The sequence below is a fragment of the Equus asinus genome, chromosome 14 (genome assembly GCF_041296235.1).
Source record: "Equus asinus isolate D_3611 breed Donkey chromosome 14, EquAss-T2T_v2, whole genome shotgun sequence".
Classification (NCBI taxonomy): Eukaryota; Metazoa; Chordata; class Mammalia; order Perissodactyla; family Equidae; genus Equus; species Equus asinus.
In genome coordinates this window covers 29,687,701-29,829,236 of record NC_091803.1, presented here as the reverse complement: position 1 = coordinate 29,829,236, position 141,536 = coordinate 29,687,701, and the positions used below count along the sequence as shown (strand labels likewise).

Below are 141,536 nucleotides of genomic sequence, written 5' to 3'. Positions count from 1 at the left end.
TTACTTTGTTTTGTAATAATTTCAGTTTTGTAACTTTTTATAAATCTATCAGGAAGAATTCCCACAGACCCTTCACCCAGCTTCCTCAAATGTTAACATTTTGTATAACCACTGTATAATTATTGAAACCAGGAAATTAACATTGAACATATATTAAGTCAAAATTAATAAAGTGTGCCAAGGGTTCCCACTCTTACTGATTGTTTAAATTCCTGTGCCTGGTTCCGGGGCCCTCTGCAATCTGACCTCAGCACACCAGGCCCTAGATCTGAAGACCCTGCTGCTTCCTGCTCACACACTAGTGTGCTGACCGCAGGCAGTCACCTTACTGAGCTGGGCCTTCAGTTTCCTTTCCCTTGTAAGGGAATGATATCTACTCTCCTGCTTTAACGAGGATCCCTAGAGGAAGAGGATCACCAGCCTGATTCTTCTTTTCCTTCTAATTCCATCACTTCTGAGTTATCTGAGGCCACACTGAACATTCCCTTCTTGAATTCCAAATGAATGAACATCATGTCCCTAAGTAGACTCAATACACCTAATTAAATTCTGCTTGTCAATGGCGTTCAGTGTCAACCTCAAGAGAAAACTTTAAGAAGAATATTAGTTAAGAGACCATGAAGCCACCTGTTTATCCTCTGCCCCCAGGCAAAATCTCCACCACTCATTTTCCCCAGTTTAAGAGCCACTCCTACCAATCCTGAGTGGATAAAACTGAGCATCTAATAGAGAGAAAGAAAGAAAAAAAAAAGGTGAAACTCTACTTACTGGGCTTAACAGACTCCAAAGGGACAAAGACTTGAGCCAGAGGTGTATTCTGGGAAGACGGGGAAGGAGCCAGTGGGCCAGCCTCCCAGGACCAACCTGGAGAGGACTTAGTACCTGGTGGCACTTCCTTGGGGATACTTTTCTGTGGAATATAATTCCTGCAAAGAAATAAAAATATCAAAACTAATAAAAATTGTAGAGAATTCCAGGAATCTGATTAGGCTTTCTGAAGAACAAGGAAGAGGAAAAAAAAGAAAGATATATGTGCATGTGTATGAGTGTGTATTTTAGAGGAATATATGACTTTAAACAAGTAATCTAATCTACGCCTCAGTTTTCTCACCTGTAAAATGGGAATAATCTAGTATGTACCTCATAGGGTTGTTATAAGAATTACATGAGAAAATGTATGAGAAGCACTTAGCAGAGTGTGTACACATAGTTAGGACCCAATAAACTAGAGCTATTATTATTAAGGTAACATCATGGTTGTCAGGCAGTCTCTGACAAGAAGTAGCTCAGTCAGGCTGTTTCCCATACATGATCACCAGAGTAAGGTAAGCTAGGAAGATAACAAAAATCACACCAACCCCTTCAATCACACTTCCTTATGATTTTGTCCATCTGAAATACAAATTGAAAACATTTTTGGAAAACTAAAGTCCATCAGAACTAACCCACCAAAATTACATTACTGGCCCCTGTCAAGTGGTTACAAAAAGTGCCCCCTATGGGTGCAAACAGGAATGACCTCCCAACACATGTCCATTTCTGCCAGAGCCCTGTGGTCTCCACTAGGGACATGGACCCTCTCAGGCTAGTGGGGGAAGGCAAACTGCTCCAACCTTTCCAGAGGTAAAGACACAGGATTGATGAAAATGTATTTACACTCATACTTGAAAGCACTTCTACCATTAGGAATCTGTGCTATATAAACATTCCCCCAGGTGCCTCCAAACTGGAAGCCATGTAAATATCTACAAGAGGGAAATGATTAAATCTATGTATATTATATGTATATGAAGTGTACAACTAATAGAAAGAATGAGGCAAATTTATATAAACTAATAGGAAAATGTGTCAAAGATATGTGACATGAAGAAAACCACATTGGAGTAGAGTTTATAAATTATGATCCTGTTTGTGCAAAAACAAGCCAGAGTAACACATTACTACACGTACAGAAAAAACAGCAAAGAAGGAACATTTAACATTGTCTTTAGGGAGTGATATTTGGGATTTTCTATACTACATATTTCTCTAGTGATCAAATTTTGCTTAACTTCAAATTACACTGTAATCAGGGAAAAAAAACAACCTATAAACACCAAAAACATCCTCTTCCTCTCTGCTGCTGCTCCTTAAACAAACCCCTTTTCAGAGGTCCTGACTGAGGATGGGGAGGAAAAGGAGAAGAGGGGAAGCACACACTGAACTTCTGGTAGGGAGGAAGAAGGTCAGTGGGGAGGGAGGCGTCTGGCCGTCTTAGAGAGGCATCGCTGGGCCCTTCCGCCTGGCCCTCATGCACCGGGCATTGACGGCACACAGGAGTCACCCTTCTACTCCCCTTGCCCACGAGACTCACAGAGGACCTGGAGATGGCTGTGGGGAGAGGAGATCCAACAAGTTCCTCTCTGCGGAAGGGCTCTGAGCACCACCACCTGGCAGCGTGCTGGCGGCAGGGTTCTTCTTTTCCTCGCAGCAGTTCTGACCGGCAACCTGTTAAACCAGATGTGGCTAAAATAAGGCCAGGGTATGAATGCCATGAGCCATGGTGACACCATGGCACAGCTCTCCTGAGCCCGCTAAAGCCACTGCTCCCAGGCTTACTACATTTCCTGGGGCAGGAGGAGACAGAAAGGGCAGGAGAACCCATGACCCCTGAACAGACCTTTAATGGAGCCTGGATGTCCCTGAAGACAGTAAGGATATGAGGAGAGGAAAAAGATGTCTCCCTCTGAGGGTTCTCGACAGTGGAGGTGAGGAACAGGCTTTAGACCTTCCACTCCACAAGTGCCACCAGGCTGTGCTGTAGTCCCACCCTCCTTGCGCCTCCCCTCTCAAGCAGCGCTGCCCTCATGAAGGTATGTTTGAGGGACCTCCCCTCCCCTCTCTGGCCCCTAGGAAGAGCTTCCTTACCTTGGTGGTAACTGGAACATCACTGAGTCCTGTAAGGAAGGAACAGAGTGAGAAGCACACCAGTTAACTCTACTTGATATGAGCTGGAGATCAAAACCATGCCCACCCTTTCTAGAACATTTAGAGAGCCTACACAAAGTAAATTACCCAGAGTCATTCAACTCATCCATGCAACTCTGAGACTAAGCACAAAGAGGACCTCTGAACTTCCCGGTATACCTAGTTCCCTCTGAAAACAGGCATATTCTCCCCGAAGGAAACCAGCTTACTCACTCTCCCTGGGAGTCAGGATCATTCTGTGCTCCCCCCAAACACCCACCCTTACCTAAGGATGCCAGGTCCTGATGAAGTAAAGATGGTGCCACAGTCCCAGCTTGCTCAGATCCATTGTCCAACTCCAAGTCAATTAGGGGACAGTTCTTCATGCAGCCTGTTGGATTCTGAAAGACTAGGAAACAGGAAAATCAGTCAGTCAGAATGAGAGGAAAGCCTCCTTAAAGCCTGTCAGCTCCCTAGGGCCTCCTCCCAAAAGACATCACATGGCCCCACCCTCAACACACCCCCACAAGAACCCCGATGCACAGCCTGAGCTGGCATCTGGAGTATGGGAGACCAGAGGACTGTCTTCCCACCCCAGCAATCACAGAGTCCTCCTCTAAAGGTCCATTTGACCTGGAAAGTGGCGAGCTGACTTCTCTAGCTCAGAGGCCTTTTGAGGTTTCTGACCACAGTTAATCAGAATCACCTAGAGTGCTTGATAAAAATGCAGATCCCCAGGCCTAGCTCCAAGCACTCTTGATTCAGAAAGTCCAAGTCAGGGACCTAAGAATCTGCATTTTAACCAGTATTCCAGATGATTGTGCCATAGCTAGCCTGGCACTAGGAATCACTGAAGAAACCAGTTTTTTTTTTGGTCTCCAGCTTCCTTAGGCACTCATGAGAGGAGGAACCCAAACCTGGGCACAAAATAGCTGTCTGCTTCTGTTTATAGCCAAAGCTAGGGTCCAGCCTGGCAGTCAATTCATAACAACATATATGGCAGAGGCCGCGTATATAAAACCAGTTTTCACAGGAAAGGGAAAACAGGACAAATTCTCTCATTTCTATACCATAACCCAGAATATTCTGAGGATCCATTTCTTTTCTGGGATTTGCAGGTGGCCCCAAGGCAGAGGACATGGAGAGTTTCTTGGCACATACCTCTGGAGACAGGTATGTCTCCCAGTGAGCTGGTCATGGTGTTCCCAAAGATGACACGGCCCTCCATCACCTGTTTGTACAGCAGAACTCCCTGGGTAAGGAGGTCATTTGCCTGGAGAATCTCCGCTGAAGAATGAGAGAAAAACCAGAAGCCCCTGGTTTAGCTACCAACAATCTCAGTCTTGAAGCCACTGCACAAAGCAGCTGTCACCTGACTCTACCAGGTTCAGTACATCCACGCCTCCTGCCCCAGATCATGTGATCAGGCCCCTCTCGGACCTGGGCACTCAATCCTTGAACTTCAGCACTTCCAGTTCTCAGAGTGTAGGAGGAACCAAATTCTCCCACCTTCTATGTACTGTCCAACATGATAGCCAACACTTGAAATACGGCTCTTTCAACTCAAGTAAAACTTTAATTTAAAATTAAAACTGAAAGCTGTTTTGTCAATGTGGATGTGGATATTAAAAGAATTTTTTGGTACTTAATTCAGTTATCAGAAAGCTTTTAACTGCGTAGGGAACAAGTTGGTAGACGAACCTACTTTTTTCACCCATAAATTTTATAAAATCTAAATACAGATCACTAAGTATTCCTGATGAAAATCTGGCATCCAAATCGAAATGTCCCATAAATATAAAATATGCACTGGATTTCAAAAACTTCATGAGCATCTCACGGTCTGGTGAGCCTGCAAAAAAAATCTCTCCCAAGAGAGAAAAAGAACAGCAATAGGACCAGGGGCCACGCAGAACAGCGCAGGCCAAGGCGCCGGGCAACTTCAAGGGTGACCAACTCTTTATCTCCTGCCCGTATTTTAACTGTGGATGGAGGTTGCAAACTGATAATATGGGGGTGAAATCACCAGGCAGTGTTTTACTTGGCATGTGCACGTTGCTTAAAAATTTAAATTTGATTACCTTTGACCTCATTGCAACCAGAGAAAATAATGCGTTCAGACAAAAATAACATCACAAAACAAGCAGATACTCTGGGACTCCTGAATGCCACCTATGAAGTATTCTTGCTCCCTTGCCTCCATCCCAATTGAACCTGAATCTGATCAAGACCCCTGATACAATTTATAAGAAAATCAGGAATTTATAAGAAATACTAGGAACAGAGAAACACGTGAAATACCATACGGGATGCCACCAGAAAATTTAGACCAAGGGAAACTCTATAAGTCAAAGGACATATTTTCCATGTAAGAAATAAAAAGGAAAGATGAAGAATGGGGGATTCTTAAGAAATATCAACCAATTACAAAGTATGGCTTTTGTTTTTGAGTCTGATTTAGAAGACACTGTTTAAAAAAAAGGGAGGGATGGTTAGCAGGAGATGGTTAGAGAGAGAAATATCCAGGGAAATCTGAATACTGAATGACTATTTGATTACTCTGAAATGTTTACAGTTTGCTTCAAAATAGAATGAGATGAGCAGCACAGATAAATAAGATCAAAAGATTGGCAACAAGTTGGTAATTCTTAACAACAGGTGAAGAGTACATGGGATTTATTCTACTACTGCTCTTTATGTGTTTTGATATAAACACATAAAATATATGTGTTTCTATAATAAAAAGTTTAAAATACTGTAATATCTGTATACAAGTATTAAAATTCTCCACTGTTCCTGCCATTGTCCCTTCCACCCCTCAGCCTGCCTCATTTAGTCACCCACCCAGCCCCTGAAGGCATCTAAGTTGGTGAAACCTTGGAAATGCACCACTGACAGCTGTTTTTTGGAATTCTGTGGATGTTTAGCCTTTCTTCAAGCCTTCAGTGGTATCTTCTCTTTCTTCTGTCTCCCTCACATCCAATTTACATGGTAAATTTCCACTCCTTTCTATGCTTTCAGATCTGCTGCTGATTTCTTGCTCAAGCCTAGATTCTTCTGGAAATCAGCTCTAAGTCAACACAGGCCATGCCTTTCCCAAGCCCCAGTCATCATAAAACCTAAAGTAGATTCTGTCTTGTTCTGGCACCACAGTAACCCAACAGGAAGTACCAGGTCCGTTTTGCACTCAGGGGTGCTTCTATGCCTAGGGAAATGAAACTGTTACCAAGAGCATCGTCGTCGTCAGTGGTGTCACTCGCCAGCCGGAAGAGGGTGGGCCGAAGCTTTTCACACCTTTCATACACAACCTGGGAAAACAGAGCTTGGTTTCACGACACACACCCAGGACCCACAGCAAGGCACCAGGTGCCTTCAAAAAGCACGCAGACCCAGGACCCACAGCAAGGCACCAGGTGCCTCCAAAAAGCACGCAGCAGAGTCTGGGGCTTCAGTTCTCAGTCTGCCCCAAATTCAAGACTGCAGGTTCTCTGAAGTAAGACAGCAGGTATAGTTTCAGAAAAAGTCTAGGCAACAATTATGTCTTTTTAAAATAGTTAAAAAGGTGACAAAAGACCTTAGCTCAGAGAAGAACCTACCAGCTCAGTGCGCTCAGCATTCTCTCTTCTTCAAGCTCCTTTCCCCTGATGCTCTAGAACAGCTTTAACAATGGGATGACCCCCATGGAGGCCTGCAGGGACTACCCTGCTTTAAAACTAACACCCAGGGGCCGGCCTGGTGGCACAGGGGTTAAGTGCACACGTTTCGCTTCTCGGCGGCCTGGGGTTCACCGGTTCAGATCCCGGATGCGGACATGGCACCGCTTGGCATGCCATGCTGTGGTAGGCGTCCCACATATAAAGTAGAGGAAGATGGGCAAGGATGTTAGCTCAGGGCCAGTCTTCCTCAGCAAAAAGAGGAGGATTGGCAGTACATGTCAGCTCAGGGCTAATCTTCCTCAAAAAAAACAAAACTAACACCCAAACTTCCCATCCAACTGTTGTCTGATGCCAGTATTCCTTTTTCAACACTCCCACGATTCCGCCACAGCTTCTCCCAGAACTAAACCTCAGGCCCTGCAACATCATCTGGGACATCTCATTTTCCTCGTCCCAGGGAGAGTGCTCTAGACAATTTTACTCTCCATATGCTGTTAAGGAAGATGGACAGCTCCTGTACACCTTAGGCTTCCTTCCTTGCAAAGCCGCTCAATTAACTAATTTAACACTCCAGGCCTCCCTCTGACAGTATAGCCTCTCCTTTCTCCCCAGACCGTAGGCTGGGGAAATGACATATCTTGATTGTCATTGGTGAGTCTGCGAGAGGAAGCAGGAAGGAGCCCCTTCCTCCCGCCTTGCTTTGAGAGTCCCTGCCTACGGGGAAGCTTGCATTCAGCTGTGCTCCCACCTGCTGTAAGTTTTAAAGAAGGAAGCCCCCAGTGGGGAACCAGTGGTGTGCCAGCACCGTCTGAGGTGGAAGGTAAACCTGCCGATTCTAGGGTTCAGTATTAGGAAACCACTTGCCAGGACTTAACTGCCACATTTTCCCAAGTCAGCTTTATTCATTATAAAGATGAAGTTTCGTTTCCTGCAGCATGTCTCTTGTCCCGTGGCTGGCTTTCATCTTGAGTGGGGAAGCTCTGGCGCAACCTCAGCACGCGGTATCAGCTTTGGAGTGCTGCCTGGCCCGAGCCCACCAATGCTTCTGAGTACTGTCCCATCCGGCCACAGAAGCAGCTCGGGATGATCTTCTCTACAACTCTACCCAACCGCAGTCATAGCTGACCAACCTGGGGTGATACATGAGCCAAGCTGCCCAAACGGATTTCTCTCTCAGGAATCTGGAATTGGGAAAGGCACCAGTTCGTTTCTACCACCCTTGTGAAATGGAAGGACAGGTAAACCAAGGAGCTATGCGAAGGCTGTCTCTCCTATGCAGACAAGCATAAAAAGCTGGAATGCAGAGAGACAAGATGGATGTAGCCTACAGAAGGAGGCAGAGAGTAGAGCGCCAAAGAGAGACTAAGAATGTCTGCCTCAGACAGCATTTCAGTACCACTACCATCTGTCTGCACTAGGTCGTGGTATCTTAGACATAACACCAAAAGCACCAGCAACGAAAGAAAAAAATAGATCAAGAGAACTTCAAAATTAAAAACTCACTTCAAAAGATATTGTCAAGACAGTGAAAAAACAACCCGCAGAATGGGAGAAAACTGTCTGATAAGGGACCTGTATCCAGGATATATGAAGAACTCTTACAACTCAAAAATAGAAAGACAACCCAATTAAAAATGGGCAATGGATTTGAACAGACATTTCTCCAAAGATGATATATAAGTGGCCAATAGAAACATGAAAGAAAGCTCAACGTAAGCCACCAGGGAAATACATATCAAAACCACAATCAGATACGACTTCACACTGACGAGGATGGCTATTATCAAAAAGACAGACAATAACAAGTGTTGGCAAGATGTGGAAAACTGGAACCCTCATACATTGCTGGTGGGATTGTAAAATGGTGCAACAATTTGGCAAACAGTTTGGAAGTTGCTCAGAAAGTTAAACAGTTACCAAATGACTCAACAATTCTACTCTAGGCATATACCCAAGAGAATTAAAAGCTAACATTCACACAAAAACTTGTACATAAATGTTCATAGCATTATTCATTATAGTCCAAAAGTAGAAACAACCCAAACGCCCAACTGGTGAATGGATAAACACGACGTGATGCAGCATGATGCAGTTTGCACAGAAGCCAAAACATAATAATGTATACCTGAGATTTATACAACGTTATAAAGCAACATGACCTCAGTAAAAAAATAAATAAAACTACCCAAAAAACCACAAAAGTGATGTCGCCACACAATGGAATGTTATTCAGCCATAAAAAGGAAGGAAGTATTGATAGATGCTACTAGATGGATGAACTTTGCAAACATTATGCTAAGTGAAAGAAGCCAGACTCAAAAGATCACATATTGTATAACTCTATGCAACGTCCAAAGAGGCAAATCCACAGACACAGAAAGGAGATTAGTGGTTACCAGGAGCTGGGGGAGGAGGGTGAGGGCGGAGGGGTCTGCTAATGGGCATAGGATTTCTTTCAGGGATGATTAACGTGTTCTAGTTAGATAGTGACGGTTGCTTTTATGTTGTGTGAATTCTCAAAAAAGGTGTTATTAAAAAAATCAAGGTGTGGAGGAACTAGAATTCTCATACACTGCTGTTAGGAACATAAAATAACACAACTACTTTGGAAAACAACTTGGCAATTTCTTTAGAAGTTAACTACACACAGCATATGACCTAGCAACCCCACAACTAGGCATTTACCCGAGAGAAAGGACGATGGTCACACAAACTCCTGTATATAATCACCCAAAGCTGGAAAAACTCACATAGCCATCAACAGATGAATGGATATACATATTGTGGTCCATGCATACAACAGAACACCACTCAGCAATAAAGAGGAATAAACTCCTGATACACACAACATGAAAGGATCTCAATTATGCCGAGGGGGAGAAGCCAGACACTCCACCCCCTAAAAATGAGAGGGCACATACTGCATCATTCCATTTATACAAAAGTCCAGGAAACAGAAACTAATCAGAGCCAGACAGCAAATCCATGGCTGCCCAGGGACAGGGAGGAGGGAGGGATGACCGAGGGGCACGAGGAAATTTTGCGGGGTGAGGGACATGTTTACTATCTTGATTGAGGGGATGATGGCTTCATGCGCGTAAACATGTCAAAACATCATACATGCTTTAAATATGTGCAATTTCTAGCACGTGAGTTATACTCAGTATATTATACTTGAATTTGTTTATTTTATTTTTTAAAAAGAGTACCTGCAAGGCCTCCTGGTCGGGTGGGGCCTGCCCCGGCCGGCGGTACATGCTCAGCATATCCTGCAGCACCTTCACATGGCTCCGTACTTCCTCCACAGCGCTGACTCTCTTGGACACCTTGTCTGATTTTTCTTGTTCCTTTTGAAAGGAATCAGAGGATGGAAGTGAGGGAGCAGAAGCCCTAGATACAGCCTGAACAAGGGACGGGAAAGGGGCACTGCACTGTGGAGAGCTCAGGGAAGGCACCAGAACACTGAATGAATGGGAGTGCACACCCAGTGAGAGAAGGAAGTGCTCAAAGCCCAGAACTCCCAGCAAACCCAGTGCAGTCTGGGGACCTAGTGATCTACTCCTTTGTACCACCAGCCTGAATCCCTCTGAAAAACAGACTCCCAAACACGGCGACACTAATACCCGTCACTGGGACAGAAATGAGTGCCTCTGAAATGCTTTGAGCTCCTAGACAAGAGTACTTGGGAAGTTCACAGCATGGTTTCTACTTTTAGTCACCGTCTTGCTGCCCTTCAGGGGCCCACGGCTGTTACCCAGTTCAGGGCTAGGAGGCCATCCCTTCTCCCAGCCAACTGTGCACATACACATATATATCCAGCCCTGTCAAATGCTGCTTCTGCAGAACCCATTGGGAAAACGCCCACCTCCTTGACCAAATTCTTGATCAGCCGGTTTGCAGCCTGAAGATCCTCAGGGTGGTTGCTCTTCAGAAGCCTTGTCAGAAGCTGAAGAATGAACAAGAGTAGGTACAACTAATTCCCTCTGTGTGAGATGACCCAGAGTAGTAGCATCAGCAAGAGAAGAATTAACATGAATAGGAAGAGCTTGCACATTTGATATGCATTATCTCATCAAATCCTTGGAGTGACTCAAAGATGTAGACATGATGACTATCCCCACAGGTCACCAGTTTTCAATGGGGGAGGGAGGTGGGTATAATCCCCCCAGGGGACATCTGGCTAAGTCTGGAGACATTTTTGGTTGTCATAACTGGGGATGTTACTGGCATCTAGTGGGCAAAGGTGAGGGATATTGTAAATATCCTACAGTGCACAGGACAGCCCCAAACAAGAAAATTACCTGCCCCAAAATATCAATAGTGCTGAGGTTGTTCTGGACCATGTACTCTGATATGACAGACTTGGCCATCGTGTTCACTTCATTCCCAATGCCTGTCAGAACGCCTGGCACATAGGAGTCAATCTTTGTTGGATGGATGGCAGGAAAGTTGGGGATACTGAGCCCCAGAGAGTATTAGTAGCTTGCCCAAGGTTGACAGAGGATTCTATCTTTCTCCAAAGTCTATGCCATACCTCCTCCCTAGCTCCTCCACCCTCTGCAATTGTAGGCACCAGTAGGAGAGGAGCCAGAGAGAAAGGAAGCCCAGAACCTAGTACAGCCCTGCTCATTCTGCCCACAGTGAGCCACTGAGCATCAAGATCCAAGGGAAGGGTACAGCTGAGAAGCGCAGTTGGAAGGCAGAAGGTATCAAAGAGTGACGTATACAAGGCCTGGAGCTTTCCCAGTACTACACTTACCAGACCCTGTGAGTGACCAAGAACAGTAAAGACCCAAAGCACTGCCACCACTAGTGCTCAAGGACCCTTCCCCCATTCAGAGGCACTCGAAAGTCACCCCTGGGTGTTGGCCTAGGTTTTTACCACCTTCCTTTTCCCTTCCCTCTCCTTTCTGATGTCTGAGGAGCAACAATTCTGGGAGGCAGTAGTGGAAGGGAAATAGTGGGATCAGGTTTATTGGCACTAAAAAAGATCTCAGCCAACATGCAACCAATTCTTTCCTCTCCACCATCCCCCATCACACATACACTGGATATGACGGACCATCCGCACGACTCACTTTGGTTATCCTTCTGAACCTTCTTTCCCTCAGAAACACTTGTATAGATAAGGTGGCAGGTACAGAGACCACAGCATTTATTATTTGGCCCGTCCACAAACAAAACATCCAGACCTTATGTTACCTCACTTGTAAGAAGCTGCTCCAGAGGGAATTCACTAAGCTGCCTCCCCACATTGTCCCATACTTTGGTTCAGGGATCAGAGGACATTCCAGGGGACATTTCCAGAGAGTCCTTAAAAGAAGGGGTCTGGTCAGACTCCAGGGAGGCCAAGGTCAGAAGGAGTTCCTTACCTTTGACTTTTCTTCATCAGCATCAAAGATGGAGCTCTTGGGCCAGGGAGAAGGCGGGGGCAAGATTTTATCCACTGGTAGTTTAGGGTCTTGCTTTATTATTCCTAAAACATGCAATTTGTGAAGTTAAGATACTGATAAGGGTACCCATTGACTTGAGCAGGATCCAGTATAAAGTCCAGAAACCCATGGTTCCTGATGTCCCACTAGGAAAACACTGTCAGCAACCTTAAAGGGATACACCCAGGGTATGATCAAGGTTCCACATCCTCTCTTAGGAGAATCCAAGGAACCACTACAAAGACAGGGACACCACAGCCAACTAAGAGCAGAACCACACCCTAAGGCTAGCGGTCTAGGGGCCTTCTGCTGTAAAAATATTGATGACGTTATGTAGGTATGTAACCTCCCAGGGCTCAGAAATTACTGCAGGATCCCTGACACTCCTAAGAACAGTAAATGAGTGCACATGACAGGAAAAAATAGTCCATTCTGAACACTAGTTCCTTCCACAGAGCCCAAGAGAAAAGGAACATGGAATCCCAGCTTCCACACAGGACATAGTAAGGCACGGACTGTATCACTCCAACCCTGACAACAACACAACACTGGACAACCCGCAAATTCACAGCTTTGCCTGAATCCACCAGAGAGCTGAGATCGCAGGGCAATAACAACTCACCTGAAATCTAAGGAAAAACTGCTTCCAAGGAGAGATGGGAGGCAACAATAACACAAATAATTCAGCTAAAAGCTTTTAAAAGTTGCTTACAGGCCGGTGAGCTAGCAAGAGAATACAGAACCTCTGCGGTCTGCAACACAAGAGGAATAGGCACTTCTCCAGGTGCTCACAAAGAGAGAATGGGAAAGGCCTCAAGTCCCACCTAAATCCTTCCACCTCTCCAGAACAAAAGCCTTAAACCGCTGGGGGACAGACAAGCCCCGTGATCCTTACAGCAGAGGTAAAAACCTGCTGTAGCTGGAGAAAAAGAACAGAAAACCTTGTGCACTGGGGAAGGGGCGGGAAGGTATCCTGGGCCCAGACCTGCATTGGGGTGGGGCAGGGTCACAAGAGGTCCTCCCAAGACCAGGGACACAGTGCCTGCCTAAGACTGAGGCTTCATCAGAACAGAGAATGACAACGACCACCACCAGGCTAACCAGCATCAGTAGCAAGTGCTAACAGTCTACTGTTAGGAACGAAAATGGAATAAGACTTTCTCTGAGGTGCGGAACAAAAGGAAAACCTAAAGCTGAGAGTGAAGCAGATATTGCTAAAGACTCCAGCAAATCAGCCCGCACTCTAAACACAGGCAAATCCTAGAGAAATCTGAAATCTGGCACAGTGAGGGTACCTATAGCAACACTCTCAAACCCAGCTCAGTTCCAGCCCACCAGAAGGAAAGGCCTGCCCATTTCCAGAGATTAACAATTTCCTCAGTCTCTACCATCCTAAACAAGAAGCCCAGCTTTCACCAAAAAATTACAAAGCATGCAAAAAAGCAAAAAGGAACAGGGGCTGGCCCCGTGGCCGAGTGGTTAAGTTCGCGCGCTCCGCTGCAGGCGGCCCAGTGTTTCGTTGGTTCGAATCCTGGGCGTGGACATGGCACTGCTCATCAGACCACGCTGAGGCAGCGTCCCACATGCCACAACTAGAAGGACCCACAACGAAATATACAACTATGTACCGGGGGGCTTTGGAGAGAAAAATAAAATCTTTAAAAAAAAAAAAAAAAAAAGCAAAAAGGAACAACTGCTGTGAAAAGGGAAGGCAATGTAAGTAATGGAAGTCAGACCTTGTTTCTTCAGCATCTGATAGGCATCTCGGATCTTGATGTCTTCTGGAAACCAAACTGTCCAACTAAAGAGTATTTCAATGACTCTTCCTTTAACTTTTTCTGTAGTCCAGGACCCTAGGTACTGAAAATTAAAAGGAAAGAGAATTATCGAGCTGGAAGGGACTTAGTGGCCCACACGACCCTAACGCGATGGCTGCTGAGGCCCAGAGCAGTGCGCTGCCCAAGGCTGGCTGAGAGCTGAGCACAGCTGGAGGCCGATTACCTGGCACCCAGCCCCAGGGCTCCTTCTGGGTTTCAAGGGGTCGACCTTCAAAACTGCTAAAATTAAAGCCCATCACATACTGGCCTAGGATAGAGCCACCGGGGATAATGGTTTTTTGACTGAGGCAAGCGTGGAATAATAAAAGAATATATTTGGTCTTTGTCCCCATTTCTTTTTTTTTTTTTAAAGATTTTATTTTATTTTATTTGTTTCCTTTTTCTCCCCAAAGCCCCCCGGTACATAGCTGTATATTCTTCGTTGTGGGTCCTTCTAGTTGTGGCATGTGGGACGCTGCCTCAGCGTGGTTTGATGAGCAGTGCCATGTCCACGCCCAGGATTCGAACTGACGAAACACTGGGCCGCCTGCAGCGGAGCGCGCGAACTTAACCACTCGGCCACGGGGCCAACCCCTGTCCCCATTTCTTGACACAGTTTCAAAAGCCCTTGGAATTTCCTGAGCGAAAGGAGTATCTTTTGTTATTCACAATGAGCCCCCCTGGACTACACCTGAGTTTACGATAACCACTCAGAGTGGGCACTTACTGTCAAGGGAGGAGCTGACCACTCCAGAAAGACCAACTCCATGATTAGAGGGTTGGAACTTTCAAGCCTATGCCAACCCCCCAGGAGGGGACAGGGGCTAGAGACTGAGTTCAATCATATGGCCAATGATTTAATCAATCATGCCTACACAACTTCAGATAAAAACTCTGAGACAAGGAGGTTCAGAGAGTTTCCTGGTGGAACACATGGATGTACTGGGAGGGTGGTATGGTCAGGTTCCACAAGAAGAGGGCATGGAAGCTCTGCTCCCTGTTGCCCCTCAAGACCTTGGCCTATATATCTCCTCCATCTATATCCTCTAATAATAAAAGGACAAAAGTATAGTGCTTTCCTGTGTTCTGTGAGTCTCCCTACTGAATTATGGAAACTGACGGGGTGGGGATCATGGGAACCTCTGAAGTTGTATCAGTCGGGCAGAAGTGCAAGTAGCTTGGGGACACCCCAGACTCATGGCTGGTGTCTAAAGTGGGCACAGTCCAGGTAGGACTGAGCCCTCAATGTGTAGGGTCTGTACTAACTCTGGGTAGTGTCAGAACTGAGTTGAATTAAATTGTAGGACACACAGCTGGTATGAGAGAATTACTGGGAAGCAGCAAAGGAAGGCTCCATCAATGTTAGTTATCTGAGAATGGTGTCGCTAAGATAGGTACCAGGAGGAAAGGTACAGAGGACAAGGCAAGAATGATATGAAACTTAAAGACACACCTGCTATCTCTACCAGGAAACCCGTGCCTATAAGCTCGAGTTCCTCACCTCCTCTAGGCCACCCATCTACAAGACCTTTTTATTTTTCTGGTGAGGAGTGGCCCTGAGCTAACATCTGTGCCAATTCTCCTCTTTTTGTACGTGGGACGCTGCCACAGCACAGCTGATGAGCAGTGCTAGGTCCATGCCCAGGATCCAAACCTGCGAACCTCAGGCCACCGAAGTGGAGGACACAAACTTAACCACCACACCACAGGGCTGGCCCATACAAGGCCATTTTTAAAGGGAGACATTGAAAATGCTAACAAAGGGCAGGGATCAGCTGATGAACGTGACCGTCATCCTAGACGTTGGAGAGGAAAGCTCTCACACGCAAGACCTTCTCTCTCAGCTCTCTCACAAACCTGAGACAGGCTGGCAGGTTCTGTCTACGAGCAGGCCTGCCCCGGGACTAAGAAAGGTGACAGGAATTTGAAGGTGGGGGGTGGGTGCAGCACAGTGAGCAAGGCAAGCCCAGGGTTCTCACCTTTGGAGACAACACTTTAATCAGCTCATTCAAGAAGCGGAACTTGGCCACCTCGCTGTGGAACTTCTCTCCACAGTGGTTCACACACGTCTCCAGCACCTGCACAGGCAGAGGACCCCCATGAAAAGAGGAAAACCACTGGCTCCAGGGCTCATCTCAAGTCTGATGAGCATTTGCTAGAACCGTGGCTAGTGTTGCCTCAAGACTAGGAAGACATTAACGTTCTGAAAAAAATCTAACATTTTCAGATTAAGAAAAAATGCCACCTGTTTGATTTTGCTGCAGCTGCCAGGTCTGTGCCCAGGACACAGCTCAGTGGGGTGTGTTACTGCTAAGTAACCTACATCCCACCTTTGAAGGAGACCCTTTGGGCAGGTGAAACTGGTCAGAGAATCACTTCCTCCTCAGCGGTAGAAAGCTGATACGTAATGCCCAAGAACAGCTGAACCAGAGGTTACCTGCCGACTTTCAAGTGGCAAGTTGGGCCTACACACGGTTTCTTTCGTCCACACTATTGTTTAACATTTCAAATTAGTCACCAACATTGAAAAATTCAGAGAATTCATACAAAAACGTGGATTTCTGATTTCTCTTGAAAAACAGGACATTCTGGTAACACTGGGCCCAAACTCCTGCCTGGAACAGCCCACTGGTCCTATGCTGCAGCTGCGCTCTTTAGACGGGGTTTTTGGTTGTCAGCCTGTGGCTTACTCACGTATGTTACCAGTCTGGCCCTGTGGGCACTTGAACTTGACAGCCCTGGTCTAGGGCAGACAAAAGGAAATAAAACCTTTTCCTTCTCCCAAAGCAGGCTCAATGCTGCTCTCTAGCAACAGATCTAGGAGGGGGCACTCTGAGCCCAGAACTCTCTACAGCCTGCTTTCTCACGGCTGGAGAAGATGAACCTCTTGGATGCTCTCCACCACACTGAAATGGGACTGGGGCCCAGCTCTCTAGCACCAGGACAGGAAAGCTTAGGCTAAGGGGCAAGCCAAACTCACCGTCAAGGCATAAAGAGCTTCTTTCTCTTGTGGAGACTGGATCTTGTGGGCAAGTAGCCAGGGCGCATGGGTTGGGCTAAGGGAAAACAAACAGACCTGGACTCTGGGTGGAGAGGAAAACACTCACCAATTTGGCTGATGTGCTTGGTAAAGTCATCTCTGTTCCAGGAGCTCAGGCCCCAAAGCAGAGGTGGAATGTGACTGGCACACAGCCCATGCACGAGCCCAGGAGACCACCTCCCACCCACCCTTCTTAAAGCTACAGCACCCAAGGCCCTCTTTCCCTCCAGGGCACAGGATCTTCCCCGGAGCCAACCCACCCCTAAAACTCCAAGCTGAGCAGTCAGGGCCCAGACCTATGTGTAACCAGGTCATGAACGGCACAGACTCTGCCTGTCATATGATAAATGCTCAGTAAACACTAGAGTAGAAAGCATGATCAAACTTGTCACTCATTTCAAAATTCTGAATATTCAGCAACATTTAGATTAAACATCTGGATGACTGACTTGATTCTTCGGTTCTTCTCCAGATGCTTTGGAAACACAATTCAACAAAATCTTACCCTTCTTCCTACTTTTTCTGATGAAAGATTACATTTAAGTTATGGAGGACATATTGGTCCCTTTGACACTGCTAAGTAACCTACATTCTATCCGTACTATTCTGAGGTCTCCTCAGCATTAGTGTTTCATAACACTATTTAAAACTTTTTTTAATAATTGCCAGTTACAAACTGACTATTGTACTTAAAAAAAACCACATGTGGGGCTGGCCCAGTGGCACAGCAGTTAAGTGTGCACGTTCCGCTTCGGCAGCCCGGGGTTCACCCGTTTGGATCCCGGGTGCAGACATGGCACCGCTTGACAAGCCATGCTGTGGTAGGGGTCCCACATACAAAAAAATGTGGAGGAAGATGGGCACAGATGTTAGCTCAGGGCCAGCCTTCCTCAGCAAAAAGAGGAGGACTGGCGGCAGATGCTAGCTCAGGGCTAATCTTCCTCAAAACAAAACAGCACATGAATTTGCTATTTCTAGAAAAATAATGTCCTCAGTAGATTGTGGAGGAATCAAAAAGAAGGAAAGCCTAGCTGCCACTCTGTCCTGAGAGACAGAGGTGTGGACTTAGCCTGAGCTGCCTCCAGGGTCAAGCGTGTGTGAAGGTCACCTTACCCATTGGGATCCGTGTTCACCTGGTCGCAGAAATTCTGGATAGCTGGCCAATCCTGTTCTGACATGCTTGGGTCTGTGGCTTTATCTGTGAAGAAAATAAAAAATGAAATTAAAGCATAACACAAAGAAACAAGATACGACAGCCAAGGGCTGGGGCATCACACCCATGGGCAGACAGCTGAAAGGGACAGGACCATGCCTGTGCTGTTCACCACTGTCGGGCACAAGTGTCTAGCACATGATATGGCTCAACCAATATCCGCTTACGGAATGAACAAGCAAATTTGTTAACAAGCTATTGTCTTGAAAAGGGCTGCATTTCCAGGGCAGGCGTTGGGCTACGTGTACCTTCTTCGTGCCCCTTGTCAGGACTCCCCACTTTGGCCCTGCAATGAGGATGGACATGGGCCAGCATCTGGGAGGCTACTTGTAAATTTCTTAGCTATGTGACAGGAAGACCAGAACATATCATGAGGCCCTAGGCAGCTCTACCTGGTCATCCCACCACATCCTCAAAAGTACCACCCCTTAGTTTAAGCCTCAGCGTGATAAAATCCTCTCTGACCATCCTACGTAAGAAGCTTCTCCACGTGTCGGCAGCTTGTCCTGTCTGACAAGAGGACCTCCTCGCCTTAATCCCTCCAAATGCTGCTCCCCTCTGCAACCATGCACATTCCCAGGGAACCCAGATAAAATCATGTGAGGGTCTCGCCCTCTGGAACAGTCATACTTGGATGAAATCTGAGGACAATGAACATCAAAAGACATCAGGGCACAGCCTGGGGGAGGAGATACCTGGCGAAAGGGGGATTCTAAGAAGCCTAGCATGAGACCATGATCCACTGAGGGGAGGGGCAATCCTCAACTCCTGGAATACGAGGTTGTATGTATCTTTCCTGGTGCTAGATGGTAGCAGCTCCTTCCTCTCCTCCCACTGCTGCCGCGTAGAATCCCTGTCCAGCAATCCAACAAGGATGCCCATTCTACACGCCCCCACCTCCACACTGAACCAGGCCACATTCTCTCACAAAGGAGCTGCTGAGATTGTCTTCACCCTGTGCTTTCATAACACCTCCCCTTCTCCCCGCTGTCCAGCCTGTCCTGGCCTACTTGCCTCTCCAATAAAATATCTTACTGGTCCTGACAGAGAAGCTCTTTCAAGCTCTGCAAACAGGCTAATCCTCAGGGTCATATTTCTGATGCTATTATTCCTCTTGCCTGAATGTTCACTCCTCTCTTCTCAAAATCCTATTCGTTCTTCAAGGACCATCTGAACTTCCATCTCCTCCCCAAACCCTATTCCCCCACTGTTCCAGCCCCTACTAATTCTCCACTCTTCTGATTACTTAAGACTCCACAGTCAACTAGAGTTTAACCTTTCCTGACTGCATCACATTCATGTCACGTGGAAGTCATGTGTCTCCCAGGTCAACAGTGAGACTCAAAAGATCCATCTTCCCACCCACTGACTCCATTCTAAGTGAAAAAAAGGTGACAAAGGAGAGCGAAGGAATCAGATGATCAATTCCCATATATCCCTCACCCTTTTCCTCCTCAAAGCTCTTTCCCTATGTTCCATCTCTCAAAATCCTATCCACCCTTCTAGCCCCAAGTCAAACGCCCATTCTTCATAAAGCCTTCTTTGATCTCATCATCTCCCATCCCCACAAAACAGAAGCCATCCCCTCCTCCTCAGATCACCCACACTCTACCTGCCCCTTCTTACCATGGAGAGCTCCAGCTCCACCCCTTATTAGTTACATGTCCTTGGGCTCTCTGAACCTCAGTGTCCTCAACTATAAAACAAGAGAAATGGTACCTTCCTCATGGGATAGTCATGAGATTTAAAAGACATAGTGTCTAAAGTGCTCAGTACAGCAACAAATATTAAGTAATCAATAAAAGATAGCTAATCTTATTTTTATAATACACGGTATTGCACATATTATAATACAGAGCCTTTTACTTTAAAAATATGTATACATGCCTTATGACACCTAAAGGGAATAAAATTCTTGAAGGCAGAAGCCATATATTCCCAACAGTGCTTAGTACAATGCCTTCCCCATAGGTACAAAATAACGACTCAAGAAATAACTTAGTCATGCGCCACATAATTACGTCTTGGTCAGCGGCAGACCACATCTACGATGGTGCTCCCATAAGCCTAGGTCCCATATAGCCTAGGTGTGTAGCAGGCTACCCCATACAGGCATGTGTAGGTGCACTCTATGATGTTCACACAACAAGGACATCACCTAACGACACATTTCTCAGAATGTACCTCTGTTGTTAAGCGACTCAGAAGTGTGTTTAAAGCAGTGATTCTCAGGGATTCTGAGGAAGGGGGTCTGACTCATCTGAAATAATTCTACGCCATTTAAGGTTCACAAAGTTTCAGTTCACAAGGTAAAGGCTGATACCTCGAAGGCATTCAGAACTCAATAGGTGACTGGACCTAGAGGCAGAGAGCAGGCAGGGCCCCAGTTCCCCACAAAAAATCCAGCTCGCCCCCTCATCCCCTGCCACCAAGTAAAGAGCACCACCAGGCACCAGCTTTTCCAAAGAAAGGAAGGAAAAACCTCTATGAGGTTAAGTCATGTTCCAAACCCTTAACCAATGCAAAGTAGCAAGATCTATACAGTGTAAGAGTTTTTTTTATTTGTATCATGAAGATGTGCTCAAGGTTTATTATAGCCCCAAAATAATAGCAATAGTAGTAATGGCTGCCTTTTTTTTTTTTTTTTTTTGAGGAAGATGAGCCCTGAGCTAACATCTGCTGCCAATCCTCTTTTTTGCTGAGGAAGGCTGGCCCTGACCTAACATCCATGCCCATCTTTCTCTACTTTATACGTGGGACACTTACCACAGCATGGCTTTTGCCAAGCGGTGCCATGTCCGCACCCAGGATCCGAACCGGCAAACCCTGGGCAGCCGAGAAGTGGAACATGACACTTAACTGCTATGCCACCGGGCCGGCCCCTGTCTGCCTTTTTAAAGAACTTACTGTGGGCTAGTCACCATGCTGAATGTTTTCCAAGCATCCCTTCCCTTTAATCCTCAGATCAACTGAGGTTGGTACTATTATCTCACCATTTTGCAAGTGAAGAAACCTGCCCAGCCACAAAGCTAGAAAATGACAGAAACACAAACTCAGCCCCACGTCTGCCTCACTCCAGGGCCCAAACGTTTCTCACAGTTAAGTCTTCAGTTCCTTGACAAAGACAGGGCCTCCTTTGGGAACTAGTTTCTCTGCCTTTCTTGCCACTAAAGTTATTAGCTCCCTGAGGCAGGAGGGTCTGTCTCATTCACCTTCACATGCTCCAGCACCTAGAACAGTTGTTGGCACAGATATTTACTAAACGAATGAATGAATGATTCATCTTTTGCTACACAAAATTTGGCCAGCTGGCTGGACATATTGCTGACTCCAGGAGATAGCTATTCCAGTTCTGAAATAACTGAGTCTCCGAACACACAGTCCCAGCCTGCCAAACTATTTCAGAAGCCTTGAGTAGCTGCCGAGAAAACCACCCCCGAGGACAAGCAGCTGGGTCCGACCAAGCCATTGCAACGCCCAGCTCTGCTTGACACCAATCTGCCCCAAGGAGTAGCTAGAGGTCAGACAGGGCATGGCCAGGGAGAAACTCAAAAACCCCTTCTCTGCTTCTCATGACCATCTCACCCCATCAGGGCGCTGAGAATGGCTATCCTTGGCACTTGGACAGGACAAATAACACCACTGCCATATATTTGCTTAATAAAAGCAATGCTTGTATGTGTTTCAAGTCGGCTACAGGGGGAGAGGCATTAAGGAAACAGCTGAGACCTCCAGCTGTGAGTGAAATGGCTACTTCAGAAGCAAAATCATTTCACACCAGCTGCCCACTGACCACCAGGGTCACGACTCAAGATAGGAGCAGCATGTGCTACTAAGGGGAGCCCTGAGGCTGAGGGAAGCAGTCACCTCGCAGTTTTGAGGAACATTCAGAATTCAATCCTTCAGCAGTATTCACTGCATGGGGGAATCCTACTGGAGGTACACACCGACCCCTACAGTCCAGCAGTCATTCGATTAAGCCAGACCCACCACAGGAATGTTCTATGCTGGGCTCCAAGATAAAGAATGAGCTCAGCCCTTGAGAAGCTCAGAATATAAACAGATTGTAATTAAGGGCGCTCTCATCACCAAGGGAAGCATAAAAGTAGGGCTGGAAGGCAGACAGGACACATCACCTGGGAGCAGGTCCAGGTGGAAGAAGAAAGGGATTTACTAAGCACCTGACTTGAAGCTACTGCCTCCCGGCAGCACCGCCAGAGCTGGAATGCCAAAGACCAAGAGGACCCAGAGCTGCTTTTAACAACAAAAGACTAGAAACCACCTAAGATGTCCACTAACAGGGAACTGGTTAAATAAATTACAGCACACCCAGACAACGGGAAATATGAGGCTTTTCATTAACAAGAATGAGGCAGTTTTACAAGCAGTCATGTGGAACAACCACCAAAACAAAGTGTGGGGAAAAAAGCTCTAGAATGCACAGAAGCTGCTATTTGTATTTTTAAAGCATGAGCTTCTGGTAACAGCTTCCTCATGTTCCTTTGGGGAACTACTCCTCCCCAATTCTGGGTTCAATGTTTTTCCTTTTTTTCCCCTTGGTAAGCCAATATGAGTTAGTTTTCTGCCACTCACAACTAAAAAGACTAGTGATAATAATAGCTAACATTTATACGTGCCAGGCGCTAGTCTAAATGCTTCACATGTGTTAACTTCTTTGATCCTCAAGACCCCGGAGGGACTTATTTTTACTATTCCCATCTTAGAGACACAGCTGCCTTGCTTGCTGAGGCAAGATCCGTCAGTGACCCGAGCTCAACGGTCCTCAGACCCCACCCTAAAGTGACTTCCCTCTCCGTCCAGCCTAGACTCATGGTGCATTCCTTCAATACTCCTGTCCCGGCCATACCAATCCCCCAACCCCTAACCCCCTGTCCTTCCCCTGTAGCACCTGCACTGTGCCCCACCCCCACCTCCCAGCAGATCTGGTTTAAACCACAGTTCCCTTTTCTGCTCCTACTAGAGGGGAAGGGGCTGGGGGAATCACACAACCATGAAGACTACAAGACACGTTTCTGACCTGCATCGACACTCGGAAGTCCAAATTCAGAGGATGTCAGCTGTAGGGGGCGGGGGGGGGGGGGGGGGCGGGGGGGGGTGATCCTGCCCTCTCCCCCAGGGGATGTTTCGAGAGGTTTTTGGTTGTCATGACTGGGAAGAGGGTGTGTGCTATTGGTATCTCGTGGGCTGAGGCCAGGGATTCCACTAAACATCCTATAACGCACAGGACGGGCCCCCACAACAGAGTCAGGCCCAAAATGTCAACAGTGCCAAGGTTGAGAAACCCTGTTCTCAAGTGTCCAGGTGGGCTCCCTTTTGTTTCTCTTACCAGCCATTCCCAAACTTCCCCACCTTCCTCAAGCCCCCTCTTCCCCACAACAGTTCAGGCCCCAACAGTCAGCCCGGTGGTGGTGGTGGTGGTGGTGGTGATACCGACAAACTTATTTGCACGTGCAATCATGTTCATCTCCTCCCCCAGAAAGTCAGAAAAACAAAAGGTGCCCTTTAGGCCAAGTCACCCCTTTCTGCTCTGGCTCTCACCTCCTTTATGCCCTTCTCCAAGGGCTTGAACACTGGAGCTAGAATTGAGGACGGACAGTTCCCCAGGGGAAGACTGGCACAGAGGGGCTCACAGGCGCCTCTCACCGTTGAAGACCTCCTTTACATCTGAATTCCCTCTGGCTGCTCTCGCTCCTTTATTTTACATTCAAGCACCATTTTAAAAAAAAAAAAGACTAATGGCCAGGGGCTACACCCTCCCTACAGATTGTCTAGCCTGCACCAGACAAACTTTATATTTCAAAGTAGTTGCCAAGTTTTAAAAACTCAAGAGATTTCACATAAAAATACAGGTTCTAGCCTTACCTGAAAAACTGGAAGATCTAGCAACTTTGGGACAGCATGGACCTAAAACAGCTAGAGCTGAAGGATCCACCTCCTTGGGTCAGCTGCTAGCTGTCCTCTAACCTAACCCACTCAATTTTTTTTTCAACTCTCGTCTAAGCCTACTGTTCTCTATTGCCTTCTGTCCGCACCATTTAACCCAAAGATATCTCATTAATAACCTTTTAGTTGCCAAATTCAAAGTTCCCCCTTCTCCTCCCTCACCCCACTCTATCTTTCAGCAGCAAAATTACTTAGCAACTACATCCCTCCTTTGAGTCGGTGGCCCCCTACTCTCCCAGCTTTCCCGCTGCCTGTGTCTGCTCTGACTTCCGCCTTTAGACTGCTTTCCCCATCTGCTTCTTAAATGTTAAGGTTCTCCATGCCCCATCTGCAAAACTCCAGTCTTCTTAATGTACCTCCTCCCTGGACAAGGTCACTGTCAGTGAACTAAGACTCCCAAGCACTTACCCTCCTTGGAGCCAACTGACTGCGCAGAGAGCATCTCTGGGACTGTGCCATAAGCACCTCAAAGTCCACAACCTGACTCTCTCCTCCTTCCTAAACCAGCTCCTCCTCCCAGGTGAGGCATCTGTAACCAACCAGTTACCGAAGCCTAACCTGGATGCATCCCACACTCCTCTTGCTCTCTTGTGTCCTTTCTAATGCATCAAGGCGCTGACTGTGCCTGCTAATTATTTCTACTCTCCGTCCCAATGCCTCTGTCCTGCTTCAGCCCCTAAACACTACCAAGAGAGCTTTTTATCTACTTCCTGCCTGAAGTCTCACCCTCCCTAACCAATTCAGCTCCCCGGGGCTGCAGGTGATGTTTTTAACAGCTGTACCTGATCACAGATTCTCTGGCTAAAAACTCCAACACCCCCGCCCCCATCACGGGATAAAATATAAACTCCTTTCTGCAGCATACGGGCCCCTTGAAGATCCTGCCCCGCTTAGTGGTGCAGCCTCTTTTCCAGATTCTTGGGGCTTTGCTCCCCCACAGTACCGACCTACTTGTTCCCAGAATGCTCCACACTCTCCTGTCCCCCAGCTTTTGCACAAGCACTTTCCTGTGTTGTCGCCTCCATTGTCCACTCAGATGCTATGTCTGCTGAGACAATCCCCAGGGGAACAAACCAACTCCCACCACCAAACATTAAACAAACGCACCCCTCCAATAACAAGGTGGTTATGGGCGCCTCAGGCCTCCGAGGGCCGTGTGTTACGCATAGCAGCATCCCCAGCACCCAGCAGAGCCCAATACAAGAGAATAAAGGTTTATCCTCTGAATCCCAATTCCTCATCGGTAACACGGACAATAACCCCTACCCCCAGGACTGTCGTGGAGCTTACAGGAAACACACGTAAGTCCAGCCAGAATAAACATACACAAAGGAAAAAGGGCTCGTCTTGACATTAAAGACGGCAGCCAGATAGAGAACTTTCTCAGCCCCAAAGAGACGGTAAGAGGCTGCGCATCTCGAACGACTGAATCTCCTTAGGTCTACCCGTTCCTATGTCTAACCGGGGTGAACGGCAGCTCTCTCTTGGGGTCGGAAGGAGGATTAACAATGGCTGAAATGCTTTTACCGTGCTTGGCAGGAAAGAAAAGCGTAACAAACGTTAGCCATTACATCGTTAATGATGTTCCTGTACTAGGACCAGGGAGGAGGGGGGCAGTGGGCGGAGCAGGCGCCCCGGCTCGGGGCCGCAGCGCCGGCGGATTCCCGGGCCCCTCTCAGGCGACCCTCCCCCGCCGCCGGCCTCCCCGCGGCCATCTGCCCGCCGCCGGCCGCAGAAGAAAGGCCCAGGGAGGGGAGGTGCGGCGCGGAGCCCGCCGAGCGGCGGCCCGGCTACTCACTGAGCCACAGCTCCAGCGCCGCCGCCGGCGCCCGGGGCCCCTCGGCCGACTCGGCCCCCGCCGCGGGCCCGCCGCCCGCCGCCACCGCCGTCGCCGCCGCCATGGGCCCAAGCCCGCTGCTGAGCCCGCGGCCGCCGCTGCCCTCTAGCCGCCGCCGCCGCCGCCGCCCGGCGCGCTCCGGGGATGCCGACGCGGCAGGCGCGGGTCGGCACGTGACGGGGCGGGGCCCGGCGAGGCCACGCCCACGAGGCCCGCCTCCGCGCTGCCCCACCGAGAGCCAAGCGCCCGGCTGGAGGGTCCCGACCTCGCCTGGTTTTCTTCCTTCCACATTCAGGCAAAGCCCGTGAAGCCAACCTCACAAGGCCTGCGCCCTCTCATCCCTCAGAAGAAGATTAGCCAGATAAAATACAGGGTGCCCGGTGAAATTGGAATTTCAGATAACGAAAACTTCTTTTAGCTTTTTATCCATGAGGGTCTTCCCCGACCACTTCCTCTAAAATGACATGCCCCGCTTCCCTCCATACTCTGTTTTCTCTCTAACACGCTACACCATTGACGTACCAGATATTTACTTATTTTGTTAAAGGGCAAAATCCCCGCGAAAAAAGACATGATTCACATACATTATGAAATGAACAACGTGTTAAATATTTTTTTAATTCGTTAAATGAGGAAACCATGCAGGCGTTATAATTCGTTCGAAAGAAGTCCAAAAAAGGGCAAATTTATACAGAATAAAGGAATGTCGGAACAGATGGCGCAGATGGACTCAAAACTAGCTTGCTACCAGCGGGAGGGTGTTCCATCCTGCAGAGAGCATTAACCTGCATGTCTAGAGGCACGAATTCTTTGTATTGCTATCAGTTATCTACAACTAACAGAGTTGTAAGACATCTCTGAGAATGAAAGCTAGGAAGTGGAAAGGTGTGCCCCTGTCTAGACAATGCGTAATTTTCTTTTGAAGCACAAATTCTTCTCTATGCTCCATTACTGTTTTACCCCACTAATATAAGCAGGGACTTCGCTTTGTACACTTCTCTACCCCCAGTACCTAGAATAGTGCCTGGCACACCAGTGCCAATCAATATTTGTTGAATGGCCCAATCAACAGTGCAAGCAACAAGAGGTAGCTACGGGACTTAAGGTCCCATCCCTACGGCAAATACACAAAGTTAAAAAGTACTTTTACAGTACTAGCTCAGCTCCAAAATAGGTCCACACACATTTCCATCTGACAAATTGCTGCCACAGCTCCCTTCTACATGGAAATGATGATGAAACTGCCCTAGCTCCCCTCAGCTTTCCATTTCCTTCCTTATGTCATGCGGATGGCCCATGGTCTGTTTCCCCTTTCTGGACAATGAGCTTTCCTAGGCAGGGGCCATGTTTAATTCAACCTTCTGACACTTAATAGGCACAAAATGATCATTGGTGGAACTGGAGTTCTCTGGCACCTCCTACCAAGCTTTAAGCACCAGACGGGAGCTGGAATGCCTTCTTTCCCCATTGCTTACCTTTGCATGTTCTGTTCCCTCAGCCAGGAATGTCCTCCCTCTGTTGTCTGTCAAACTACCTCAGAGTTGGGCTGCCAAGTTTGGTCAATAAAAATACAGAAAGCCCAGTTAAATCTGAACTTCAGACAAACAATGAATAATTTTTTAGCACAAGTATGTCGCAAATATTGCCTGGGACATACTTATACTCAAAAATTACTTGCTGTTTATCTGAAATTAAAATTAAAAAGAAACAACCCAAATCCTCCTCAAGAAAGTGTTCCCCAACTGGCTTCCCCCTACCCCAGGATAGCCACCTCCCTGTATCATTTCGCCTGCCCCTCCACCCCCCTCCACACTTGCATAATTATACTTGTTAGTCTCCCATGAGACTGTGATCCCTTTGAGGCAGGAGCCTTATCTTTTGTTCACTTGTTGTTTGTTTTTTGGTTTTTTTCAGGAAGGTTAGCCCTGAGCTAACATCTGCTCCCAATCCTCCTCTTTTTGCTGAGGAAGACTGGCCCTGAGCTAACATCCATGCCCATCTTTCTCTACTTTATATGTGGGACGCCTACCACAGCATGGCTTGCCAAGCGGTGCCATGTCCGCACCCAGGATCCGAACTGGCGAACCCCAGGCCGCCGAAGCGGAATGTGAGAACTTAACTGCTGCGCCACCAGGCCAGCCCCTTGTTTGTTTATTTTTAAAAGCTTAACAAATACAGTAAGTAAATAGGGGTGACAAACATTTGTGGACTGAGCACTCACACTTAATGAGGCTTTGTCTTATTCCTCTCTGCACCCCCAGGCCTAACAGGGCCTGGCACACAGTAGGTGTTTGTCAAATGAATGAATGAAGACAGGATTGAATGGACTCCTGCAAGATGGGTTTTCAAGATAGAGAAGGCCTTCCTTCAGCAGCTGGGCTGTGCTGCTGCAGTTAGGATGGGGGTGACCGGGTAGGCAGCAGAGCCGAGGGGACTCTGGCCTGGAGGGAAAGGCTGTGACCCTAACATTTTGCCAAGCTCTGAAGGATAAGGTGGACATGCCCGGGGCATCATGAGCATGAGTGCCAAGCCACATTTATACTGCCTTCTAAATTAAAAAACATTCCTATCCTGTGATCCACTAATGAAAATAGTAACAACAAATGATGTGAAGGTCCTGAACGCTGCAAAGCAGTATCTTAACTAAACACAGGGACTTTGGCAAAGCCAGCACCTGTGCACTTGACTGCTCACCCTGACCATCCAATTCAATCAGTTGTGCGTCTGGTCTTTCATGCAACAATATTTATTGAGCACCTACTATGTGAACAGGCACCGTTCCGAGTACTGGTGGTACAGCAGTGAACCAGACAGATGAGGTCCGTGTTCTCATGGACTTTACAATCTGACAGTAACAAATAGCTGCAGAACTAATTACCCACACCGTTATTTACACAATCAACTCCAGTTGGGTGCTATGGAAAAGAATAGGATGCTGATGATTAATCACAGAGGAAGGAGATCTTCTGGGAGGAAGCTACAGACTCCCCTGAGCTGAGAGTGGAGCTGAGATCTGAAGACTAAGAAAAAAGTGACTACGCAAAGGGGGAGAAAAGCGGGTGCACGAGAGTATTCCAGATAGAGAAAGCAATGCAAAGGCAGGAAGGAACCCAATGTGCCCAGAGACCTAAGGAAGGCTTATGTGGCTGGAGACCAGAGAAGGCATGTATATGGCAGGAATGGGTGAAGCTCAGCTGGAAAGGTAGACTAGAGTCAGGCCATGGTGAGGAAACAACGCTTATCATGACAACAGCCCTCCTTCATGCCTCATTTTTCAATCATCTCTTCCCAGGGCTCCTTGCTTCTGAGCTGGCCCTGTTCAAATCTCTCTTCAGCATAATGTTGGAGACGATGAAATTCCCCTCTTCACCACTCTTGAGTTCTTATGGCTGGGCTAATAATAAAATTGACACAAGACCAGGTTAACAGGATAAAAACCAATTTAATACATGTGCATGAGAGATCATAGAAAGATGATGCTCAGAGAGTGAAAAATGCAGGCAGTTTACATACCTTTGTGTACAAAGAAACAATAAATTTGGGAGGAATTGATAGGACAAAGAAACTTAGGTTTGGGGTACGTAATTAGCGAGGAATTTACACAGAGTTTAGGCTTGAGTAGCAAATTAGTAAAAGTAACAAGATTTGTTTATAAAGGCTTCTAGGCCCTGAATTCCCCAGCTCTGGTGATAAGAATGCGGGGAGAGGAGCCAGCCTGGTGGCTTAGTAGTTAAGTTTGCATGCTCCACTTCAGCAGCCCAGGGTTTACAGGTTCAAATCCTGGGCATGGACCTACACACTGCTCATTAAGCCAAGCCATGGCAGTGTCCCACATACAAAATAGAGGAAGATGGCACAGATGTTAGCCCAGGGCCAATCTTCCTCACAAAAAGAAAAGAAAACAAAGAATGCAGGGAGAGCATCTTTCACATGGGAAATTTATTTCCTGCATTCAGAGAGACAAAGGAGGGTCAAAGTGCCCTTCTTGTACTGGCTGCTTCTCAAGTGACTTTAATTCAAAATAATCAATATGCCATTGTGGAATATTTTAGGGCAGCCTGTCATGAGCCCCAATAATAGCTGCCAGGATGATCTTTAATAAAAACACAAATCTGATGTCACTTCCCTGCTTAAAACGTTTCAACAGCTCCTCACTTTCCACTTTGTGAAGACCCAACTCACGTCTTCACTAACTGAACCCCCATTTTTCTCAGGTACCCACCACTCCCCAGTCCAGCCATGCACCTCAGGGAAGAGCTGGTCCTGCCCCCAGCTCTGAGTCTGACTGATCTATGGGGACTCCCCTCCCACTTCCCAGTAGTGATGGGTTCAAGAATGCGGAAGTCAAGTGGAGGAGGGTGCTGGAGAAAAGTGTCCTTGCTTTTAGGGAAAGAGCCACAGAAAGCCACCCTCTTTCAAACCAGACATGAAGGAGGAAGTGCAGAGAGCCCAATTGCTTTAGGCAGCCAGTTGTGAGCAGAGGGAACCAACCCAAGGCTGTTGCAGACGCTGGGGCCGGTGGAGCAGAGCAATGGAAAGACCCTGAGTCCTCGCGGCTGTCACTGAATGCTCAACTAACCAACCCTAGAGCCTGCCCTTCCCCTGAACTTCCTGTTATGCAGGAGACTGAATCTTCTTGTTTAAGCTGGATTGAATCTGGAGTTTTCGTTATTTGCATCAGACAGCAGCCTGATACCCTTAACCTGGCAAAGAAGGGCCAGTGGGATCTCCCCTCTGCTGGTTTCTCAGCCACTTCTCTCACTCCCTCAACTCCCATCCTTGGTTCCAATCATGCCAAACTTTGTGAAGTTCCCTTTTCTTCTCTCTGCTTGAAATATTCTTCCAAACGCCCCCCAGACCTGGGAAACTCCTATTCATCCCTCAGAGTCCAGTTCAAAGTCATTTCATCTGTAAAGCCCTCTGAAACTAATGAACAGATTAAAAGCTTCCCTCTCTGGTCCCTGCTACCACCCGGAGGATCCTCATTTTCTAAGTATTCATTATCATGGTCCCAGGAAGGTAGGAATTCTGTCATAAGACAAAAATATTAACTGATGAATAGGTAACTTCTAACTTTAGTCCCCACTAAACATCCCTGTATAATGTACTATTCCATCTGTCCCCATCCTTCATTCCAAAGTCTTTGTCAAATGTCAGTCTCTCAGATAGCTGGATTCAATGCAAATTACAGGCAAAGGACCAGCCTGCAAACTACAATTGCAAATCTTGCAAGAGAGACAAGATTTCCCAGAGACAATGAAAGTGAAACTGGGAAACTGCTGGAATCTGGCAGAGTTAGACCAGCGGATGATTGCCACTTCTGAAAAAAGTGATCCGACTGATGAGGCCCTCAAACATTTTTTTCATCGCGAGATCTTTACTTGATTCCCCACTATGTGTCAGGCAATATCCCAGCTGCTATAGTTATAACCAAGAATAAGAAAAACTTCCTGCCTGTCTTAATCTTATATTCTTTAGAGTAAGATAGACCATAAACATGCACAAAGACACTATATAATTTCAGAGAGTAATAAATACTATGAAAAAAACCCAAGTAGGATAAAGGTAATAGGAATGAGATTCCAAATTTGGCTATAGAAAAATGGTAATTTTCTGGAACGGATACTCTCTAAATAAAATTGAAAGAGAACCTGCTCAGAAGGAACTGCTCTCCCCACTCACTAGAGTGGGTCCCCTGCAGCCACGATCCTATTACATGACTCTGTCCCACTGGCCACAGTTGATTGGAACGGGGGTCGACAGCTGACTCAACCTAGGTCAATGAGATTCTCCCTTGGGAATTTGGACACGGACTACTAGTTACTTAACTGGTAGCGTAGAAGAAAGATGATTCAGTTGTTGGCTAAGTGAGGAGATAAAACAGAAAGCCAGCCTGCAGAGGGAAGATGACGTGAGCGGACACACAGAAGGACAAATGTTAGAACTGTGTGGTCTGGCAGGAACAACAGTAGCTGCCTTGGGTCCTAATGGGTTTCCAGGTACAGATTCTAGTCTCTTATGAGGTTCCAGCTGCAAGTCCTGCTCTTCGGATCTGTGAGAGTCCTAATTCCTCCAATAAATTCCTTTCATGGTTTAAATCAATCTGAGTATGTTTCTATGCTTTGCAACCAAGATCACCATCTCTAAGAATAAAAATAATGGTAATGATCATGACGGTAATAGCTAACATTTGTTAAGTGCCAGGCACTGTTTCAAGAGCTTTACATATGTCATCTATTTCAATCCTTACAACTCTGTGAGACAGGTACAATTGTTATCCCCATTTTACAGAAGAGGAAACTGAGGTACAGAAGTCACACAGTAAATGGCAGAAACGGGTTTGAGTCCAGACAATCTGCCTCCATGGCCTTTACCACTTCACTATACTCTCAAAAACACTGGGGGATGGACTTGAGGTTATTTTACGTGGGCATCCCTTCATACTCTCCCACTGGTCCTGAGCAAAAACCCCCAATCCAAAAGATACGGGCTGCTTCTTAGCTCACTCCAACTGAGGAAGCGGCAGCGACTTTATCAACTCAGCATTTCGATTACTCATTTGCTTAAAACATTCACATTCCCTGATGAGCCAGTTTCTTGTAACCAGCCTTAATGTCCTAGAAGCAGATGCCACTCAGTAGTTGAGAGTTGAGCCTGGACTCTAGATTGCCGTAAGGCTGAGTCTGAATCCTCCCTTTGCCTCATACTATAACCGCAGAAGAGTTCATTAACTTTTTTGAGCCTCGGTTTCCCTATCTATAACACAGAAACAATAATAATACCACCTCTCGTGGGGTTGTAAAGATTTAATGAGATGATGGGCTGAAGTGTGTACCAACGTAATCTGAGACCCAGGAGTGGTTGAGGCTCATGTAACTGTGCAATAGATTGCAAGTATTGTTATTCTGTGTCATTTTCTGTGGTCAACACCTCGTTTCTGCCATTACCCCTTCTTCTAGAAAAAGCTCCCTAATTTTCCGTGGGAACACTCCATTGGAATATAATCCCTGAGGGACTACCTATTCCTGGCCAAGGAAGGGCAACATGACCTCAGTTGGCCCAACCAGACACTCTCTTCTTAGAATCTGAATCTTCAGCTGAGTCATCCAAAACTGAAGGGGAAACACAAACAGAGAACCAAACAACAAAAGCAGTTGGAGCCCACGTCCCTACTGAAGAATGCAGGCAAGACTGGCCATTAGCTCCTGCTGCCTGCATAACCAGAGCTTCCCCAGTTCTGTCTTTTCCGAGACCTGGTTCTTTGGCTTTCTCATAGATTCACCGACTCTGCCATGAACTTAAACTCGCCATAAACTTATAGTCTCCAATAAACTTAAGCTGGGCAGAGTTGTTTCCTATTGCTTGCAATCAAAGAACTTTATCTGATGTCCCATTCAAGCAAGGACTAGGACTCTATGAGGCTCAACAAACTCTTAATCCACTTTCCCTTCTCCCCTTGGCAAGGAAAGTGTGTTAGCTATCTATTGCTGGGTAACAAATTATCCCCAAAGTGGTTTTAAACAATAAACATTTATTATCTCATAATCTGTGTGTATCTGAAATTCAGGAGCAGCTTTGCTGAGTGGTTCTGGCTCAGGATCTTTCATGAAGGTCGTAGTCAAGATGTCAGCCAAAGTTGCAGTCATCTGAATACTTGACTGGGGCTGGAAGATCAGCTTCCAAAATGGCTCACTTGCTTGTCTCACGTGGTAGGAGGCCTCAGTTCCTTGTCACATGGACCTCTCCATAGAGCTGCTTGAGCATCCTCATAATGTGGTAGCTGGCTTCCCACAAAGTAAGGGATTCAAGAGAACAAGATGGAAGCCATGATGCATCACTAGTCAGCCCTATTCAATGTGAATACCAGGAGATAGGGATGACTGGGGGCCGTCCTAGAGGCCGGTTGCCGCACGGGGCCTAGGAGCCTTGCAAAGGGTTTCTGTAGCCAGCTGCCTTTTGCTTTAGTTATTCCTACTCACCCCAAGAACATCATCTCATTCAGAAACCTGCAGACAATGACTTACAAATAATGGGCAGAAGGACATGAATAAGAAGAAAAAGATGCAGAATAGGCAGGGTGAAGGTCTCCAGCCCAAGCACCAGCTGTGGAAAACTGAAAAAGAGGAAGAGACAACCTTTAGAGAAGGGAGACACAGGCTGCCCCAAGTCGAAGGACAAAGTGTACTACAAAACATAAGCGCTCACCAGCGGCAGATGAGTAACTTCTCCCCTCACAATCCCAAAGAAAGTCTGACGTCCAGTTCAGCCTTGCCTGTGTCAACCATCCTTTATTGCTCCAAATCCACCCTGGGCCTGAGAACTGGCATCCATGAGCCCAGGTTGCTGCCAAGCTCTTACAGGCTGAATTGTGTCCCCTCAAAACTCCCATGTTGAAGCCATAACCCCTGGACCTCAGAATGTGACTGCATTTGCAGACAGGGCCTTTAAAGAGGTGGTCGAGTTAAAACGAGGCTGTCATGGTGGGCCCTAATCCAATCTGACTGGAGTCCTTTTAAGAAGAGGACATTTGGACACCTAGAGATACCAAGGGCACGCATAGAGGAAAGACCATGTGAGGACACAGCAAGAGGGCCACCATCTGTAAGCCAAGGAGAGAGACCTCAGGAGAAATGAAAACTGCCAACACCTCATCTTGAACTTCCAGCTTCCAGGACTGTTAAGAGAACAATTTTCTGTTGTTGAAGCCACCAGTCTGTGGTCTCTTGTTATGGCAGCACAAGCTGACTAAAACACAAGGCCTCTGGACTATTCTGTGACCCAGCTCCCAACCTCTGCTGTGTAATGTGGTGTCAGAACCAGACATGCGGCCTTCCCTTCCAGAGTCAAGGAGGTGAGACGGAGCTGGGCTTCCCTGGCCAACTGACGAGGACGGGCCTGTTGTGGAGCCATAAATGCACTTGTACACCCAGAGACTCTGGCTCCACTCTGGGATCCTTCCACAAGCTTCCTGATGGTCCCAGGCCTCCTTCTCCTCCCCTCTGAAGGCAGTTTCCGAGTTACAGGTTCCAAGGGCCACCTCCACTGTCCTGCACATATTCTCTCTAGCTGGAAAGCATCTTCTGTATTCGTTCCCGCACTTCCTTTGGTCCCAAGGACACCATCATTTCAGCTACAGGGGGTCCTTGCTAAGAACAAAGAGAAAAGATCATCTTATTTCCTTCAACTGCCTAAGGAACTGATGCCCAGCCTCAGTCTGCAGAAGTTATGCCCCAGGCCAGCCCCAACACTGCTGCCTACATCCCAAGGAGCAGAGATAACATTTCATTTCCTTTAATTACTGCAGGTGAGCATGGGTCCCCGAAGCCTGTCTTTCCTGTGTGGATATGTCTGTTATCCCCAACCCATTGCCAGCTCCACGCAGGGAGGGGGCGTGAGCGTTTCAGTCACTACTGTATCCACTGCGCCTCGCAGGGTACTTTCATACAGCAGATACTCAATAAATACTCTGTTGAATGATGAATGAGGGGAGTGATCATGTTTCATTCTTTGAAACCCCAAAACTGAGCTTAGTGCTTGCGTTAAATGTTATTTGAATGGCTAAATGAGGGGTTCCGGGGAACAGTCCAGCCCATCTGCCCGCCTCACCAGCTGTCCACTGAGAGCCACTCGGAGGAGCTTCATCACGTTACTGTGTTTGGTACCTTCCAGACCTTCTGACAGCTTCTTCAGTTCTCCATTCAGCACGTCCTGAGTTAAGCTCGTACCAGGTCCTTCTAAAAGTCTAGAAGAGGGCCAGTGCATAAGGCCTGCACAGGCCAATGGCAAGTGGGTAGGAGGGAGGTTATCAGTCAACTACAACATAAGCGGCACAACCAGCGTTCAAGCCTGCGGGGAAGGGGAGGGAGGGGATATCTACTCCCCTCATCCCCATCTGAGATGGGGAAGAAAAAAACCCGCCAAGGGACCTTATACACATAATCCGAGCAAGTGGGTGTAACACAGGGAAACTGAGAGGGTACTGTAATAAGAGGATTTATTAATTGCTACCTCTGTGTCATGTAATCTCTATGCTTCAGTTTTCTCACCTGTAAAGTGGGGATGATAATAGTGTCTGTACCTCACAGGGCTATGATGGGGCTTGGTTAAAACTTGCAAAGCCCTAAGTACACTGCCTGGACAGTAAGTACTCAAAAGTATTAGATGTAACATTTCTATAAAAAGTTAAATATTAGCTAATATTTATTATATCCAAGAGCTCGGAGAGATTGCTCCAAACTCTAAAAGAAACTTAGGAATATATTAGACATAGGATGGAAGAATGAAGCCCTCTAGGAAATTATCTGAAACACAGCTTCAAGATTGGTGGGAGAGGGACTTCTGGAGACGTGGCACAGAAGAGCAGAAAGAAGTCAGGACACCCCAGCTCCAGCTCCACTAATGGTCCTGCTACCAACTTGCTCCAATCATTATTTGCCCACAAATTGAAGCATTTAAGCATCTAAAACTCAATGGGCCAGCAACCGTTCCCCACTTTCCCGGCAGTCCGGCTGAGATCCTCTCCCCAAAGCATGTTTGAGTTTCAAGAGAAAGTCTCCATTCAGTTAGAGCTGGACTTGCAAACATTTTGTCCCAGCCCTGACTCTGAGTTAGACCAAGAGGTTGGGGGCGGGGGAGTCTATTCCACAGCCCCTTCCCAGTTCCCCTAAGTTATAGTGGAGACTCCATATCGGACACTGAAGAGGGATTGAGGCTGGAGAGCTTCACTGGTGCAGATGATCCATGATGCCAACTCTGACAACACCTGCTCACACGGGGTCCAGACATCTCCATTCCAAAGGTCAGCTTAGTGTGGAGCCCTACCAGCTCAGGGAATTGAGCTCAGAAATAATTTGAAGAAACAGACGTTTAGTGCAGATTTCCTTACTAACAGCCAGTATTTGAGCAACTGAGTTTCAACCTGAGATAAAAGTTAACTTCTCATTGCATCATTAACTAGGCCCGTGATCACTGTTATTCACAAAATGGAGGAGATGAAATACTGAAAATACAAAATGTAAGGTGGGAAAAAAGAGACACTCTCCTCAATGTCACTGTGGGGAAACAGGCTGCCAAGGAGCTGGGGAAAGAATGACAGGCCCCAGGCGGCCAACAATGGCAGCTCAGGACACGTCAGAGTTGGCCCAGAGCTCGGCACGGGCACAGGAGGGAATTCTAGAGATCTGGCAGCTTTGGAACATTTGGGCATCAGTTTTCCTGCCTTCAGTGGGAGCCCCAGAGTGTCTCTGAAACCTAAGCCCATGGCAGGGATGGGGAGGCAAGACATGAGTCTCAGGGAATTAGAACTAATAGCCCCTATTGTGGAATGTCCTAAATTAAGGAAGTATTATTATTAGTCACAGTAGCTCTTAGGAATTTATCCTGATGACATACTTGCAAACATGCTTAAAGATGTCTATTCAAGGTTATTCATTGCAGCACTGTTTATAACAGCAAAATTTGGAAGCAATCCAAATGTCTATTAATAGGAGACAAGTTAAATTATGGTAAGGTGGTATAATAATGGAATAGGTATAGTGGCAGAAAAGAACGAGGCTGCTCTCTAGGCACTGGACAGATGCAAAGATATATTGTTAAGGGAAAAAAATAACCCAAAAGGACACACAACAGTGTTACTGTCTTGTACGTTTTGTTTAAAAAGGGAGAAAACAAGAAGGATCATTTCGATATAATTAGAAATAGTAACATACAGAGGGTACTGGAACTGGGCAGATGGGAGACAAGGATTAAAAACAGGACTCCCAATATATACTTTTTAAAATAATTTCTAGGTTTTAAACCCAAGTTTAAGAGGTTTAATAATCAAGATATTAAATTTAAAATTTGAAAAATTATAAAAATGGCGTTATACGTACATATCCTTGAATACGCAGACATTTCATAAAACTGCTAAGTGTGGCTGCCTTTTTGTTCGGGGCTGGCACAGGAGGGAAGACTGACTTGTTGCTACAAAGCCTCTCGTACCATTTGTATTTTTCGCCACATGCACGTATTCTTACCTCTTCAAAATGTGTATTCTAATAAAATGCTGAAGGTCGCTAGGTATCAGCCCTGTCCAAGCACTTCACATGAAGGAGAAGCAACAGAGAACATGACCAGACAGATGGGCTCCAGACCCAGCCTGCCCGAGTCTGAATCCTCGCTCCTTCAACTTACTAGCGGTATCATTTTAGACAAGTTACTTAGCCTCTCTGTGCCTCAGTTTTCTGATCTGTAGAATGGGGATAGCCAGCCCTGATGGTCTAGTGGTTAAGATTCGGTGCTCTCACCACTGCAGTAGGTTCATTTCCCAGTCAGAGAACTATACCACCTGTCCCCCTTTTGTCATACTGTGGCGGCTGTTGTCACTGTGATGCTGAAAGCTATGCCATCACTATTTCAAATATCAGCAGGGTCACCCATGGTGGACAGGTTTCAGCAGAGCTTCCAGACTAAGACACAGGAGGGAGAAGGACCTGGCCACCCACTTCTGAAAAAATTGGCTATGAAAGAAGCCCTATGAACAGCAGTGGAGCATTGTTTGACACAGTGCTGGAAGGTGAGAGGACGGTGCAAAAAAGACTGATCAGGGTTCTCCTCTGCTGTACACAGCATCGCCAGGAGTCAGAAGCAACCTGACAGTGCTAAGAACAAAAAAAATGGGGATAAACTGACCAAAGGGGAGAAAATATTTGCACATCATGTATCTGACAAGGGGTTAATCTCTATAATGTATAAAGAACTTGTACAACAGAACTACAAAAAAAAAAACCCAACCCAATCAAAAAGTGGGCAGAGGATACAATCACTTTTCCAAAGAAGATATACACATGGCCAATAGGTACATGAAAAGATGTTCAACATCACTAATCATCAGGGAAATGCAAATCAAACTATACTAAGATACTACTTTACACCCGTTAGAAGAGCTGTAATAGCTGAGACAAAAAAAATGTTGGAAAGGTTGTGGAGAAAAGGGAACCCTCACACACTGCTGGTGGGAATGCAAACTGGTGCAGCTACTATGGAAAACCACATAGAGATTTCTCAAAAAATTTAAAACAGAAATACCATACGACCCAGCTATCTCACTACTGGGCATTTATCCAAAGAACTTGAAATCAACAATTCAAAGAAACTTATGCACCCTTATGTTCACTGCAGCATTATTCACAGTAGCCAAGACGTGGAAGCAACCTAAATGCCCATCAACTGATGAATGGATAAAGAAGATGTGGTGCATATATACATCGGACTACTACTCAGCCATAAAAAAGGACAAAATCGTCCCATTTGCAACAACATGGATGGATCCTGAAGGTATTATGTTAAGCGAAATACGCCAGACAAAGATAAATACCATATGATTTCACTCATTTGTGGAAGATAAACTTACAGACAAAGAGAACAGTTTAGTGGTTACCAGGGGGAACGGGGATGGGGGGACACAAGGGGTGGAGGGGCACACCTCATATAGTGTCTGACAAATAATGATGTACAACAGAACTTTCACAATGTTATAAACTATTATGACCTCAATTAAAAAACTAAAAAAGAAAATGAGGATGGTAACAATACCCACTGTAGGGTCTCACTTGCTCAGCCATCGCCTGCATGCCCTAATGTAACCACGTGTCTTCCCGGCCTCCTTCAGGGTGCGATGCCAACCATCTGGTACTATAAGGATCCAGGGCCTGGCCAACCCAGATCGGCTGTCTCAAAGAACAGCACATCCTGAAGGAACACAGGGCCCTTCCATGTGAGCTACTGGTCCTTGGAATGCTGGCCATGTGATGACAGTCCCTCCCAGCAAGCATGTGGCCTTTGTTCCCCTGCCTATGTAAACAACCCTGTCTCTGTTAGTGGTAGCAGTGAGCAATTCAGTCCAGCCGGCTGCTCCTGGACTCCCTGTATGTAAGTTCCCAAAACGCTTATGTCTTGTTCGCTGCCTCTGGGTCTTCCTTCCGTCTCTCCGCTACCTACCCTTCGCTGCTCGCACAGTTGGGTGTGCAGTCAGACACCTACTTTATTAGGCTGCTGTGAATTTAAGTGTATATACATGCCCCCCCCCACATATATGTATACATATATAATGTATATAACAGCGTATTGCAAGCATGTATGTAAGCAAACACACACATAAGTATTTGCTATTATCTAATTTAATCTTCGCAACAAAGCTGGGAGGTGAGTAAATGGACATTTGTAGGTTTTGCTGTTCAGCATCCATCCCCCTTTCTCCTGACACCAGTGCCCTAAATCTCCCTTGGGAATTACCCACTGCCCATTCTCAGTCCAGAGGTTGGGGGTCCATGCAGGGCCCCCATATGACCTAACCTAAGCTGATCAGCACATCCCATTCCCCAGACATTAGTGACTGGTTCAGGGACAAGAAAACCAGGTCAATCAGGCCCCAGCAGAGTTAAACTCAAGACACGGCTGGAGCTGTAGGCTGAGGTTTGAGGTCGGGGCGGGGGGGGGGGGCTGCTGAGCTGTCTTACAACCACAGTGAAGACTGGGAGAGAGGCTGCTAATGACCCCCAGTATCCTTTCTCCCTTTTGTATGTAGTAATGAAATTTTTAGCCAGTCACACAGCTGCCAAGTTAAAAAGCTATGTTTTCCAGACTCCCTTGTAGCTTGGCATGGCAATAAGACAGGCACTCTAGCCAGAGGGATCCACGCAATAAGGCAGCTGCTCTAGCCAGAGGGATCCAGGTGGAAATGAATGTCTAACTTTTAAGTCTGGTTCTTGAAGGGAAGGAGAGTGCTGTCCCCCTCCCTTTTTCCTCCTCCCTCCTCTGGCTGAATTGAGGACGGTCCATGAACCACCATGGACCATGTGGACAAGAGCAAAACCTAAGGATGGCAGGATCCTGGAGACATGGAGAAAAGCTGGTCAGCCCTTCACTCTCTGCTCGGACTGCTAGGAAAGGGGGAAGACTTCTGTCTGGAAGAGGATTCCACCCCCCCATCCATGTGATACAGAGCCTCTGCAGAAACAGCAGCCAGCATGAAGGAGCGTGGGGCAGAAAGTCAAGAGGACAGAGAGAGAAATTAGGTCTTGGTGACATATTTTTGTCCCTTGCATTAAGAGGGCCTCAAGTCAGCCCTTCTTCCAGCCTCTGGAATTACACAGACCAATCATCCCCATCTTGCTTAAGCCAGCTTTGGTTATGTTTCCTGCCCTGTTACTGTTATAGTAAGGACTAGTATCATCTCCACCTTATCGATGAGGAAATGGAAGCTCAGAGATGCAGTAACTTAGCCAAAATGAAGCCCCCTGGGGAGGAGAAATAGCTGGCTAAGTGGTGGAGCTGGGATGGAACCCAGCTGGGTCCAACAGCACAGCCTGAAGGTACTGCTGCTTCCGGGAGAGCCTGGGCTCCTCTGGGTAAGCCCTCCTACCACGAGAGCCAGAGCATATCGTCTCGCCAAGAACCTCTTCACCAGCCACAGGGTTGTGCTGCAGGCCCGACAGCCAGGCCCTGGAGTAAAGGGCGCCCTGGGAGGGAGAAGGGAGGAGGGTGCATAGCCTTGAGCTCGGCCTGTGGGAACTCACCCCAGCACGCGCTTGGCAATCACATCCACCTGCTCCGAGATGGCACCCAGCTGTGCTCGATCCACAGCTGGGCGAGTCCACAGGTAGGAGTGTGCTGGGGAGACCAAATCCTGCAGGCGGCAAATGTGACCCTGGGGGAAGAGGCAGTTACCGACAGCACTAGGGACCAGGCTCTGACACACCAGAAGGGGGAGCCACCCACTCCCTCAGTCTCCCAGAGCACCGGACCCCACACCTGTCTCAGCAGGATGATTCTCTCTATATAGGCTTGGTCCAGCACGTCCCTGTCTTGCAGCTGGTTCCCAAACGCCTCCTGCACGAGAGTCTGTAGCTTCCCCACCAGCTGGCGCCGCTGGGTCTCACTGCTCACCAGCCGACGGAGATGCAGCCTGGAGCAGAAGCTCAGGGACTCAGGGATTGTCCTGCTGCTGGCACCTCCAGCCTACTCAAACCCTCTCCCTCCAGGGAAGCGGGCAGAATTTGAAGAGTGACACATTTTGTGGGCTGTCCCTCCCACAGCCTTGAAGCAGGATTCCCTTCACACTTATAGAAGGAAAGGGAGCTGGCCGAGGTCTGAAACATGCAGCCTGAGAGCCCCAAGCAGTCCAGAGCCACGCTGTCTTCACTGCTCTTTAAAACAGTCACTCACCTTTAAATCGGCAGGAGATCACATAAAAACAGAGATTTCTGGCTTCTGTGGGGAAATCAGAAGATCCGCCTGCAAAGGGCCCTCATTCCCCACACTTCAACTGGCTGGAGCAGAGGGAGGCTGCCCAGCTTAGGCTGCCACAGTGCTCCAGTCTGCCAGTCCTTCCACTCTCCGGGGTCTCTCACCCGGCCGGCCTCTACAGGCACTTGTGTTTACAAAGCAGAATCTCGGAGTGTCTGCCTCCTCACATGTCTTAAAAGCGTGGGGCTCTGACACAAAGGGGCAGAGGTCAAGAATATGGATTTCTAGGATTTAGAGCCATGGGACAGTCTAGAGGGCAGAGTTGTCTGAATTCAGGGCTTACAGTTAAAAACTTCAGGTTTTCTTGTCAGCTCAAATTTTCACCTTTACAGAATTCTTCTAACTGCCTTGTTCCTTCCTTCAGAAGCAGCAAAGCCTTTAAGATTTCAACCCTCCAAACAGCCCTGTCAGTCCTTGGTCCCCAGCAGGGGTAGAAGAACTTGAGAGCGCGAGCATGAGAGAGAATGTGAGTGGCACAGGGCTGAGGCCCATTTAGTAGGCATGTGGCCCCTTGTCCCTGGCATAGAAGAAAGGCAGGCAGCAAGGGGTGGGTGCACATCTCATGGGCTCTGCAGTTGGACAGGCCACGAGTGAAGTCAGCCCTGCCAGGTGTTTGCAGCAAGTTACATAACCATTCGGAGCCTCAGGATGCTCATCTGTAAGGCAGGGCTTCCCTCAAAGGGAGCTGTGCAGATTAGATGAGGGACCATCTGTAAAGTCCTGAGCAAAGGCCGGAATTGCCCCCATACCCGGGAGCTGGCGACGGGCAGGGGTCTGAAGAGAGGCTTCAGCATGTCACAGAATGGAAGGATGAGACCCTCCAGGAAGCCATCTGGAGCACAGACTGCCCAAAAAAATAATGATTTTTCTTAACTCCTTTAAGAAAAATCATGTGAAATTGGTACTGAAACTGTTCCTAGGACTCTTTAGTAGCTAGATGAGATAGCAGGAAAAAAGAAATCAAGAGACCCAGTGGCCATGCTGGAGATGTAAGGAAGGTCCAGGGCCTGGGACACAGTAAGTGCTAAATAAATGTCAATTACTATTACAACGTCCACCACACCACTAGTACCACTGCTGCCATGACACTACCGTCACTATCTTTACCACTGTAACCGAAATCATCACAAGAGGGGCTTGACGACAGAAACATCTAACTAAGGACAAGAGCTTTAGCTGCTTGAAAGCTGTGGGCATCAGTCCTAGCACTGCTCCTCTCTCTGATCCACACTAAGCAAAAGCCCACGCCCATCTTCCTCTGGCCACCCCACGTGCTTCAGGGAGCACTGGAAAGGGCCACGAAGTATCTCCCCTGTCCTGACCCCCTTCCCCGAGAAATCGCTTTCCATATAATAAGAAAGGCAGAGTACAAGTCGATCTGCGGTGCATGTTGCATTCGCTCTCGAATGCCCCATTCAAGAGATGCCTGCCGTCTGCTCTGTGACTGGGGCTATTAACTTCTCTACATCTTGGTTTCCTCTCATGTAAAATAGGGCAAAATTATACAACTGACCTCACAGGTCTGATGGGGGAAGTAAATGAAGTAACATCCTTAAAACACCCGCAGTCGATGTGAATTCCCAGGACCCACGCAAGTAAAGGACGGAAAAGAGCCTGTCCCCAAACCAGCATTCAGGAGAAGGCATCAACCAGTCCCTTGCCCCCCAAGCACAAACCTGTCCGCAGCCTTTACCACCAATGCCCTCTGACCGAGACATGTCGACAGTGATGAGAACTGTAACTGCATTTGGGGGTTTGAGTGAAGAACTACTTGAAATACAAACTAGACGCCATGAGACAGTGCTCACTCACTGTGGTGGCTGGGTGGGGGGAGCAGCCGATTCTGAAATGAAGTGGCTCCTCCCCAGGCTTTGGCTGTTAACAGAATCCATGCAAGTCACAGTAGTGATAAAAACAATAGCTACCATTTATCGAGCACTTTCCATGTGCCAGGGACTGTGGCAAATACTTTGAGGCAACATTTAATTTAACTCTTAACAAGTGCACAAGGTGGGTACTGTATTAGCCCCATTTTAGAGAAGAGAAAACAGGCTTGAAGAGGTTAGGCGACTTTCCTGTGGTCACATAGCATTAGAAACTTGAGCACACAGTCAAAATCAGGTGTGTGTGACTCCAGGGCCCACAAGACTCTCTGCCACAGGGACCCAGTACCAGCAAGCAAGCCCTTTTCTACCCAGCACTCTCTGGTCCCCCACTCACCTGTTGAATTCTGGGAGCTTCTCCAGGTCTAGCAAGGCTGAGTGGCAGGTGATCCGGGTCAGGTCAAACTGTGTTATCAGCTCTGACAAGGTCCTGCCCATCTGGTTCTCTGCAAGTGAGGGAAGCTCAAGCTCTCAGCTCCCTTCCTCAGGCCCTCCTTCCATTCTGAATCCCAAGGGCAGCCGAGCGAGCACACACGGGCTCCCCATTCCACTTTAACCACAGGCATTCAACTTCTAGCTATTTTATATACCAAAGGCCCAAATAAGCTTTCATTGGCAGAAAGGGTTCTGGCACTAAGGAAAAAGAAGTCTGAAAACAATCAGGCTGAGCCCGACTCCACTGCCCTCAAACACGTGAGCTGCAAGAGCAGCACGCGCCTGCCTGGCTGTACCCCGGAGATTCTGATTCGACTGGTCTGGGATGGGGTCTGAGCATAAGTGCGGTTTTCAAGCTTCCTGGGTGATTCCAAAGTGCAGCCAGAGCTGAGAACCACAGTGCTGGGCGCCATTTCTCATGAGGAGCAGCTCTGTCCCACACAGTCAGCAGGCATCATGGGCAGGCAGAGGCCTAAAGTGAGCCTCCGCCATGTCCCATACTAGCTGTGTGACTCTAGCAAGTTACTTGACTTCTCTGAGCCTCGCAATCCTCTTACAGACAGTGGGGAGAATAAATCCTTACCTTTCAAGCATATTTGAAGGATTACATGAGGTAAGGGCAGAATAAACAGTAAGCAGACTATTATTGCCACATTTTCAGAAACCCCTTTCAGAAAGAAGTCATTCTTTTTAGTGCTTCTTTAAGATCTGGCCTCTAAGTCTTGGGCCAAGGGTAATGGCTCAGCCTGGACTAAACGAGGTCATAGCAATCCTGGTGATCCTCCCAGAGCACACACTTGCAGGAGCAGGCCTGTAACTGTACCATCAGAAGATCTGTAAGTTTTCTACTTATTGTGAGGCAGATACTGTGCTGGGTGCCTCATACTCATGAGCTCAGTGGATCCTAACTTAACCCTGAGGTAGACGCTTATCCCCATTTTAAAGATGAGGCAACTGAGGCTCAGAAACCATAAGCTCCCTGAAGTCAGGGGTTACAGTATCTTATTCACTTTTGTAGCCCCAGCCCCACTGTAATATAGTGTCTGCCTCAATAAACATTTGTTGAATAAAAGAATGAACTCGTGCAAGTTTATGTAGCTGGCAGGTAGCACAGCCGGGACTGAAGCCCCGGTGGGCCTGAACCAATGCCCTGACTCCTCGCTGCAATGGCCCCACCAGGAGCTCTCAGGTGAGTAGGTACCTGCAAACCCGGAGCCACAGTTGGTGATGATGTCAAGCAATGCATCCGGCAGGAAGCCAGCAGCAGCAAAATGCTCCAAGAAAATGTCCCCTTGCCTCTTGGAGAGCTTGCTGCCATCCTTGTTGAGGAGCAGGGGCAGGTGGGCGAAGTGAGGGGGTGACCAGCCCAGGGCTCGGTAGAGGAGCAGGTGCTTGGAGGTGGAGACCAGCCACTCCGAGCCCCGCAGCACGTGGCTGACACCCATGTGGTGGTCGTCCACCACACAGGCCAGGTGGTACGTAGGGAAGCCATCACTCTTCAGGATGACTGGGTCCCCCTCCACAGTGGCCACATCATGCCGATTCCAGCCATATACCAGGTCCTGAAAGGCTGGGGCCTCCTCCTCCAGACGGAAGCGGATAGCAGGCTTGGGGTCCTTGGCCAGCTTCTGGGCCACCTGCCCTGGGCTCAGGTTCCGGCACCGATTGTCATATCTGTTGGGAAGCAGAGCAGCATAGCAGGCAAGAGTACTGGTGATGGGCATAATCCTACCTGCGCCTCTGATAGCCATATGATCTGGGACAAGTCACTTACCTGTCTATTTCTTCACTCTTGAATGGGGATAACGAAAAGGCTGTTGTGCGGGAGAACTAAGTGAGATAACACAGTGTGGCAGGCACTTATGTCTGCCCACCTACCAGCCTCTCCCCCTTCCTGCTAACGAGGAAATGACAAAATGCCTAATCCAAGAGGTTGAACCAGGATTGGCGCAGCCAATCATGCAATTCTCTTCCCCTATGCTGGTGACCGGTCCAGGCAGGACCAATCTAGTCACTGAGACTCAAAGAAAAGTACGCTCGGTGGGTAGGAGAGGGTTAAGGTTCTGGGAAAGATTTCTTCTCCAAGCAAGAGAGTGAGCCACAAGAGGAAAATCCTTTTAATTCCCCACCTTCCCCCTTCTGTGCTCCTAGATGTCGTTCTGCGACTAGAGAATGCTTGGAGCTGCTGCAGCCACTTACAACTGATGGCGGTGGAGTAGGGGGGCTAGGGAGGCCAAAATAGAGCCCGGACATCTGAAAACTGCTGCTTTTACCCTGGAGACTTCTGCAGAATGAGAAGATACATGTGTGGTTTATGCTATGGCTACTCAAAGTGTGGTCTGTGGAGCCCCAGCATCAGCCTCACCTGGGATTTGTCTGAAATGCAGCATCTCAGGCTCCACCCCAGACCTGCTGAATCAGAATCTGCATGTTAATTAGATCCCCAGGTGATCAGTCTGCACGTTAAAGGATGAGAAGCTCTGGTTTGTCCCTTTTAAACAGAGTATTCCGTTACTTGCTCCCAAAAGCGTCTTAACTGATAAACAGAAGTAACACTTGTAAGCACAGTACTTGACACGCAGCTCAGTGTCCAATCGACAAATGGGTGCATGGATTCCAGCATAGGGCATGAGTGTAACTTTCAAAAATAATCTTCTGTCAATAGACAAGTAGACTGTTTATAGTAAAAAAGCAAGCAGCCGTGAATGTCATGACCTTGTACAAACATCCAAGCCCTTGTCCAAATAGTTCACTGAAACTGGAACTTAAATGTTATGATGCCACTGCCGATGGGAGTGTAAGCTAGCAAAGGGCCATGGACAGTATCCATCAAAGCCATAAACTGACCCCCCATCTAGGAAGGTCTCCAACAAACACACTGCACATGTGCAAAATGACGTGTGTCCACATTATTCACCATAGCTCTTTTATAATGAGAAAAAAATGAGAAATTGCATAAAGGGTCATCAGTAAGGAATTGATTAAGTAAACGATGGTTTATCCATATAATGGAATCCTATGCAAGCATAAGAAAAAATCATGGATTTCTATATGATATAGACTGATCCTCAAGACAGTAAGTGGGAATGTAAGTTGCATAATAAATATAGCGTGTGCTACTATTTGAACGAGGAAGAAAAGAAACAACACGCGTTTATCAGAGCGTGCACTGAATGTCTCTGGAGGAGACACAGAAAATTCTAACACCCGTTTGTCTCTGCAGAGGGTCAGCACTGGGAGAGATCTTTGCATAGCTCTCTCTGGCCACGAGAAAATTTTACTTACTCAAAATAACAAATAACTAAAATTACTTTACATGTTCCTGCCTGAGATCCAATGTGGGAGGCAGCTCCCACATGGCCCCAACGATCCTCACCTCCTGGGATTTCTGCCCTTGTGTCATCCCCTCCCCTGGAGTGCCGGCTGGACCTGGTGACTTCCTTCTAACGAAGAGAGTACGTACAACAAAAGTGATGATGAGATGTCACCTCCTCCACTAGGTTACCACAGACTCTAGCTCTCATCCTAAAGTCTCACTCACTCTCATGCTTTCTCCCCAGCTCGCTCTGAGGAAAGCCAGCTGCCAAGTTGTGAACTGCCCCATGGAGAGGCCCATGTGGCCCTGAGGTCTGCCAACAGTCTCGTGAGAGAAGATGGAAGCAGATCCTCCCGGAGTCAAGGCTTGAGATAAGTGCAAGCCTGACCAAGGCCTTGACTGCAGCTCTGAGAAACCCTGAGCCAAGGGACCCAGCCAAGCCGTGCCCAGACTCCTGACCCAGAGAAACTGTAAGATCAGAAAAGTCTGGGAGTAATTTGTCATGGAGCAAAAGCTAATGAACAGGGGCCAGCCCCATGGCCGCGTGGTTAATTTCACGGGATCTGCTGCAGCGGCCCAGGGTTTCCCTGGTTCGGTTCCTGGGCACAGACACGGCACTGCTGGTCAGGCCACGCTGAGGCAGCGTCCCACATGCCACAACTAGAAGGACCCACAACTGAAAATACAAAACTATGTACCGGGGGACTTTGGGGAGAAAAGGGAAAAATAAAATCTTTAAAAAAATTAAAAAATTTTAAAAAGCTAATGAACACACTCAACTTTGGGGAGGCACAGTGATGGGCTGGGGCTCTCACCGGGGCGTCTGGTGGTTCCTCAGGGCCTCTCTCTTCAGCAGTTCCAGCCGCTGTGGTGAGCAGAAACAGGGGTAAGCAGCGCCGGTCTTCAGCAGAGCTTCTGCAGCCTGGGCGTACAGCTCAAGTCGCTGAGATTGCAGGTAGGGCCCGGCAGGACCGCCCCGGCGGGGGCTCTCATCAGGGGGAATGCCTGGAGAGAATAAGCACCAAAAAAATAGTAACTAAGAGGCATACAGCACTCATTGCCAGGCACTGTTCTAAGCAGTTTACACATATAGTAAAACTCTTAGGCCTCCCGCAAAATCCACGAGGTCAGTACTATTAGGATTTGCCTTTTACAGATGCAAAGCTAAAGGAGAGAGAGATGACGTGCTTGAGGTCAGGCCGCCTGGTGGATAAGGAGTTGGACGGAGGTGCACTGGTTCCACAGTCCACGCTCTTAACTGCACATCCTCTCCAACCATCCTGTCCCTGGGGAGGCAGAAACCAGCCCAAGCCTGCAACAGCTGACTCAGGAGAAAAGGTGTGGTCCAGGGCACAGCCTGTCAGGCCCTGGCTGGACTCCTGGCTGCCCCTGATGAGCTGTGACAACGGTTTCTGAAGATGTGTGAGTGCTAGAGTGCCAAGCACCTGCCAGGCTGCTTTTACATTTTGTCATCTCTGTGAAGCCTAGGACCACCCTACCCAGAAGGTGCCATTATTATCCCATTCAGTAAGGAGGACACATGCACGGAGGGTCTTTGCTATGTCACCTGACCAGGATAAGGAGCACAACCAGATTCAAACCCAGGTTAGCTGGCCCCAGAGTCCATGCTCTTAACCATTCATTGTGCTGCCCCTTTTGTTCCTTAGACTTTCTAAGCCTCAGTTTCCTTCTCTGAAAAGTGGAACTGTAGTCTACCGTGCAGTGAGTGTGAGAACTAAGTCCACCAGTGCTTACAAAGAGCTCAGCCTGATGGCTTACACGTACAGCAGCCGCAATAGACGCTGTGGATTACACGTGATCTGCTAAAAGCCAACCCCCAATCCAGGGTCCAGTCTCCTCAGGTCATAAAGGACAGACTTAACTGTAAACACTTCCAGGAGAGGGCAGAGGGGACACAGGAGAGCTGGATTATGGCATTTCTGTCCTCAAATAGCTTTCAAATGAATTAGAAAGATAAGCACATGGGTAACCCTGCTACCCCCCACATGGGCAACACAAACTGGAGGTGGCCAGGCCTGGGGTCAGATGCACTGGCCAGCTCTGAGGCCCTGGGCGAGTCACCTTTCTGAGCCTCCATTTCCTCACTGATAAAAGGAGGATACGAACAGTCATTTTCTCCTGAGGGTCATCACAAGGCTAGAATGCGAGGACCTAGGGAAAGTGCTTCATGTATTGCCTGGCATGTGCTAAGACTCACAAAGCTCTGCTTGTGATTATTAGAGTGTTACTGGGCTCCCTCTCCCACTGGGCCTCTGTTTCTTCAATTGTCAGAAAAGGGGGCCGGGTTAGGTAAATTTGGGGGTCCCTTCCTGATCCAACTTAACATGTTCAGTGTGTGGAATGCCCCAGGGTTTAAGAGTGACTTCACTAGGAGAACTTAAAACATATGTTCACATAAAAACTACTATGTAGGGGCCAGCCCCGTGGCCGAGTGGTTAAGTTCGCCTGCTCTACTTCTGCGGCCCGCGGTTTTGCCGGTTCGGATCCTGGGCGCGGACGTGGCACCGCTGGTTGGGTCATGCTGAGGTGGCATCCCACTTGCCACAACTAGAAGGACCCACAACTAAAAATATACAACTATGTACCAGGAGTATTTGGGGAGAAAAAGGAAAAATAAAATCTTTAAAAAAAAACACACAACCAAAAAACTACTATGTAAATATTCTTAGCAGTTTTATTCTAATAGCCAAAAAAGCAGAAACAATCCAAATGCCCATCCACTGATGAATGGAAAAACAAAACGGGTATTTCCACACACTGGATATGACCTGGTCACAAAAAGGAACGAAGTACTGACTCACGCTACAACACAGATGAACCTCTGCTAAGGAGAAGCCAGTCACGGACAACCACCTCTTGTTTGCTTCCAGTTAGATGAAACGTCCGGAATGGGTAAACCACAGAGACAGAAAGTAGCTTAGTGGTTGCCAATGGCTGGAGGAAAGGAGGAATAGGGACTGACTGCTATTAAGCATGGGTTTCATTTTGGGGTGATGAAAACATTCTGGAATTAGATATTGGTGATGGCTGCACAACATAGTGAATATACTAAAAAACACAGAATTGTATAGTTTGAATGGCGAATTTCACATTATGTGAATTATATGTCAATTGAAAGAAAAGGACTCCCGAAGCAAGAAGCTCCAGAGGTCAGCCACCCTGGGGAGCCTGGACACCTGCCCTCTCCCTCACCAAAAGGCTGGGGTAGGGGAGGTCTGCTGAGGGGCCGCAGGCCGCACTCACACCATCACGCGGCACTGGGAGCTCCGCAAGGGTGGTACTTGTTCATCAGCAGACCCCTCGTGCCCAGTACGGTGCCTGACAGGAAGCAGGCGCTCCGTGAAATCCAAGTTTTTGCTGTGGCCTGCGTGGCATTTCACGATTTTGCTCCCGCCAACCCCTCTGTCCTCACGTCTCCAGTTATTCTGCTTTGTTCACTGTGCTTGGGCCACAATGGCCTCCCTGCTGCTTCTCTAATATGCCCAGCACTTCGCTTCTGCAGGGCCTTTGCATCTGCTATTCCCTCTGCTTTGAAAATTCTTCCCCAAGGTAACCATGGGGCTGGCCCCTCACTTTATGTAGGTGTCTGCTCTAATGTCACCTCCTCAGAGAAGACCACCCTATCAAAAAGAGCACCCCATAATCTGTTACCCATTCTTCCACAGCACTTATCAACACTCAATAGCACAGCAAGAATGAATGAATCTGTTTACCTGTTTCCCCTCCATACTGAGCACAGGATCTCTGCTCAGTGCTGGAACACTACCTGGATCACAGTAAGTGATCTCGGTGAATGAATTCCTGTATTTAACTAATCTTGACTAAGTTTCTGCTACAGCTTTCCACAACAGAAGACAGAAATGAAATCTGTTTCTGCCATTAAGAATCCAGAGTCTAGTTAATAAGTCACCTGAGGTTAGAATACACATCTCAAAACGGTCATGGTATTTTCGGTATGTTTCCTTGGGAAGCTTAACTAGTCCTACCTGTCCCGACAGGAGGCAACTATTGACCCAGAGAACACAAGCACACCCCTCCTTGTCCTCCCTGAGCTTAGCTCTCCTCCAGATTAAACCTCCCATGAAAGATCGATTTCAGGGGCTGCACAAGTTTTGTTTCGCTCATACAGTGTGGTTAAAAAAAAGACAAACAAACTGGAGCTCAGATTTAACAATGTGAAGCGTTCATTAAAAAACAATAACAAAGCACCTGGAGTTCTGGCTCCTCTTGGCAATCAGAAGATTTAACAAGCTGGGCCACCATTCCCACGTGGGAACATGGGGAGCGTTCTCCTGCTCACCATAAACCTAGCACTCCAGTTCCATCTTACACCTGGCCTGTGCCTCCTGCCTGCTCCCAGGGGCACTTGAGATTCTGAGATAAGAACAGGAATCTCAAAACAGCCTTAGAGCTTTTCTTCAGAAAGCTTCAGCATCTTTTTGGGTGGTATGTGTCACCCCAGGCAGTATAAATGTACCCATTTCTCCAGGAACTCCTCATTCTCCATCCCAGGCCCAGTGGGAAGACCTACAGGCTCCTTTCCCTGTTCCCTCCTTGAAGAAGGATCCTTTCTCTGCCAGCCTCACCTGCCCACTCCAGCATGTCCTCAATATTCTCCGCTGCCCCAGGCACAAGGCGGGTCTGATCCGTGTCCTCCAGCCTCAGGATGAAGCTTCCCTGGTGCTTCTTGGCAAAGATGTAGTTGTACAAGGCAGTGCGGAGGCCGCCCAGGTGCAAGAAGCCTGGTAAAAGTAGAGGACAGCTCAGACAGGACAGGGACAAGCAGCTGATGGGCCTCAGCCAAAGGGCAAGTTAGCCCTGCTTGTGACAGATTGTCCCAACAAACTTCAAAGCCCAAGAAACGACTACCCCCGCCCCATTTCTCCAGGCAGCACCCCTTCAGTCAGACTACCATAGAAGAGGGCTGAGGTCATCGACTCCTTTAGCCCCACATCCTGCAAGTACACCGCTCAAGTTGTGGAGCGTGTCATTTTATAAAAAAACTCCAACTGCACCTGTTATCCTACTTTGAGATTTGCCTCAAGGCCAAGTTTCACCCAAACGAGAAGCAGAGGTTTATTCATTGAAGCCACATCACATGTGCGTTTAACTTATGCAAATTAACAAAGTGCAGGGGCCAAAAAAAAAAATTCATCACAAATTAAAAACGAGTGGTTAAGTTCGCGCGCTCCACTTCGGCGGCCCAGGGTTTTGCTGGTTCAGATCCTGGGCGCAGACACGGCACCACTTGTCAGGCCATGCTGAGGCAGCATCCCAAATGCCACAACCAGAAGGACCCATAACTAAAAATACACAACTATGTACCGGGCAGCTTTGGGAGAAAAAAAGAGAAATAAAATCTTAAAAAAAAAAAAACTGTGAAATTACATTTTGCATATACCCTCTACACACTGTCATGACACTCCACATCACACATTTTCAGTTTTGTCTACTTGAGATTTTCACTTTAACTGCTGGCTTTAAGTACTAACCAAAAGTAATATTCGACTCCACTTCATCCAAGTTTAAACTCATAAGATTCTACTTCATCATCACTCAATGACCAGTTTTCCCAGGGCTGTCATTTCTCCCTTATCCAACCCTCTTTGGCCCAGCCCATGGCCCCATCTCCACAATGAGCTCATCTGCATCTCCAGGTCCAGGAGGCAGCACCAGATAGGAGAAGCTCCTCTGGGATCAGGCAGACTTCAGTTCAACACTGATTATGTGTGTGACCTTCAACTAGTTATCGCAAGGCCACCATAAACCAGTGGTCCCCAAGATAGAAGACAGGGGTTCAGTTGTTGAAAGCAAGACCTTTTACATCAAGTAGACCTGGACTCAAATTCTGCACCCATCATTTACTGGTTCCTACCCCTTGGGCACTCTACTTAACTTTTATGAGCTTCAATTTCCTCATCTATTAGGATTAAAAACAAAAAACAGAAACGTTTCTTATAGGATTACTATGAGGGCCAAATGCTGATGGAAGTACACCCTTCAATTAGGTTTAGCTATTGTAACGACCTGTGTTGCTTGATAATTCTTTTATCTGTTGTAGTCAACAGCCTTTCCCACATGGGCTTTTCCTGCAAATCAGCAAGGAAACAACAATTATAATCATCGTAACTGAGGCTACTGTTTATTAAATGCTTTCTATGAGTATCAGACCTTGCTAAGTGCCTCAGCTGCATTAGCTCAAACCCAAGAGGCAGGTACTATTACTAGCCCTGTTTGACAGATGGTAAAACTCAGAGGCTCAGAGAGGGTAAGTCATTTGCCCAAGTCACACAGCTAGGAAGTGGCAAAGTCAGAAATCTGGACCTGGACAATCCCAGGCCTTGGCACCCAAACTGGTGGTGGTCTGCAAACTGTTGCCAGTTCACCATCAAGCAAGGAGACAAACTGAGTAATGTTTAAAAACTTGTAGAAATTTGACAGAATAATTTTATATCTATTGACTCTAATTAAAAAAAGCAGGCTCATATTTTGTATGCTTTTAAGATTTCCATTTTCCTAGTAATTCATTTATTTTGATTTTATAAAAGTATTGATCCATAATTGATTAGAAATTGGAAACCAACCCTTTCATCATGGATGTTCTGAGAGGCTTGCTCTACACTATACTGCCTGCCAAGAAAGATCCTGTCACTCCATGCAGCTGGGATCTTGCCACAAAGGCAGCCTTACATGCTGACCCCGGAGTTCAGAATGAGCAGGCCGAGTGGGGAGAGGGCAGAAGGTAGCCTCAGTGAGAACTGGCGGCGAGGCCCCTACAGGATCTGCACTAGGGTATACAATGGGCTCCTTTCTGTCTTGCTAAGCTTCAACGTTCACCATAAGGCTTTTGTACCTGCAATTACCTCTGCCTGGAAGGTTTCTCCCACAGGCTTCACATATCTAGCTCCTCCTTGCCATTTGGTTCTCAACTGAAATGTCACCTCCTCGGCAAGGCCTTCTTGGGCATCCTAACCAAACCCCAGTCCCCTACTCTGATTCATTTGCCGCATGGCACATGTGACTGCCTAAAATTACAGTTATTTTTATGTTTGTCGCGGCCACTACAGTGTAAGCTCCTTGACAGCAGGGGCCCTACTGTCTCCATGACCACTGTATCCCAGCGCCTACTACAGTACCTGGCAGTTTGTACTCAATATACATTTATTGAATACATTAAAAAAACACCGAAAGAGATGCTACAGTACAATAAATACAAAGAAACTCCGGGCAACGCGAATAATTTCCACTCGTAGACCTGTCTCTCTAAAACCGGGTCGCGCTCCCCGCCCACTCTGACTCCACCGGAAGGGATTCATTCGGGAACTTTCGGGGGGGCGGGCAAGGGACGGTGGGCCTTGGCCTGCAGCGTTACGTCCGCCATGGTTACCTGTGGGGCTAGGGGCGAAGCGCACTCGCACCGCAGCCCCGGAATCAGTGCCCAGGCTGGCCTCGCGCCGTCCTAGGGGGCGGCCTAAGGCCGCCGGGGGCCTCCCCGGCTGCAGCAGCCTCTTCAGGAGCACCGCCATAGGGAGTGGAGTCGCACACGTGGGCTTCCCCGGGCATCACTTCCGGGGACTCTTCTCAGCCAATCCGCTTCCTCTACAGCGGGCGTAACTCCGCCCCTTAAAGGCGCAGGCCTCCTAGTCTGCAAGCCCACGCCCCCCTGCACGACTGCGGCCCCACTCGGCCTCTAGGGGGCAGAGCCCACCGAGCAGGCGATTTCCCGGGCCCGCCCCCACTCCCCCCCCCCGCGACGGGTCCCGAAAGCTAAAGCGTGGCAGGGGCCGGGTCGGGGAAGCGGAGGAGGCGGGTCTCCATAGAAACCTCCACCTGTTTCCGGCCAGGCTGTGTGAGATTAGGGGCTGCTGCGGGGGCCAATCTCAGCTAGCTCGCCTTTTCCCGGCGGCCTCTGCGGGAGCGGTGGGTGTTGTACACAATCATCATGGCGGCGGCCGGAGCCCCGGATGGTAAGTGTGGAGGGGGTGGCGGGCGCCGGGGTTTGGGCCGAGGGGAAGCGGGCGCGCCACGGGGGGTGCGGCCTGGCGCGCGGAGGAGTAGCCTGCCTCGGGAACGGTGGTCCGGCGGCGCCCGCGCAGAGTCCGAGCCCAGGCCCAGCCCGCGGCGAGCGCCCACCCCCTGACCCCCCTGCAGGCATGGAGGAACCTGGCATGGACACGGAGGCCGAGACGGTGGCGGCCGAGGCGCCCGCGCGGCCCCTCAACTGCGTGGAGGCCGAAACCGCGGCGGGGGCGGCAGCCGAAGACTCCTGCGCCGCGCGAGGCGTTCTGCAGCCGGCCCCGGCCCAGCCCCCTGGGGACCCCGCGGCCCAGGCCTCGGTCAGCAACGGCGAGGACGCGGGCGGCGGCGCGGGCAGGGAGCTGGTGGACCTGAAGATCATCTGGAACAAGACTAAGCACGACGTGAAGTTCCCTCTGGACAGCACAGGCTCCGAGCTAAAGCAGAAGATTCACTCGATTACAGGTATTCCCCGTGCGCTGACGGCCACAGCCGGCCTTCCCCACCCCGCCTGCCCATCGGTGGCGCTTACAGCCTGCCGCGCACTGCGCTGGCCTTGCCTCGGCTCCCTCAGTGCTCATAACACTCCTCCGAAGTAAGTACTAGTATGCCCATTATTCAGATGGGGAAAATGAGATCCAAGATCCTAGAGTTAGTAAGTGGCTGAGTTGAGATTCAGGCCCAGGTCTGACTCTTAGGCCCAAGCTTCTAACTGGCGTTGCCCAAACATCTCTAGTAAAAGTCACTTAAGGCCCTTGGTAAATTTACAGCTCTTAGGCCCTCCCCCGTGGAGATTTTGATTCAGTGGGTTTGGAATGTGACCAGGACTTTATTTTTAGCAAATAGGTAATTCTCATAAGGGAAGTTTAGGAGACACTGCTGTTGGCTATCCTGCTGGCCTGGTCTCAGATGCTCATGTTACTTAGTTTTATCTCGTTTACAGATTCTGCTGGCTGAAGTGATTTCTTTTTTAAGCTTTCTTTCTGTAGTCAGTAAGCTCATAAAAACAGCAACTTTGTCCTTACTGGGTTTTGTATCCCTGAGGCCTGTGGACTCTCATTTAATATTTGGCTGATTGGATGATTGAGGAACAACTAGGAATGAATGATAGCTAGTTTTTATTGAAAAATTGCTGAACAGCAGGCGCTGCATTAAATGTTCTATGTTTTACCTATCTTTTAAGCCTTAAAACAAGTCCATACAGAAGTAACCGCTGTTATCAGTGTTAGAAAGTTCTGGAAAGTGTGGGTCAGAGAGGTTGTGAATTCCCCAAGCTCCCGAAAGTAGTATGTGGTAGAGCAGTATTCACTTCCAGGTCTCTTGCCCGAGGACTCTGGTCCACATCTGTTTTCCATTCTTTGCTTTCACTGTCCTCTACTTTTTACCAAGGTCTCCCGCCTGCCATGCAGAAAGTCATGTATAAGGGACTTGTCCCTGAGGATAAGACGTTAAGAGAAATAAAAGTGACCAGCGGGGCCAAGATCATGGTGGTTGGCTCCACGATAAATGATGTTTTAGCAGTCAACACGCCCAAAGATGCTGCGCAGCAGGATGCAAAGGCCGAGGAGAACAAGAAGGAGCCTCTCTGCAGGCAGAAAGTGAGTCTGTCGTGTGATCGTTCGTCCTGGGGAGTGTGAGGCTTTGTCCTCTTGAGCCTAGGCTGGTCATATCCTCCCTAGAATAAGCTCCTTTTCGGACAGGGCCCATGATGGAAATTTATGGCAGCAGTTGGGTGCGGCTGGCTGTTGAGTGGAGGTGACAACTACCTGAGATTTGCAACTTTGTCTCATCTGGCGGGTCAGTGTGTCTCAAGTCTACCTACTTTAGGATAAGGCCTTTGTAAAGGCAGCCTTCAGTTAGGTATGGAAAGGAATCTGCTGTGGGTTGCTCTCCTATCAGTCCAAAGAAAAATGGCACTACTAGCATTATTCCCCCATTTTGTAGAAGTCCTTCATTTGTTTTTTGGTTCGTGGCTTCCCCCAAGTCAACAAGCCCGTTTCTGGATAGGCATGGGAATCAAGAGCTTCCAAAGGTTCTTCTAAAACTGTTTCTGGAAGCCAAGTGAAGCTGACTAGGAAGATAACTACGCTGATTTTTTTTTTTTCCCTCCTGGTCGATGAAATGGGGGCCTGATTTTTCACATTCTCTGTTGCTCATTTTGGATGGAAGAGATCTAGCCTTGTCTTATGTTCATTGCAGCCATAAAAATTATTTTACTGTAGAAGGAACTGGTTGGAAGAACCATCACTTGCCATTTTGTCACCCAGCAAATCCTGCTCGTTGTTATGAACCCTGCTGGCCACTCTTAGTAGTGTTCTAGGAAAATAGGTATTCTCAGCCTAACCAGTGTCCTGAGCAGAGTGGACCCACATGAACCACCGTCAGTGTTAGTTAACATAGGCACCAAAGCATGTGGCCGACAGTGTAAGAAGGACACAAGTGTGTTACAGATCCATAATCCCTTATGTGTGCTTCCAAAACCTAAAAAGAGTTTGACAGCCAAGTGTTTTTGTAGATTTGGCAGCAAATCCTGACCAGATTTACTGTGAATATTCATGTTTTGCTGTAGATATACTAATGTGTTTGGTGACAAGGTGCTGCCCCAGACCCCACAAAGGATATTATGTAATATATTTTATTTATTTATTTATTTATTTTGAGGAAGATTAGCCCTGAGCTAACATTTGCTGCCAATCCTCCTCTCTTTGCTGAGGAAGACTGGCCCTGAGCTAACACCTGTGCCCATCTTCCTCTACTTTATACGTGGGACGCCTGCCACAGCATGGCTTTTGCCAAGTGATGCCATGTCTGCACCCGGGATCCGAACCGGCGAACCCCGGGCTGTCGAAGCGGAACGTGTGAACTTAACTGCTGCGCCACCAGGCCGGCCCCATATGTAATATATTTTAAAACTATATTAGATTTGTAAAATCCCTAAAAGTTTTTGACTTTATAAAAAGTCTAGAACTTCTGTCCCATGGGGTATCAGATAAGGGGTTGTAACCCTGTATTAACATTTAAAAGGTGGTTATTTGCACACTTTCAACCCAAAATATGTGGTTATAATGTCTTGTAACCAGTTGAGTTCATTTTCCTTCTCCTCTGCCGCATGTATGCAATCGTCAGATATGAGCGTGTCAGACGTGAGTGATTGTTCCCACTGGTTACACCCTTGGAGCGCAACGTGCCTCTTAAATACAGGTTACTAATGGTAGCTTAGCAGCCTTAGAACTCTTCTCCACGTTGCAGGGAAAATTCTTTAAAAGGTACTTGTGAGGTGTGAGTCTAGATATCCTCCTAGTGCATGCTGCTTCTGTTCGCTGATGCCATCGAGGAGGCGTAACATGGCCTAATGAGAGGGACGCGTTTTGCTGGCTTTTCATCAGCTCGTGCAGGAATCTGGGCCTGGTACATAGGGTAACCCTTTGCTCACAGTCTGGCCGTATTGAGTTTGTTCCTACCAGAGGATTTCTGCCATGCTAGTAAGGATTTGAGCTGGCTCACGGCCACCTGGTGCTTAATTCAATTAAATTTTTACCCTCTGTGACTCATTGCCCCATAGTTCTGGCTTTACCCAACAGGACCTATAAAGCCATAGATGGAGAGGAAACAAGACCCAGGCATTTGGGCCAGACTGAGCTGTTTTAGGGGCTGTGAGCTTAATTAGAACCTTTCATAAGCCGCCTCAAACTCCTGGGGCAGGCGTGGGGTTAGAGACTTCTTAATGTCAGGCTCTCGAGTCATCAGCATTTGTCTTTGGCAATGTGGTTCTTCAAGCTTTCTGTTTAGCTGAGGCTGAGGGTGAGGCGGTGGGGAAGACTTCAGCAATAGATTGAATCTCCATTTGCTGAAGAAAGGCCCTTCTGGGCAGGCTCATTTACCAGCATCATTACGGGTTTCTTTGGGAATTTAAGTGGACAGAAATGGCTGTCATTTTGTACCTGCCAGTAGAGCAGCACGCTTTGTGGCTCTCTTTAGCTTGAAGTTTAATCCTTTCATTGGTGATTTTGCGGGAAGGTCTCTGGGGTGGGAGGTGGGTGGGGTGGGAGGGGAGTAGTGTTCATTTGTCTTAACATTCTAGAAATCCTTTTTGCCCCAGAACTTTGATTTCTAGTATGGTAACCACATGTGGCTGATTAAAATTCAATAAAACTAACAATTCACTTCCTCAGTCAGAGTAGCCAATTTCAAGTGCTTAATAGCCACAAGGGGCTCATGGCTACTGTTTGGGTCAGCATATGTATAGAACATTTCCATCATCATGGAAATTTTTGCTGGATAACACTACTCGTGTCAAAGGACCCATAATCTGTAGACAGGGAAAGCTTTTGAACCAAAACATTAAGGCTTTCTTCATCCTCTTTTTCAGCGAGCTAGTGACATGACTTAAATGCAGTCAGCTGTTTCATTTAATTATCTCTTTTGACTTACCTTATAGCAACACAGGAAAGTGTTGGATAAAGGAAAACCTGAAGATGTGATGCCATCTGTTAAGGGTGCCCAGGTAAGTCAGAGTCCTTTGTGAGCATTCTGCAAACGAGCCAGGTCCACCCTCTGAGGTTCCTGTGGTCATGTCCTTGCATCCTGTCCCTTCTCCTGTTTCTGTCTTACTTTGTTTCTGGTCCCGCCTTCTCTTACTGTGCCCTTGTGTCTCCAGGAGCGCCTGCCAACGGTACCCTTATCTGGGATGTACAATAAGTCTGGGGGGAAAGTGAGACTCACCTTTAAGCTAGAACAAGACCAGCTGTGGATCGGCACAAAAGGTACGTCGCTGCCCTCATCTCTGCCCAGCTTCTGCCTCTGGCACCCAGCAGCCATCTGTCTTTGGAGCGGTTCTGCTCCTTCCTCGGAAAGCTCTCTCTCCACTCTGCTTTGCTTGCTCCTGGCTTTTGATTTTGGTTTTCTGTGTTCGCCTTTTGTTTGAACCCTTTTCCCTCCTTCTTTTCAGTCTCATTTCAGGGCCATCAAACATTGGCTCTTCAGTTGCGCCCAAAACCAGAGGCCCTAAACCTGTGACCTGAGGGCCAGGTCTGTTCCATAGACAAGGGTTTTATGGGTTTACCCACAATCTGTAAAAATCAGGAGATTTCACCTGATCTGACTTTTTTTTGGCTTCTCTTGAAAAAAAGTCAAAAGATCTAGCCATTTTGGACCTGCATTCTCACCTGGCAAAGATCAGCTGGAGCCAAGTCGTAGTTCCAGATGGGCCATGCTACAGTCCTCACTGTCCCTTTTATCTTAGAGGTGGCTGTCTTCCTTCACGTATGTCACCCACCTGGCCCCTGTAGGTCAGAGTTCGCCCCTGTACTGGGTGCAGGTTTCCTAGTACTAGGGACCTACCCCTCCCTCCCTGCCTGATTGCCCTCTGTCTGTCCCCACCCACCCCTGCCTGCGCACGGAGGGTCAGGCTTGCTGTTTGCTGGAAAGTGCCTCTGCCTGTCTTCCCTCTCCCTCTCCCACATGGTTCAGAGTCTTGTCAGTTACACTCCAGAATTATCTGTGTCCTTTTCTTTGCCACTCTGTTGTGCCAATTAGCATCTTTAAACTTGGTCTGTTAAAGCAAGTTAACCTATTTCTCTGCCCCATCTATGATCTCTTCTGTCCTACTCATTTTCTGTACTGTTTTTTCCTCCCTGGTTACCATGCTCAAAAACCTTTGGCTCTTTAAGGCCAAGTTCAAATGCCTGAACACTGTCCAGCGTTCTCAACACTGGGGCCCCAGTTTAAACTTCTGAACGACCTTCCTGTCCCTCGCCCTGTTGTCCCCTGTGTGTTTCAGCTGCATCACTCCCTGAACTTCCCAACACGCTTTGCACAGCCCCACATCTTTGCTCATGCTGTGCCCTTACCTGGAATGCCTTCTTCCCATTCCTTGTTATTAATAACATCTTCCAAGGCCCTACTTAAATGTCCTCTCCTAACGAAGCCTTCCGTGGTATCTCCCCTGCCCTCCAAGTGAATTGCTGCTGCTTCTGTTCATCGAGCCCTCCGTCTAGATCCCCAGAGCACTCATTACTCTCTGACTTGTCTGTCCCCCTGTTAGATTCCCGGAGGGAACCGAACATGCCTAATTCACCTGTTTCTGGCCAGCACTGTAGGTATTCAGTGTTTGAGGTAAATGCTAAAGAGAAGTATAGGGGTCCCATCATCTGAGGTTAATTGGTTTCAGGGATAGGCCATTTAGTATGACTCAATTTAAAATGGGAGCAGAGTTTTATGGAAAATAATTGGGCCAGGGGTAATGGGGGTGAGATTTTTGTCATCTAAACTATGAAAATAAGTTTCTTATTTTCAACCCTCTCTTGGTTCTGAAAATGAACAAAGACTGAAATGCCAATAATGCTTGAGTTTTCTAATAATCTTATGATAACTTGCTATGTTTTTCATTTCACATTCCACTCTAACTGCATGGTCAAAGCAAGTTTTGCAAAATATTTAAGGGCTTCCCCAGTTTTTCCAAGAGCCTTTGAACCCGTGAATAGGTCATTCTCTTCTGCAGAGCCTGTCACGTCATCAATTTTCTTTTAATTGTGAGCTGCCCTGCCTCTGTCAGATCCTCACTTACTCATGACTTTGGAGGTGATCTTGCTTAGTTCTCCATCATTGCATTAACTTGCCGAAACCCTGCCTCTTCCTAGGCTTCTCCGTTCACTTAGGCGGCCTAATTGAAGGCAGTGGTTAGGACTGATCCAGGAGAACACTGAAGGCCGGGAGGATAGGTACAGGCAGTGGAGTCTGGATGAGGACTAAGTCTGTAAGTGCTCGTTGGTTCTCGGGGAATATTTTTGTGTTATGAAGTTGTGTAGGAAACATGTCATGACTGCAGGGACTAATGAGAACCTCCTGTCCCTGTGTTTTGAGGTTTTATTTCAGCTTGTAGGAGCAACTGCCTTCCTGCTTTGGCGTGAAGCTTGAGAAGAATCTTGACATGCTGGGGCTTCAGAGCTGTTGAAAGCCTCCTTATTCATCAGCCTTATTAAAGAGTGTGGCTGTGAACTACTCATGTCTTAAAGGGTTGCCCAAGGCTGAGGCTTTCATTCCCACCCAAACCACTGTACCAGTGTGCCTCAGGCACTCTTTTCCCTGACCCAGGAGTCCTGTCACCCAAGTGTCATAAGCATTTCCTAGGAGGACAGCTTGTTCTGCGAGTTGCCTGCTAGCCGCTGGCTTCATCTTTCTGCTGGCAGGAAGCTGCTGTGGAGTGACCATCCCAGCAGCCAGTTGGCCTCCTGCTCGATGGGGTGCTTTACCCGGTGACACTCAGGGCTCCTATTTGCGGCTTAAACTCTCCCTGTGATAGCTTGTGTAGGAGGCAGTACTGACAGCCTCAGGCCCAACAGAGTGAGAAGAACAGGTTCCAGGCAGGAAGCGTGAACAGGTGACACGTGAAGCTGCCACGGGGCGTGGGTGCCGTGTTTGTAGGGGAGTCGGGGCTTGAATCTAGCTTGTTGCTGCCACTCAGGAATGTGGGCCCAGGATTGTTACATCTTCTGCATCTTCAAGAGAAGCCAGAAATCTATATTTTTGTGTGAAGTCTCTGGACATTTCAATTTCAAGATGGCTGGTGTTTTAAAAAGTTTCCATCTTAAAAACAGCTGCCGGTCAGGTCCTGCCTGTGGGTCACTGTGTTAGAGCCACTGGAAGTCAAAACCTGAATGAACATCTTCAGGTCCATTCTCTCCACCCACAGTCTTCAGAGACTGAGCCCCACAGGACGGAAGTAAAATGTCTCAAATCATCAGCCAGACCAGAACCCAGGTCTCTGAATTCTTGGTCTATTTTGTTAACATCTGTTTTCAGATTCTGCCTTTTCCAGATTTCTCTTTCTGCAAAGACTGTAATGAGTTTTTTTTCCAACTTGGTTTAACTTTGCTGAGAGCTTCTCCCCATCCCTGAGGTGTCTGCTACTTCTGGGTGGTGGCTTCCTGTTGCGCAGGCGCTCCCCGCCTCCTGCCGTCATCCCCGATCCCACTGTACTTGGCTCACTTCCAGCATTCTCATCTCCCTCCAGGCATTCCTTGCTGCCGCCTCTTTCTTACCTGCCATTCTTAAACTTCCTGCAAAGTGTCTTCTGACCCCCTGTGATAGTGGTATCTCGAGCATTAATCATAAGAGGTTATCAGTGTTTTAGGAGAAATCCTTTGTGTGTGTATATTTGGAGGGGTGGGGGACCAGGGGAGGGACTGAGGGTGGGAGGGCATGTGAGCAAGATCCTGGGATAGAAACTGTTCATAAAGCCCTGGCGTTCCCCCTTCCTGTGAGAGCCCCAGGAGTGTGCTCTTGCCTCTGTGTCCTTGTCCTCTTGCCTCCTATGTACCAAAGGCCTTAGCCAGTCCTGGGCTTGGGCAGTAAAGGTGCAGTGGAATTGTTTGGGTATTTATTAATCATCAGACTTTAAAAAATAACGCCGGGAAAGATACATCTCTCCTCTCAGAGGCCTTTAAGATCCCATTGCCAAGTCCTGTTCCCCGTTTGCTCCTGAGAAGTCCAGCTCCCAGGCAGGGCTCTGGGGGAACTGATCAGAAAATCCTACCCCATCGTCCCCAGAGGGCATAGGTGACTTGTGTTTACAGTTGATCCCCAAAGCCACCAACCCTGACGAGAGACTACTTAGTCACAGGAGGAGAACAGGAGGGCCTTTGAATAATCGTTGTAATCCCTTTCAACTTAGAGCGGACTGAGAAATTGCCCATGGGCTCCATTAAAAATGTGGTCAGTGAACCTATCGAAGGACACGAGGACTACCACATGATGGTAAGTAGGCGTGTGGTGCAGCCTCTCACTAGACTCCTGCTTCTGCTCCTCAGGCAGGGAATGGATTTTTAACTGAGGAGAAAACTCAGTATATGGAAGACGCACGGTTTTAAGACCTTCATGTTTTCTTCATCTACTTAGAACTTAATTCATGACCTATTTATTCCTCGTTCTGTTTATTTTGCAGCCCCCCGCCTTGCAGTTTAAAGGGGATGTGTTTTATCCCTTTTGCCTCCCTCTTATTTGTAATATTTTGTTTTTAGACCAGGAAAATAAATATAAAGAGGAGGAATGGCTTGTGGGTTTTCATTTTAACTTTTGTCTTGCTTTGTATAAAACAAAACCTCCCACTGGCCTTGGCATTTGTGTGGACACCAGCAGTCCCCTTCTGTGATGGGCAGCCGTCGAGTAGCCAAGGACCCTGTGGGAAGGACAGAGCCTGCTCTAATGAGGGTGGGCTGCCGTTTCCTGAGACGGACTGTTTGGGGGCATTCCCTGCAGCTGTGTAGAACAAGGCCAAGAATCCAGTGATCTGACGAGCTGAGCAGCTTAGGCAAACCCCTTCAATTTTCCCAGCACTATTTGGAGGGAGCACTTTAAGAATGAAGTTTAGCTACGTAAACTCCCAGGTTGCTATGACAGGGACCTGACCTGAGCAGTAATAGGGTGAGGGCAGGGCTGCCTGCCATTCTTCATCGGAGGAGGCAGATTTTTCAGTGTCCAGCTGATGGTGATGCAGCCATGTCGGCCCCATCCCAGGGAGAAGGAACAGCTAGTGGTTTGACCTGGGGGTCACTGTTACAGAGTCCACGGCAGAGGGAGGTATTGGAAGATTCCAGGAAAAGGAGATCTAGCATCATGGCCGTTCTCTCTGGACAGATAGCAGATCCCCTGGCTCTAGGAAAAGTCACTCAGTCAGTCCTGTCCCCTCTCCTGCCTCATTGGTGTCTGTCAGCTCAGAGGTGCTGCAGCAAGGCATGGGTGGGATTGTAGTCCTTGGGCTGCGAGCTCCTGGGGTGTCGTCCTGGGAGCGGTGACATTGCCACAGGGGCGGCTTTCAGGCCTCTGGCAGCCCTGCCGCCCCTGATCTCTGTAGTCTTTAAAGGATTGCACATGGATTTGTTTTGCCTACTCAAGTGTTTTTTACGTTTTAAAAGTTGGATTTTAATATTTTCAAGCTGGGCCCTTTCACTTCCTTTCGAAACATTCGTTTTTCCAGTTTGGCGGTGTAGGGTTTGCAAACCCCAGTTCTCAAAGCATGCTGGTGAGAGGAATTTCAGACAAGTCGAGTGGACATCTTTTAAGGAATTGGTGTGGCTGGGTAATGCTTTAGTGTTTAGTTTAGATCCTCGTTTCTCTCTCGAGTCGTTGCTGGCAGAGGGTGGTTCTCAGAGCCCCTTCTCTTTTCTAAACACCATGAAGCAGCACCTCTACCTCTCTCCTAATGAAAGTGTTTATTTCCCTCTTTCTGCAGATGCCATTTCACTAGCTAGATTCATGTATCACGGTTCACATTAGAAAGGGGTGGCTGTGCTTTTTCCTTTTTAGAGAAACTTTTAAAAATAGAGGAAAGAACAGAGAATACTCTAACAAACCCATATATCCATCACCAAGAAACGACAATTGTAAAAATCTTGTAACTTGCTTTAAATCTTTCTTTAAGTAAAAGCAATCAAATTTACCAGCAGTGAATACCTCCCCCTTGTCTTCCCCTCCCCCAGTACCATTATCAGTATTTGTCATGCGGATCCTTCCCATCTCTATGCTTTATTTCCATATATATCCATGAACAAGATACAGTATTGTTTTGTGTTTTTTCAGTTTTCATAAATGGTCTCATGGTATGTATCGTTCTGTAGCTTGCCTTTTTTGGTTCAACATTATGATCTGTTTATATTCACTATAGATCCACTTCATACCTGTTGAAAGTGATCCAGTGTTCGTATGAATGGGCCATGTCACCTTTCATTTTGTGTTCCCTTACTGATGGATATGTAGGTTGTTTCCAGGGTTTTATCGTTTCTGACCGTACTGCTTTGAACATTCGTATCTGTTTCCTTGTGCATGTGTGACAGTTTTTCTAGGGCAGTGGTTCTCAAACTGGTCTCTGGATCAGCAGTAGTCTATCACCTGGGAACTTGTTAGAAATGCAGATTCTCAGGCCCCACCCCAGACCTCAAATCAGAAAGTCTGAGGGGTGGAGCCCATCTGTCTGTTCTAACAAGCCCTCCAGATGGTTCCGCTGTGCTCTTGAGTTTGGGAACCGCTGCTTTAGGGTCGGCTATGCTTCTCTCTCCCACCTTCTTTTTTTTTGGCAGGAGAATGCTCCCCGTGTGCACAGTTTTGTTCCCTTTCCTTTTAAAATACTTCACCTGTCTGCCCTCCCCCATGTTTGTTGTGCTGCCTGCATAGTCTCCTGACCTCTGAAGTACCGCTTGGTTTTCCTTTTTCCCTTCCAGGCGTTTCAGTTGGGCCCCACGGAAGCCTCTTACTACTGGGTGTACTGGGTTCCAACTCAATATGTGGATGCAATCAAAGACACTGTGCTGGGGAAATGGCAGTATTTTTGAAAGCACTTTCACCTCTGGCCCAGGAGACTGACCCAAAGTGAAGGACATTGCTGGGAGAGGCCTGCAGCATCCCTGGATTTCAGAGTTCTGGAACTTTGTTCAAAAAAAACCTATTTCCAATCTAAGGCGATGTGGTGACTGAAGCCAGAGGTGATGTACTTTCACCATTAGCTTAATTTTAACTTAAAATCACCGGTTCCCTTTCTTGCAGTCAGCTTCATACCATTTTTAAAGTCAATACAGTGGAAATCAATAAATCTGAATTCCGAACATGTTGTGTGGAATACTCAAGTGTGTTTGAGAGTAGATCTGCCAATTTTGTTTAGAAAGGATTGATCAAAAGCTTTCTGGTTTTTTTTTTTTTTTTTTAAGTGATTTCACCTGAAATATTTTCACAAATCTGGTTGCAAACGTTTGGACTGCTTTGTGATGAGTTGGGGTGTTTTTCTTTTTCATATAAAATTGTATGCAAAATGGGGGGGTTAGTAAGCCATATTTTTCTGTCTATTGATTCAGATGGAATTCTTTCCCTTTTTTATTTTCTCACTTCCTAGATTTGAGTTTGTGTTTTAAAAACCCAAAGATGGCAGTTCCTCTTTTTGTACCTCATCGATGCTTCCTTTCCTGGCTCTCTCCCACCGTGCTGCTGCTCGTGAACGCATGGTGGGAGAGGAAGAGCTGTTTGGTGTAGGTCAGGGAGCGCTCACACTTGCTGTGGTGTTTGTTGAGCAGCAGAGTCTCTCACAGTGACTCCCCTCTAAACGTCTTGCCCTTTCTTTGGGCCTTGATCTCTGGGGAGTTCCACTGCTGGCTTGATGGTACCTGCAGCCCTCACTGATTTGGCTTTGAGGCCCAGCCTGGCATGGGTGTGCCTGGGCTGTGCTGCTCAAAAGCCACAGCTCCCAGGCCGACAAAGCCCTCTTTGAGAAGGAGCCAGGTGGAAGACAGTTTATACAGCCATATAGCCACAGACCCAAATCCGTTTTCTTTAGAAGTTTCAAGAAATTCTTAAGCAGTCCACTGATGAATTCAATTATGCTTCTCCATGTGGTCCTTCTGCTCATGCATTATGTTCAAGTGTCCTTCATCCCAGGTTCAGAGATGCTGCCTTTCTCGATAAGAAGACATCTGACCTAGTGGGTTGGCCGATGTATTTAAACATCGCAAATGGGTAAATTGCTCTCGTGATTAGCTCACCCTCTTCTGGTTTTAGCCCTTACGTATTTGTACACGTGAACTTCTCTTGTCTCCTCATGACTTGATTGACTCTGAAATGGGGGAAAGTCTCTTGGTGAATGGTATCCTTTGTGCTCTTTGCTGTTTCTCTGCTGCTGTCTTTGCAATTCTCCTCTCACTGGTTGCAGGCTCTCATAGTAAGGTTTGGCGAGAGATTTTCCAAACTTCACATTTTGGATTCTTGGCTGTTTACCCTTCATTCTGTGAAATGTATTAGCATGTGTTCACCTAAGATGACTACTCCTTGTGAGCCAGTGAATGATGATATTCTATACCCTTCCCTTGTAAGCTGTAGTTCAGGAATCCAGCCCATATAGACAGACTCATGCTTTTTATGATGTAGTCAATGCCAAGTTATGCATCTGGGCAGGAAAATCTACTCTTTGCTCTCTTTGGGGGTGTAAGTACGTATGTGAAGTGTAGCACTCCAGTTGTTTTCACCCCTTGAAGAAGGAGCGGTAACTGGCATCTCTGTCCTTGTTGGCCTGCAGTCGTTTCTTTGCTCCTTGTCAGAGCCTCCCTCTGCAGCTGACGAGTCTACAGAGGAAACTGTCACGTAGCAAGCAGAGCATCGTCTCCATTGGAATACTGCCCTTTTTGTTGGCCAGCATCCCTGTCCTGGAGACTTGTCCTGACAGTGCCACACACCCACTTTTGTTCTCGAAGCAGGCGTCTCTGTCCCCAGACTGGCCTCGCAGTGCTGCTCTCTGAGGTCCCTCCCGCCAGGTCTCCTCATCTGCCCCGTCCCTGTGGCTACTGGCGCTAGTGACACCCCGCCCTCCCCGTGAGGACACGTGTTCTGTAGTCTCCCCGCTCCCCAGGGGCCAAGCCGCTTCTCGCTCAGGCTGGCGTCATTTCAGGATAGGACCAAAGCCTGTGTGAGCCTTGTTAATTTTAAGTAAAATGGTGCTTTTTTCCTTACTTGGAGATATTATATATAAATAATAATGTAAATGACATCTTTTCGTACAGAGCTGTTTGAGTATTGCTTTACAGAGCTCACTAAATCTACCACAACAATCTCGAGCTCTGGCTCCTGACCCTGTCTGCATGGAGACCTTGCTGGAAGCCCTCAGGAGAGCAGAGGTGGATAGCACTGGGAGAAGTATTTGAGTTGGATCTGTGTCTGGGTCACAGCGGTATTCATTCTTTCGTCCCTAGGTCCTGTGAACGGTCTCTTCTATTTTTCTTACGGTCCAGAATGTACTGACTCAATCTCTGTTAGCAAATTGAAGTACTCTACCCCTTAGGTAGCTTCACAGTGTTAAGTTTTCATCGGGATCCTTTCTGTACAGTCTCGTCACTGTCCGAGGGGACTGGTTCTTTCCCTGGGGTGGGGACCCTAAAGGGAAAGCTGGTTGCGAGAGGGGCTCCAGCGTGCAGGAAGTAGGCTAGGGGCTTGCCATCTCTTCCAGGTGGAATGCCTCTCTGAGCCTCCTGATGGGCTGCTTTCTCTCCTAGAATTTGTGCTGGTGGTCCTCCTGCAGGTCTTTGCGCACAGACATCATGCCTTCCTTTCCCTCCCTGAGGCGACTTGGTAGAATAGTGACAGGAGAATCCCTGATGAGGCCCGGTCCCTCTCAGCTCTGTTTCGGTCAGCCTAGTCAGAGAACTCAGACTCCTGAGTTGCTGGAACTCTCTAGTATGAAGTATTTTAATTGATGATGGGCCTTTTGCAGGTAGCATTAGCTCTTTTTCAATGAAGTCAGACTGAGCTAAGGACGCACTTTCCTGTCATCTTGTGGATGCAGTAGGGCCATGAGGCCTCAGGAGGCTCCTTAGTTGCTGCTTTACCCTATGAGGGCCAAAGAGACTAACTTTGCCACATTGCCACGTCTCTGAAAAGTTGCCATATTTCAGCCAGAGGGGCTTGCTTTCCCCTTCCTCTCACTTCAACCATGTGCCTGGAGGAGCCTTCCTGGGCTCTCGCACTTGGCCTACCCTTTCTGTCAGGGGCAGAGAAGGGAAAGAGATAGACTCTGTGTGCCAAGGGCCGTGCAAGGGCAGGCTTGCTTTCCACCCCTTCTTCGGAAGGAGACCTCTTTCTCTCGCTTCATGCCTCATGCCTGTTGTCTTGGAAAAGAGCTTTGAGATTGTCATCTCCAGTTAAGATTGGCACCTGTTTCCTTCTTAATGGGGCCTGGTGGCCTTTCTGAAGTCAGGGGTGGTCAGGAGCCCTCTGATGTGCAGAACATCTGGTACATCAACCTGCCAGGCTGGGTGGTTCTACTGCTTTCTCAATTTCTAAGAACCTCTCTCTTTTTCTTAGAGTTCTGCAGAATTATTTGACAATATATGTAAGTACCATGTTTCCTTGTGGTGTACGCTCTGTTCTGGTTTTTGTTTTTAAATCAAATGCCTGTTTGGGAGGAGATGAACGTACTTAGTCTATTAGATTTACGCTGCTGGATTTTTTTTAAAGTGTAACCTTGACTAGCTGTCTTATTGTTTATCCTGTAAGATTAGTCTGTCAATTAAAATTTGATAATTAATTGCGTCTCCTTTTCCTTCCAATTCTTCATGCGCCTGATCTGTCCTGGGGAATTGACCAATAATTGGAACTGCGCCAAGACATTTTTTTTTTTGCCGGCCATGGTCTACCCTGTTACTGTCTTATTTATTTGGTTTTAAGTACATCCAGATTTGTTCCTGCTGAACACAGTTGATAAAGGGAGTTGATTTTCTTTACTCTGTATTAGTCAAAGTGGCCAGCTTGGCAGTCAGCCACACTCCTGCTGGGGCAGCCCTCCCTCGCCTGCCTGGCCTTCCGCCTCCCAACTAGTGCCTCATGTGCCCTCACCTGACCATTTGGCCTTTGAGGACAAGTTTGATAGAACATTGGGTTGGGGCTGCAGCTCTAGCTTTGAGCTACAAAGACCCAGGAGGATCAAGGGAGAAGATCTATTACCAACAATGAGACAGAAACAGAATCCTTGGCACAGGGAGTAATTTGTCAGAACTGGTTTTGACCCAGCACCACTCCCTTTGGACCCTCTCTCCTCCCCCTGCTTTGTAAATGTTCTGAAGGTCTGGTCTCACTGCCCGTTCCTGGCTCCTTTCTGTTTTTCCAATACCTCATAGGCCTGGAGCAGCTTCCTAGGGGTCTGACTGTTTGTGGGGGAGAGGGATGGATGGGACTGTGCCACATGCTGTACCGTAGCTGAGAGCCACCTAGGGAATCTTCCTTCTGCACAGAGGATACTTCTGGATTTTATCCCAAGTCTGAACTGTTATTTCAGTCACCTTAAAATGAATAGGGTGCTTGACTCTCCTCAGATGGAGAATGAGATAACTCCAATCTTACCCTACCTTTGGGGGAGATATGGCATTTTCTCGATTACAGGTAACAGAACCCTTCTACAACAGGGACCCCACAAACAGCACAGTCATTAGGGCAACAGGCAACAGCTTCTCCTCCTCCTTCCCCGGAGGCTGCTGTTGAGCCCCTCCATGCTGTGGGGAGTGGCACGCTTCCCACCCAGCGGCCTTCTGCCAGCACTCCTTAGCGGCTGTCAGCCGGGATTAACCTCTGGCCTTTCCTAGTTGATTAAGGCTATTTTTGTTCTGAAGCCTTGTTAGCCTATCTTACTCTCCTCACAGAACTTTTCCTTACTATTCATCCCATTTTTTAGCTCCTTATTTTCAAGTTTCTTGCTTCTGTTTTACCCCTTTCCCCTCATCTGCTTTTAATCCCTCGCTGTTTTCCCTTTTTTGTTTTGGAAATTTTCAAACCTACAGAAACCTGAAATATGCTATGGTGACCACCTTATACTTTTCACCTAGCTGCACAAGTCATGAAAATATCGACTCCGCTTGCTTTCTCTAGAGACACACTATTTTGCTGAAAATTTGACAGATGCAGACATCATGACACTTCACCTGTGAATATTGGAGAACACCTCTGCTAAGAATAAGGACATGGTTACACCTTTGCACAGCACCATTGTCTCCCCTGAGAAAATTAATATCAATTCAGTAATATCTAATATACAGACCAAAATACCTTCTAGAGCTATTTTTTCCAATTAGTAATCCTTATGTTTTTAACTCTCTATTCTAGCCTTGTAATTTTTTTTTCTTTTTTCTTTTTTCTTTCTGCTTTTTTCCCCCAAATCCCCCCAGTACATAGTTGTATATTTTAGTTGTGGGTCCTTCTAGTTGTGGCACGTGAGATGACACCTCAGCATGGCCTGATGAGTGGTGCCATGTCCGCACCAAGGATCCAAACCAGCGAAACCCTGGGCTGCCACAATGGAGCGCGCGAACTTAACCACTCGGCCAGGGGGCCGGCCCCTAGCCTTGTAACTTTTTTTATACCCTTTTAACTTCTCTGTTGTTGCTAGTCTTGGCTTTTTTCTCTCACCTTAAAGAAAACTCATTTCCCCCCATGTCTTTTTTATCTTAATTTTCATTATGACCCCTACTCTCTTCTCCTTCCCTTCCCATCCTGAGTCTTGTTAGTTTGTGTTCTGGGTTTATCATGGCCGCTGGAGCTGTGGTTCGGGAGGAGCTGTCAGGGAACTCGCACCCCAGAGGGCACGGTCCTCTTGTCCACTGATCCCTCGGGCTCCGCTCCCATATCTAAGGCTAAGACTTATAGCTCCATGGGTCCACGACTCAGGCCTCTTGGCTCTTGGTGACAAATCCGATTCCCATGACTTCAGCAAGGGATTTGGCTCATGTAACTAGAAAATCCAGAGGGTCAGACCTAGGCTTGATACAGGTGCTCAAGTTGGGTCGTCAGACACCTGACCCTCTAACTCTTGGCTCTGCTTTGTTCTCTGTTGACTTAGATTCTACCAGACTAGCAACCCCAAGGGAAAGAGGATTTCTTTCTTCCCCAAGAGTTCTAGTAAAAGTACCAGCTAGAGCTCGTATTGGCTTGTTACCCCTGCCCTCTGCAAACACACAAACATGATAACCACTAGCATCTAAGACGTGCACTAGCTGACTTCCATTCATTGTGAGTCTGGGGCTTTCAGGCCAACACTCCAGCCTATAGATAACAGCAGCTTTGGCAGACCACCTAGCAGTGTTTTGACCTCTTGCTATGTGCGAGGTACATGCTACTTGGAAAGGACCCACTCTAGAGCTCCAGCTTTTTGTGGAGAATGGTTACCTTCTCTGGATGTTCTTTCCATGAGGTACTTGCTCCACCACTGCCTTCAGGTCCTATAAGATTAGCTCCTTTTTTGTTTTTTAATTTTTTTTTTCTGAGGAAGATTAGCCCGGAGCTAATCTCTGCTGCCAATCCTCCTCTTTTTGCTTGGGAAGACTGGCCCTGAGCTAACATCCGTGCCCATCATCCTCTACTTTATATGTGGGACGCCTACCACAGCATGGCTTGCCACGCGGTGCCAAGTCCGCACCTGGGATCTGAACCAGCGAACTCCGGGCCACGGAAGCAGAACCTGTGCACTTAATCACTATGCCACTGGGCCGGCCCAATATTAGCTCCTTCGCTGAGTCTTACCATGTGCCAGGCCCTGGGTCAGATTATGTTATGTGCATTATATTGTCAATACTCCACCACATCCCTCTTGTCACCCCCACTTTACCCATTAGATGGAATTTAGGCTTAGAGAAGTCAAGTGACTTAGTCAAGGTCATATGCCTAACAGTCACTGAGCCTCCAATTCAGAATTCAGATTTGCTTGATGTTAAAGTCTGTGCTCTTAGATACTCATCTTGTTGAGAACTTAGGAAAGAACTCAGCTACTTTTTTTTTTTTTGCTTTCATATTTTTTCTTCTCTCTCTGGTTTAGCTATATGTCTTAGGGTCACTAGCTTGTGTTTGTGAGTTGTTTTCTTAAACGTTGAACCATGACATTTGCTTACTTGGCTACCATGTAAAAACTTAAGACAGTAATACATGCACTTGATAAAGAAATTTCAAGTGATAGGTAAGTTGCTCAGTTCTCCTAGCTTCTCAGCCCCAGCTCTGATCCACTCCTTAGGGAAGTAGAATTCACTTTAGGCTTAAGCACTAAGGGTCCATCCCAGGAGGAGCGGGTCAGTCATTCCCACATATCCCTTGTAGGGTGGGGATGGGGGGCGGGGCATGGGCAGTGGGATTCTTCAGTGGGAACTTGGCAGCGGGAGGGAGCCAGCACAGGTGAAGCACCTTGCATACTCAGACTCCAGCTTCATGGCTCCAGGTGGGCATTTTTCTTGAGTTCTTGCTCATATCTGTCATCTGCTTGGTATCCCAAAACAAATCCAACATACTCCAAACTGAAATTATATCCCCCTTCAGTCTGATCCTCCTCTCGCCCCTATTTCAGATGGCAACTCACCACACAGTAGCCCAAGTCATCAACTTGAGAGGGATCCTAGACTCATTTCCTTCATCTGACCAAGTACTGCCATTTTTCTTTCCAGAATATCTTTCCAATCCTTCTCTCTTTATTCCAACCTCCAATTCTACATGTTTCTCTTGGCCCTTCCAGTAACCACGAGGTTCATTGCCTCCAATCCACCCTTTGCTTAGTCACCAGCAACTGATCCTCAAGTACATCCGACTTGGCTCTCCCCTGCAGAAAGTCCTGCTGCCCCCACTGCCGGCAAGTTCCTTAACCAGATGTAAGGCCCTCCTTCGTGACCTGCTCCCAGCTGCTCTCTAACCACAGGCCACCCCTCCTCCTTTTGCATACGCTTATCTTCCTGGAATCCGTGTCTCCTGCCCTTTCCACGTAGCTGACCCCTGCAGAGCCTTAGAAACTGCGCAGGCTCCACTGCCCCTTCCCGCCTTCACAGGCAGCAGCTCCTCAGCTTCTGCTGGACTGTGCCCAGTTTTCACATACTTTTAATGTTACTTTTATTTTTCTATTATTACACAGTATATGGTATTTATAATTTAGAAAATACTGATTAACAGAATAAGCTGATGTATTTCTACCATATCATGGTAATCATTAACTTTTCGGTATGTATTTTATAGAAATGGGATCATGCTGTTTATAATCTGTTTTCACTTAAAACACCACTCTTTCCGTGTCATTGTGTAAAACTCTCTAACCAATCTCAGATTGTTGAATATCCAGTTGTGTGCCATCAATATACTTTTGGTTACATGTATCATGTTGAATTTTCTCCCTTTCTGTTTTGACAAATTTCAAACAGAATATCTGGAAGAATAGTCCAATGAACACACATATACCTGTCACCTAGTTGCAAGTTGTTGACCTTTTGTTACTATTTTTTCCTGAACTTTCGATGGTCAACTGCAGACATCTCGATGCTTCACTCCTATGTATCTCCTTAGAACAAGGCTAGTCAAACCACTGCGTAATACTGTTATCATACCTAAGAAGTTTGACATTGTGTTATCACCTGTATAAAGTCCAATTGTCCCCAAAATGTCTTTTATATTTTTTTCCCCAAAGCTTTCATGCTTCACATGTCCCATGAAATTGACATGTCTCTGGTCTCCTTTAATTTATAAGTTATCCTGTCCTTTTTTCCCATGACATTGGTTTTTTAAAGTTCCACCTTCTTGATTTGTTTCCTCATGATCAGATTCAGGTTAAACGATTCCAGCAAGAATTACCTTAGTTAGAGGTGACATGTTCTCACTTCATCACATCAGGAGCAGCACGATGCTTGTGGCATTATTGGTGATGCTGAGTGTGACACATCTCTTGGCTTTTAACTGTCTTTCTAACTGGATGGTGAGCTCCTTCAGAGCTGTACACTCAGGCCCCTCCCCAGGGGAGTGCGCTCCACACACAGTGGGCACTTTATAATTGTTTTGTTGAGTGAAGGAGTGTACTTGCTGTTTGGGGGACACAATGAGAAGAGTGTTGTGTCTCAACTGGAGATTGGGCTGAGGCTTCACAACCACCCTCCCACGAAGGGAACTGCCTAACAAACACGTACAGATCCTAGAAGGCATTTGTGGAAGGCCATTAAAACTGCAGTAGCCCCCGCTTAGCTGTGATTTCACTTTCTGCAGTTTCGGTTACCCATGGTCAACTATGGTCTGAAAATATTAAATGGAAAATTCCAGAAATAAACAATTCAGAAGTCTTAAATTGCCGCCTTTCTGAGTAGCGTGATGAAATACGCCATCCTCCTCTGTCCCACCCAAGCCATGAATCATCCCTTTGTCTAGCGTGTCTACACTGCCTGCCCATTAGTAACTTACTAGCCATCTTGGTTATCAGATCCACTGTTTGGTATCACAGTGCTTGTGTTCAAGTAACCCTTACTTTACTTAATAATGGCCCCAAAGTGCAAGAGTGGTGATGCTGGCAATTCAGATATGCCAGAGAAGCCATAAAGTGCTTCCCTTAAGTGATAAGGTGAAAGTTCTCAATAAGAAAAAAAAGTCATATGCTGAGGTTGCTAAGATCTATGGTAACTTTTATTACAGTATATTATAATTATTGTTAATCTCTTACTGTGCCTAATTTATAAAGTAAACTTTATCAGAGGTATGTATGTATAGGAAAAAACAGAGTAGCTAGAGGGTTCAGTACTATCCGTGGTTTCAGGCATCCACTGGGGGTCTTGGCACATATCCCGAGAAGCAGGGACATACGCAATCCCATTTATTCTGTTCTAATTCACACACACTTTGGAATGCTACATTTGGCCAGTGCGCTGCCTATTTATAGTGGCACACAGGTCTCAAAGAACATTGCAGCAATTTCTTAGAGCAGAAAGGCCTCTGCTGTTGTTTGAACACCCAGATCCTAAATAGTATTACCAGAGAATTATCTGTGTGTGATAGTTCAGTGACTTTTTCTCCTTCTTGCTCCTTCGGGACTTACCAGCTATAGAATGATGTGAGTGAGCCATTTCACAGCAGGTGCATGGTGAAGTGGCAGTACTGCTAGATTTCATGATCTTAGGCAGAAACAACCACAGATGCATTTTTTGGGAAAACGTGCAGCTGCCTTGGGGATTAAAACAGCCAGAACAAATTACCCCAGATGTTAAATTAAAGGTACATTCCAATCAAAGGAGTCACATGTAGCCTGTTTTGTTCCCTATTGGATCTGCAGTGCCTAATAAGCACTCAAGCTATTTGTTGAATAAATGCAGTTGTAAAAAACAACGAAGCTCCTTATGCTCCAATGTTGCAGTTTTCCAAGAATACCTTAAGTATTAAAAAAGAAGGTGCAGCATAATAACGAATGCTTCCTATTACTGAGAAAGGAGGCAAGTACGTCTGCCTAATATGCCTCCAGTAATTCTAGAGTGACACAGAAGGAACTGGCAACATGAGATACTCCCCGGCAGGGAAGCAGGTGTGCGTGTGGACCCAATCCCAGACCAGACTCCACAGTCCTTCTGCAACCTCATCCCTCAGCCATTAGATTCTCTGCCGTCCCTCCACCTCTGACACTACTTCCTATTAGCCCTTGGTCCCCTCCCTCCTACAAACTAGAAGTTTCGGTAAAAGAGCAATTACTTTATGATAGATCTCTCAAACTAAATCTCATCAAGAGCTAAGCAACTGCCTCCATCAACCCCAAGGACCTAACAGTGCCAAGAATAAAAGGACAGAGTTTATAGTGATGCATGACAAAGGGATACAATGTCAAACTGACCTTCCAGGAGGAAAGAGAACCTTCTGTCCTCCAACATTATTATATTCTATTAATTTGGAAAGGATCCTTAGGACAGGATGAAAATTTAGTCCCGCGTCCTGGTGTCAGCTGATAAGCTGATGATAAACTAATGAAGAAACAAAAATTTTTTTTGAGGCAAAAGGTCCTTTTATCACTATCATTCATTCCTTATGCTGAAGGCGATGGGAGAGAAACGTAAGTACATGCTGGAAAAGTCAGATATTTCTGATATGCATGAATACCAATGACAAGATAAATCTTTAAAAATATTAAGCAGTGTCAATATAAAAACTATAGACAAAAACTGAAGATTGAGAAAAATGTTGGTTTTATAGATTTATTTTCAAAGGGCAAAAACACTTAGACAATTTAAATACAAGTCTAAACAGAATTACTCTGTCAAAGTCAGCAGTCGTGCCAAAATGTGCTCTCACTTTCCGACACTCGCCAGTATCTTCTGAGTGTTCTCTCAGGGAAGAAAAGGGGTCTGGCAAAGACAAAATAAGTTCAGCGATTCTTTTTGGTGTATTGTTATTGACTTTAAATGACGATCTTCAAGGTGCTAAATCCAAGGTAACTAGAGTTACAGACACTAATACAATGTTTTATATAAAAAGTCTTATCACTTGATTATTCTAGAGCCTAAACAACAATAGCTAATATTTACTGAGAGCCTCTTTACCACCGTGCATTGTTCTAAGTGATTTACATACACTATTCACTTTTACCTTCACAAATGCCCAATAGGTCCTGTCATTATCCCCATTTTACACATGAGGAAACTGAGGCTTACAGAGGCTAGGCAACCTCCCCAAGATCACCAGGCTTACAGAAGGTGGCAGAGCTGAGAATAAACTCAGGTGTCTGACTCGAGTCCATCCTTTTACCCATGAGGCCTCTCCTATATAATTTACAGCCAGGCCATCTCTGCTCCCTAGATAGGCCTTGGGTGGGTAACTGAGGGTGAGGGAGGGAGAGGTCTCTGCTTCTGGGTTACCTAGCTCAGTTTTTTTGTACAAGACTGTTTTTATGAGGAGGGCTGATAATCAAGGGAGCCTTGTCCAGCAGTGAACTGCTCTCAACACCTCTGGAGGATAAAGTTGATCACAAGGGCTGACTGGTGGCAGAAGGGGCTTGCATTTTATAACCAGTGAAAATCTGTCAAGTATTCCCATTTTTCCATTTCTTCCTGAGTCCTGCTTTATTGAAGAACCACAGATAGATTAATTCTATGGGAGAACATCATTCTTTAAGTCAAATTATTTACCTGATATTTTATTCATATACATCCTTCTTATCTGCAATGTAATCTACAATTTCTTGTGGACACATTAACTTTTCCGCATCTACATCAGGAATTTCAAACCCTAAAAGTAAAATTTACAACAATGTATGAGTATAGAAAGAGCAACTCCTTTAGAAGTGTATCAGTATACCACGCACATGTATATCAAAAATTTCCAGCAACCTTAAATCCCATTTAAGTTGTGAGATGGTAATGTTCTAGACAATACGTATATCATATTGGGCATAATGGCTGGGGTTTTTTTAAAGATATTAACATAATAGAAAATTCACCCATTTAAAGTGTAAGATTCAGTGGTTTTTAGTATATTCACAAGGTGATGCAACCGTTACCATTATCTAATTCTAGAATATTTTTATTACCCCAACAGGAAACCCCAAATCCACCCTGCCCCGAACTAATACCATCCTCCTAGTTACCACAACCTGTGAGGAATTTTAACAAAATTCTGCTCTGTAAAATGGCACAGAAGTCCCTTGGCTTCCTATGCAGGCAATCACCCCCAAAAAATGTGCCCTGGAGCCTTTTAGAGGTCTCATTTGCCTCTAAAACTACTGTCCTGAACAAGGATAACCTCAGAGTGCACGGGAGGCACTGCAGGAAACCAAGGTGTGCACGAATGGTGCAAGGTGTGCACGCATGTGTGCCTGTGTGTGTCCTGAGCACCCCTAGTTACTTCTCTGGGCATTTAGGCCTAGCTCATGAGGGATGCTAAGGTGTCGTCAGCTTCTGCATGCATGAGGCTTTGCCCTTTGTCCTGGAGCCCCACCTCAAGAATCTAAGTCCCAGATTCCCCCAGGCCTTTTCTGGCCACTCAGCCCTCGGTACCACACTGGGCACTCTGGGGACTCTAAGTGCTTTCTAAGTAAGTGCACTGTCCCTACTGTTTACTTCACCTGATGGTAAGCAGGCATGTACATGTTGGGGGGAGCTACTGTTTCTATTACTAGTTGATTTAAATCCCAATTCAGACTCCCAGCATTTCTTTCATTTTAATCCACCTAAATCAAGAATCACAATATGCAGATCCAAGACGAAGGCTGTGTATGTTACCAAATTCATCCTCCATGGCCATGATAATCTCCACTTGGTCCAAACTGTCTAAGCCCAGGTCTTTCATAAAATGGGAATTTACCGAGAGCTGCAAGAAAGGAACACCAAACACAAAATTTAGTTATGTGAGCACTTGCTTCTCAAGGTAACAATGGTACAATGTCACTTAATCATTACATACATTTCTTTAAAATATAAAGAGGCCATATTTTACATGTAAAGAGCTATAACTAACATTATATATTTAACTTGGGCCAGTATATACTTGGTGTATATGTTAGAACATACGTTATAACATATATGTATGTTGCTTTATATCTTATTTAGCCTTGTTTTGAATTAGTTAATGTATACAAAGCTGATGACTGATTTCACTTTACATATTTTACTGAGATCTTTGATCACCGCTCTGAAGTGACACTGAGTTTGGTTTTTCTTGCTGCCTTACTGACAACAAAGACACTACACCTTAGAAGTGACATACCTCTCCCTCCCTCAAGAACAGAGTGGTTATTATCACCCTCCCTTTAATTTAGACCTCAAGATCACCAGGAAGAATTCTTCAAAAACTCACATCAAAACACTGTCCTACCCACACAACAGATTCAATTATTGAAGAAAGGATTCTTTTTTTTTCTTTTTTCTGAGGAAGATTGTCCCCGAGCTAACATCTGTGCCAGTCTTCCTCTGTTTTGTATGTTGGACGCTGCCACAGCCTGGCTTCATGTGGTGTGTAGATCCGCACCTAGGATCTGAACCCGTAAACCCTGGGCTACCAAAGTGGAGTGTGCGATTTTGTGTGTGTGTGTGTGTGTGTAAGACTGACCTTGAGCTAACATCTATTGCCAATCTTACTCTATTTTATGTGGGAGGCTGCCACAGTGTGGCTTGATGAGCAGTGCTAGGCCCGTGCCCAGGATCCAAACCTGTGAGTTCTGGGCCGCCTATGTGGAGCACACAAACTTAACCACTATGTCACCTGGCCAGCCCCAGTGTGCGAACTTAACCACTCCACCACTGGGCCGGCCCCTGAAGTAGGGATTCTTTTATGTACCACTATAAGAAAAATTCCAGGGGCCAGCCCCATGGCCGAGTGGTTAAGTTCATGCACTCCGCTGCGGCGGCCCAGGGTTGCACTGGTTTGGATCCTGGGCACGGACGTGGCACTGCTCATCAGGCCACATCGAGGCGGCATCCCACATGCCACAACTAGGAGGACCTGCAACTAAAATATACAACTATGTATGGGAGGTTTGGGGAGATAAAGCAGGAAAAAAAAAAAAGATTGGCAACAGTTGTTAGCTGAGGTGCCAATCTTTAAAAAAAATGAAATAATAATAATAAAAAAAAGAAAAATTCCAAGAGTAAAGTTTAGAAAGGTGCAGAGCAGTGTTTACAGTATACTACCACTTGTGTTTTTAAAAGGGTGGGAGACAGCGGTTACATAGTACACAGAACACACATACATTCATGTGTCTATACTTCCTTACATAATTATCGAGTATCTTTGGAAAGGTAGACAAGAAGCTGGGGACACTCGCTGTCTTCCAGAAGGGGAACTGGGTGGCTGGAAGCCAGGGAGACTTTTTACTGAGTATCTTTTTGGACCCTTTGAATTTTGTACCATGTGATTAAATATTTATTTAAAGAAAAGCCATTTAAACCACATCAATTACCTTTTCTGGGTCAATCTTGTCATAGAGTTTCAAGACGTAAAGAACACGGTCCTTGATTCCCTCTAACGTCAAAGGGGGCAGGTCACTATACTGGCGGCACAGCCGTGTGACTCCATCTGGAACCTAGAGCAAGGGCAGGAAGGAAGGATTGTGGAAGCTAACATGCCTCTAAATAGACACCAGCCTATGGATGTCTGTCCCGAAGCTTTCAGGGCTTCAGAGATCCCACCACATTTGGTTCTAGTTGCGGCCCTTCGGGCCCACTGAATACTGGTACTGGGGAGTCTCAGAAGCCCAGCAGTTCAGCAGCAGAAACCGGGGCTCCTGTCCCCTCAGAGGCAGGACTGGCCTCTGACTCCTCTGTTCAGCCCTCAGGCTTTGGACATTCATCCTGCTCAGTGAGACTGACTGCCACTAAATGGGCTGGGGTCTGCAGAAGAGCTCAAGACTTCCCATGGCACCTCTCTAAGGCACTGCCGCCTTTAATACCCAAGTCAAAATAACCCACACAGAAAGAGCAGTCACGGTAAACTAAGAGGCAAATCATTGAGGACCATACACCAGAAGGGTCTGATTTGGCCCCAGGGGTAATTATGCTGACCAACCCAAAGGAGAAGATGAGGGACTCTGACAGTTGCTACAGTAATGTCCGATCTGTTCCCTTCCAGGCACGCTTGCGTTACTGCCACCAGCCAAACCATGAGCCTTTTTGATCTTTGCCATGACAGAGTTGTATCTCAAATCTCTGACATTAGTGTGCTTGATATTCAACCAGGTATTAGGGTTGTGACTGGATTCCTTCACCAAATGTGGAAGGAGCTCCAACTCACAGGCCAGCGGGCTCTATGCCATGGAAGGTACAATCCAGAACAAGAGAAAACAAAACAGCTGACAGTTCTCACTATGGAAGTCCCTAGTCTGAACTGGTCTGTGTATCTTCTAAGGTTGATTTTAAGTCTGCAGTTTGGAGTTCTTAGGGCATTTCCCCATAGAAAATAGATTTGCTTGCTAGGGCCCAGGTCCCTGAGAGTCAAAGGTCTCTGAAAAATCATAAAAAACTGCCAGATGAAGCAAACCAATATACACCTCTGTGTGAGAAACGGTTATCTTGCAAATAAATCAGGTTTAACCAGCAAGCTAAAGAGATTAGATGAAGAGTTTCATGGATGTTCTAGGAGTATTTCTTGCTACTTACAGAGTTTTAGAGCACTTGTTCTTTTCTGTCTAAATTTGTGGTCTCCTTTCTGTTCTGATTACAGCATGGGTTAAGGAGACCTCTGCTATGGGAACATTACCAGGCCTACTTAACAACAATGACTAGAAGAGGTTTCCAAGCCACTAATAAAATGAAGCAGCAGAAAGGACTAAAGAGAAAGAGGGAGGAGAAATGAGTTAATAGTGTTAATGACAGGAAAGAAATTTGAGGTGGATGGATGTAACAGAGGCCTTGTCTATGTGCTTATCAAGAAGTGCTATGAAGTAGAATTACCGCTGAGGAGCGGGGGAGAGAATAGGGGAGGCTGATGTGTGCACAGCACCCAAGGGGAAAGGACGAGGCTGGTGAGGGTATGTCCATACACAGCTACCCACGTGGCCCAGTAGGTGTCAGCATCACCCCCAGCAGCACTGGCAAATGCCTACCTGGGTCAGGTAGGCACAGTGTGATTAAATGAAATTAAAGGGGTCTCCAACTGGAGGCCACATGCCAATCTACAGTGGGTGTCTGCAGTGGGCTCGGCACAAGGCAGGAAGGTGCAGTGAGCGAGAGCGTAGACTCTGGAAGGAGACTGCCTACGTCTGTCCCCTAGCTCCAGCTCCTTCTTACAGTTCAGGCTTGACAAGTTACTTAACCTTTCTATGCCTCAGTCTCCTATATGTAAAATGGGGGTAAACACCAGTACCAAGCTCATAGGACTGCTGTTGTAAAGAGATGACGTAAGGGGCTTAGAACACTGCCTGGCTCATAGAGTCAGTGCTATTTAGGCTGTCTAGTAGGATGAGGGTGATAATGAGCTGCCAGCGTGAGACCCTGGCAGCAGTGAAGCCCCAAAGTACCTGATCCTACTCCTTCCCTCTCATGCTGCCCCTTCATGCAGTCAGGCTGCAGTACTGCCCTGAGCACTTTACATACATCACCTCCTTTAGTTCTAACAAGCCCACTTTACAGAGGAGGAAACTGTGGCAGAGAGAGGTTAGGTGTCTCGCCCCAGGCTCCCAGCATGGCCTCTTGGAGGGCCTTACTGCCTCCTTCCTGCTGGATCGCAGCTGTTTAAAAAAAAAAAAAAAAAAGGATATATTCAGGGACCTCTGAAAATGTCCCCAACAGCCAACATTGTTTCTGATGTTAATAGGTCTTCCCCAAGATCTACCCTTAACAATTATATGCGACATGAATCATCTCCCACTGACATCAGAGAAGGCACTGTTTGCAAGAAAATGACTACCCTCTGGATTAGTAGAAACGAATAAACCTGATTGGTTTCCCTCAAACTCCATCTTACCTCCACAGGGGTCCATCTCTAAGGGAAACTCAGAGGAATCTAAGGAGATGGCTTTCAAAGCCGTCTCTGCAAACTCCCCCCTGGACAGCTCTACGCAGGGAGCACAGACATCTCAGCCTCAGGTTGGAAATCAATTCCTGACCTGTCCCCAAAATGCCTGAATGCAGACCTATTCTTCTCTGCCACCTGGGGCTCTAGCCAGAAACCTCAGAGCAAACCCACACTCTTCCCGTCTCCACCATCATGTTTACCGGTCACCCGGCCTGGCTGATGGAGAGGAAAGGTCTCCTCATTTCTTCGACAGCCTTGTTGACGTTTGCTCCCTGTCACCCAGATAGGTGATTCCTCAGTGGGGATCCGGTGCCCTTCACAATACGCCTACTGTCTCCCCACCTCAACTCGGGCCTCTCCCGTCTACAGGCATCCTGAGGGTCAACCCTAAGTAAAAGCCAGGCTCTTCCTGGCCTCCACACGTGCCATTCCATCCTGCCCTGACCATGCTCAGTGGGGGTCAGTTAAGTCCCTCTTCCTGAGTCTGCGCTGTACACACACCTGTCTTCACACAAGGCAATGCCTTGCCTTTGTCTATTTACATCACTGTCCCAGCAGCCTGTGAGCTTTACCTTATGTGCCAAGCACTGTGCTATGGGGCTGGAACTACAAAAATAAAAAAGACATGACCTCTACCTTAGAGAAGCTTATGGTCTAATGGAAAAGACCAATCCAGACAGATCATTTTACTTGTAACAAAAATGTGGCAAAAGCCATGACAGAGGTATTTGTAGGCTGTTTCAGTAACAAAAAGTTGTCATTCCGTACCTGAGAGGCAGAGATGGAAGAGATACCAGACTTGGAGTTAGCCAAGAAAAGGAAAGGAGGCACGAAAGTGCAGTGTGTCTGTGTGGGAAGAAATTAGTTGACGCTGCTGGAGATTGAAGGGGAAGGTGGTTAACCGATGTGGGCCCTGAGGCCGAAGAGGCAGGACTTGGCTGCAGAGCCCTGAGCAAGACAAAACAAGTCTGTCTCACTGGGGATGAAGGATGTAGCCCCGAATCCACCAGTGTCACGCACGTCAGTCTGGTTCCAGTACCAGGAATAGCCGCGCCCTCCCTGCACAAGTGCCGTGTCTGCATCTGGGCACCGCACACACACACCTCTACGGAAATTCTCTTTGTGCTCTGGCTGCCAGGCAGGTGAGATTCAGGGCCTGCCTGAGTCAAGTCTAAAATTTCCAGGCTCCATTTTAGGCCACTACCCTTGGTTTTCTTACCTTATATTTTATATTGTCTTGTATTTTTATACCCAGGAAAGCCGTGTTAGCTCCTTTTTTGGGGGGGAAAAGTTAGGATGTAAAAAAATGAACAAGTAGTTGCTGTGGGGTTAGCAGAGTGGATAGATCTGAGGGAAAACGTGATAGACCAGAATGGGTAAACGAGCAATAGTGCAGGTGAGATGAACAGAGCGGCAGGTGGAGGCTTGGGGTGACTGACATACAGGCAGTAACAGAAACCAGGAGAGTGAAGAGGCAGTTCACAGAGTGTTTACCGCCATTTAAGGACTAGGGAAAGAAAGTGCCCAACAGGGTAGAAGGAGAGAGAGGAGAGAGAAACCAAGAGAAAATAGTGTCAGAACAGCCTAGGGCAGACAGAGCAGCAGAGAATGAGCTGGCAAGTTTAACATAAAGGCTGCAAAGTGTCCAATGAAGATGTGAACTAATGTCTTTCTTCTGTATCCACCTCTCTATCCCTCATCAGCTAGCGTAAGGCCTGGCACACAGCTGTCGCTTGGTTTCTTTGACCAATTTTTTTCTTTTGAGGAAGATCAGCCCTGAGCTAACATCCGTGTCCATCTTCCTCTACTTTATATGTGGGACGCCTGCCACAGCATGGCTTGATGAGCAGTGCCATGTCCGCACATGGGATCTGAACCACCGGACCCCAGGCTGCCAAAGCGCAACATGCGCAATGAACTGCTGCGCCACGGGCCGATCTCTGAACAAGTATTTACTCTCTGCTTCAATCCACAAAGGATATAAGGTGGTTAAATGGGAGTACTTAGTCAAAACCATTTTGTAAATATAAATGTAATGGTTCCTCTGCTGCATATGTAAACCAAGCAGAGGCAGTAGACCATCTCTGAGCACCCTGCTATTCAAGGCATGGTCCAAGGACCAGCAGCAGCAGGATCTGCTGGAGGCCCACCGGAAATGATTCTCTGGCCCCTTCCTAGAATCTATATTTTAACCCAGGTGATGCATATGCACGATCCAGGCTTGAATATCAATGCTCTAAGAATAAGGACAACCACCTTGCCTCTTAGCCTAACGCTGTAATCAGTCTTAGGAACAAAACTCAGCAACACTACATACTTCCCTTTTAACTAACCTTTTGATTCTGACAATAAGACAATGCCCTATGAATGAATCCACTGCCCTACCTACATCCACTACGAATGAATCAGGAAATCTCAACACTGGCTGCACAAAAGAATCACGTGACAGCTTTTAAAAACAAATGCCCAGCCCCTAAATCAGGAGATTCTGATTGATTTGGCCTGGGCATCCTTATTTTTTATTCTAATATCTTACTCAAGGGTGAAACCAGTATTACTTGGGTTTGTGGGTTTGAAAAGGCGTTTCTCAACTTGACCTTGGGAGTCTATCCTACCTTAAGACAGTTCTCTTTCATTCTGGTGCACTTCAGAGTCACCTGGGGAACTTAAAAAAATAAAACCCATGCCACAGCCTCATCCCAGAGCAGTAAATCAGAATTGGGGGCCGGGGCACAAGGGATTTCTTTTCCTTTCTCTTTTAAGCTACCCAGGTAATTTGTAGAGCCAGGGTTGAAAATCACTGCCCTAAGGAGAGTTTGAGGCTCACAAAGGTTTCCTCAGATTAAAAACAGCTAGATAGTACTTGTTCCCTAGCCTTATTTGCAGGAGGCCCAGAAACAGGCAAAAGGTGCCACAGGGAGACAGAAATCCAGGCAGAGAACAGCCCTGGAGAAGCCTGTAGGTCAGCATGGCTTCCTTTTTGCACCGTGTCGTTAGAGCTCCCCTCGAAAACTATCACGGTATTTATCATTAGCGCTACGACTAACGGCGACCAACAGTCTGAGAGCTTACCAAGCACCGCACGAGGTACTCTGCCTGTATCATCCCTCTAAACCTCGCTGCAGCTCAAGGTGGAGACTAGTACTTTTCCCACCTTACGGTGCAGACTGAGGCGCAGCGCGGTTACGAGACTCGTCCAAACTTTCGGTAAGTGGCAGCCAGCGTTCCAACCCAGGGCTGTCTGACGGGAGGGTCTGCGCTCTCGCTCCTAAGCACTAGGTCAGCCGGGCTCCCGGCAGGGGTTAACCAAGCACCGTCATGCAGTGGGATGGGGAGGGAGTCGGATATCCCCCGTCACCCCCGCCAGCAGCTGGCGCGGCCCCGCTGACTGTCCGCCCCCCGACCCGAGTCCTGACCCCTGCGAAGCGCCAGCAAAGTCACCGCGAGTCACCTGAGCGAGCACCGAGACCGGCTGCGGAGCCCCACGCCTCGTGCGGGCCCCCGCGGGCCACAGGGCGGTGCTGAGCGGCCGGGCGGCGGCCAGGGTGGGGGCCCGGGGCAGCAGCGCGAAGGCCGCGGGCAGTCGGCGGACACCGGCGGAAAGGACACGAGCCGCCATGGCTACGCCGACCCAGGATGCACTGCGCCGCGCCCTCCGCGCCGTCCCCTTTCCCGCTCGGCGCGGGCGACGCACAGAGCGGCGCTGCGGGCGCGGCCGGCGGTGGAGACCCCGCGCGGCTCCCGGCGGCACTGCGCCCTCGCGGGCCAGAGGTGAGAGCCCGCCAGAGCCAGAGCTGAGACTGCGCATTGTCTTCACCTCAGCGCTGATCACGCCACGAGAAAGAAACGTGCTTTTCTTTATTCTCTGAGAGTTCTGAGATACATGTATTTAAAAGTTTTGATGCCGCGATCTTCCATAGGTATTAAAATTATCTAATAGGTCAAAACTATATAAAACATGAAAATTTAAGAGTCAATTTAAATATATAATTAAGACTAATGTGGGAATTACGATAAAAACAATATCCATGTTTTAAAACTTGACAATGCATAAGTAATACAGCTCACAAAAATGGGTAAGGAGGGGGAAGTTCAGTGTGCTAATTCACCCCTATTGAACAGGGAGCCCAAGGATATTGGCTGAAAGTGAAACATGGACAAGGGCTCCAAACTCCGCAGGCTGCCTGGACGAACAATCCAACAACGCCTTCAGTTTCACTTCAGTTTCTTTTTATTTTTGTTCAAGTAAAATAAAATGTAATGTCTTTAATTTGAAATAGAATGCGTAGTATGATCCCACTGTTGTAACAGTATTTCTACACGTTCGTTAAAAATTTGAGAATCTGTTATGTGCTAGTTGTTGAGGCTACAGCAGTGAGCAAGCCAGAGAGGCAGGCTGTTCTCAGAGTTTACATTCTAGCGGGAAGACACACAATAAACAAATAGAAAGGTACACCCCCCCCCCCCAAATCCACCAATAAGTAGTGGAAGTACAAGAACAATAAAACAGGGAAGGGGACAGTGAGGGCGGACAGGGGGTGTGTTTAATTTTAGAGAGGGGGTCCCCCTCTTAGGGGGTGATATTTGAGCCAAGACTTTCATCAATCAGGGGGAGGGGAAAACAGACCCTCAGGAGTCACCGCTGCTGGTGATGCCAGCCAGCCCCTATGGCAGTGCCAGCAGTCGATGCCAGGCTTCTGCATCCTGTTGTCATCACCACCACTTTACTGCTTATTAAATAGCAACTGGGAGACAAACTGTATCACCTCTTTGGAATGGTCAAAGGCCAAGGCCCATTTTGAGTGGCAGCCTTCCATTTCTGCAGAAAACTGACTTTGCACCAAAAATCTGATTGTAGTCCTAGGATCAGGACCCGTAAGATCTGCTTAAGCCACCAGTGACACACCAGCCTCTGATGACACCTTCCTGGCCATACCCTGGGGCAGAGCCATGATGGTGACCACACAGCATTAGCAGAAGAGGGAGCACTCAGGAAGAGCCTGAGGGCCTACTAAGCCCACACTTGGAAAACTCTCTTCCCATTACCTATCTGTATTTCTGTGTTACATGTAATTCTTTTGGTCAAACATAATAAATCACCTCCTATTTAAATGACATATGTTGGGAGAGCTATCTTTCTCTTCAGCAAACACATCAAGAGAAAGTGTCAGCCTACGTGGTCTGTAGGGTAAAAGGTTCAATATTAAGATTGAGGTCAAGTCCTTAGCAGCTGGGGAAGATTTAAGAGAGGACACTGGTGCTTTTCAGCAGCAGTCCCATCAAAGGATGTAAAGTATAAACTATGTCGACTTCCTGCACACGTCACCCCACCAGCCATCCCTCCTACCTTCTGCCATTTGCACTATTGTTCCATCCCCTCCTTGCAACACCAATCTCTCTTCTCCCCTACATCTTCAAACTCTTTTTCTTTTAGCTTTTTCCCTTGAACCCATAAATATGCCAAAGTTTCTCCTAGCCTAAAAACAAGGCCAGAGGCCTCCTCCACTGCCCTTTTATATATCTCTAATATCACCAACTCCTCTTTCCTTTCCTATGAAACTTCGTGAAGGAATAATCTGCACTTTGTCTTTAATTCCTCACTTCCTATTCAGTCTTTAATCCACTCAAATCTAGACTCTACTGGACCTGCCTCCACCCCGGCTACCGAAGCTTTTCATAAAGCTCACCACTACATCTCACATTGTCAAATCCTACAGAAGCAACCTCTCTGGCCACTCCTTTTCTGCCTTTATCGTGGCTCTATTTCCTCCCCTCATCATTTAAACACTGGTCCCCGGGCTCCTGTTCTTGACCCACTCTTAACTTTAAACATACACATTTTCAGAATTGATTCACTCCAGAGGTTTTAATTCCCACCTGCATCCAACCCTGGCCTCTTCTCTGAGCTTCACAGCCCTATATCCAATTGCCTACTGCCAGACGATCTGTAAGTACTCAAATTAGTTATCTTTCCCCTTGTGTGTTATTTCAGTTGCTGACACCATCACCCACTAAGCCAGAAATTTAAGACTCCTTCATCTCCCACCTAATCATGCATTCACTTTGTCCTGCTCATTTCTTTTTCCTTCCAAATCTTTCTCCAATTCAGCTATTTCATTCCCACTGCCCCTGCCACGGCTCAGGTACTTATGGTCATCTCCCTGCCTCCACCCTTGGCCTCCATAAATCCATTATTCACTCTGTAGCTGGAGTGGGGCCTTATCACCTTACTGCTCAAACTCTTAACAGTCCCTTAACCTGTGAATAAAGTCCAGGCTTGTCAACATGCCTCACAAACTCCCTGGCTACCTTTCCAGCCTCCTGACATCATCCCCATGGCATAATCATCTTGTAATACTGTGTTGTGTAGTTGATACCATACTGTCCTTTCTGCCTGGAATACCCTTTGCTTCTGCTCTGACCTACTTACCCTGCAAGACTCAGCTAAGCTGTCATTCTTCATGAAGCTTTTCTTGAACTCCCTGCGTAGTGCTAACTGCCCATCCTTTGAGCTTCCACTATAGCACTCTCCACATACCCTTTAAATTTAAAACACGGTATTTCATTTAAATTAAATCACTAACCTGTGCACTTCTGAAGGGCAGGCCCTCCCGAAAGTCCTTTTCACACCTACTGTGTCAGAAATGTGCTCAGTGTTTGTTCAACTGTTACTGAACCACAATTACTGCAGAACTCTACTCAGTTTTCTTAATTCTTAAATCAAAATAGCATATGTTTCTCTGGGTTCCTGAGTAAATTAAATCTTTGTGAAAAGCCTCAATTATCTATGATATGCTACCAAGTAAAGTACTCTCTCATTTGATTAGAGAGAGAACAGGATTAGCATAGAAGAGAAAGTTAAATCTTTTATGCAAATGTATGGAAGGGTAAAAATGAAGTTAGTAGAAACCACTATGTAAATATCATTAAAAGGTATCTTTAAAAGAGAAGTAATAGAGCAAATAGTTATATAGATCATGAGTATATACTCTCAATATACTCCATAAGAAAGTTAGGCAAATAAATACCTGTAGCTTGGGATAAAATTTCCAATGATACCATCAGATTAGGACTTTAAAAATCTCTGCTCTCTAATCAGATGGCAAAGTTGAAGATGATGTAGTCAGGACAGCTGTGTTGTTGACCCAAAGTGACTCCAGTGACAATGCAGGCTCTGCTATCAAGGATGCATATTAGAATGGAAAAGAACAACAGCATTTCTAAATTAGCATATTTTAATAAAATCTGTGTTACTCTTAGTAGGTATGTGAAAAGAAAGTATTACAAATAGCACAAAACCATAGTGCGTGTTAGTATACTAAGTTAACTGAAATTTACTCTTACTGTGCAAGCATCGCTGACTAAATATTCTAGGTGTTAAATGATTAGTTCTTGTTTCTGAAAATGATTTTTCTAAGACAGGAAAAAATAATATGCCAAGCAGAATGTATCAAAATAAATATTTATTAACATTTGAAGCTTTATGTACACCTTCAGAAGCAAATGTGCAAAGGTGAGGAATTACAAAAATCAACCTAAAATCCTTTCCCCCAAAGTAAGTATAAATGAGCATTCAAATCAGCAGTGCCACTACCAACGGAATAAAAAGTAAGTGTCTGAATGAATACAAGTAATTATTTTAAATGTCATTCAGATATTCTCCTTTACAGTGACAACTTCAAAAAGTAATAAGAGGCTGCATACATCCAGAACTCTGGGTTTTCACCTTACCCTAACTTCTTAGTAGCGGTATATAAATATATTTCCATCTTTTTGTCCAGCCAGCAAATGAGAATCTGTACCTGACCATTTCACAAAAGACCAATTTTGGTCAGAGAGAGGTGGAAGGAGAGCAGTGCAATGACCTAGAAGTAAGTCCCAAATGGCGATTGTTCCAGAAGTCAACACTGCTGCTGCAAAACTATCTTTCACATCACCTTCCAGGAACCTAACATCAAGCAGAGAAGAGACAATTTAAATCATACATTAAAAAAAAAAAAGGTTTGCCCCCCAAAACCATGCCCTGCCCCCTAAATCAACAAGAACAAAAAGCCCTGGAAATATGAAGGCCTCTACTTGCAATCCTAGGTGTGCTGGCTACCGTGGTGCAGTTTAGGACATAATCACATATCCAGTCCCTGCCTCTCCCAGCTTGTACCCCCTGCACCCCAGCTCACAGTGGCCTTCCTTCCATTCTTCAAACCAGCCAAATTCAGTCTCACCTCAGTGTCTTTGCTCTTGCTATTCCCTCTCCCTGACAGGCTCTAACCCCAGATCTTAGCATGGCAGGTTTTTGGCGTCAGATAGGCCTTCACCTCCGTAGAAAGGTCACATGAAAGCACCTATCTAGAGTAGTGCCCACATACATACACTGCTCCCTCTCTACCTGTTTTTATCTTCATAGCTCTTTTCACTATGTGAGATTATCCTATTTCCATATTTGGTGGGGATCTCACCCATGAAAATGTAAACATCATAAAGCAGAAATCTGCTTGTCTTTTTAAGACAAGGGCTCTGAGGTCAGCTATCAGGGCTTGAATTCTAACAAAGGAAGCGCTGTGTCACTCTGGGCAAGTTATTTAACTTCATTAGTAAAAATAGGGACATGATGATATGAGCATCTACTTCACAGGATTGTTGTGAGGTTTAATGAAATCGTTGATTTAAAAAGCTTAGCCCAGTACCTAACAAACAGGAAGTGCTTAATAAAAATCAGCTGTCATTCCTCCCTGCCATATCACTAGCACCTTGCAGAGTGCCTAGTACATGGTCAGCCCTCGGAGAATATTCTGAGGGAACTGAATGATAGTTTCTATCCCTGGCTCCCACCTGACTTTGTGTAGCTGACTCCTAACTCATCTTTTGAAACTCCGTAAAGTTTTCCTGACAGTCTCTCCCCAACCTTCCACTGCCAATTCAGCTGCCCCTCCATCCATTGTGCTCCCAAAACAGGGCAAACCTCCTGGCATTTTGTGCACCGAACAGTAGTCACTGGTTTTCTCTTCTAAATTCCATGAGATGAGAAACAGTAGTGCTCCAACAAGATTGGCACCAAATAGGCTTTCAAGGTTTGCTAAACGAATGGTTTTGAAAAGTGACAAGGGAAATGCTTAAGCAAGTAGTTATCTTTACCCTAAATTTCTAGGCAAATAACTATGGTTCTCTCTTCACATCCAAGAAAACAAGTTCTATATGCAAGCCTATATTGCAAATGATAGTCCTGAGGTTCTTGCTGGGCTAAGAACATTTGCAGAAAGGCCACAGCCGAGTGCACAGGGAGAGACTCTTTTAGAACATGCATGGATCCAGCAAGCTCTGCACAAGACCCAAAGAAACAGAGACATTTTAACTACCAAGGATCCTTATCCTTGTGAGTTATTCAAGCTAGACTTTGTGATCTTGATTTCTAGGTCTATTTCCTATGACTTTGCTGCTAAGTTTGAACATTAATAAAGGCAGTCTTCAGGAACAACACATTCAGATGTTGCCTGGTTGGCCTAACAATACCAGCACTACTTCAGAGTTCTACACAGCTCAGAAAACAATCGGGATGCCAATAACTGTGTCACTGATAAATAGATTTTCTCATCAGTCAATAGATAAATATTTATCAACAGATAAAAATCAACTGCCTGCATGATGGAGGCTCAGTCAGATTTCAAAGTAAAGATGTCTTCCTAAAGTACATTTAAAACTTTCTTGGGCCAGCCTTGGCGGCCTACTGGTTAAGTTCAATGCACTCTGCTTCAGTGGCCCAGGTTCGGTTCCCGGGCACGGACCTACACCGCTTGACTATCAGTGGCCAGGCTGTGGCGGCAGCTGACGTACAGAATAGAAGAAGATTAGCAACAGATGTTAGTTCAGGGTGAATCTTCTTCAGAAAAGAAACAAGACAAAACTTAATTTAGGTTTGATGGAAAGAACATAAATTATAAGCTTTTTGTACAGAAGATTAATTACTGATTATATTTAAAATGTTTTTGTTATGGGAAAAAACAGGGCTTGAATATGCATAAAATACCTATCCAACCCCATACTGGTACGGATCAGGATGTAGGGAATCTGAGGTTTGACTCAGATCCACTAAACTTCATCCTGCTCCTTAAACATTCTTCACTATGATCTGTAGGATTTCATGTTTTCACTCATCTAACTGATATAAAAATATCTGGTTTTTGTATTTGCATAAGTGCCTTTCAAAACGTCACACTCGCTGAACAGCAGTGACACACTTGCCTTCCAGCCTGCCCTTGAGGAAGACAGTAGAGCATCACACCCATACTCAGGGTCGTCTTCGGGTTAATCACAATCAGCTGAAACACAGGGCTTCCCAGCGCCTCACTCTCTTTGGCACAAGGATGACTCAGAACAACAAAGAGGAGCCCCTAATTTAGAAGAAAAATTAATAACCAAATAAATCATCAAGAATATGTTGGGAAAAAGAAAGAGCTGGCAGGGACAAAACTAAAGAATTACAGGAACAATGAATCGGCTCTTGAGTATCTCGGATTCAGACACTGGCTCGTTTCTTTCAGGCAGGCACTGGAGAGACTGTCACCGAGCTGGACGTCTGGCTTCACTAGCACAGGGCTCCTAAGATTTTTCAGCCAGTCTTGCAGGCGTGAATCTAGCTGACTCATGGATTTCCTCCGCCTTAGAGACTACTAACATGTCATGCCATCCATTTAGGGAAATGTTGGCACAGGAAAGAGGGCATATAAATACATGGACGGAGTCCTTAAACTAGAAATGTGCATTCATAGGTTGGTTTGTGAAAATTCAGAACACATTTTCCCAGAAAACAATCTTGTAAGCGGTGACTAGACTTTTAGGCCAGTCTACAAGAGCCTGTTTATTTATATTTATAAAGTAAGAGTGACAGAAAAAGGCACCATCACCTGTGGTTGTTTCTGTAGGAAAATGTGTTACAGACTTCTCCCAGCTTTAAAATTACATGTTCTAATAAGATTATTGTGTGTGAAGCTATGAATGTCACACACATATATATAAACATATATATGTATGTTATACGTTGAAAATAAATTACCTTTGAGGGTAAAATGGGGAAATTAATTATAGGGCCATCTTAGGATTGATAACATTCATTTCTACTGTATGCATTTCTAGAAGAACTAAATTCTTATAATGAGAATGAATTACCTTTATAATTAGAAAACAACTGAGTCAAAAAAATGTTAAATGCCATACAATTAACTAGGGGTTGGCACACTATGGCCCACAGGTCAAATCTGGCTCAATGCTTACTTTTTTACGGCCCACGAGCTAAGAATGACTTTTGCACTTTGAAATGATTGAAAAAAAGACAAAGGAAGAATATTTTGTGATGTGAAAATTATATGAAATTCAAGTTTCAGAAAGTTTTATTGTCCAGTAAGTTTTTTTGGAACATAGCCATACCCATTTGTTTACATATCGCCTCTGGCAGACAGATTGTGTGCTATAGCGGCAGAGCAGAGTAGCTGCAACAGAGGCCATGTGGCCAGCACATCTGAAAATATTTACTATCTGGCTCTTTATGAAAAAGTTCACCAATTCCCGCACTAAACTATTAACTACTATTTCCGGAAGCTGGCTTCATGGAGAACTTTTACTTACTATCTTACACATTTCTGTGCTAAATGTTTTAATATCAAACAGGTATTAATGTTATAATAATGAAGACAGAAAATTATCTAAATGCCTTATATTTATTATAAATTATAAATTATAGATTATAAACTATAAATTATAGATTATAAAAATATCTAAATAAGGTAAATGTAGTAATTCCAGAGACAAATTCAACCTATTTTAAGGATGAAAAAGCCTCAAAATTATGTGACAGATTATCTGCGATCACACACTTTTGAGTTCAATTCCACAGATCCGGCCAGGCTGGGGAAGGACGCATCCTCTGCAATGCGGAGCCTCTGGATGCCGATGCTGATAGAGCTGCCACTGAGGCTAAGAGACAGTCTGCACAAAAGCACTGAGCTGGCTGCTACTGCCTCTGCTCGTGGCTCCACGGTGGGCACTCGAGCAGTTTACCTCTGACTCCTGGACAACTACCTGTGACCTGCGCAGATGTCAAGACTAGACTGTAAGCCAAGTCGATTAACACAATGGCTAAGAAGCTGTGTGCATTTCCGGACGAGGACACTGAAGTCTAGAGAAACACATGTCTAGGCCCATTTAATCATCCTCCCTAAGAGGATTCATTCACATCATAAACCATTTATGGCAATGTGGCTGGGAGCCAAGTCTGATAACAGGCATGATATTTCTCGGTACAAATTCACAGCTAGAAATAAATGTTTGCCCTTAAGTCAAAGAACCAGAAAATTTACCAGGCAATCATATTGTACCAACACTTATTTTCATCCATAAATTTCAAGAAAGAACAAACACTGCTATCCAATTTTGAAAAAAAATAGGCAACCGGGAGGGTCAGTTAATGACTACTTATGAAGTTATCGCTCTCACTCAGTGAGACCAACAGTAACACACAAAGTAGACACAAAGTGGTCCCTGCAGATCATTACTTACCATTTCAGAATAGGCTTTGTGACAGACTGAAGCTTGGTAGGAATTGCCAATGTGCATCTTTCTCAGGAGCTGACCGGTTCTTAAATTCCTTAGACACCAAAAATAAATAAGCTGATAACATTCCTCCAGCAAACTGGTTTTCACATAATACTCTCTTATTTATCACAGCATCCTTTAGGAGGGTGACCGAGGGAAAAACTGAGAGAGACAGTACCTTTGTTTTGTTTAGTCACAGATTTAGCTAAAAACAGAACACAGTTTAACTGTGCCAATGGTTTAATTTGATAGTTTAGCCTTAGATTGAATCTGCTCTGCCACGAGGGATAAAGCTCTCCAAATTCCATGAGAAAAGTTTTCCATGATCTCATTTTACTTGGTGTTGAAATCAGGCACACGGTGTAGCTCTATCATTACGATTCTGTCACACTTCTTGTTGGGCCTAAATTTTCCAAGGATGACGATGGACAGGAAACCAAATTTGCTTAGATGAGAGACTACACCTAAAAGACTTATAATTATGTCTGTACAAGACATGTTTATACTAGAGCTAGACCAAGATGATGGAGAGAGAAGGGATGACCGAGATGGGGTAAAAAATGGAAAAAGGAAGAGAGGAGAGAAGAGGGTGAACATAAAGAAGGAAAAAAAGAAAGTTTGTTGGAACCACTCCTTAGCTTTACTGGGGAAAGTGACATTGACAACTGTTCTGTCATGTGACTCGACTGATGAAAAACTTTCAGGGGCTCTCCATGAGCCACAAGATAAGTCCAAGTTCTTTCTCATGGTATTTATAACCCTCATGAATCCAGCACTGCAATACTGTATTACCCGCTGCTCCCCTACTTGTAATCTTCTCACTCTCCATACAACATAATATGTACATTCCTGGCTCTAGACCTGTGTTCAAGCTCCTCCTTCCAGTGCGCTCCCCATCACCACTAATTCCCATCCCCATTACTGACCAATGCCCATTCATTCCTTAAGGCCTACCTTATGGCCCACCCCCTCCCAGCTGCGTGAGCTCGATTTACACTTTCTCCTCCCTTTTGGCACCAATCCACAGAAATCTCCTCTCCTCCAATTCCCTATAGTACTGTCCATATGCCTCATTTGTTATTTAATATAGACTGTAATCGGGTACAATGTATTCATTCAACAAATACTTGCAAACTTTCTACGGACCAGGTACTGTGTATAAAAACTGAAGAAGGAACACTGAATTCTCATGTATGTATGTAAGGTTTTCCTCAAATAAGGGACACCAGGATAGCTTTATCCCTTACAGAGGTTAGCACACATTCTGTATTTAGTAATTGCTCTTTTCCAAAATCCCAGAGCACTTTGTCCAAATCTCTGTCACTTTGACTTTGTGTGAATTGTAAAGGAATTGTACACTGTGAATTGTAAAGTGACCTTATTTACCTACTAGATTTTAGGGGCTTTGGGACCAGGACTCATATCTGATTTGCATCTGCATCTCTCACAGAGAATGGTACATAAGTAGAGACTCAAATATCTATTAAATGATTGAAACATGGGTGCTCAGTTAATATAGCTTGACCAAGATTAAATATTTAGACTTTCAGCAATAGTTTCAAAAAGGGTCACTTGAGGGGCTGGCCTGGTTGTGTAGTGGTTAACTTCACATGCTCCGCTTCAGCGGCCTGGGGTTCACGGTTTCAGATCCCAGGCACGGACCTACACGCCACTCATCAAGCCATGCTGTGGCAAGTGTCCTACATAAAAAACACAGGAAAACTGGCACGAATGTGAGTTCAGCAACAATCTTCCTCTCATACACACAAAAAAAGGCCACTTGAACCTTGAGTATATATAACACGAATCACTTTAGACATCTAACAAATCAGGAGTTCAATAGGAAAGTTACAAACTACTATATGTAGGGGCCAGCCCATTGGTGTAGGGGTTAAGTTCATGCGCTGTGCTTCAGCAGCCCAGGGTTTGCAGGTTCAGATCCTCGGCGCAGACCTAGCACCACTTGTCAAGCCATGCTGTTGTGGCATCCCACATAAAATAGAGGAAGATGGGCACAGATGTTAGTTCAGGGCCAATCTTCCTCACACACACACACCAAAAAAAACCCCCAAAAACAAAAAACTCTACTCTCTGTAAGTATAAAGTTCTATAGAGCCTAAAAGGTAAATGATAGCTTTTGATAGACAGTATGATCCATACATCTTTGAGTAACAACCCTAAGCAGGAGCTAAGGCAGGCACTGAGAATACCCACCTCCAAACACTTTCATGATACAAAGTAGCATATGCTAAGTTAAAAATAAGGGCAATATGGGGCGAGCCCAGTAGTGCAGTGGTTAAGTTCACACACTCCGCTTCAGCGGCCCAGGGTTCACAGATTTGGATCCCAGGTGCATATCTACACACTGCTCATCAAGCCATGCTCTGACAGCATCCCACAACTAGAAGGACTCACAGCTAGGATATACAACTATGTACTGGGGCTTTGAGGAGAAAAGCGAAAAAAAAAAAAGAGGAAGATTGGCAACAGATGTTAGCTCAGAGCCAATCTCCCTCACCAAAAAAAAAAAAAAAAAAAAAGCATACCTAAAAAAATAGAGTGGGCTTTATCTCTGTTAAAAGAAAAAAGAAAAAGGGGGGAATGAGGGGTGGAAAGAAAAACGGGAGCTAAGGAGTATGGAATAGCTGGAGTGGAATTTTTAGAATTTTTATAATAAAGCATTGGAGAAATGAGCCTGAAGAAGAGCCAACATGGGCCCCACTGAAGGTTTTATTTCTAGAGGAGAGTGGGGAGACCTGGGAGGCAGAGTGTTTATAAAGTAATAGTATAAGATGATCTGGAGGTTGAATCTTGGTTGAGGCAAGGAGACCAATTACTAGACTACCTTAATAATCTAGAAGCCAAATAATGAAAGTCTGGATCATAGAAATAGCTGCAAGAATAGAAAAGACAACTTTGTAAAGAACACTGTCCCTAGACAAGACTGACAAGCAGAAACCCTGAGGAAAGTACCAAAAGTGCACATCTGCTGCTCTGGACAGAAGGACATCTGAAACCCGGGTCTCCCAGCAGATGAGAACCTGGTTGAGTTTCAGAGGCTCCCCGGTGGAGAGGGGACAAAGTTCCTCTCAGGGGCCGTGCTTTCCTAGTTTATTCCTAGAGGGTGGGGTTGGACGGTGCAGAATAGGTAGGGTAGCAGTGACACTATCATAACTTTCTCTTACCAAGCCCATTCTGCCTTCCTTCTGAGAAAAAAATCAATCTATTCTCCTAATACAAATTAACCTTGCAAGTACCTATGGCGAGGTACAGTTCTCCCCTGTGGTCAGGAACGAGGTGGCTGGGGACTCTTCGACTTCAGTTTCCCTATCACAAATTTGTTAAATTGGATCTTTAATCATATTTTTTATATCTAGTAATTTTGGATTGTATTCTAGACATCATGAACGACACATCATAGAAACTCTGGATTCCGTTAGGTTCCTCTGAAGAATACTGATCCTTTTTCCTAGTAAACAGTTAACTTGGCTAAACTCAAATTGCAAATGCTGAAAACCAGTTCCGTTCTTTTTCCTTACCTGGGCTGCTTCGAGTCTGCCCTGTGTACATACATGCAGTTTAAAGGTCAGCCAGATATTTAAGGAGAGATTACAGCCAGTTTAGAGCTCCTTCTCTGGCACTTCACTTTTTGGGATTTTCTCTCTCTTTCTAGCTGCTATGGTCACCCTGAACTCTGTCCTGCGGCTCTTTAAGACAGTGGGACAGAGGTTTTCTATCAGGTATTCAGTCATCTACTGCGCAGACTGGGGCCTCCCCTCTGACTCAGAGCCATAAGAACAGGAAACTCGCCCAGTGACCATGCTTTCTTCTAAGTGTCGAACCCCCTCCAGTATCTTTCTTTTTCTCACTCTCCAGTGCCTTCAGATAGTTTTTTATATCTTGTCCAGAGTTTAAGTTATTTGAGGTAGGAGAGTTGGTCTGACAGAAGCTACTCAGCCATTAACCAGAAGCAGAAACAATCATACCTTTTTGACAACAATAAACTTCATTTATTTTAAAACAGTCTACTCAGACTGACCTTTTTGACAATGTCTGAATTAATACAACGTTTTTGTTAAGACAAGTATATGGCATCTGACAGTAAACAAACGACAACACAATCATGTTTACAGAGTCTCTGATCTAATCTTAAGAACTCTGTGAAATTAGAATACAGATGAGGAAACTGAGGAGCTCGAGGGAAAGCTTACCAGATAACAATGTTGTTCATTATAGTGGTACCAAGCAGAGCCTCCTGCATCCCTTGAACCTCAGCAAAAGTTAGTATAGTCTCTTCAGGGGGCATCAAAAACTGTTTTTCTGTGCTTCTGCATTTAAAACAGTATTAAAAATCAGCACTTTGTATCAAAGCAGTTTCTAAGCAGTCCTTCTACATATTATGGAGCTATGCATAATAAACACTAATGCAATACCAGAAAAAAATTTCAATCAGAAAATATGTCTATTCTAAACTTTCTACAGTGAACATTTATTATCTTCTTATTATCTACCTGGATATATTGCAAGCACCTCAACTTCATTACATCCAAAATTAAACTCACTGGCTCTCTCTTTAAACCTCATGGTTCTTTCTGCATTCCTATCTCGACGAACTGTACCACCATCTACCCAGGTGACCAGCCTAGAAACCTGGACATTATCCTTGTCTCCTTCTTCTCTATCTACTCAATCACCAAGTTCTAATGATTTCATCATTTCATCTCTCTCAAATTGTCTGCTTCTCCCCATCTCCACAAACATTTTCCTAATTTAAGCAAACATTTATCTCTTGCTTAGACTACTGCAACAGGTCATGAATAAATAAGATAAACATGGTCCATGCTCTCTGTTATTAGGAAAGACAGATAAATAATCAGAATAAAGTGTAACAAGTATATGATAGACATAGAGGATGCTATGAGTTCTGTTTTCAACACGTTGAATTTGAGGTATCCATGAGACGTCTGATAAATAGGTGTGCTGGTCTAGAGGTTGAGAAAGAGCTCAGAGCTAGAAACGTGTTTGCAAGTAGTCAGTATCTAGATGGAGACTGAAGCAATGGAAACCAAGTGTATGAAACAAGAGAAGGGTCTAAGATCTTAAGGTACTTGTAATATTTAAAGGATACTCAGAGATTTCAAAGAAGACTGAAGAAAGAACAAACTACAGTTGCTGAGCTTGCACTCCACTGACTTCTTCCCTGTCGTGTCTGGCTCGCACCTCTCTAAAGTGCTTCTACGTTATAGCCTAGTGTTGAGGCAGAACCTGCTATACCATACCTACAGCACAGGAAAACAAGATGCTAGTGGTCCAACTCTCTCTGAAACCCTGTGATGAAATCATTCTTCATCTAATAGTTAAAATCGACCAATGCTTTTCTTACCCTCCATCTTCTGCAAAGGTCATGATTTCTACTTGTTGATCACAAAGGGTCCCACTGCTAGTGACTAGCCTTCTCTGTGTCAGGCCAAGCACAGCTTTTATATTTCCAGAACTCAGGAGTAATTGCTTTTCACTTTCACCATCAGAGGAACAAAGTAATGCCCTAAATCAAATGTAAGGAAAAATGCAGAGAAGTCAGGTGTAAGCCTTTAATATCAAAGGACTAGGATCAAACTTTAAACGGAAACTCTGGTCAGGGATACTGTTCTATTGATTTTGTTTTGTTTTGTTTTTTTAAAACAAATCTCTCTTCAGACCTAAATTTAGATTCTTTCAAGATTCAAGCCTAGGTTATAACTTGCACTCAGAACAGCTAACAGAGATAAAGATAAAGGGAAAGAAAAACTACTCCCTGAGAATTACATACCTGATTTCTCTGATTTCCAAATTTCCCAAAGCCACACACACAAGATTACAAACATCAGGCACTAGAACTATCTGTAATACTGGAACCTATATTAAAAAAAGCAGCCAAAAATTATATTTGGTTGTTTCATTTTTAATTAATCTAAATTTTCCAAAACTTGGTCACATTCTTTTCTATTCTCACTCTACCAGGATTAACTGCTAACATTTGAACAAATGTGAAAAGGTTCAGCAAACATCCTCTTTTTATAAGCTGTAAATCCAAATGTGCTATATGCAAAACAGTGTTTACTATAGCATTTATTTATGCAATCTACACTTCTACCAACAGGGGAATAATTAAATAAATTCTGACATGTGAATAAATGGAACAGCCATTTAAAATAAGTTTATTCACTGAACAAATATTTACTGAGCACCCCTATGCAGAGCACAGTGCTAGAAGCTGTGGACATAAAGAAGACGAATGAAATTTGGTAAGAAAGTAGATCATAAACATTCTCACAAAAAAAGAAAAAGGTGGGGCTGGCCCCGTGGCCGAGTGGTTAAGTTCGTGCGCTCCGCTGCAGGTGGCCCAGTGTTTCCTTGGTTCGAATCCTGGGTGCGGACATGGCACTGCTCATCAGACCACGCTGAGGCAGCGTCCCACATGCCACAACTAGAAGGACCCACAACAAAGAATATACAACTATGTACCAGGGGGCTTTGGGGAGAAAAATGGAAAAAATAAAATCTTAAAAAAAAAAAGAAAAAGGTAACATGACCACGTGAGGTCATGGACGTGTGAATTAACTTGACTGTGGGAATCCTTTCACAGTGTATACATACATCAAATCATCACATCATACACTTTAAATATATTACAATTTTATTTGTCAATTATGCCTCAATAAAGCTGGGAAAATAAATAAATAAAATTCAAAATAAATAAGTATGAAGAATATGCAGAAATAAGGAAACACGTTTATACAGTGAGTGGGAAAAGGCAGACTGAAAAATTTTAAGCACACTAGGATTGCAGCCATGTAAGATATGTATGAAAGTGGACAAGGACTAGAAGAAAATATATACAGAAAAAAAGCAAGAATGATGTTTTTGTGAGGGATAAAAAATATAAGTATCAGCAAGTTTAGAAGTCAGAATACACATGAAATTCCAAGCTCTTCCCTCCAGAAGGTCTAGTGCAAAAATCCGTCTCTGGATAAACGTGATAAAACCAATAAAGCACAGTGTTAATTACAGAGTCTAGATGGTGAGTGTATGGGTGCTCGCTGTAAAACTTTCCTGAATGTTTAAAAATTCTCATCATAAAAAGTTGGGAAAGAAATCTCGACGCTCTGCTCTGTCTTGCATGATCATAGATCCCATTTTTGGTAAGCTGCCCATCTATATTACCATGCAAATGACTGCAAAGATCGCTTTCACCTCGAAGATTCTGACTTACCTCTGTGAAGTGCCAGGAATAAATTTTTTCCCACTGCCAAGTATCCAGAGGTTTCCAAAGAGAAACTACATATTCACACGCAGTTATGATACACGGCTCTTTCAAACCAGCTATTTCCCACCACATGGCACTCACATCCACAGAACAGGAACCTGAAGTATTCTGACACAGAATGGCAATAAATTATGTCAAAGGGATACTTGGGGTCTGTTTCATGAAAAGAATAAATATGAAAAGTGATGGATTACAAGGATTAGATGAAATGCTAAATAAATGTAATTAAAGTTTTATGCAGGTCAAAAGAGAGCTTTGTGGGTCTTATGCAACTGAAAAACATCGCCCATACACACTTATATTATGATGGATTTAAAATGTATAGCTCCAGAGCGGAATAGATTCAGATTTAACCACAAAAAAGAGCCCATAAGAACTTGCCCATGCGGAAATGAAACATGCTGAGGAACCACCCATGGGTTGAAGAGGGAATAAAACTGAAACAACATACTATTTCTAAAACGAACAAGGAGAGTCCAAACATGCAGAGCATGGCCCAAGCAGTATTTCCAGAAAAACTTATCATCGTAAAGGCATTTATCAAAAAACAAGAAAGATAAAAATATAGTACGCAAGCAGCTCAAGAAGTTAGTATAAGGACAACAAAATAAGCACAGTGAAAAAGAGAAGGAAGGAGTTATTAAGGATAAAAACAGAAATAAATGAAACAGGAAACCAAAAAACCCAATTAACAACCAATACAACCAAAAACTAGTTTTTTCTGAAGACCAACAGAATGGACAAATTTCTTAAGTTTGATGTAGGAAAAAAATACTGTTAGAAATGGGAAGCGGGAGAGAGGCTCAACTGCATATACACAAACAAAAAAACTATAATAAACTTTTTATTTGCAAATTTGAAAACACAAATGAAATGGTTGATTCCCTAAGAAACTAAGTTAGTTACATTGATTCAAGAATAGCTTTGAAACCACATAGGTATGACTATGTATTTTTTATAGAAAAGGAATCCGGGGCTCAGAGGCTCAATGATTTGCCCAAGGTCACACAGCCAGTCATGGCAGAAACAGTTCATGTGGATTTAAAGCTCTTTCTTCTATACCAGTTGTTCTCAACTGGGGGCAATTTTGCCATCCTCCCCCGGGGGACATACAGAAATACCTGGAGACATTTTTGGTTATCACAACTAGGGAGGGGATGCTACTGGCTCTAGTGGGTGGAAGCCAGGTTTGCTGCTAAACATACTACAATGCACAGGCCAGCCCCCAACAACACAGAGTTATCCAGCCCCAGTGTCAGCAGTGCTGGGTAGGAGAAACCCTGCTCCACACCATGCTACTTCAAGCACCATGGATAAAAAGTTAACTAGGTCACGGGTCCAACCGCTTCTCAGGACTTACCAAAATAACATTAACAGAATATCATAATTTATATTTCTCAAAACCATATACATCACACAGCATATGAAAGATTCACCATTCACTATATTATAATCTAGAACTACTACTCATTTTCTAATAAATCACCATAAGTGTTTCTTCTAGAAACATTATACCATTTGGATAGGAGTCTTAAATGGCTCCTCTCTCATTCTTCTTCTCCCTTTGTCAAAATGCCTGGTTTTAATTTAGAGACCAAGTTGAGTTACTTAGCTTAAGTTGATCTTGGCAATAACTTGACACATAAATGTCTTCAGGAGATGATCTCAAAATACAAATATGCATGCCACAACTAGAAGGACCCACAACAAAGAATAGGCAACTATGCACCAGGGGGGTTTGGGGAGAAAAGGAAGAAAATAAAAAAATCTTTAAAAAAAAAATACAAACACAGGTAAATATTGTGAGAAACAAAGAATTTAAATCTCTTTTTCTGAATCTGGTTTACCAAGTTTATTTGACAGTAATTAGGAATGAGAAGCTAGATGATCAAATTCTCCTCAATTTTCCTATAAATTCATTATAAATTTTTCACATGTAAGACATAAGACACATTAGAAAGTAACAGTCTTCTGACCTTTAACTTTGAAACCAATTGTAGGTTGCCTGGGTTTACCCTGTCACAGGCAGGAACGTCTGCTATTTCTGTCTGTGGAAACAAAAGGCACAGGATTAATCTACACTTTATGTCTGAGGTCTGTCTGCAGCACTCACTCATCAGAACATCTACTTCCTAAGTTTTAATTTCTCTGGCAAAAGCAGCAAAGCTCCAAATGCAACCACTTCACTGATGACAAAGAGAATAGGATCATCCCACATTTAAAAAACGTATTTTTTAATTAATCTTAATTTACCCAGAATGAACTTAATGTTTACAGTGAAGTCACATCAGAGGAACGTGTTAAAACATTCTTAAACACTGAGGAGCCAACGTGTAAGGAAGTCATGCTGTCCACATTCACCAAGATATTTCATTCCTTTAGAGAAAATGTCACAAAGGAGGTGGACCGTACCTGTTCAACAGAAAGTTTCCACGATTCCAGACATGTATTCCCATGCAGCTGATTTTCTTGGAAAGTGAATGACTCATTGGGAAGAGGTGTTGCTTGGGGACCAGAATCACAGTCACAGGAAGGCTTTCCCTTCCTTCCTGACACATGCAGGCTGCCGTCTAATTCTGGTGGGCTGGCCCAACTGTTGCACTGCTTCTGATCACTGGCAAGACTGACTGGGGTGTGCGAGTGAGAAAGCCGGGGTGGAGAGCAAGTTCGTCCAACAAACTCTGCACACACTTCTTCACAGTGTGCTCGGGAGCCAACAGCTGGAGTAACGCCTAAGATGGGGAAAGTGGGTGAACACGCGTCTGCTGCTGGCGCGTCATTATCGTCTGGTCTAACCGTATTTAAAGGAGTGAAAAGCAGTATGGACGAAGAAAGGCCCTGAGGCTGGCTTTTTAGGCTCGGCGTTTTAGGGCATGCTTTTCCTGGTACACTAATCAGTTCCTCTTCCAAGTCCTCCATTTCTGTATTGATTTGTTCAGGAGTCAATTCCTCCAAAACAATACAATTTCCTTCTCTAAGAGGCCTCTCCCCATATATTTTTGATTCAAAAGGCTCAACTGCCCTTTCCGAGCAGAAGTGCAATTTTTCAAGTTTAAGAGGTCCGAAGTCTTTATCAGGTAACTCAAAGTCAGTGATTTCGAGAAGAGACGATAGTTGCTTTAAACTTAGCATTTCATTCTTATGAAATGGAGCACGGAAAGCATCATCCTCCAAAACCAAATAAGCACTATTCCTGGAAGAAAGGGACTCCTCTTTTTTCATTTTTTCATTTTTTTTCATTTGACAATGACTTTCTTTTCCTAAAATAGAAAGCAACAATAACAAATATCCAACAAAAGAGACATTAATACCCAACAAAGAGTGAGCTTCTGAACTCCAATACAGTGGAAAATGTTCATTGCTTTTCCCACCCATGGCTCTGAAACCTCAGTAAAAGGTTCAAAGCTCGGCCGTAGGTTAGTAGTTACCCAGCAGCTCTCCTTTTGCGTATCAAAACCAGCATGGCGCTGACATTAGCTGGGAGAAGGAAGACAGGGGTCTACTCCCAGCTCTGCCACTGATTTGCTGTGTTATGTTGGGCAGTCAATTCACTTCATTTTCCCTTGGCCCTCATAAGGGAACTAGACTAAGAATCTCTAATGTCCTTCTTCCCCGAAAACTGATTCCAACAGGCTATCAGAATACAGTCTGCAAAATGCTCGCTCTTCTCAATGAAGAAAACTTAGTCCCCTTTTAGGGCAAAGAGTAATTTACTGCTCTTAGAGTGACTGGAATTCTGTATCATTCAAAATGTGGCTGCATCCATCACCAAATGAATGGATAAACAAACTGGTACATACATGTGATGGAATATTATTCAGCCATAAAAAAGAATGAAATATTGAGTCATGTTATAATATGGATCTCGAAAACATGCTAAGTGAAAGCAGCTAGATACAAAAGGTCACATATTGTATAATTCCATTAATATGAAATATCCAGAATAAGTAAATCCATAGAGATAGAATACAGATTGGTGGTTGCCAGGGGCTAGGGGGAGAGGAAAGGGGGAGCAACTTTTTAACGGGTATAGGGTTTCCTTTTGAGGTGATGAAAATGTTTTGGGACTAAATTGGGGTCATGGTTGCACAGCATTGTGAATGTACTAAATGCCACTGGATTGTTTGCTTAGTTCAAAATGGTTAATTTTATGTTATGTGAATGTCACCTCAAGAAAAAAAAATCTTTCAATGTAGCTGCAGGTTACTAAAATCACAGCAGGTTATTTTCAAGTACACAAAAGAATGTTTCTAATTTATTACTAGATTGCCCTACTTTCTGATTTCTTTGTATTTGTGTTGGCTTAAAAGATGATAAAAAAGCCATGATGATTATTATTTTTAAATTAATCAAATAATTATAGCTCATAGACCAAAGCCTGCATCCCACCGTATGGAGCAGCTGGCTGCCTGCTTTTGCAAATAAAGTTCTATTGGAACAGTCACATGTACATATTGTCTCTGGTTACTTTCGCACTATACTTGAGTAGCTGTGACAGAGCACAATGGCTGTATTTACCACCTGGCTGTTTACAGAAAGTCTGTTAATTTCTAGTATAGAATCACAGTGAATTAGCTAGTTTTTGTGCTTAGTTTATCAGATATAACTACTGAGTAAATGAATAAAAAGTTTAAATTATAACATGTCTCTTGCTATCATCCAAAATCTTGTCTCCCACAGACCTTACAGAGACTGTATTAGAGATTTTATCCAAAAACGTTGCTCAGACCTATTGCATTCCTAAGAGAGCTTGTCAGTGGACTCTTACTCTAACACACATTTCATTTCACTTCAGAAACACTTCCTGTATTAGCTGTAAAGCTTCTACCCATGGAAAGATTGTGTTGTACCTGAATAAATACTAATTTTAGGTAGACATCTAATGTATTTTCCTTCTGTGTCAACTTTTTCAACCACGTTAGTGAACTCTGACACCACATAGCTAGGTTTGAATCCTGGCTCTGTCACTTTAATTAAGTCACTTTAATCTCCTTGTGCCTTAGCTTCCTCAGCTGTAAAGCGAGGACAGAAACAGATTCCCCCTCATGTAGGGACGCTGTGATTCAGGAAGTTTGCTAGCATCTGTGCAACATCTAGGAAGCGCCAGGCACAGAGTGTTAACCAGCGTCATCATCAACCACACCGTGATTCACCTCCAACCCTCTTCTTACCATGAATAGTTGCTTTTTCATTCTCATCTTTGCGCAACGTGACTCCTTCCTTGGACCTATTGACACCACAAGTGCCAGAAGTTGGCAAAAGTAGTTCACAACGATCTAATTCAGGGGTGCAGGTTGACTTTCTTTTTCCTCCGGGTCTTCTGCCAGATGGCTGGGTAACCGCCTTCCTAGAAAAGTCATCTGGAGTGGGCCCAGTGGGGGAGCTGACTTCGGTTAATGAGAGAAGTTTCTGAGCAGGACTTCTCGAGTTGGGTCGTCCTGTGCATGTGTCAGACATCCTAATTTCACTTTGCTTAGTCTCTTCACTGGAAGAGTTTAAATTTTTAGTAGCTTCCTTTTTATTTTTAAACCCCTTCTTTCTGACACCCAAATGACTCTGAATTACAGCCTCCAGGGCTACTTTCCTCTGGCAGCTGGACATGCGTCGTGTGGTTCTGACATAATATTCTGCAGGAAATAGGAGGCCTTCAAGCACTGTGCAAGAATCTGTTTGATCTTCTGTAGAATCAGGGGAGATTACTTCTAGGCTGAGACTGTTAGGTTGACTTAGAACCTCATTTTCCTGAATACTTTCATTTTTACCATCAAGAGTGTTATTGGGAGATTTTAAAGACCTCTCTGCGTGATTTTGTTCTTTGAAGTTTTGGTTTTCATCTGCTGATAAGCTATCAGAAGTGAGTTCATTTAGAGAACATGAATTATCTGCCTCTAAGTTAGGACTTCTAGGCAGCTGGCCGCTTGCACTTACAGCTTTATTTACCTCTGGGTTATCTGTAAGGACAGTCATTTTTTTGTCTTGTGCTTCTAAGTTTACAGGTGAAACAGGGCTAATGTTTTCTAAACTGTGAGCAATAAGTTCACAGTTATCTTCAGAAGGCTTATGCTCGAGATGCTGACCACTACTGCTATCTAGCAGAGTATGCACAGGCAGTGTAGTCGCTCTGGGGAAGTCATTTCCTCTGAAGAGCTCATCGACACCTCTTTGTGGTTTGGCATTTGGAATTAATACACTCCCTACATTAGTTTCTATAACTGCTGCTGGAAGATCTGAACCGTCAGACTTAGGACTTAGAAGGTAAATTCTTTTTTCAGTTACGAGTGTCCTAGGATTTCCTCTATTGATTCCTTCCTGTTCCTTTAGTCTTTTTCCAGAGAGTAGAAGGGAATCAGTGTCAAAGAAAGACTCTCTTTCCTGTGAAATAAATGTTCTCTTCTGCTGCTTAGTTCTTCTCCCTGGCAGCTTACTCTGCCTTTTCTCACCATCAGGGCCATGGACCCTGTAGGGAAAACGTTCTTGGATATCACCTGTTCTTTGTATGCATAATCCTTCCACTGGGCCATGTCCTGGCTCCGCATCAAGCGTGACAGATGTCTTTCCTCCAGTGTCTTCATTGAGATGGGTGTTGATTTGTAACGTGTAACAAGGAGATGCTTTATTTTTAGGTTCTAAGAAGAAAAAATGATAATTATTAATATTTTCCTTGTAAAATGAAACAAAAAAATACTCCATATTTACTTTAAAATAGTATATATAAATACTACCAAACATTTATTTAAGAGTCAATGGTATTTCATTCAGGCAGATCAAAGTTCATGTTTTTAATAATCTAATAAACTATAATAATTTTAAGTAAACATAAACCAATAGAATTATGCTGGAAATAATGATTTTTTTTAAAGGGTTTTTAAAGATTTTACTTTTTTCCTTTTTCTCCCCAAAGCCCCCCGGTACATAGTTGTATATTCTTCGTTGTGGGTCCTTCTAGTTGTGGCATGTGGGATGCTGCCTCAGCGTGGTCTGATGAGCAGTGCCATGTCCGTACCTAGGATTCGAACCAACGAAACACTGGGCCGCCTGCAGCGGAGTGCGCGAACTTAACCATTCGGCTACGGGGCCAGCCTCTGGAAATAATGATTTTTAAACTAAACTTCTAGTTTAAAAAGAGCAACTCAACAATCCAACTGAAAGCATAGTTTGTTGCTCAGAGAATAGGAGAAAATATTTATAAATCACATATCTGATAAGGGTCTAACAGCTAGAAGATACAAAGAATCTTTACAACTCAACAATAAAAAGACAACCTAATTAAAATATTGTTAAAGGACTTGAATAAACATTTCTCCAAAGAAGATATAAAACTGCCAATAAGCACACGAAAAGATATTCAACACCATTAGTCACTAAGAAATGCAAACCAAAACCAATTAGATACCACTTAACTTGTACCAAGATGAAGCTAATTGTGAAAATGGAAAATTACAAATATTAACAAGGATGTGGAGAAACTGGAAGTCTTGTGCATTATGGTGGGAATGTAAAATGCTACAGCTGCTGTCGAAAACAGTCTGGCGGCTCCTCAAAAAGTTAAACATAGAATTACCATATGACCCAGCAATTCCACTTAGATATGCACACAAAAGAACTGAAAAACATAAAAAACACTTGCACATTATAGTTCACAAGAGCGTAACAGCCAAAATTCGGAATAGCCAAAAAGTAGAAACAACCCAAATGTCCATCAACTGATAAATGGATATACAAATTACGGTATATCCGTACAATGGAATATTGTTCAGCTGCAAAAAGCAACCAAGTACTGACGCATGCTTGGATTTATGTATGCATGGATAACCAGTGAAAACATTATGCTAAGTGAAAGAAGCCAGTTACAAAAGGCCACATATTGTATGGTTCCATTTATATAAAATGTCCAGAATACGTAAATCCACAGAGACAGAAAGTAGATTAGTGGTTGCTAGGGGTTAGGGGTAGGATAGGTAGGTACAGGGTTTCTTTTGGGGGTGGTGAAAATGTTCTGGAATTACATAGTGATGATGGTTGCACAATCTTGTGAATACACAAAGAAGCACTGAATTAGACAGTTTAAAAAAAGTCTATTGCTAGTCCTTATCTTCTGGCTGTGAGAAAAAGAACCAGAGTCAAATATACCTGGGAGACGAATAACAAGAGAGCTTTACCTGGGCGGTTTAGCTGTGGTGAAACTTCTTCCTGGAGCAAGTCATCTTGTCCTTCCACTGTTTTCTTAAGAGAATTCTTAACCTTCTCAGCTCTTTGGGCACGCTAGAGAAAACAAAAGCAGCTCAAGGGACAAATTTAACAAAAAGAAATAAGTTTTTTTAAAAGTTTTATTATTATGAACTGTTTTTAGATAGTTTGTACTACAATACCCCAATTTGAGAGAAGAAGATTCACTTACCTGAAGGCGGGCCAAGGTCTTGCTGTATTCCCTTTTCAAGAAAGCTAATTTTTCCTTCAACTGGAAGAAGAAAAACACCAAAGAGTACTGAGCAGGTGGAAGGCAGAGTCCGAGAGAAGGGGTACAGTGCCTGTGAGGGCTGAGTGCTCAGCAGTCCCTCGGCAAGAGCAAGAGGCAGTGCAGGGAGTGGCGATGGCCCACACTCCTTTCCATTCTCACAAAGCACCAAGCTCTCAGATACCTCAGCCCCTCTGCAGAAACTCTTCCAGCTACCTGGAGCATTTCCTCCTCACCTCATTTTGCTAATTCCTACTGATTCCTCAAGCCTCAGCTGAGATTCTTTATTTCCCTGGGGTAGACTTCTAGGTCCTTCTCCAAATCCAAGTTAGACAATGCACCTCTCCCCTGGGCTTCCTTTATCACAGTACTTATTATATTCTATGTTGTCTGTTTACTTCCATTTTCCCCTGTGAGATCCTCAAAGGAAGCAGGAGCTGTCATCCTTATCAATCATTCCACAAATGCATCTCTTATTTGTCAGTTATTGGTCCAGGGATCTCTAGCACCTGGACCAACAACTGATACCCAATATGTGTCAGTTATTGTTCCAGCTCCTAGATACACAGGTGTCAAGCTTACATATAATGAAAGATACAGATAATAAACAAGAAAACAAACACATAAAATGACTTCACATGGCAGTCAATATCTAGATAAACAGGGAGCTGTGACAGTGCCTGGCCTACAGGGAATGGCGTACAGTACTTTAGATAGGGTGGCCAGGCAGGCCTTTCTGAGGACTACCATTCAAGCCCTCATGTGAAGGAGGAAGGAGCTAGCTTTGGGAAGATCAGAGAGAGAGCAACTTGTCCAAGATCCCCCAGTTTATAAATAGATTGCATCTCACAGCATCCTGTTTATCACCAACCTTATCGATATCTGGGAATTATCTTGTTGACTTGTAAATGACCCTTCTCACCCTCACTAGAAGGGAGGACTGGATACGAGGGCCGATGAATTAATGTGAACAGAGTTTAACACAATGCCTGGAACAACCAGCACAACCTACAATCAAGCTAACATCATCAGCACAAGCACAACGTGGCATGGATAAGGTTATTTAGGGCAGCCTGTTGTAGCAACAGAAGCTGGAAACCTAAAAGTCTCTCAGCCGAGTAATATTTAAAGAAAAGATGGCACTCCTACACTACAGAATGCCATATACAACTTAAAAAAATAAGGTAAACATATGCTAATGGGGATGTTAAACAAGGAGAAGGAAAACGGAAGTTGTAGAACCATCCAGATCATACCATTTATGAACATTGACCTTTCCAAACAGTACACATTAATTTTCGGTGGTTAGGGAGTACAACGGCACCCCTCCCCACGCCCCACCCCGCCCACCATACACACACACAAACGCAAACGCGAACACACACACACACACACACACACACGCACGCAAAGATCGAAAGTACCAGACTAAGAGATTTACTTGCGGGGGCGGGGGCAGGGAAGGTGTCAAAGGAGCCTTAGCTTTATCTAAAGTTTAACATTTTGTATTTATGCATTGGTGCTGTAATGAAAACTTGTTCGTGAGCACGGCGCTCTTCTACATTTTCACTCCCTGTGCCCCTTCAGTCCGGAGAAGAGCGTGGGTCAGAGATAACTGCCGCCCTCGAACAGCCGAGGAAACAGCCTATAATCCTAGGACAGGGGGTCGGAGTTGCGTCTGCCCTTCCCGCACCCCTCGGCACCTTTTCCTTCTCCTCACAGCTGAGGGGCTTCCCGAGAGGCTCTTCCATCGGGCCAGCGGCCGAAAGAAAAGAACAGCCGTCGCCAGGTCCGGGCCTGCGGACACCAGTATCACGGCTGGCCCTGAACCCCCCAGGCGCCGGGGGAAAAACCGGGGATCAGCGCGCGACCAGCCGGCCCACGTGGGCTCGCGCGCCGGGAAGCCCCGCCAATTGCAGCCGGCGCTCAGCCTGCGCACGCGCAGCCGGAGACTGCCGAGCAATGGAGCGGGGCCGCCCAGCGGAGAGCCGAGCTGTGGATGGGAGCCGAGGCCGCCCGGAGCGGAAGTGGGGCAGCTGCCGGAAGTAGTCGGAATCCCTGAACGACAGACGGGCAGACAGACTTGGACAGAGGCGAGAGCTGCGGAAAGGAGTTGGTGGCCATGGAGTTGGGCGAGCTGCTCTACAACAAGTCCGAGTACATCGAGACGGTGCGCGGGTCCTGTCATCTGCCCTCCCCTTGCCAGGCCTGCGTCCATCTGAGCCCAGAGCCGCCGTTCTCTCCCTGCCCCACCCCGGGTCCCGGTGGCAGTTAGTGGGGATTACCTAGGGACACTTCGTGCATGGTCTGGCTTCGTTATATATTCTTTGTATGGCCAGTTTAACCTTTTTTAATTTATTCTTGATTCCCTCGTGGAGATAAAATGCCTTCCAGAAAGCAGGACATCCGTCCAAATATTAATTACAGCTCCAGGCTTCCGACCAATTTGAAGTATTTTTTGAACTGACATTTCGTAATTTATTACTGTGTGCTAAAGACTGTTGGGTTCTTTATAGTCGATACATAATGTGTGTAAATTGCTTGAAACAGAGTAAGTGTTCCAGCAACGTTCCTGTTATTTTGTTTTTCATTGAATTCTCACCACTCTATGATATTAGTAAAGTCGTTATCCTGGTTTTAGGGCTGTGAAACCGAAGTATGGAACTGAGACTGGAATCCGCGTTTCTGATGCGGTTAGGCTGTAGGCCTAATGGTCCAAATTCTGGATCCGTTCTTTGAATCCCCAGTTTCCTAATCCATGCTTGCTGCTTTGATATACTGCACTCGTTCCGGTGCAGACCTCACCCCATTTCAAGTCTTTTTCTGTCCAGTGTGAGCTTTCTTGATGGAAACCTGTAGCCCAGAACCCACTCAGTATGTTCACCCCGGTTTTCTGCTGTTTCCTTTCAGGCGTCTGGGAACAAAGTTAGTCGCCAGTCAGTGTTGTGTGGAAGTCAGAACATCGTTCTCAATGGCAAGGTAAGGGACCAAGCCAGCTCCAGTACGCAAACTTTTGCTGTCTTTCCACTAATTATCACATTAGCAGGGCAGATAAAATGTTGTCATGTCTCCCGTTTATTGCTGTACATTTAAAAATTCTCTTTTTTTTCTTTTTCACTCTCCAAATTAGATTTATTGAATACAAAAGAGATTCAATAAAGGAAGGCAACAGAAAGCCTTTTTCCTTTTATGCTAGGCACAAAATACAATGGCACCTACAACTGAAATTGTACAATATTGTAGTGTGCCCTGTACGACTGGAGACAAAACATAGTTAGGCAACAAAATATTTTAGGGTAAAAACTAAAGTAATACTAATATAATTATCTGTTTAATAATAATTAATGATTCAGTATTAATTGAAACCTTTAAAATTAATGTAACAATTAAGAAAGATATTAAAATATGAGACAAATATGCAAGATGGAATATGAAAGGCTCAGAATCTTGTAGTCTGAGTAGATTGAAATAGCAGAGAGATGAGTATAAGCTTAGGAATGATATTAGAACATTGCCAAACCAGAGAAAATTCAAAATATATTTGAGGGGCCGGCCCCGTGGCCTAGTGGTTAAGTTCACGAGCTCCGCTGCTTCAGCCAGGGTTTTGCTGGTTCGAATCCTGGGCACGGACATGGCAGCACTGATCAGGCCACGCTGAGGCAGCATCCCACATGCCACAACTAGAAGGACCCACAACTAAGAATATACAACTATGTACCCCGGGGGCTTTGGGGAGAAAAAGGAAAAAAATAAAATCTTTAAAAAAAAAAAGATATATTTGAGCTTGACAAATACTGAAGTCTATAGTTTTTTCCTGCCATCTAGAACACTCAATTTTCCTTGAAATGTTACATCTCTAACTTCCAGAGAGAAAGTAGTCTCACTGTAATCAAGGTATCAGGTATCAGATGTAATCTAGATATCATAGATATTTTCCAGTAGAGACACAATTACTCCCTCCATTAGCCCATCATGCCATGAGATTTTAATGGAAAAGAAAAATGGTTCAGTGATGAGATATAATAAGTAATTATAGACAGTGTTTCTGCACAGAGTTTGAAAATTCAGTTAACTCTGTCTGATTCAATGGTAAATGTGTGGAGGTTTTTTGGAAGTCCCTTAGCTAATTCCAAAACGTTTTCAGTAGAAAAATTTGTAGGAAGATTTTTTTTTTTTTGCTGAGGAAGATTTGCCCTGAGCTAACATCTGTACCAGTCTTCCTCTACTTTGTATGTGGATTGCCGCCAAGGCATGGCTTGAGAAGTGGTGTGGGTCTGCACCTGGGATCCAAACCTGTGAACACAGGCCACTGAAGTGGAACGTGTGGAACTCTAACAACTTGGCTACAGGGCCAGCCCTGATTTTTATTTTTTTAATCGAGGTGAAACATATGTGACAAATTTTGCCAGTTTAACCTTTTTTTTTGCTGAAGAAGATTAGCCCTGAGCTAACATCTATTGCTAATCTTCCTCCTTTTTCGCTTGAGGAAGATTAGTCCTGAGCTAACATCTGTGTTGGTCTTCCTCTACTTTATAAGTGGGCTGCCACCACAGCATGGCTGACAAGTTGTGTAGGTCCACACCTGGGAGCCAAACCCATGAACTCAGGTCACAGGAGGTGGAGCACGCCAAACGTAACCACTACGCCACGGGGCCAGCCCCCATTTTAGTCTTTTTTTTTTCTTTATTACAGCCACATGCTATTTTAGGGTTTTCGTGTTTAATATATTTTTTTATTGAGTTCATAATAGTTTACATCAATGAGAGATTTCAGTTGTACATAATTTCTTGACTGTCACCACATAAGTGCTCCCCTTCACCCCCTGTGCCCACCCCCACCCCCCTTCCCCTGGTAACCACTGAACTATTTTCTTTGTCCATGTGTTTGTTTATATTGACATAAGAGTGAAATCATCTGGTGTTTGTCTTTCTCTTTTTCTTTTTTTAAACATTTTATTTTTCCTTTTTGTCCCCAAAGCCCCCTGGTACATAGTTGTGTATTTTTAGTTGTGGGTCCTGCTAGTTGTGGCATGTGGGACGCCACCTCAGCATGGCCTGATGAGTGGTGCCATGTCCGTGCCCAGGATTTGAACCAGTGAAACCCTGGGCCACTGAAGTGGAACGTGCGAACTTAACCACTCCGCCACGGGACTGGCCCCTGGTGTTTGTCTTTATTAGTCTGGCTTATTTTGCTTAGTATAATTTCCTCCAGGTCCTTCCATTTTATTGCAAATAGGATGGATTTGTCTTTTTTATGGCTGAGTAGTATTCCATTGTATATATATACCACGTCTTCTTTATCCAGTCATAGGTTGATGGGCACTTGGATTGTTTCCATGTCTTGGTTATTGTGAATATTGCTGCAATGAACATAGGGGTACATATGCTGCTTTAGATTGTTGATTTCAAGTTGTTTGGGTAGATACCCAGTAGTGGGATAGCTGGGTCATATGGTAGTTCTATTTTTAGTTTTTTTGAGGAATCTTGATACCGTTTTCCATAGTGGCTGCACCAGTTTGCATTCCCACCAGCAGTGTATGAGGGTTCCCTTTTCTCCACATCCTCTCCAACATTTGTTATTTTTAGTCTTAGTGATTATAGCCATTTTAACAGGCATAAGGTGGTATCTTAGTGTAGCTTTGATTTGCATTTCCCTGATGATTAGTGATGTTGAACATCTTTTCATGTGTTTATTGGCCATCTATATATCTTTTTTGAAAAAATGTCTGTTCATGTCCTCTGCCCATTTTTTGATCAGGCTGTTTTTTGTTGTTGTTCAGTTGTGTGAGTTCCTTATATATTATGGAGATTAACCCCTTGTCAGATATATGATTTGCAAATATTTTCTCCCAATTGGTGGGGTGTCTCTTTGTTTTGATCCTAGTTACTTTTGCCTTGCAGTAGCTCTTTAGTCTGATGAACTCCCACTTGTTTGTTTTTTCTTTTGTTTCCCTTGTCTGAGAGGACATGGTATTTGAAAAGATCCTTTTTAGTTCGATGTCAAAGAGTGTACTACTGATATTATCTTCCAGGAGTTTTATAGTTTCAAGACTTATCTTCAAGTCTTTGATCTGTTTTGAGTTTATTTTTGTGCATGGAGTGAGATAGTGGTCTACCTTCATTCTTTTGCATGTGGCTGTCCAGTTTTCCCAACACCATTTATTGAAGAGACTGTCTTTTCTCCATAGTATGTTCTTGGCACCTTTGTCAAAGATTAGCTCACCGTAGATGTGCGGTTTTATTTCTGGGCTTTCAGTTCTGTTCCATTGATCTGTGTGCCTGTTTTTGTACCAGTACCATGCCGTTTTGATCACTACGGCTTTGTAGTACATTTTGAAGTCAGGGATTGTGATGCCTCCAGCTTTGTTCTTTTTTCTCAGGATTGCCTTAGCAATTCAGGGTCTTTGGTTGCCCCATATGAATTTTAGGATTCTTTGCTCTATTTCCGTGAAGAATGTCATTGGGATTCTGATTGGCATTGCACTGAATCTGTAGATTGCTTTAGGTAGAATGGACATTTTAACTATGTTTATTCTTCCAGTCCATGAGCATGAAATCTCTTTCCATCTCTTTATGTCATTATCAGTTTCTTTCAGTAGTGCCTTATAGTTTTCATTGAATAAGTCCTTCACCTCCTTGGTTAAATTTATTCCTAGGTACTTTATTCTTTTAGTTACGATTGCAAATGGAATTGTATTCTTGAGTTCTCTTTCTGTAAGTTCGTTATTGGAGTATAGAAAAGCAACTGATTTTTGTAGGTTGATTTTGTACCCTGCAACTTTACTGTAGTTGTTAATTATTTCTATTAGTTTTCTGATGGATTCTTTGAGGTTTTATATATATAAGATCATGTTGCCTGCAAACAACAAGAGTTTCACTTCTTCACTCACTATTTGGATTCCATTTATTCCTTTCTCTTGCCTAATTGCTCTGGCCAAAACCTCCAGTACTATGTTGAATAAGAGTGATGATAGTGGGCACTCTTGTCTCGTTCCTGTTCTCAGGGGGATGGTGTTCAGTTTTTGCCCATTGAGTATGATGTTGGCTGTTGGTTTGTCATGTATGGCCTTTATTATGTTGAGGTAATTTCCTTCTATCCCTATTTTGTTCATAGTTTTTATCATAAATGGCTGTTGGATCTTGTCAAATGCTTTCTCTGCATCTATTGAGATGATCATGTGGTTTTTATTCCTCAATTTGTTGATGTGGTGCATCACATTGATTGATTTGCAGATGTTGAACCATCACTGTGTCCCTGGTATGACTCCCACCTGGTCATGATGTATGATCCTATTGATGTATTCCTGAATTTGGGTTGCCACAATTTTGTTGAGGATTTTTGCGTCTATGTTCATCAGCAATATTGCCTATAGTTCTTTTTTGTGCTCTCCTTGTCAGGCTTTTGTATCAGAGTGATGTTGGCCTCATAGAATATGTTAGGAAGCATTCCCTCTTCCCTAATTTTTTGGAATAGCTTGAGAAGTATAGGTACTAAATCCTCTCTGAAAGTTTGGTAGAATTCCCCAGGGAAGCCATCTGGTCCTGGGGTTCTATTCTTTGGGATGCTTTTGATTACTGTTTCAATCTCTTTTCTTGTGACTGGTTTATTCAGATTGTCTTTTCTTCTTGATTCAGCTTTGGGAGGTTGTAAGATTCTAAGAATTTATCCATTTCCACTAGATTGTCCATTTTGTTGGCATATAGTTTTTGGTAGTATTCTCTTATAATCTGTTATATTTCTGTGGAGTCTGTTGTTATTTCTCCTGTTTCACTTCTGATTTTGTTATCTGAGCTTTCTGTCTTTTTTTCTTTGTAAGTCTGGTTGGGGTTTGTCAATTTTATTTATCTTCTCAAAGCACCAGCTCTTTGTTTCGTTGATCCTTTCTACTGCCTTTTTTGTTTCAATAGCATTTATTTCTGCTCTGATTTTTATTATTTCTCTCCTTCTGCTGACTTTGGGCTTTGTTTGTTCTTCTTTTACTAATTCAGTTAGGTGTAATTTGACATTGCTTCTTTGGGATTTTTCTTGTTTGTTAAGGTGGGCCTGTATTGTGATGAATTTCCCTCATAATATGGTTTTTGCTGCATCCCATATGAGTTGGTATGGCATGTTATAATTTTCTTTTGTCTCCAGATATTTTTTTTTATTTCTCCTTTAATTTCTTGAATGATCCATTGGTTGTTCAATAGCATGTTGTTTAGTTTCCACATCTTTGTCCCTTTCTCAGCTTTTTTCTTGTAATTAATTTCTAGCTTTATAGCATTGTGATCAGAAGAGATGCTTGTTATTATTTCAATTTTCTTACATTTATTGAGGCTTGCCTTGTTTCCCAGCATACGGTCTATCCTTGAGACTGTTCTGTGTTCACTTGAGAAGAATGTGTATTCTGCTGTTTTTGGATGGAGCGTTCTGTATATGTCTATTACATCCAACTGGTCCAGCTTTTCATTTAATTCTACTGTTTCCTTGTTGATTTTCTGTCTGGATGATCTGATGTGATATGGAGTGGAGTGTTGAGGTCCCCTACTATTGATATCTTCTTTTAGGTTTGTTAATAGTTGCTTTATGAATTTTGGTGCTCCTGTGTTGGGTGCATAGATATTTATAAGCGTTATTTTTTCTTGATGGAGTGTCCTTTGATCATTATATACTGGCCCTGTTTGTCTCTCTTTACCTGCCTTGAAGTCTACTTTGACAGTCTACTTTGAAGTCTACTTTGTCTGATATTTTTTGATGATAGCTATTTTGAATTCATTGTCATTTAGCTTACAAATTTCTGTGTACTCAGAACTGAATTCCAGGTGTTTGTTGTTTTCTCTCTGATCTGGAGATTTGATGTAGTGTTATGTTAGGGGAGGTGGGTTGGGTTTTTCTCATTCTGATGTTATTTGGTTGCAGTTACTGCCAATCGCCACTGGGTGGGGCTTGAGAGCCGCACATTCTGAACCCTGGCCTTCAGCTGAGATCCCAGGCAGTGGAGCAGTGGGTGGGAGGAAGGGCGCTAACTCCTGCATGCTCTCCACGACTTTTCCTTCTGCTCTCCTGGGATGTTGGCTTGATGAGGTCACACACACACACACACACACACACACACACACACACACACACCTGAAGCTTTCACCCCATTAGTGGGCTTTCCTCTAGGCTGCAAGGGCCTGTGGGAGTCCTGGGTGATCCTGGGAATGAGATACCCCTTCCCCGCTCCTTCCCTCATGGATCCTCCCATCATTGCGGATTGCAGTCTCTAGGGGAGGGAGTGAAGTTCTCTCTTACCCTGTTCCAGCTCCTCCGAGTTGGGCTCCAACCTCTCCTCCCTCAGTCATGTGTCTGGGTGTCTCTCCAACGTTTCTGTATTATGTTAGGATGTCCTCTGTTGGAATATGGGTGCCCCTTTTTGTTGCATGTTGGAGGGAAGAGAGTCCTGGGCAAGTTCACTCTGCCATGATTCTGACCCCATTTTAACCATTTTTAAGTGTACAATTCATTGGCATTAATTACATTAACGGTGTTGTGCACATATCACCACTATTTCTAAAACTTTTTTCATCACTCCAACAGAAAGTCTGTACCCATTAAGGAGTAACTCTCCGTTCCCTTCTCTCTCTAGTCCTGGGTAACCTCAATTTACTTTCTGTCTTTATGTATTTGCCTATTCTACAAATTTCATATAAGTGGAATCATATAATATTTGTCCTTTTTTGGTCTGGCTTACTTCACTTAGCATAATGTTTTCAAAGTTCATTCATATTATAGCATGTATCAGAATTTTATTCCTTTTCATGGCTGAATAATGTTCCATTGTATGGTATGTTCCACTTTTTTTAATTCATTCATCTGTTGATGGACACTTCAGTTGTTTCCACCTTGGGGCTAGTGTGAATAATGCTGCCGTGAGCACTGGTGTACAAGTGTCTGTTTGAGTCCCTATTTCCAATTTTTGGGGTATATTCCTGGGGGTGGATTTCAGGGTCATATGGTAATTCTGTATTTAGCTTTATGAGGAATTGCCAAACGGTTTTCGACAAGGACTGCACCATTTTACCTTCCCACCACAATGCAAGAGTGTACTAATTTCTCCACATCCTCACCAACACTTAATTGTTTTCTGTTTTTTGGATGTGGGTGTGAATGGTATCTCATTGTGGTTTTGATATGCATTTCCTGAATGAGTAATGATGATGAACATCTTTTAATGTGCTTATTGGCCATTTGTATGTCTTTGGAGAAGTGTCGCTTCAGTCCTTAGCTGTTTTTAAATTGTGGTTTTTGTTATTGTTGAGTTGCAGGAGTTCTTTTTATATTCTGGACATTAAACTGTTATCAGATATGTGATTGCAAATATTTTTTACCATTCTGTAGATTGTCTTTTCACTTTCTTGATGATGTCCTTTGATGAACAAAAGTTTTTGATTTTGATGACATCCAATTTATTTTTTCTTTGTTGCTCAAGTTTTTGGTGTCATATCTAAGAATCCATTGCCAAACTAAAGGTCACAAAGATTTACTCATATGTTTTCTTCTAAGAATTTTATGGTTTTAGCACTTGTGTTTAGGTCATTAATCCATTTTGAGTTAATTTTTGTATATGGTATGAGGTAGGGATCCAAATTAATTAATTAATTCTTGTGGATGTGGCAATCCAGTTGTCCGAGCACCATTTGTTGAAGAGACTGTTCTTTCCCCGTTGAATGGTCTTGGGATCCTTGTAGAAAATCAATGGGCCGTCAATGTAAGGGTTTATTTCTGGACTCTCAGTTCTCTTCCATTGGTCAATATGTCTGTTTTTATCCCAGTACTACACTATTTTGGTTAATGTAGCTTTGTAGTAAATTTTGTAATCAGGAAGTATGAATCCTCCACTTTGTTCTTCTTTTTCAAGATTGTTTTGGTTGTTCAGGGTCCTCTCTTTTTAAAGAACTGTTTTATTCGGCAACATTTGGTGTACACAAGAGTATATGTGATAGGTATAAATAATGAAGCATAAAAATTTTAAATCAACACCACGAACCTACCACCCACCTGAAGAACTAGAGCATAACGCATAATAATACAGTGCTGCCTTTGTGTTCTTGTCCTAGCCCTTTCTTCTGCCTCGTTCCAAGAGGAAACGATTATGCTGAATTTTGTGTCTTATAAATTCTTTATTTAAAAGAAACTGTTTTGTTACGTATATATGTATTCCTAAATAATATATATTGTTTAGCTTTAGTTGATTTTCTGTTTTCTGTGACTTACTTTTTCTACTTCAATTTTTTTTTAATATTTTATTTTTTCCTTTTTCTCCCCAAAGCGCTCCCACCCTGGTACATAGTTGTGTATTTTTAGTTGTGGGTCCTTCTAGTTGTGGCACATGGGATGCTGCCTCAGCATGGCCTGATGAGCAGTGCCATGTCCGTGCCCAGGATTCGAACTGGTGAAACCCTGGGCCGCCAAAGTAGAGCGTGCAAACTTAACCACTCAGCCATGGGGCCGGCCCCTACTCTCAATTATTATAATAATGACAGTAGGAAGCACACACCACACTCAGTAACTATTGTTCTTCTGAACTGTGTTGCTAAGATTCATTGTGGTTTGTGCATTTTCGCTGCTGTGTACAATTCCATTTTTTGCCTCCTATTGGTGGATTTTGTTTCCAGTTTTTTGTTATTATGAACAACCCATTTATGTTTCCGGCCCCTGTCCCTTTCAGGACTTTGACATTTCTGATTTCCTGAGCTCTTATATCAGGTGTCACAGTGCCTGCAGGAATAGACAGGGGTCAAATGAGTAAGGAAGACTGGGTGTCAACAGTCAAGAGAGGTGGGGAAACTGGAGAAGGAATGCTGACCTAGCTAAGCTCAAGTTGATTGTTGCCATGTGGCAATGCAGGCCTGTATTTCCAAAGCTTCTGATTTTCTCAAAAGAAACTAGAAATCTGGATTTTTTTTGATGCAAAATGTCCCAAATAATGTCATCTAATTTAAATAATAAGACATACTAGGGCTGGCCTGGTGGCGCAGCTGTTAAGTTCGTGCATTCCACTTCAGCGGCCTGCTGTTTGCCAGTTCGGATCCTGGGTGTGGACCTACACACCGCTTGTCAAGCCATGCTGTGGCAGGCATCCCACATTTAAAGTAGAGGAAGACGGGCACGGATGTTAGCTTAGGGCCAGTCTTCCTCAGCAAGAAGAGGAGGATTGGCAGCAGATGTTAGCTCAGGGCTAATCTTCCTCAAAAAAAAAAAGAAGAAGAAGAAATACTGCATAGGCCAAACAGAACAGGTTTCCAGCTACAGTTCTTAGACTTCCAACATGCCACGTCTGCCTTATCCAGGGTCAAGTTCAGTGAACTCTGCTTTTGTATCATTTTCTCCCATGTAAGGTCCTTATAGGCACCTCCCTTCATTTTAATACCGTGTCGCCTCTATTTGGAAGCTGACTTCACCCTTTAGCTCTACTCTTTATGAGATAGGAGACCAGGCTTTGAGTTTCTCTTGCTAAATTTCTTTAACCACCTATGATATCATTTACTTCTTATGTTTTTTATGTGTTTGCTTCTTCAGTGGGAGTGTAATTTAGACTGACTAAGGGATGTATATGGATTTTCTTTATTTCCAGATTAAGATTGTTATCTTTATTTCAAACAACCAACCATCAACAGATACCCAGAACTCTTGGAATTCTGTTTTCTTCTGAAAGAAAAGGCAGTCATTTTCTCTGATTATAGATAGAAACAAACTGAAAACAATGAAGTAAATTAAGAATCTCAGATGAAAGAAGTACACACTAGAAATAGACATCTCTTTAAGCTCGAAGAAGATAGCTTTTAAAGACGGAAGGGACCGTCGTACTTTACAGTCAGCAGCAGATGTGAAGGTCTCTTTGTTGCTGGTAGTGGTTTTATAGACTGAACTTCTGCAGGTGAGGTTGGTGAGCTCTTCCAGGTATGAGTTCATGTCTTTTTCAGTATCCTCTCAGAGCCTGGAGTTAAGCCTGGTGATTTATCTAAGTTCACCTATATGCGAGGTGTTCCCCACTTACCTCTCTAGCCTGACTGTCTGTCCTGGGCCCCAGACCTTTATTTACAACTGCCTCTTGGTTATCCAACAGATACCTCTAACTGACTCAGCATTTCAAAATTGAGTTTGTCACCTAACCCCCAGAATCGATCACTTCATTCTAGACTCTCTTTCTCTTAACCCCCAATATCTAAACAATGACTAAGTTGTATAGATTCTCTTCCTTTTTTGCTTTTTAAACATTTTATAATGGAATTTTTTTTGAGTTCGTAATAGTTTACATCTGTCTTTTTTTCTGGCTGAGTAGTATTCTATAATGAAATATTTTTAAAAAATCATCATTATTGAGGTATAATTTACATACAATAAAATATACCCATCTTAAATGTGCAGTTTGACAGGTTTTGACTGATGTGTACATCTGTGTAGCCACTGCCACAACCAAGATATAAAATATTTCCATCACCCTGGTTCCTTGTGGCCCTCTGCAGTCAACCCTCCTACCCTTGGCCCCAGGTAACCACTGATGTAAAGCATTTTCTAGAGTTTCATATAATTGGAATCATGTACTCCTTTTTGTCAGGCTTCTTTCACTCAGCATAATGTTTTTGAGATTTATCCATGTTGTTACATATAGTAGTGGATTAGTAATTCATTACTTTTTATAGATGAGCAGTATGATTATGGAACTTTTAAGACATATGCAAAAGTAGAGAGAACATATAATGAATCCCCACGTACTCGTTTATCAGCTTCTACAGTTAGAAGTATCTGACTTGAAGTATTCTTGTTTCATCTCTGTACCCACCCTCCAAACTATACCTGTTTTGACCAGGAGGGGAGGGAAGCTGCAGTATTTTAAAGCAAATTGCAAGCATCGTATTATTTCACTCATAAATTCTTCAGTTGTATCACTAATATTTAAAGACTTTAAAAAAATGAGTAGAGTACCCCTATTGTAATGTATATTTTTTAAAAAACAGTAATTCCCTACTATCATGTAATCCTCAGTCCATATTCAGTCTTTCCAGTATCTCAAGATGTCTTTTTGCAGTTGGTTTATTCAAATCAGAATCCAAACAAGGTCAAGGACGTATTTTGTGCATTTGGTTCATATGTCTCTTAAGCCTCTTTTAATCTATAACAGTTCTCTTTCCCTACTCCGTTTTTCTCCCCATGCCATTTATATGTTGGGGAAACAGGCTCACTGACTTGTAGAATTTTCATATTTCTAAATTGGCTGATTCTGTTTACGTGGGGTTGTTTACTGTGGTCCCTATTCCCCACTCTTCCCTCTAAACTGGTAGTTAGATCTAGAGGTTTGATAGCTTTCCTCTCCTCCTATTTATTTCTCCTTTCCTCATGCACAGCCATTGCTTTAGGTAAGATCCATTATCTCTTTTTACCTTGATCCACTATAGTCATCTGAAGGGTCGCTTTCCCTCTAGTCTTATCTGCCTCCTCCATTCAGACTCCAGACAGCTTCCAGAGTGCTCTTTCTTTCTTTCTTTTTTTTTTTTTGAGGAAGATTAGCCCTGAGCTAACTACTGCCAATCCTCCTCTTTTTGCTGAGGAAACCTGGCCCTGAGCTAACATCCGTGCCCATCTTCCTCTACTTTATATGTGGGACGCCTACCACAGCATGGCTTGCCAAGCAGTGCCATGTCCACACCTGGGATCCGAACCGGCGAACCCTGGGCCACTGAGAATCGGAATGTGTGAACTTAACCACTGCACCACCGGGCTGGCCCCCAGAGTGCTCTTTCTAAAATGAAGATTCAATTGTGTTAATTCTCTGCTTAAAATCTTTCATTGATTCCTATACCCTCTAAGGAAAGGAGTCTAAGTTTCCATGCTCATCATACGTAATTCCTCATCATCTGTCCCTTGCTTCCTTTTCCAGCTGCAACCCCAGCCATATGCATTTTTTTTACCCCATTTATTCAAGAGACATTTAAAGAATGCCCACTCTTTACCAAGTAGGGGGCATTGATTCCCTCTAACTTCTGAGCTGTGTTATTCGCCCCCTCCAGGCAATCTCTGGGGAAGCCAGATGTCACCCTCTGCAGTGAAGTACTTAATCTGAGTCCAGAAATTGGGGGAGGAACCAGAACCTCAGTGGGTCCACCTCTGGGATAATGAAGTTGGAGACAGTAGTATTAGGAGATGAGACAAAAGTAGGAGCAGCTGGGATTCCTTGAGCAAACAGCCAAGGCTTGGGGGCAGGTGGAACTGAGTGAATCCGAGGACGTGCATAAACTGGGTCTACTACAGGTGTTCTCAATAAATGTTTGTTCATTCAATGAGTCCTATTCATGGAATATTAGGGACAAAGTTTTCGATGTACTGGGAACATCTTCAACTGCAGTCGATGTTATGAGGGCAGTTGTCTTCTCCTTACAAGTTCCCCCTTTGGACAGAACAGATGACTCAGCAGATCAGAGCGTAACTGTCAATCAGTGTCTTGTTATCCACTCTTTTTTATTGTTATGGTTTAGGTTATGTTGGTAACTTTTTAAATGTGCTTTGTTTTATAGACCATTGTGATGAATGACTGTATTATTCGAGGGGATCTGGCAAATGTAAGAGTTGGACGTCATTGTGTTGTGAAAAGTCGGAGTGTCATAAGGCCACCATTCAAGAAATTCAGCAAAGGGTATGTAATTTAATTACCTTGATTCAGTCTTGGGCAAGATGCTGCTACTGGTAGTGCTATCCATGTGTTGAGTTGTGGTGTAAGGAGCAGGTCTGTGATATTCTTGGGGACACTGAGTAAGAATTCACCATAATGAACACAACTCTGGTGGTGGTGTCTTAGTCTAGTTGGTGGTTGGGTGCCAGAAACAGAATCCATGTAAGCTGGCAAAAGCAAAGGGTGTTCTGATTAAACAGACATAGGCAGATTTAATGGAACTTAAGGGTAGCAAAAGGGGCCAGGCCTCACAAAGGATTAGAACCTGCCATTGGGAAGCTAGCCAGAATCAAGATAACTGTTCTGTCTACTGCTGTGTCTCCAAGATTATCCTGTCTCTTACCTCTTCTTCTCTCTGCACTTCTGCTTCCCTCTGCTCTCTTCCAGATTGGTTGTATCTTCCCCCTTTGCTCCTGGAGCCAACCTTGCTGCCTCAGCCCCTTATTTACATTACTTCTCCATTTAGGCTTCCAGCAGATACCAACTAGAGATCTTACGTTTTATTTCCAAAATTTTGGGAGAGGGAATCTGATTGGCTCAGCTTGAATTAAGTGCCCACCACTAGTCTAAAAAGCTTTGATCCAGAGGGCAAGGTTAAGTCAGGCCCACTGATCTCTCAGTTGGAATAGGGATTGTCCAACAAAAAACATGGACAGGGCAGGTAAACTGACCACTGTGCCTGCTGTGGTGGGATTCTCTTGGCCTATCTCCCCCTCAGCTAATTTGCTCTCCTGGTTCCTACCTGTAGCACCATCTCCATTTCATCCAATGATTCCACAAGCATTTATTGAGTGTTTTCCTTAAGCTAGTCACTAGGTTATAAGTTGGACATATAAAGATGGACAAAATGGCATTCCTGCCTCAGGGTTCTCAAAACCTACTGGTAGAAACGGTTACATAAACAGATAGCTACTGAATAATGTGATAGCCACTGTATAATGTGATACTCCTGTCACAGGGGTATGAACATGGTTAGGAGGGAACAGAGAAGAGAGTAAACTAACTCAGACTCTATAATACTTAGGAGTATATCATGCAGGAAGAATCCTGCATTTCCCGTAATGGTACTGGGCTCCAGGCTTTCTATTACATGCAAGAATTAGAGCAGAGAGTCATAATAAATCACTCGCATGAAAACATTCAATTATTGACTCAGAAGGCTACTGGAGGGAAACCAGAAAATCTTACGGTACGCTCTTGTGGTCTCATACAGTGACTGATACTCTGCCAGAGTTATTGACTCCACCTTCTTACCTTGATTTTTTTTTTTTTTAAAGATTGGCACCTGAGCTAACAACTATTGCCAATCTTCTGTTTTTTTTCTTTTCCTTCTGCTTCTCCCCAAAGCCCCCCAGTACATTGTTGTATATTCTAGTTGTAGGTCCTTCTGGCTGATGCTCTGTGGGACACCGCCTCAGCATGGCCTAATGAGCGGTGCCATGTCCACGCCCAGGATCCGAACCTGCGAAACCCTGGGCTGCCGAAGTGGAGTGCATGAACTTAACCACTTGGCCATGGGGCTGGCCCCTTCACCTTCTTTTTTTTTAAGTTTATTTCATTTTATCACTTTTTTTTTTAGGGAGATTAGCCCTGAGCTAACATCTGTTCTGAGCTAACATCTGCTGCCAATCCTCTTCTTGCTGAGGAAGCCTGGCCAGCCCTGAGCTAATGTCTGTGCCCATCTTCCTCCACTTTATATGTGGGATGCCCGCCACAGCATGGCTTGATAAGCAGTGCGTAGGTCTACACCTGGGATTCGAACCCACAAACCCCAGGCTGCCTAAGTGGAAGGTGGGAACTTAACTGCTGTGCCACCAGGCTGGTGTTTCCGCCATCTGATAAAGGCATTATTGAGCTGGATATGGTCCAGGGAAGGCATGGAGAATGAACAAGAGGTTTTTGGGTGAATGGAGGGATGTGTAAATAAGAACCGTCCATGTAAGGGCCTGGCCTGGTTGCATAGTGGTCAAGTTTATGTGCTCCACTTCAGTGGCCCCGGGTTTGCAGGTTCGGATCCTGGGCGCAGACCTAACACCCTTGTCAGCCCACGGTGTGGTGGCATTCCACATAAGACAGAGGAAGCTTGGCACAGATATTAGCTCAGCTCAGGGACAATCTTCCTCAAGCAGAAAGAGGAGGATTTGCAACAGATGTTAGCTCAGGGCCAATATTCCTCACAGACACACACAAAAAGAATCGTCTGCATAAGAAATACAGAAATCTGAAGGTGTAAATAGCAACACATGAATAGAAGGTGAATGTAGATGTTTTTCCCTATGTGTCCCAATACCAGAACTAGATAATAATAGAAAGTTTGGAATTTATAATTTAAAATTAAAGAACCAGCAGTACTGCTATAGACTGTGGTGAGTTCAAGGAATTCATTGCCACACAAGAGGTCCAGGCTAATACTCCAAATGGATGAAGGAAGATTTAAATAAATTATAGGTCTGTGGAGGACAGGTAGCAGCTCTGACAAAATATTCTTGACAAAATAGAGGGGCCGGCCTGGTTGCGCAGTGGTTAAGTGCACATGTTCTGCTTCAGCAGCCTGGGGTTCACCGGTTCGGATCCCGGGTGCAGACATGGCACTGCTCAGAGGGCCATGCTGTGGCATGCATCCCACATATAAAGTTGAGGAAGATGGGCACGGATGTTAGCTCAGGGCCAGTCTTCCTCAGCAAAAAGAGGAGGATTGGCAGCAGATGTTAGCTCAGGACTAATCTTCCTCAAAAAAATAGAATGCAGGAGTGGAAAGAGCTAGTGAGCATCTGGCTACTTTATATTAGGTTCAGTCCAAAATTTACATCGCAAAGTACTGAAATGACTTGTAAATGTGATCACAGAACCACTGTCAATGACATTTGAGGAATCCTGGAGAATGGGGATGATGTCAGAAGTCTGGAGAAAGCCTACTAACTCCTACTCATCCTTCAAGTCTTGGCTTAATTATCACTTTCAGTTAAGCTTTTACCAAACCTCCAGTCTGGGTAAAGTCTCCTTGTTATATACACTCTCATAATGGGGTATTTTGCCTCTATAATGCTTATCATAGTTGTAACTAATTACTTATTTAGTCATTTATTGAATCTTTTGTTCTCTTGATTGTAAGCTCCTCATGGGCAGGATTGTGCCCCTTTTGCTCACCATTGTGTTCCCAATTCCTAGCATAGAGTCTGGCATATAGTAGGCACTCAGGAAAATCAGTGAGTATGTTAATTTTCAGAATGTTGGGTGCTAGAAATGATATTCCATGAACCTAATGTCTGTTCCCTGAAGCATTATAGAGCAGGTTGGTGAAAATGTGATCTGTGATCATTTTCAAAGGAAGCAGGAATGAGCAAACATTCATTCATTTTTATTTGGTGCCAGCATTTTTAGCTTTGAAGGTCTTGCCCCTTCTGCCTTGCTGTTTCCTTGCACATTTCATTGGTATAATATTTCTGTTTTTGAGCTAGTAGTCACATTCATCTTCTTCAACATTATAGAATTTCTCTAGCCTGAGGATTCTTTCCTTGCTAGGAACAGTCTTACCAAGACAAGATGATGAAGTTGACATTACGATCTGTAGTTCTATAAACCTTGACCAAAAGTTCATCACCTTGACCTTTCCTTGTTCATCTTCTTTTCCTTCTGTAGCGTTGCATTCTTTCCTTTACATATCGGGGACCATGTCTTTATCGAGGAAGATTGTGTGGTCAACGCAGCTCAGATTGGCTCTTACGTTCACGTTGGCAAGAACTGTGTGATTGTGAGTATGGTGACTTGGCTGGCTGAGCCACCTCGCTTCCCTCCAGCTCCTGTCCCTCACATCAGTGGGCCTCTGCTACTGTGACCAACCACGGTAGACATAGTGTCTCATCTGCTGCTCTACTGAAACTGTTATTGGATTTGGAGTTTTTTTCTAGGCATTAATAATCATGATTAACCTTTATTCAGCCTCTTCCATATGATGTTAAACTCTTTTCTTTGATTATTTCATTTAATCCTCACAACCATCCAGCGGTAGTGGATACCATTATTACCCCTATTTGCAGATGAGAAGACCAAAGACCTTAGATATTAGGGCGTTTGACAAGGCTAGTAAGTGGTAGAGCTGGGATTTGAACCCGAGCAGTATGAATAGCCATGGTGCCATATGGCCTACCTATTGCTTTACTCAAGGATCTTACAGAATAGTGGGATGAGAGGATCTGAAGGGTGAGTTGAAATTGGCTTATAGACAAGGGGAGGATGGGCATTTCGGGAAAGAGATGGGCATGTGCAAGGGTCAGAGTCACCAAAGGGCATGATGTTAGGGAAACTACAGGTAGTTCAGGATGATGGGCATGCAGGGTACAAGTGGGCTCCTTGCTCAGCAGAACCTGTAAGACCCTGGTCTACAGGAGCCTAGGCATCAGTTTGTTCAATCCGATCAAGGCTCTACAGGGTTGGATTTCTTGGTATTTCATAGATGAAGAGCTTGATTTCACTTAGGATTCATGAGAACATCCTGGGTGAGAATGTTAATGATTAGAGCTGAACTGCCTAAATGTTTAGGGAGAATGTTTCCTGCATTTTAAATTTATACCTCAGACTAGATTTTAGGAAAAGCCAAGACTTTTTTCATGTTTTTACATGGCTGATCCCATTAATACAGAACCAGCTCTCTGCTCTGCATAAGACTCAGACCCTAAAGTATCAAAACCTTGCAGAAACCATGCAGTCACCTTCCAGAAGTCATGAGGGCACAGCAAGGATGGATGGTGCAATGGAGAACCACACTGCTGCAAAAAACATTCCAATCTGACTTGTTACTCAGAATTAAGGGAAGTAGTTCTTTTGCCAAATATTCTCATCCGGAGGAGTTCCTTGTTATGTATTAGACAGAAAGTCTTTGGTTCAGCCTGATGTTGGAGGAAGGGAGAAGATAGTGAAATCCATCCTCTCTTCTCACTGACTGTTTGGCAAAAGCTGGCTTTGCAGTCACAGCTGTGTGGTTCTGCTATTTTCCTCAGCAAAGTGAAGACATCACCATGGTGCTTTAGCCCTGTTCTGTATCCTCCAGGCAAAATGTCTGAAGGGTTAAAATCCAAATGCTCTTCCCAATGCTTAGGGAAATTCAGTCCTATTCTTAGGTCCTCTGCTTTTTGTACTGCTTTTCAATACATCAGTTCATTGTTCAGTATCGGCAGGACTTATTTGCTGAGCCTTACAAATTCTCAAGTAATCTCTCAGGAGAAAGATCCTTTTAGAAGTCTAGAATCTCAATGCTAGCAGGAACTCTTTTAGAGTTTAGCTGTCCCCATCAGGTCCAGATCCTTCCTATAGCAGCATCCCATGTTATAGTCTAACTTCTCTTTGGATATGTGAAGGTGTGGGTGTTGATCAGAATTGCCCGAATGCCAGCAGGAAACGCCTAACAGGCAATACTAATAGGCACTGTTATTGTCTGTGAGTTTTACATTTATTATTTCCAATCCTGACAGCGTCCCTGCAGGTTTGGTTTTACATCCTATTTCACAGATGAGGAAACCAAGGCTCAGAGATGCTAAATAACTTGCCTAAGGAGATATAGGTAGCTGTCATACTAGCAACATGTAGTTCTTGACTCCTCCTTGGGAAAGTGTTCAGGAAAGAATAAAGAATTAGTTTCAGCTTTTAACCTCCTCAGCTATTGCCAATGCATTCATGCCTGAGAAGTACCTGCATTTTTAATTTTGCTGCTATTTAATTGATTGGTTTGCCCAGAATGCTTGAAAACCCAATTAAGCATCATTTCCCTGAGTAGGCAGAATGGCCAACTAGTGGACAAAGCAGGTGAAAACAGGCTGTGTGGTGGCTAGTGGTGCACAGTGAAAAGATTCACCTCCACTCTTCTTTTCCAGGGCCTTTGCCTGTGGATCCTTGCATGTGAAGGGATCATGCCTCATGCAGCACATTCTCCTTCCTTTTACTCAGTGCCCCTGTGCATAGTCTGAGTTATTAGGAGTTTAGGTGTCATAGTTCATCTTTGAGTTAATTTGGGAGTCACCAGGGAACTGGCCAGCTGCCGTATTTTTGAAATTGCCGATAGCAGATAATTGGTGGAAGACAACTTTCCAAGGAGGAATGAAGAGCTGCAGGCATAACTTGTTTCTGAGCAAAAAGTGTTGCCAAGTGTTGCCAAAGCTATTATCCACCCAGCTGGAGGAAGCTTAATAGCCGCTTAAGAAATTCAGACCTTAGAGATATAAGCTTTTTAAAAAAATTCCTTTGGCAATCTACCTGGAAATACATGTGATTTGGGTTTTGAAGAGTGAGGAAAATTTGAACACAACCAAATCAAAGTATGTTTCATAGTCTTTGGTAAAATCTGAGATCTGGATGGATTAGCATTGTCCTGGTATTTGTTAGGAGTTCCACATTCCCGGACAGGTATATTTTCTCAGATCATCTGACTGGAACACAAGTGACCTTACAGGCCCTGGTGATGTAAACACAGTCAGCGAAGACCACAACTTTCATTTATTCAGCAAATAATCTGAGGCACAACGTTAAGCTTTATACAGAAGCCTCTCCTTTCCCTTAACCCATGAAACAAGTGACTCTCCCAGACCTTATTTCTTGCTCTCAAAATGCCGTGGGTGATGGCAGTGTTGAAAATTGATGGCAGTGGATAAAGTCAAGCATAAGATTCAGCCTAAACCTTCAAGGAACTACCACTCACCTGTGGGAGAAGAAATGACCCAATAACTTCATGTCCAAATGCGTTTGTCAGGACTTATCCAGTTGGAGTTGACAAAGGAACAAACAAACCATAAACTCGTAGATGTAAAATGGAACGTATTGGCTGACATAAACCAAGAGGACAGAAGTACATCCTAATTTCATGCACAAATGGCTCCAGGAGTTCAATTGATGTCATGAGAATTAGTCTCCATCCCTTTTTGTTTTCCCCTGGGAGGTTCTCAAGGCAGGTTCTTCCCTCATGGAAACAAGGTGGTTTTTCAGGCTTCTGTCTTATCTTCTAAAAACTTCATTGGAAAGAGCTTCTTTTCCAAGTAGTCCCAGCAGAAGCCCTAATGTTGAGATTCATCAGACCAGTTTGGCTCATATGCTGACTCTAAAGCACTGTGGCCAGGCTTGGAGTTTGGGGTTTGGGATGGGAGGTGAAGCACATGGACTAAGATACAGTACAGGTGGTTCCCAAGGAAAATATAGGCTCCATTTCCAGAAGAAAGGGTAATGGATGTTGGACAAGCAGAACAACAGATGTCCACAAAATTACAAAAATAAAATAAAATTAAGTAGAACTCTTGGAAGACCAAATTTCACATAGTCTGTAATGTCTAAGATAACCTGAACTGTCCCCAGCATACAAGCCCCTCCCCAAATGTGCACACGCACACATGCACATTGACATCCCTGCCTCCTGCTCCTCCTTGTCAGGTACCACCTGAGGTAGGGAATTGCAGCCACACCTCTTATCACTGTCCCTTGCTATTATATAATATCACAAATGGAGAAGATATAAAATAGCCTTCCACACAGCACACTAGACAACTTTTACTCCCATTTCCTGGTCTATTTCCTATTAACAAGATTTTCATTTCAGGGGCGTCGATGTGTGTTGAAAGACTGCTGCAAAATTCTTGACAATACAGTATTACCCCCAGAAACTGTGGTCCCACCATTCACCGTCTTCTCAGGCTGCCCAGGTAACTTTGGGTGTTGATTATTAAAACTCAAGTTTATTTTCCATCACAAAAATAACGTATGCAATTTCTGTCTCTGACAATATGTGGTTCTAGCTAACTTAAAAATTCTCCTGCTATAAAGTACCTAGAAATGCTATCTAAAATATAGCAAGTATCTTTTTAAATGCATAATTTGGTTCACAAGGAAATTATTGAGGATCAGAAGCAAAGAGGAAACTAAACCCACACTATAAGCATACTTAGGTTGATGCGTTTTCATAATAGAGTGGTTTAGGATTTGATCCTTGTGTGGCAATGAGAGGTAAAGCCTTGCCTCCACACATGGCAGAGAGAGCCTCTTGAAGGGTCATCCTTCAATAAAAAGTTGCTGTAGAACAAATCTGCCACCAGCACAGGAAAAGTACAAAGAAGCGTGTCTCTCTAGGCCTTGGCTCTGGATGGAAAAAGAAAAAGTCTCTCCAGAGAATTCTAACTATGGCCTTACCCTCACATTGGTTGGGAGTTTGAACTTGTACTTCCCACACTGTCCAGGAACGCCCAAACTGAAAAGTTAACATGAAACATGGTCTAAGACCACTGTTAGCTTTGGGACACCAGAGGGAAGCAAATACATCACCTCTTGACCTTGGCTGACGGAATGCCCACAGGTAAAGCCCCTCGTGAGCTCAGAGCTCCAAATTGTAAAACATGTGAGCCAACAGAGGAAATACGTGTTCATCTTAGGAAGCTTGGAAAATGCTGAAAAGCAGAAGGGAGACGAGAACTTCACAGTCCCCCTCACCCCAAGACAGTTTCTCTCTTCTGCGTACTGTTTTACGCAGTGGAAGTCATGTAGCATCTACAGAGGCACATCACAGATTCACAGATGGAAGATGATATGAAGAGGGAGATTTGACAATAGATGATATCTACCACAGGTGGTTTAATTGTTTTTCCATTTAAAAAAAAATCTCATTACTCAGATCATTGAATATGAGTTTCAAAGATGTCCAGATCATCCACTCAGATTCTTTGGGAGAAATTGGCCATTCTGCTGTTTCGTGCATCTCTGCTTTTGCCAAAGAGGAAGAAAGGACTTCCGTTTAGTTATTCTCCCCATCTTGGGTTCCCACTGTGAGAAAGTTTCACTGTTCTTAGCAAGCGCTAGAGCAGAACGGCCCCAACAGTTGTTGTAAATGATTGTCACACAAGCATCTGGCCTGAGATGAGAAGGCTATTGCCAGGGAAGTATTTTAATCTCTTTCACCTTCTTCAAGGTCCTTAGAACCAACTAGTTATGGTTGTTGAGCACTGATGGCAGAAGGCAGGGAAGCACTGCTTGGTATTTGAAATCCAAATAAACACTATGTTTGGAGGTTCTGATGGAGGATTCAAACTGCTGCACCTTAGAGATTGTTGTATAAATGAACAAACTGAGGGCAAGAGAGGTGGGTTGTCCAAGGTGTCAGAGCTGGTTAGTGGGAAAGCCTTGACTAGCACTGAAGACCCCTAATTTAGAGACTAGTACTTTTTACACTGTGGTAAGATACTTTCCATCTTTATTTTATGTAGTTTCACCAACAAAGGCTAACCATCTAAATATTGCTAATGGCAATCTCCATCTTGAATAAAGAGACATGGGGTTGCAGGAAAACTGGCACATTTTTGAAGGGCTCCACTGCATGAAACTGAGTCATGAAACAAGATGAAAGGCAAACTACCCAGAAAGGATCTGGGTCAGGAATCAAAAACTCAGGTGCCTGTAGGAGCCAGGCAGATCAGTAAATGATAGCAATGATAGCCTGTCATAGCTGTTTAAGAATACAGGCCTAATATTATGAGATCTTCCGATGTTTCATGAGGAGCTAAAAATCTGAATTTTTATGTACTATCTCTGAATTTTTAAATGTTGGCTACTAATTTTTAAAAAGATTAAATACTGTATAGACCAGACATATGTTTGCAAATCTAACATGGGCTGCTAATTTGTAAAAGGTGCCTATGGGAATTTTGTATTTTTTTAGACCATTTTTTCTATCCTACCTGTTATTTTCTCTCTATATATATACAAGTGCATGTCTGTTTTTGTATATATATGAGTGTAAAGGTATGTGAGTGTATGTATGTGTACATATTTGTGTATGTAATATGGATATATGAAACTGTTTATAGTATATAAACAGAATCACACTATTCTGTTTGGAAATTTGCTTTCTTAACATATATCTTGGGCATGTTTTGTTGTCAGTATCTAGAAACTCACCTCTTTCCTTTTAATGGTTACGCGTTTTTCATTGCCTAAATGTACCATAATATAACTAATCAATCCCCTAGTATAATAGATCATTAGAAGTTGTACCTGGTTTTTCACGATTAGAAACTTTGCTGCAGTAACAGTGTATGAGAGTGCCTCTTTCCCAGAAATTCTTAAGTATGATCGCCCTATCTCTAGTCTTTCTGGAGGACATTTGGGGTCTACTACCATCCTTGATTTGTCTGTATCTAGCATGTTCGAGCATTGGATTCAGTTTCATTGTGTGAATATCAGGGAAGTTTCTCAGCTCAAGAGCACTCACTTTGCCTTGCCCAATAGGTGTCACACCAGAATCAGGATGGACAAACCCTTGTTGAGAACAACCTCTTGTAGTCAGAGATGCCTGAACTCTTCAGATTATGCAATAATATGCTAACCTCTTTCACCTGGAATATACTTCTCCATTTTGGGACCAGTATTATTTGTTTCCCTCACACACACAAATTCAAAACATCTGGAAGAGATCATCAGTAGAAATATTCTCTTAGAACCAAAGATGGAAAACCTAACATTTAGACTCTCATGACTAAAGAAAAGAGCCCTCTAGGAGTTTAAACAGAAATCAGAGTTCCAGGCCTCCCCTGGCTCCTGTGGTTGACAAGGTCTTTCTTTTCCCAGGACTCTTCTCAGGGGAGCTCCCAGAATGTACCCAGGAGCTGATGATTGACGTCACTAAGAGCTACTACCAGAAGTTTTTGCCCTTGACCCAGGTCTAACGTCTCTGCCTCATGTGTTGAATTTGCTTGAGCTCAAAGATGAACTTGGGGACGAAGTGAGCCTGTCAGCATCTACAAAGAGCTCTTGTGTCTTTGATACCTTCCACCCTTCCGTTTTTGTTGTTGTTAGTTTTTTTGTTTAATTCTTTAGAATTTCTCAATCCTTCCAGGCTTGAAGCTCTTACGACTTTAATAACAGAGCGTCTGGAGGAGTTGTCTCCAGATGCTGTGCTTAAACCTTATCTATTAGCAGTCACTTCATACCATTATCTGTGGAACACAGAATCATCTGTTCCCAACACTCCCACCCCTTGGTCCTGAAACAGGCCTGCAGAACAGAGCTCTCTGTTCCAGCGTGGAGGGTGTCAAGCCGGTGTGCTGCTCATGGCCATGAGCTCCCCAGTGTGAACACCACTCATACGGAGTACTCTCAGCTTTCCTGCTGCTAACGCATTTGGCCAGTTGCTCATAATCTTGGGAAAAAAGTATTCACAACCTTTCAGAGCTCAGATTCCTGTTGGCCACTAAAACTTGAAGTGAGGGGTGGTTAGTATTTTTCTTCTTCCGAAAATGACCTTAACTGTCATTTTAACCCAGGGTGACTAATAAAGGACTTTCTAGCATTCTGTTCTAGGGCCTTTGGCTTTCACTGAAAGGGGGGCCCTCAGCACCCAGATTTTATTTTGGCCAAGGCCCAGGTTTGAGTCTCCCATGTGGTAGACTAGTCTGGCAGCCACTCCTTGCCTTGGTAATTTGGGGGCAGCAGTATATGCCTTATTTCATTGAAGATGTAGGATTTATAACACTTTAACCCACACTTTATGTGCAGTAAACCTCACAGTTCAGACCAGAATATCTGTACTCGGGCCCAGTCATCTATCTATACGAGGGCCTCTTAAAATCCTTCTGTGGGCGCAGAGCCCCGAGGAGTGAATGAAGTTGCCAGTGCTCTTCTTACCGTCTCCCTCTGGGTAATAGCACAACCCTACCTGGTGTTCTGCCCTGCCCTCTTGGTTTAGAAGGAAGATTTAGAAGTGAAGGCCTGAGAGGTTGGCCTTGTGTAATACTCTGACTCTGCTGTGAATAGGGTAGGACAATTCAGTCTTGAAGGTTGGGATCTAGCAGGAGCCGTCTTGAATTAATATCTGTTTGTGGGGTTTGCAAGACCAGCTATGTATAATTATCTCCACTAGTTCAATGTAAAACTGCTTTCTGGTTTGTCCTTTTTTTATGTTTGTACATTAAAAGATCAACACATGCAACAAGCCATTCAAGGTGATCACTCCCCACCTCCAGCGATGGCTACCTGTATTCCTTGGGCACTTACTTCACTGTGTGCCTGCTGCCCTTCTGCGGGCTTGACATTCACCAGCCTGCTTATGGCTCACACAGCCCTAAGGTGGATGTTATTCCCATTTTACAGATGAGAAATAAACTCAAAGATATTAGAGAACTTGGTCCACTCCATACAGTGAAGAAGTGGTTGGCCCAGGAGTCATACCCATGTCTGTCTGGCTCCACAGCCCATGCTCTCCATCTCTGCCCTGAGATGGATCACATCTGCCATGCGTCCTCTCTGATACCAGCAGTCTGTGACGATTGCAGGGTTCGGGTTTTTTTGTCATATGCTGGTGTCTCCCCCAGCTCCCTTCCCTTCTTGTGCCACCAAAAAGGTGACTCTGGAATTGGCAAAGCTAGATGCTCTCTAGGCTAACCTCTTTCTCACTAGAGAAATCTTCTGGGGCATGTCTAACAGGTTACCATTGGCCTATGTTTGAATACTTCCAAAAGGAAGCTTGCCACTTTATGGACTAACTGTCCGGTTTTTTGGGGGTTTTTTTTGGTTTTTTTTTTTTTTTTGAGGAAGATTAGCCCTGAGCTAACATCTGCTGCCAATCCTCCTCTTTTTGCTGAGGAAGACTGGCCCTGAGCTAACATCCGTGCCCATCTTCCTCTATTCTGTATGTGGGACACCTACCACAGCATGGCTTGCCAAGCGGTGCCATGTCCACACCCGGGATCCGAACCAGCAAACCCTGGGCTGCTGAAGTGGAATGTGCGAACTTAATCACTGCACCACCAGGCTGGCCCCGTCCATTTTCTTTTTTAACATATTCTTTGTGAATAAATTTGTGTAACTTATTCTTTGTGTAACTTATTCTTTATTCTAATGTGAACCTTTACTGAGATATAATTGACATATAATTTTTTTGACTATTTTGTTGGTGA

At 44.9% G+C, this 141,536-nt stretch overlaps 6 protein-coding genes across 19 annotated transcripts in view; 2 read left to right on the top strand and 4 right to left on the bottom strand.

Moving 5' to 3' along the window:
- Nucleotides 1–26,188, bottom strand: part of GGA2 (golgi associated, gamma adaptin ear containing, ARF binding protein 2) — a 33,307-nt gene extending 7,119 nt beyond the window's left edge. Inside the window, exons 1-14 of one of the 2 annotated variants that reach the window (XM_044746709.2) lie at nt 25,867–26,188; nt 18,005–18,089; nt 16,832–16,907; nt 15,831–15,929; nt 13,771–13,894; nt 11,975–12,078; nt 10,468–10,548; nt 9,812–9,949; nt 6,173–6,254; nt 4,108–4,233; nt 3,233–3,355; nt 2,908–2,936; nt 2,354–2,487; nt 769–926 (exon numbers count right to left, since the gene is read on the bottom strand). In XM_044746709.2, coding sequence (XP_044602644.2) covers nt 769–926; nt 2,354–2,487; nt 2,908–2,936; nt 3,233–3,355; nt 4,108–4,233; nt 6,173–6,254; nt 9,812–9,949; nt 10,468–10,548; nt 11,975–12,078; nt 13,771–13,894; nt 15,831–15,929; nt 16,832–16,907; nt 18,005–18,089; nt 25,867–25,969 — 1,462 coding nt within the window. In that variant the 5' untranslated portion in view covers nt 25,970–26,188. Of the gene's footprint in view, nt 1–768; nt 927–2,353; nt 2,488–2,907; nt 2,937–3,232; nt 3,356–4,107; nt 4,234–6,172; nt 6,255–9,811; nt 9,950–10,467; nt 10,549–11,974; nt 12,079–13,770; nt 13,895–15,830; nt 15,930–16,831; nt 16,908–18,004; nt 18,090–24,476; nt 24,744–25,866 lie in introns of those variants that run through there. The other variant, XM_070484690.1, reaches the window with a different exon arrangement.
- A 7,228-nt stretch (nt 26,189–33,416) lies between these two features.
- Nucleotides 33,417–56,597, bottom strand: EARS2 (glutamyl-tRNA synthetase 2, mitochondrial). 7 transcript variants are annotated; one of them, XR_011494226.1, is made up of 10 exons: nt 56,396–56,597; nt 52,434–52,589; nt 48,642–48,831; nt 45,712–46,184; nt 44,413–44,521; nt 41,698–41,851; nt 41,463–41,593; nt 35,512–35,647; nt 34,111–35,051; nt 33,417–34,018 (listed from the first exon to the last, which is right to left on the bottom strand). XR_011494226.1 is itself a non-coding variant. In XM_044746710.2 (9 exons), exons 1-9 carry the CDS (start codon nt 56,442–56,444, stop codon nt 34,968–34,970), a joined length of 1,482 nt encoding a protein of 493 aa, XP_044602645.2. In that variant the 5' UTR covers nt 56,445–56,583; the 3' UTR covers nt 33,417–34,967. The 7 variants fall into 7 exon arrangements, 3 of the variants coding, with proteins under 3 accessions (XP_044602645.2, XP_014720222.3, XP_044602646.2); XR_011494228.1 differs by lacking the exon at nt 56,396–56,597 and adding an exon at nt 55,235–55,487 and having other exon boundaries at nt 35,512–35,672; XR_001401816.3 differs by lacking the exon at nt 56,396–56,597 and adding an exon at nt 55,235–55,483.
- On the top strand, nt 55,510–70,915 carry UBFD1 (ubiquitin family domain containing 1). 5 transcript variants are annotated; one of them, XR_011494229.1, is made up of 8 exons: nt 55,561–55,814; nt 55,999–56,328; nt 57,253–57,461; nt 60,302–60,367; nt 60,521–60,626; nt 61,907–61,957; nt 64,535–64,617; nt 67,077–70,915. XR_011494229.1 is itself a non-coding variant. In XM_070484691.1 (8 exons), exons 1-7 carry the CDS (start codon nt 55,790–55,792, stop codon nt 64,613–64,615), a joined length of 888 nt encoding a protein of 295 aa, XP_070340792.1. In that variant the 5' UTR covers nt 55,656–55,789; the 3' UTR covers nt 64,616–64,617; nt 67,077–70,915. The 5 variants fall into 5 exon arrangements, 4 of the variants coding, with proteins under 4 accessions (XP_014720224.1, XP_070340794.1, XP_070340792.1 ...); XM_070484691.1 differs by having other exon boundaries at nt 55,656–55,814; nt 61,907–61,977; XM_014864738.3 differs by lacking the exon at nt 61,907–61,957 and having other exon boundaries at nt 55,510–55,814.
- Nucleotides 70,916–78,324: 7,409 nt separating this feature from the next.
- NDUFAB1 (NADH:ubiquinone oxidoreductase subunit AB1) lies at nt 78,325–88,332 on the bottom strand. 2 transcript variants are annotated; one of them, XM_044746347.2, is made up of 6 exons: nt 88,040–88,255; nt 84,173–84,301; nt 82,037–82,159; nt 80,361–80,448; nt 79,269–79,368; nt 78,325–78,488 (listed from the first exon to the last, which is right to left on the bottom strand). In XM_044746347.2, exons 1-5 carry the CDS (start codon nt 88,205–88,207, stop codon nt 79,277–79,279), a joined length of 600 nt encoding a protein of 199 aa, XP_044602282.1. In that variant the 5' UTR covers nt 88,208–88,255; the 3' UTR covers nt 78,325–78,488; nt 79,269–79,276. The 2 variants fall into 2 exon arrangements, with proteins under 2 accessions (XP_044602282.1, XP_014720220.2); XM_014864734.2 differs by lacking the exon at nt 84,173–84,301 and having other exon boundaries at nt 88,040–88,332.
- A 3,704-nt stretch (nt 88,333–92,036) lies between these two features.
- Nucleotides 92,037–114,874, bottom strand: PALB2 (partner and localizer of BRCA2). 2 transcript variants are annotated; one of them, XM_014864731.3, is made up of 13 exons: nt 114,635–114,874; nt 112,875–112,934; nt 112,636–112,738; nt 109,648–111,102; nt 106,889–107,736; nt 106,453–106,524; nt 104,423–104,584; nt 102,980–103,065; nt 102,554–102,715; nt 101,382–101,498; nt 97,135–97,222; nt 94,825–94,973; nt 92,037–92,536 (listed from the first exon to the last, which is right to left on the bottom strand). In XM_014864731.3, the coding sequence occupies exons 1-13, from the start codon at nt 114,680–114,682 to the stop codon at nt 92,329–92,331; spliced, it is 3,558 nt and encodes a 1,185-aa protein (XP_014720217.3). In that variant the 5' UTR covers nt 114,683–114,874; the 3' UTR covers nt 92,037–92,328. The 2 variants fall into 2 exon arrangements, with proteins under 2 accessions (XP_014720217.3, XP_070340780.1); XM_070484679.1 differs by lacking the exons at nt 92,037–92,536; nt 94,825–94,973; nt 97,135–97,222 and adding an exon at nt 99,004–99,146.
- DCTN5 (dynactin subunit 5) lies at nt 114,869–140,760 on the top strand. Its single transcript, XM_044746348.2, has 6 exons — nt 114,869–115,101; nt 115,842–115,910; nt 128,465–128,583; nt 132,259–132,370; nt 136,196–136,298; nt 139,210–140,760. The coding sequence occupies exons 1-6, from the start codon at nt 115,054–115,056 to the stop codon at nt 139,305–139,307; spliced, it is 549 nt and encodes a 182-aa protein (XP_044602283.1). The 5' UTR covers nt 114,869–115,053; the 3' UTR covers nt 139,308–140,760.
- The last annotated feature ends 776 nt before the right edge of the window (nt 140,761–141,536 follow it).

Coding starts and splice junctions, on each gene's coding strand:
- EARS2 (XM_014864736.3), bottom strand. CDS start 55,373: ATGGCGGTGCTCCTGAAGAGGCTGCTGCAGCCGGGGAGGCCCCCGGCG. Junction 41,852..44,412: donor AAGCTCCCAGAATTCAACAG/GTGAGTGGGGGA, acceptor CTTCTGCTCCAG/GCTGCATCTCCGTCGGCTGG. Junction 35,648..41,462: donor ATTGCCAAGCGCGTGCTGGG/GTGAGTTCCCAC, acceptor GCCCTCTTCTAG/ACTTTTAGAAGGACCTGGTA.
- UBFD1 (XM_014864738.3), top strand. CDS start 55,790: ATGGCGGCGGCCGGAGCCCCGGATG. Junction 60,368..60,520: donor CATCTGTTAAGGGTGCCCAG/GTAAGTCAGAGT, acceptor TTGTGTCTCCAG/GAGCGCCTGCCAACGGTACC. Junction 60,627..64,534: donor GCTGTGGATCGGCACAAAAG/GTACGTCGCTGC, acceptor CTTTCAACTTAG/AGCGGACTGAGAAATTGCCC.
- NDUFAB1 (XM_044746347.2), bottom strand. CDS start 88,207: ATGGCGGCTCGTGTCCTTTCCGCCGGTGTCCGCCGACTGCCCGCGGCC. Junction 82,160..84,172: donor GCTTGTTAGAACTAAAGGAG/GTGATGTATGTA, acceptor CCCTTGCTCTAG/GTTCCAGATGGAGTCACACG. Junction 80,449..82,036: donor ACAAGATTGACCCAGAAAAG/GTAATTGATGTG, acceptor CCTTTCTTGCAG/CTCTCGGTAAATTCCCATTT.
- PALB2 (XM_014864731.3), bottom strand. CDS start 114,682: ATGGAAGAGCCTCTCGGGAAGCCCCTCAGCTGTGAGGAGAAGGAAAAG. Junction 112,739..112,874: donor AGACCTTGGCCCGCCTTCAG/GTAAGTGAATCT, acceptor TGTTTTCTCTAG/CGTGCCCAAAGAGCTGAGAA. Junction 94,974..97,134: donor ACAAAGCCTATTCTGAAATG/GTAAGTAATGAT, acceptor CTTCTAAATTAG/GGGCTCCTCTTTGTTGTTCT.
- DCTN5 (XM_044746348.2), top strand. CDS start 115,054: ATGGAGTTGGGCGAGCTGCTCTACAACAAGTCCGAGTACATCGAGACG. Junction 115,102..115,841: donor AGTCCGAGTACATCGAGACG/GTGCGCGGGTCC, acceptor GTTTCCTTTCAG/GCGTCTGGGAACAAAGTTAG. Junction 136,299..139,209: donor CGTCTTCTCAGGCTGCCCAG/GTAACTTTGGGT, acceptor TTCTTTTCCCAG/GACTCTTCTCAGGGGAGCTC.